The sequence below is a fragment of the Micromys minutus genome (assembly GCF_963924665.1).
Source record: "Micromys minutus genome assembly, chromosome: 7".
NCBI lineage: Eukaryota > Metazoa > Chordata > Mammalia > Rodentia > Muridae > Micromys > Micromys minutus.
In genome coordinates, this window is record NC_137976.1 from 57388502 (window position 1) to 57532680 (window position 144179).

At 46.1% G+C, this 144179-nt stretch overlaps 1 protein-coding gene across 1 annotated transcript; it reads left to right on the forward strand.

Moving 5' to 3' along the window:
• Window positions 1–36483: 36483 nt before the first annotated feature.
• On the forward strand, window positions 36484–119782 carry PDIA5 (protein disulfide isomerase family A member 5; the record flags this gene model as incomplete). The annotated part of the gene is given in 18 exon segments (XM_080919472.1): window positions 36484–36531; window positions 36535–36648; window positions 59814–59940; window positions 62055–62142; window positions 69742–69825; window positions 70140–70185; window positions 73695–73787; window positions 76505–76565; window positions 80977–81044; window positions 89114–89205; window positions 89295–89366; window positions 96093–96229; window positions 107451–107521; window positions 107979–108139; window positions 110558–110688; window positions 113947–114017; window positions 118808–118942; window positions 119600–119782. Coding segments are annotated over 18 exon segments (1680 nt in total). The 3' UTR covers window positions 119681–119782.
• Between the last annotated feature and the right edge of the window lie 24397 nt (window positions 119783–144179).

The following is a 144179-nucleotide window of genomic DNA, read 5'->3' on the forward strand; positions in this document are numbered from 1 at the left end:
CGGTTAAAATGTCTTTCTATGGTCTATGGCTTAGGCAGGAAATAGAAGGTGGAACATCTGGAAGGTGGAAACTGGGATGTAACCAGGTGCCGGAGGATCCATCTGGGAAGTTGTGAAGAGATGGACACATGGTACCTGAGCACAGGGAACAAGCTCACGAGGCAGAACATAGGTTAAAATAATTGGGTTATTTTAGTTATGATTTGGTCAGAGAAGAGCCTAGCTATATGGCCAAGGTATTTGTAAATATATTTTGAGTCTGAGTCTTACTTCCTCATGAGGGTGGAAGGATGAAACAAGACCTAATTTTATAGTCCTTTGTTACAATGTTTCTTTAGACCTCATTATTCTCAAGAAGGAGTCGGGGCAAGTCAAACAGGTATTAAAACAAGCAGACATCTATCTATGTATATAAATGGAATGAAATGAAAAAGGTGCTACCTAGTTGGCGGGTTCGATGGGATGTAAGAAGAGGAGAACTGAAGAGTGAGGCTGGGCAGAGATGGCGATGCTCTGTGAGAAGAATCGCAAGCCCTGGTGGGTGAAGATGACTCACTCACAATGGAGCCCAAAGTTGTGCATCTGGGAAGGTCCTGAGTGAGAAGTCCTCAGTGTTTCTTTGATCATTCGAACAAGGCAGATGACACAAGAGGCATGCTGGAAGACTTAAACTTGGAAATGAGAAACGGCATTGCTTTGGGGAAGATGAGGAATACGCAGGCACTCTGGGCGCTAGCTCTTTCTTCCTGGAGTGAGGTGAAGGGTTGAGAAGAAAAAAGGATTCCCTTGGATGTGCAGTTCCATCTTGTGAGCAGTTGGCTAATCAGTTGGCTAGCTTCCCTTGCTATTGGCTTGTGATGAACATTGGCAGCAAGAGCCCATGGAGAGTAAGCTGCTCTCTTGTGGCGGCCAGGAAGCAGAGAGACAGAGGGTGAGCCTGCACATCCGTAGACGTTTTCTGCTGTTTTTCATGGTGCCATCAGCATTTGGAGTGGGCTTTTACCTGTCAGTTGCTGTTCTGTAGACAAACCGTCTGTCTACAGAAAATGCTGTCCCAGACACACAGGTAGTGTGCTTCATTAACGGGTATCTCTCACTCCACTGAGGTGGCTAATCATCACACAACAACATTGGAGATCTTTTTAAAAGATTTATTATTTATTATAATTTATCCTAATGTTTATCTATTTTTATGCCATACCATAAAAATATGTCTGTAGAGGTCACAGCACAGCTTACTGGAATCAGTTCTCTCCTACCATTTAAGGTATGTGGATCGAACTCAGGTCTCCAGGCTTGGGGGCAGGGAACTTGACACACGTAGCCATCTCCCTGGCCCACTGTTTCAGAACATCACTATTGGGTTTTCTTTTTTTCTTTCTCATTTTGTCCTAAAGGCAAGGGGACAGAATGTGCTTCTGAGTTTTCTCCACTCTGGGAGAGGCATGAGAGGCGTTGACCAAGAAAGTTGAGGGAGAAAGCCAGCGTCTTGGGAAGAATGAGAGGATCAGGCAGAGAGAAATGTGTCGAGGTCTGTACTTACAGGGATTTTTTTTATATGACCACAGCTCGGCACCAGGGCATCCCATGCATCATCCTGACTAACCTCTAAGGCTCAAAGAACTTTAACCTTTTTTTCTTATGACCCCCCTCCCCACTCCCAAGGAAAGTGAAGTCATCCTAAGTTAGTAACTTTTAAATGAAAATTAGCTGAGCAAGACTGGATTTTATTGAACATGCTCGAGAGTGTCTGGAATAACATTTCTTGCATTAAGCAAAATAAAGGCCCGAGGTCAGAAATTAATGTGACTTATAAGAAAATGAAGGAATGTGTTTGTACACCCAAGTCTGGGTGTGAAATCTGTACCTGCTATTCTGGCTTTTAGTGTTGCTGTTACTATAGTAACACTTCAATTAACCAGAAAGGATCCGTCTAAGAGTACCCAGCTTCAGCAGGTCCCTGAAAGAGGCTGAGAGCTCCCCACACCCGGGGCAGCGATGAAGATGGTGAAGAGAAAAGGGGCACACAACACACACTTGGGAGTTAGCTGACTTCCGTGCCCTAAACCTTTATTTTCTCTTCTCTCTTCCGCCTCTTCTTAGCCGTGTGACCTTGGACAAGTCATTTGATTTGACACCAAGAACTATGGCAAGAGAATTGTGAGCATGCCTGAGACATCGGTTGCCTATGGCAATATAAATTCTCTATCAGACGAACCTCTCCTGACTCGTACCTTGTCTACTTGGCATGCATTAAATATTACTGTGTGTAGAACCAGATTGATCAGGCTGACCAGAACTAGTAAACTTTGAGTGCTCCGTGGGAAAGGGAAACTACAAGAAGAGGGAGAGGAGAGAAAAGAAAGATGGAAGGGAAACCAGCAAGGTGAGGCCATGTGAACAGACAAGAAGGAGACCTCCAGCTGGACCACACACACTAGGTGCCACTTTGAACACCTCAGTGTGTCCTTCTGGATAGTAAAAAAGACGGTAATGGCCATTAGTATCACAATGGTGAATAATGATCATACCTTTTGCTGGGATTTCCAACCATAATAAGCCCGTATAAAATACACCCAATCTAGATAATTTAATTATAAGCTATATGCCTAGACTGGGCAGATCTAATGCTAATGGAACTTATTCCCTAGCTATAAGACCCCTGCTGCTTGCAGTTTCTGCAGGTCATTCAGCTCTAGTCTATTGCAGCTTCCTCCTCTTCCTCTATCCTCTCTCCTTCTCCCTCTCTCTCATACCCCCTCCCAAGCCTTCAGTCCCACCTTTCCCTTCCACTGCCAAATCACAGGCTCTAGACTTTTACTGGCCAGTTAAAATGGGGAGATGTTCTGCTGGCAGGGTTGCCCCTCTCCAGGAACCAGTATTAACATTAGAATGCAAACAGCATCAGGCCAACCCAGTACAAATACCTAAGGCAGAGGATCCATGAGAGGGTTAAGGAGCTAGCAGAAGCATCTAGCATGACATAGAATCTGTGTGGTGTTGTTCATCTGCTTTGACTGTATTTGTGCTCCTGGGAATGGGACCCTGGGCTGATCTTCCACCACTGATCCACATACTCAGACCACTCTGTCCACTATTTTATTATTGCACTCATTGATGAGACATTTGAAAATGTATGTTCACATTTATAATAAATAAAAAATGAAAAAAAAACTGTTGTTATTTATTGGTCAAGAAATTTTGAAAAATCTCAAGTTCTTGAATTGTTCCCAACCTATGGGATATAGGAGTGAATAGTAATGGGAAAGAGAGGGGTGTACTGGCTGGTTTTGTGTCAACTTGATACAAGCTGGAGTTATCACAGAGAAAGGAGCCTCAGTTGAGGAAATGCCTCCATGAGAACCAGCTGTAAGGCATTTTCTCAATTAGTGATCAAGGGGGGAGAGCCCAGACCACTGTGGGTGGTGCCATCCCTGGGCTGGTAGACCTGGGTTCTATAAGAAAGCAGGCTGAGCAAGCCAGGGGAAGCAAGCCAGTAAGTAACATCCCTCCATGGCCTCTGCATCAGCTCCTGCTTCCTGACCTGCTTGAGCTCCAGTCCTGACTTCTACTGGTGATAAACAGTGATGTGGAAGTGTAAGCTGAATAAACCCTCTGCTCTCCAACTTGCTTCTTGGTCATGATGTTTGTGCAGGAATAGAAACCCTGACGAAGACAGAGAGTGATGGTTTTATGGGAGAATATTCTGCCAAAAGTTTGTCTCTCTGACTGTGTCTGTCTCTGTCTCTCTCTTTCTCTCTTTCTCTCTGTCTCTCTGTCTCTGTCTCTGTCTCTCTCTCTCTCTCTCTTCATTACTACCTATCTTCAGATTAAGCCTAAGGAGAGGTGTTCAGCAGAATCTCTCAGAAAAGCCAGTATGCCTCCCCTATAGCTGGAGAACAAGGGTGGAGGGCAGGAGCATTAAGAGTGATGTGGTCTGCTGCGTGGTGGTACCCACACCCTTAATCACAGCACTTGGGAGGCAGAGGCAGCCGCATCTCTTTGAGTCTGAGGCCAGCCTGGTCTACGGAGCGAGCCTCAGGCTGTAACCAAGGCTACACAGAAAAACCCTATCAAAAAAGAAAAAATAAATAAAACAAAAGAGGATTGTGGTCCAAGATGCAGTGGGGGAGTCTCAAAGAAGAAAACCCAGAGGACGTCTCAGAACACTGAATTGGGAGAAGTGAGGTTTTTTTTGTTTGTTTGTTTGTTTGTTGTTGTTTTATATGACTCAAAGAGCACAGGCAACAAAAGCCAAAAAAGACAAATGGGCTTACATCAAACCACAAAGCTTCTCCACAGCAAAGTGACTAATCAGCAGAGCAGAGACTTCCCACAGAATAGGAGACTATTTGCAGACTATTCACCCAGCAAGGAATTAATATCCAGACTATATAAGCAAGTCAAACATCCAACAGTTAAAAAGCAAACAATCCAATTAAACAGTGGGCAAATGATCTGAATAGGGATCATCAAAAGAAAACACACAAACGGCCGACAGGTAGATGGAAAATGCTAAGCATCACTAACCATCCGGGAAAAGCAAGCAAAACCACGGTGAAATATCACGTCACCTGAGTAAGAATGATAGTCATCAAAAAAGACAAAACCTAAAATGCCAGCAAAGCTGCAAAGAGAGAACTCACACACACCAGCAGAATCAGCAAGGCTGTTACAGAAAACAGCATGGACATTTCCCGATAAAATAAGACGAAACAGAACATCCCCATGAAGCATCTATCACACCCACAGGAGTCCATCCCATGGGTGTGAAATCGGTGAGTCAAAGGCACACCCCATTTTCATGCTCACTGCAGCATTACTCCAATCACTAAACTATGAAAACAACTGAAGTGACCATCATCTGGTGGATGGATAAGGAAAATGTGATGTCCGGACTCGGTGGGATACCTGTGACTACAAGGAGTATAAAAGCCTGTCATTCGCAGTGATGTGGATGAACCTAGAGGGCATCATGTTAAGTGAACTGAGCCAGCCCCAGACAGCGATACAAGGTGACCTCACTCATTTGCAAAAGCTAAAACAGTCCACGGTATTGGAGTGGAGAGTGGGTGTGGTCTGGGAGAGGCAAAGGGGACGGGGCTGGTTGAGGTAAGCTGTGCATGGGACAATGGATTGCAGGTAAATAAACCGAGCACCTTCTGATACTATTTAGCACAGTGGGGCCTCTTAGCAAGTTAATTTCTATTTCAAATAGCTGGAGAACTCAGATATCCTCACAGACCTGTAATCCCAGCACCTGTGCAGCTGAGGCAGGAGGATGACAGTTGAAAACTAAATAAGAACCGTCTCCAAAAAGTAAACAAATAAATTCTAATTGAGCCATGAGAAAATGCGCTGAGAGCCAAGGAGCAGAGGCTACAGTGCCTTAACAGACACTGAGAATACACGGTGTGACAGATGAGGCTACATGTGAATTAATACCAACGCCATCGAGATACTCAAGGGTCTGCAGACTGGCTCAAAGAGAGGACTTGAGTGTTCCCAATGAGAAATGAGAAATGTTTGAGGAGGTGGTAATTACTCTGATTGGATCATTATGCATTAAATAGTGCTCGTGCGCCACACACTTTGTCTCAGTTGCTATACGTCAGCGAAAGACATAGCTCAGTACATGAACGTGTCTATGAGAGAGCCAGCTTCGAGTCCCCACGGTGGTTTGAAAACTCAAGGCCATTCAATGACAGTTCCGGTCAAATAAACATGGTTCTTTCCTCCCTTCCATCCTTCTCGCTTCTGAGCAGGAGAGAGAAGTGAGCCAAAGCAGGCGGCTTGCCTACAGCTCATGCCACTTGGGCAATGGAGGAAGAGGCATCTCTGAATGAAGAGCCAAGTGCTGACAAGATTAACTGCTATGATTCTGCGATTAAATTTAGGATTAGGTTTGCCTTAGAGTTGTCACAAGCTGTTTTGATACGCAGAAGTGAGTAGAGGTATACATTTTGAAGTGATGCAGATTTCTTCCAACACACCAGGTCTGGCTATGTAGTCTAGGCTAGCCCTTCTCATACACCCCCACCCCCTCGCCTCAAATGCCAGGCTCGCAGGCATGTCCACCATACCAACTACATCAAGCAACTTTAGAAAGACATGGGGAAAAAATAAACGTTTCCTCGTTACCATCTCAGAGTCTCTGGTTAGCAAATGTGTTGATCCTGTACCCAGGAATTTTGAACATTCCTTGATTCTATGATTACCCCGTGTCTTCCGAAGACATTCCCCTCCTCATGCATCAGCCGTGGCTCATGTCTGTTCCTTGCAGCAGAAAAGTCAGGAGAAAACGTGTGGCAGAACAGAGTTGGCAATGTGACAAACATCATCCTACGGGAGGGAGTCCTGCATTCCTCTAATGGAAATGTCACCAAGCACATGGAACGTGGACAGTTATAAAAGGCGGCAGCCAGAGAGCCAGATGTCTAGGTAAAGATGCATACGTTTTTGCTTCAAATAGCATATGGTCATTTTCTCTGTGGTCTGGTGAGAAGTTGGTTGGAGTTTGATCAAGTATATGTGGTTATGGGGCCTGAGTTCTTGGAGGGCTGCTGTGGTGTTTCAATGTAGGGCAGTTAGATGATTAGACTGAGTCTCTAAAAGCAAGTCTCTTCATCCTAAAGCTACGGACCAATTTTGGAGCCTTTTAAGAAACTCTTTGTTGAGTACTATCTCTCTTGAGTAGTTTTATGTTGTGAAACTAAGTTTTTATTATGTGTGCCTTAATGATGCTTATCTCAGTAGGAGCCAGTGAATCAAATGTCCTGGGGCTTAAGAAGAATAAAACAGATTGGAATCAAGAACTCTGTATTGAGGTCTGCGAATATAGTTCAGTGGCATTGTGGTTAGCTGGTATGTGTGGGAACTTAAGCTCAATTCACACACACACACACACACACACACCTCTGTTCCTGACATTGTTGCTCCTCTGACCAGTAGGCCTCCTCTACTATCTCCTTGCTAGTAGAATGTGTATATTATTTAGACACTGGTCTATATTTTAGGGGCCAAGGTCTTCTACCTAGTCAACAATATTAGTTATTCAAAATACTACTTATTTTGTTAGTAATTAGTCTAGGGAAAGACACCTGACTAAATTTCTGTTCAGTGGGGCATTAAACATTCATTTGCTTTGAGGATTTTTCAGAGGGATGTGTGTGTTGCTTTCCTTATTGCTATGACAAACTTTGAAGAGAAACAACTTCAGGAAGTGGCACTTGCTCTGGTTCACAATTCACAGGGATACAGCCCAGTAATGCAGGGAGTTGTCTTGTGTCTAGGACCCCATCTGTGAAGGCAGCTTGTTTAAGTGCTTGCAAATCCTCATAGCCCAGAAATCCTGGAGAGCTAAGTCAGAAGCTAGGTGAGTTATAATCTTCAAGATTTAAGATCTAGCCTACTAAAACCTACTTCCTTCATTTCTGAAGGCGTGTGTGTGTGTGTGTGTGTGTGTGTGTGTGTGAGAGAGAGAGAGAGAGGGAGGGAGGGAGGGAGAGAGAGAGAGAGAGAGAGAGAGAGAGAGAGAGAGAGAGAGAGAGAGATCAGATTAACTGGAAATGGCAATGACTTGGACTTTTGAAACCTCAAAACTCACCCCCAGGGACACACCTCTTCCAACAAGCCACACCTTCTATTCCTTCCCAAACAGTTCCACCAACTGCAGACCAAGTATTTAAAGATATGAACCTGTAAGGTCCATTCTTATTCAAACCACCACATCATAATAACGTTTTTAGTATTAAGATACAAGGAAAACACTGTACTTTTCTGTTTCTGGAAGCTGTTGTATTAAAGATGTGATACCTGGAAATAGTGCAGTTGTTTGATGATTATGACAAAAGCAGGCTAGTGACCTAAAGATGGTAAAAAACAAGACAGGACAGAACTTGTTCTTTGATGCTATCACTAAGACACACACACATACACAAAAATACTCTGATTAATCTTGAAACTGCCTGAGGTCTATGCTTCTTGTTATATGAATTAGTGGTAATTCTATTTATTTCTGCAACCAAGGTTATTAACATTTTGTTTTGTTTTCTTGTTCTTTTAAAGCCCTTCCCATCACAAGTTCCCAAAGCATTCTAGAAATTTCCTGAAGGGACACTCATATCTGTAGGGTTAGTCATGAAGGAACAAGGATCCTTTTCCTAACTTGTTCTAATGTTCTTTTCAACCTTTCAAAATGATTGTTTAAGAAGTGCAGACCTCTCTAGATACACAGAGCTGGCTTATTGCTAGATAATTACAAAGTGCTCCCTGAGGCTGTGACCTCATAGAATCCTCCCCATCTCCCCTTCTCCCTTACCTGCCTCTCCATGTTACTTTCCCAGTCTGACCTATGGACCAGGGGAATATTCAGAATATGAAGTATTATCACAAAACAAATGTCATGAGCAGTCTGCTCCATCATGTAGACACTATGCAAGGATTTTTTATTTTAACTTTGTGACAATATTACAGATGGGGCTTTTATATTGTTTGTGCCCAAGAGGTTGTTCAAGGTCAAACATTAAAAAAAAAAAACAAAAACAAAAACAAAAAAACAAAAAAAAAACTCATGTTATGAAGAAGTGTGACCCTTGCTGAAGAAGAGGGGCTGCCTATGATGCCATAAAATTGGCTCAAAATACATCTACCCACACCATCTTGAAAACAGAAGAAGAAGCACATACCTGCTTCTTTTGTAGGCACAGGATCTCCCAGTCTAGTCTCCAGGGGCAGAAGTACATCAGTTCCTGCTGCGGGTTCCAAGGGTGTGGAAGAGCTAAAAGACACATTGCCACAGTGGAGAAGAAAAGGCTCCTTTGGAGGAGCAGCAATTGCCAGGGAGAAGGCAGCTCTGACCTTTGATTTGCTGATTAATGTTGCAGAAAGGCAACCTGCAGAACATTGCCCCCAAGAGCGTGCGGGCCACGACCTTCACCCAGCTATGCTGGAGAGAAACACAGAGCCAAAAACCCAAGCTGACTTTGGGGCTTTTCCAAGAGAGCAATTTGCAGGCGTTTCCTGGGGTCACTGATCACTCAGTCCCAAGGGTCGACCTGTCTGATGCCATTACTGGAGTGCCAAGATAGGCTGCTGCTGGCAACTCCTGCACCACACCCAGGCCCACCTTTCCTGTACCACACCCAGGCCCACCTTCCCTGCACCACACCCAGGCCCACCTTCCCCATCTGGACAAGTGCCTGCCGCATCCTGCTTTTTGATCTGCAGAGGCCGTTCTGCCTCTCAAAGAAGTTTCATGTGAAAGGCAAGAAAGGGGACCCCTTCCTCTCCATCCCTGTGGTTTTCAGGTGCCAGCTTAAACCAACTGGAGTCCTGCATTTTGGAAATCCAGAGACTGAAACAACAGGAGAAGGGGATGGGCAGCCTCTTTCCAGAGACTGAAGACCAGCAGGCTGAAAGATGAAGTCAGCTCTGTTCTGCTGAGCAGGAAACAGCGGCCAGTCATGAGAGGCAATAGAAAGAGAAGGGTGCAAAGTAGAGATGAGGTGACTCTGGTTTTCTCAAGCTCTGACTTGGGTCAATCCACAGTCCCCCAACTCCCCACACCCCAGACTGCAGCCCTTGGGTACAGCTTCATTTCTGTGTAGCTTAGCAAATTGTTTCTGATCAAACAGATTCAGAGTTATAGCCAGGGGCCTCTAGTCACTCACCACGGACCTTTTCGGACACGTTGGAGAGACTCATGCAACATCCCTCACCTCACTGAACGCACAGCGCATCGGGGAATACCGGCATGGCACAAATAATCACTCAAATAAATACATAATGAGAAATCTCTTGGTTCCTCTCCCGAGGGACCGAATTACATCCCTTATAGACACTTATGAAGATGAAAATGCATTTTAATAGGTTTAAAAGGTCAGGTCCCCTGCACATCAACAGTTAAACTTCAGCCATGTGGAAAATGTACTAATCCTAGCAACTCCCTGCCCCCTGCCTAACAACTGAGGAGGTACTGTGGATCCGTGCACATCAGCCTCTCATCAGCACCTTTATTGCCTTCTTTAAACCCTGGGGTTTCAATTTTCCTTCCCATCAGAGCTGTCCCGTTTCTCACCACCCAGCTCTTTCCCCCTGTAATTCTCTAGCTCCGGGGCTAGAGCCTCCATACAACAGAAGAGCCACCTCTCCCTAGCAGACGGCTGCTGAGACTCCAAGGAGCTGTGCTGTCGCTGATTTATGATTCCTCATCCTTTCTGCCTGTTGAGGAAAATCACTTTATCAAGATGAGAAGTCCGGGTGGGGGTGCAGCCGGGTTTCCTGTTTGGCTGCGAGTGGCCCTCCTGCCTGTGTCAGAGGTACTTAGTTCACAGGCCATGGGGACTGCATGCAAGGGACACAGAGGGGACTCGCCAAATACTGCACGGGGTTGTGTGATTCACCGCACACTCCTTCGGCTGTGTTTTTCAAGATTCACAGGACGAGATGCAGCAACTCTGAATAAAGGAACGAGGAGCTGAAGCTGTCTGCCTGCACACAGGGGCAGCACAGAAGTGCAGCCTCAGTCTCCCGGGCAATAGAACACACCAGGAGTTCACTAGTATTTTCAAAAATATCATGAGCTCCTATGTTAGCACTGGAAGGTTCTGGCATTTCCAACTATGTCACAAACAAGGAAAGTGAGGTTCAGAAAGGAGGGGTAAGCCAGGCATGATGGCTCACACTTGCAATTCCCAGCGTTCAGCAGGTTCCGGCAGAGGGTTGCTGTAGATTTGAGGGCAGTCTGCTGAACCAGTGCGTTCTAGGCCAGCCCAGGTTACATTGTGAGACTGTGTTTCAAGAACCCTTCCTCTTCCTCCCCGCCCCCCCAAAAGAAGGACAGTGGGCAGAGATGTGTCCCAGTGGTAGAGCACCCTCTTTATGCATCCAGCATCATCAAAGGGAAATAGAAAAGTGAGCTAAAGGGGAAGTGAGTGGTTTGATATCATGCCCTGAGGGTGGGGCAGAGGCTACCATCTCGGATCTGACTTTGGAGCCATTACCAGGCCTTCTGTGAGCAGTCCAAGACGCTGGGATCCATACTATGGCCTCGGTACTGTATGTAGTAATCTTAACATAATCGGGGTATCCAAGTCCGGAAAGAGGAGTACCAGGACAACTATGTTTCAGTTTATTTCCATTATATTATAAAAAACTTTAAAAGCAAGACAAAAAAAAGTGTCTTATCCTACAATAATCTATGTGAGCACTTAGCTCTTCCTCATTTGTTTTTCAGGATTTCTTCACCATGTAGCTCTGCCTGTCCTAGAACTCTATACGCCAGGCCTTGAACTCACAGAGATTTGCCTGCCTCTCTGCTTTCTGAGCATATTTAGTTTTTCCCCCTATTTTTTTCCTTTATATTTTGTTTTCTCTGAATGTACTTTAGATTATACTGTATCTTCACAGTCTTGAGTCCTGTGTTTTCATTTACGTTTATAACACAAGCATTTTCCATGTTACTATTTTGCCTTCATGGCTGTAAAATTGATGATTATTTACTATTCCACCAAATAGATGTGTCATGGCTTTGCCACTCACGTTATCATTAGGCATTAGATTTCGCCAATTTTCAATTCACATAAATAATGGCGCAGTGAACATCTTACACTCGTAGTGATATCTCCATATTTATGTTATTTCTTTAGGATAGCTTCCAAAGAATGGGATCTCTAAGCCAACAATTCTGAGCCATTTTATGGCTCTTGAAACAGATTGCCAAATTGCCTGCTAAAAGCTTCTTACCAATTTACATAAACAATTTTGAATAAGAGTCAAAGAAGGTGACCAAATAAAAACTTAGTCAGGAATTAAATAAGAACCGCTCTGTACATGAGACTTGTATGCAGGGTAGTTAAATGCATTCTGGCTTGTAGGCCATGGGGACATGAGAGCTCTCTCTCACAGGGTTGAACAAAAGGAGAAAATAAAGGGCCGCAGGCTGGTCGTGCTATTATTACTTCCAAGCTACTGTGCTGGTGCCGTAAGAGAAAATGACTGCAATACTGTCAGACAGCCGAGACCCAGGCTGGCCCCAGAGACCCTGGTTTAATTAGATGGGCCTGCGTGTCTTCTGGCTCTGAGATTGGAGAGGCTCCCCAGGTGATTCTGTGGGGCACAGGTTGAACACTCAGGAGGCAGTCAGCAAGGCTGATTTCGAGACACAAAGACCCTTGATTACTTCCCTAGCTTTGTTTCCTTCTGAGCTTCCTGTGCTCCGAGAGACCTCAAACTGTGGGTGCCAACAAGTCTCCCTGCTCCGCCCATCCTGAGACCAGAAATGCCTGCTACATCCTGCTCCCACGGTCCCAGAGTCTGGAGTCCAAGGATTACTAAGAGGAGAAAATGAGGAAGTTCTTAATGTCTGGAATGACTCTGGAGCCCCTGCACTGCCTTCCTAGGATTTAAGAGAGCGGCAATCTCATATGTCCAACTAGAGGGGACTGGTAAACCCACCAGAACACATCTATGCCCCTAGAGCAGTATAGTTCTCAACCTTCTTACTGCTGCGACCCTTTAATGGGGTTCTTCACTTGAAATTAGTTCTTTTTCTACTTCACAACTGTAACTTTGTTAGTTATGAATCGTAATGTAGTTTCGAAGAGAGAGGTTTTGACTGGGGCCATGACCCACAAGTTCTAGGCTCTCCTGCAGTTTATTTGTGCTAAGATGAAAAGCTCCTCAAAAGGCTGAATGAAGAAGACCAGGTATGCAAAAGGGATGTGTTACACAGAAGGTATCTGAAATCCTTAAGGACACAGAACTGTGGCCACTTGGGATGCATGGCTTTGTAGGTATGTAACTGGGAAGAGAAATGCTTCCGTCAGGTCCTTCCCTGTGGCCTGTGTGCCTCTGGCATGCCGCTTTGTTTGCTTAATCTTTAAATTCTATCTGTAACTGTTTTGCCAGCATGTATGTCTGCCCATGGAGGCCAGAAATGAACATCGGATCGTTTGAAACTGGAATTACGGATGGTTGTGAGCCACCATGTAGGTTCCGGGAATTGAATCCAGGTCCTCTGCAGATAACAATCACTTTTACACACCGAGCCATCTCTTCAGCCCCAGCTTGTTGGTTTTTGAGGCAGGGTTTTATTACTTAGCTCAGGCTGGCCTTTAACTCTCTGTTCTCTTGTCTCTACTACCTACTGAGTTGCACTCGGGCTAGGCATGTGCTGCTTTTATTAGTTTGTTTTTCAGAGAGTGGTATGGATGGCTTTGACTTACGATGGTTTGACCTGTGAGTTTTCAATTTCACCACGATACAAAGGCAACATGCATCTCTCTCTTGAGGCCAGGCAGTGGCGGCTCCCATTAAGCTTGTCACTAGTGGTCATTAATGGAACTACCCACAGTGTTGTATGATACAGAGTTTGGTAAGTGGGGGTGCATTACATGCCTGCCCCCCTTCTTGTGTACATGTGCATGTTGTATGTTGTGTGTGGTATAGGTACATGGAATGTAGCACACATGAGTGTGCAGATACAAATGCCTATATACACTCACTCAGAGCTAAAAGAGATGTTGGGTGGCTTTCTCATTCACTCACTGACTTATTCCTGTGAGGCAGGGTTTGTTGTTGGATGAGAAGCTTGTGATAGGATCTCTCACTGAATGGGAAGCTTGCTGCTTTGACTAGGCTAGTTGGCAAATGAATACCCGGTATCCAGCTGGCTCTGCCTCTACCCTCAAAGCTGTGGTTACAGGCACCCACTGTCATGCTTGGCTTATATGCTCAGGTGCCAAGGATTCAAACTTATGTCCTTAGGTTTGCACAGGGAGTGTTCCTGCTACCTGAACACTCTCTGCAGCCCACCACAATGTTTCAGTCTGTGATTGGTTGCTTGGGATCTGGCCGTAAGTAGGGAAGTATCTGTATGTAGCTTTGGAGGATGCTGGGTATGATGATGTATGTATTTAATCCCAGCACTGCAGAGGCAGGGGCAGGCAAATCTCTCTGTAAATTCTAGCCCAGCCTGAAAGTTCCAGGGCAGCCAGGTCTACATAGTGAGACCCCATCTCAAGACTTGATAAACAAATAAATCTCCTAGCACACCCCCATACAGCACTCTGAAGGTCTAAATGCCACTAATACTGGTCCTCTTGGGGTGAGGTAGGGCATTGTTTTAGTTTTGTTTCATTTTTTTCCAGTTACTAAAGCGCTATTTATTAAATACATTTCTTAATTGGATGGTTTATTTACATGTCTAATGTTATCCCCTTTCCCGGTGTCCCCCCCTCCCATCCCCTTTCTCCCTGCTTCTATGAAGATGTTTCCCCTCCCACCTACCTACTCCCACCTCAACACCAAAGGCATTCCCCTACACTGAGGAAATGAGCCTTTACAGGACCAAGGGTTTCTCCTGTTGATGCCAGACAATGCCATCTTCTGCTACATATGTAGCTGGAGCCATGGTTCACACACACACACACACACACACACACACACACCACTCACTGTGTGCTTTTTGGTTGGTAGTTTAGTTCTAGGACAGTGTTATTACCAAATGTCTTTACAAAAAAAGGAAGCAGATGTGCCAAGAGATACAGGTATAGCAACAGGATTCCAGGCTGATAAAGGGTGGACCAGAGTCCAGGTTTCTGCTCTGCACGCCCAGCCACCAGCCCGTGATTTGAAGTGGGATTCTGATGTCCTGTGTCCTAGAAAATACTGGTTTCCACTTCCCATGCTGCTCCACCTGGGGCCTGGAAAGTGTTGAGGGTTCCTAGGAGAACCTGTACCCAGAAGAGAAAAGACAAGGAAGAACAGGCACTAATTAACATTCAAGGGTTCCAAGCTAGAGCCACCGAGCATCAAGCATCAAGTCTCTGCCTCCTTGCACTTGGCCTGTTTGGATTGGAGAGGAAGTCTTCTGCTGAAGCTGGGGGAAGTGTGAGAGAAGGAAGAAGAAATGCAATAACCGATGGGCACAAAGGCAGCACATTCGGCATTTGGGAAGCTGAAATCCATTCCTGGCCTGCTCCTGGTCACAGACGCTGGTGTAGCAAAGGGTTAATCATCAATCTCTGCTGAGTCTGATTCTGAATGCTCCCTTAAAGAGGGCCGAGCTTTACAGAGCTGTGCAGGGAGAGCTCCTACCCCTTCAGAGGCCGGAAGCACACTCCTGCCAGCATGGGCATCTCTAAAGGTCATTTGTGTGCCTGGCTTCCAACTGCACCCTCACCATCCCTCCTAGATAAATCCGGAGCACTTAAGGGAGGAGGGAGGAGGCCAGCATCTTTCCTACCTCTGTGTCTTATGATACCTTGCCTCTAGATGGAAGGAAAACCCCCCTGTGTTTATCAAAGGTTATGTTCTAAGGCATGTGGTAAAGAGAGCAGAAATGGTACCTACCCTGTTCCCCATCACAGCACCTGGCAGCCAACAGCTCTTGTTGGGCTTCCAGTCACTTCTCATTCTCATTTTTACAGCAAAGACACAGAACTATGTATCTTCTTCCCTCACCATCCAGCCCTTCTCTGCAACCCCTCTCACTGAAAGTATCCAAATTGTTTCTTTTCTCTAAGCTGAGCTTAACTATCACTTCCTCAAAAATGGTGTTTTAGGCCTCTCTACCCTCTCTCCAGGTCCCATAGTACCTTGGCTGGATTCCCCTGGAGCACATGTTCTAAGGAATCTGCTTTGCCATTAGTGATTTCATGGGGGAGGGGGTTGGAGGAATTCTGTCTCAACACATGATGACAATCTTCCCATTCTTCTCCAAGAACCAACCTACCAGGGAGCTGTCTGCGCTAGAGGAGACAGTGTTAGAAACGTGGTTTCAGCATGTGAACCAATACCCCAGCACTTTCTGACACTTGCTCACTGTCATTGGCTAGTATTGTGTGCTCCTCAGCCACTGTTGAAAGATTACGGATGAGCAACTGAGCTGAGCTAGACTGATCAGTATGCTCGGACCCCAGCATTAGAAACAGAGGACGTTTACATGGCTAGCCAATACCGTCCCCTCCATCTATTCTGGGTTAGTGTTTCCCATCCTAGCAACAGTGATCTCGTAACCGTTATTGCCAGTGACCGTAGCCTTATTTGGCTTTTGCGGTGACCAGTTAAGATGAGGTGATAGAGTGAGCTCTCATCCAATATGGCTGGTGTCCCTATGAAAAGGTGACATCTGGACACTGAAACAGACACAGAAACAAGACAAGATGATGTGAGGTTCCACGGGAGACACATCTACAAGCCAAGGGGTGCTCAAGGCTAACAGAAGCTAGGAGTGAGGCTGACCTTCAGAGGAACCAGCCCTGCTGCTATCTTGACTTTAGATAGCTGGCCTCAAGAATTTTGTCATGATCAGTTGATGTCCTCAGGAACCCAGTCTGTGGCATTTTGCTATAGAAATCCTAAGAAATTAATAAGTCTCTGGAAGCGTGTTAAGCATGTGGTTCAAGAAGTGCAACTCTCAGGAGCTGGAAAGATAGCCTAGCGATTACGAGCACTGGCAGTTTTCCCAGAGGACCTGGGTTCAATTCCCAGCACCCACACGGTTGCTCACAACCATCTGTAACCTCACTTCTGGGGAATCTGATGCCCTCTTCTGACCTCCATGAGCACCAGGCACACACGTGGTGCACAGACACACATGCAGGCAAAACCCATATGCACACTGGAAGGTGTTGGTTTTGACGCTTTGATAGGGAATCTGTTTTCACTGATGCTGAAGGTCTGTGCCCCCAATTGGTTTTTGATCTACCAATAAAGATGTCAGAAGCTAATGACTGGGCAGAAAGAAAGCGGCTACACTTCCAGGTTCCTGAAAGAGGAGGAGAATTGAGATACCTGAGGGAGAACAGACACAGAGCAACAGGAATAATCTTCCAAAACGTACATGTAGAGGAAAAGTGGCCCAAAAGTGTCTTGGGCAGCAAAACCAATGGGCTTCACAGAAGGTAATCAGGCAACTAAGTTGAGGGCAGATTTAGAGGTGTTGACCAAGGAATGAAGGTAGGGGTGAACAAGCTTCGGAAGGCATGGAAGAGCCCAGCCACAGAGCCAACAAGCCAGTTTAAAAATGAGCTAACGTGTGTATGTGTCTTATTCATGGATCTGAGATAGCTCCTGGGCAGGTGCCTGCGTTTGACCGGCCAAAAACACAACCAGTGTAGACAAAACTACACGCTACAGCATACAATTAAAAAAAATAATACTAGCAAGTGTTCCTCTCCTCTCTCCTGCCCTCCATGGACATCAATGTCACCATTATTGTGTTTGACATTGGTGTGCTTAAGGAGTCATTCTTGGTGTCGGGTGCCACACTAAACATTCAAATGTAATCTTTCTAATAATCCATGAGGTGGCTCCTGTTTGTTCCTCTTTTTCAGACACAGAAACCGAGCCATGGTGCTCATAGTCACACAGTTAAAGAGCAATAGAGCCTAGATTTAGACCCAGCTAGTCTGTTCAGAGCTGGAGCTACCAGGAGCCACACTCCCTGACAGTCCTCCCACCTGCCGAAGACAGGCCATCAATACAGTTGCTCCCCAGGATGTTTTAAATATGAATTTGGAAGCCAGGGAGACTGCACAGCCCAACAGCCTGAGTTCTATCCCTAGGATTTACATACATAGTAGAAGGAATTTGTCTTCTGACCTCTGCACTCATGAGCCCCCAAACAAATAAATAAAATGTGGAAACAAAATTCAGAATATGAATTTGAGAAAGAAGAGGCAATCTTCTTGGCTGGCCACACTTATCAGGCAGTCTTTGACACGTAGGAGGGGCAGATCTATTTAGAGGTGAATGATGAGTGGTCCCTGTCACCTTCTAATCAGGAGAGTTTATGTCAACCCACCCATCCCAAAGCTTGTTTGTAAGAACACACAAGTTACTTTCCTTGGCTTCCCATCATTTGCAGAGAGAAGATTCCTGGCTGGAACACATGTATACATGTTACAAACTGGGACTAAAGGACTCTAACCCCATTTGGGGACCTATTCTGAGTAGTGATGTGGTCACTTAGCCTTTGTAAGGAGCAATCTCTCTGCAAGAGACTGAGTACTGGGAAGAACTAGGTCTGCAGTGAAAGAGAAACAGAGAGAGACAGAGAGAGATAAAGAGAGACAGAGACAGAGAGAGTTCACTGTGGGGTCTAAGAGCTCTGGGTCTTAAGGCTTGGCTGCTTTCCTGCCCTTGAAACCCAGGAGCCATCCCTACATGCATGCAACCCATTCCTCCTTTCCAGTTTAAATTGTCATAAGTTGATTTCAATAGGCTGCATGCAAAGAATCATAAATAATGCACATGCAATAGGACCCCCAATAACTGTTAAATACAATGGAGGGTTCTTGAGGGGGCAGTAAATGGGATGGAGACTATTGCTTCAGAATGCTGCACATAAGCCTGCATGTAGGGGAGATTAGTTGAGAAAGCACCCAAAGGGGTCCTCATAACAAAGAGCCACCCACGGAGGTCCGGATTGGAGGTGACAGAACCTAAGGGACTGGAAAGGGAAGTGGGAGTTTCTGAGCACAGAGGCTTCTGCAGTTGAGGAGAGAGGGCTGGGAATCCTGCTTCCAGAAGGATGAGACCATTAATAGATGGAGAAAAGCCTGCAGAGAAACTAGCAATAGCTGAGTCCTCAGTGACAGAGCTAATTAGAGTGGCTGAGCAGAAAGGAATGTGGCCCTGTGTTCCAGACAGGAAATGTAGCAAGCCTCATGACTGAGAGCTGGAACCTTGGAGGCCAAGGCAGCTCTGGCAAAGCTTACAGGAAGACAGAGCAGGCAGTTTAATCGAGGAAGTGAGAGAATGAATTAATTACCTAAAAATGAGAGACAGACCAGTCAGTTCAAGAAGCACAGAACTGCAGACTGGGCATTACTGAGAAAATGGAGACCTTTCCCAAGGCAGATGTGGGCTTCGTGCTCAGGACAGCAGACAGACCAAGGAAAGGCAGGTCTCAGGGGACTGGGACAAGGTGATTTAGCTCACTGAGATTATGAGAAACCCCAAGGGAGCAGTGAGTCAGTGATGAGGAAGGACAGACGGCAAGGTCTCTGGAGAGGAGCATGAAGTCATGTCATTCCAGGACAGACTGCAAGAGAGTCTGGGAGGAACCATCTAGAAAGGAGAAGCCTCCAGAGATGGAGGGATCGCAAAAAGTCTGGACTGCCCTACCTGATTCAGGAGTGAGAGATGGGGACTGTGGGTGGGACGTGTGGCCAGGAGCAGCCTCATCAGCAGACAGAGGTGATGAGAAGGGGAGGGTTGTAAATAACAGAAAATTTTCTAACTCCAGCGAACTTCAGCAGACAAGGAATTCACTGGAAAGCTCTCAGTGGCTCGTAGACTCCAGAAGTATGTTAACTGTTTATGCGATCCACAGTTTCTGCAAGCTAGCTGTGTGGTTCTGGTTTGAGGGCTCTTATTAGGGCTTTCAGGGTGGTATTTGACCTTCTGAAGTTTGGGGATGGAGGAGCATTTTGAAGATGGCATATTTACTTGGAATTAGCAGAAACACCTTATTAGTCCATTGGCAGTGGGCAACGCGTTACATTCTCCTATAGATGAGTCTTTTTATAACCCTGTGGAGTTCTTGGGGCATAGCAGTTGGTTTTCTGCAGACGGAACAGTCCCGAGGGGATAGGGGAATGGGGAAGAAAGAGCAATGGCTGCTAGCTGTATAGTCTCTCAAGTCACATACCAGTGCGTCACTGAATTCCACACATGAAAATGAGTCATAAGTCTAGCTCATTTTGATGGAGAAAGGGAGTTAAGTCTCACCCTCTTGATGATGATGTGTATTTGTGAGCATGTTCTAGAAATTAAAAACATTGCAGGAAAGTTGGAGATTTGAAATCTTTAAAAATTAGGCAGAAAGTTACATGGCCATCTCTCTCTCTCTCTCTCTCTCTCTCTCTCTCTCTCACACACACACACACACACACACACACACACACACACACACACACACACACACACATCAAGAGTATTCCCACACCAGAGGGCTCTTGTTTTCTATGTTCCCAACTAGGTGACTATAACAGTTTGGTGTCATTGACGTTGGGAGTTAGTGTGGACCCTGTGGGTTGAGTGGCTGCACCATGCTTGTCAGCACAGAATAGAGAAGCACAAAGTGCCAGGGAGACACATATACATCTATACAAGACATAAGCAATTCAGAGACAAAGGAATTGCATCCCATCTCTGAAAGCCCTCAGGAGCCGATCTCTGAGGATGCCAAGACTCTTCTGAGGTATTTGGTGGGGGCAGGGTGTTGGGTTTTAAGACATAGCTAGGATGAGCTTTTGAGTCATTCAAATGTAATTATAACCGAAGGGTGACACTACAGGTGGAAGATACCTAGAGAGCTTAGATTCTGACACATGGCTTTAAACATACACCTAAAAGACTTTAGTAAGGTCAGTGTTATTACTAAGGAGGCAAACAGTGTTTTCTGAGGTCAATTCTAGATTTAGTTTTAGCAAGACAGCGATTTTTTTTTTAATGAGCTCATTAGAGCCTTATAGGTAAAGCCATCAGAGAGAAAAATTCTGGAAAAAGGAAAAGGGAAGGAATAGAGATGCATTGTGGAGATAGCTCTCAAGACAGGTACAACCAGAAGAAAGACAGATGCAATTACATCCTCAAGTGCTTGATGTCACCTGGGGTCTAGACTTCTAATAGTCCCACAGCCCTGGCTCAAGTGTGATGACTGAATAGGGTTTGGGGAAGCTCCTGCCACAGAAGGACACCATTTTCTAACTAAAAGCTAAAGAACACTCCTAGGAGGGAATACTGGTTTAAGCAGGATCCTAGCACAGTGGTTCTCAACCTGTGAGTCATGACACTTCACAGAGGTCACATATCAGATATTTACACTACAATTCATAACCGTAGCAAAATTGCAGTTATGAAGTAGCAACAAAAATAATTTTATGGTTGGGGGGGGTCACCACAACACGAGGAACTGTACTAAAAAGTCACAGCATTAGGAAGGTTAAAAGCCACTGTCCTAGCAGAAAACAAGATGAATGGGTAGAGGGGAAGACAAGGCCAGGAGAGCTGGAGATGAAGGGCAGAAAGGACAGTTCTTAACTGCATTTGCCAGCTTGAGAACTGGGCCCTGTAATGTGATGTCTCCTTAATGGAATGTCAGATGGATGCTCTGCAAATGCTCTATGATGAATGTCCAATCAATGTCCAATAGTGAATTACTAATTACTCAATACCCAGCCATGCTGTCCTCAGGCCTGGAGTAGAAGTAGTAGAAGCAAGGCCCCGAAAAGGATGCTCTGAGGTGTCCTTAGGCACCCTGGTTTTCAGAAAGACTTGTCAGGATTCTCCTTTGGTCAGAAGCTTACTTGGTCGCTTTGCTCTGCTGTTTGTCTATAATGCTGAGAGTTTCCCTGTGCTGTCAAACACACTGTTACAGTGTATTTCACTTAATCATCTCCTACTATGTGCTAGACCCTGGGTGGGAGCATTCGAAGATAGTTGGAGTCAGTTAGATTCAGTCTTTATCTTGAGGCTCTCTCTTTGTCTCTCTGTTTCCTTGTCTCTGTGTCTGTCTCCCTGACTCTCTGTCCCTCTGTCTCTGTCTCTCTGTCTCCATCTCTCTGGCTCTCTGGTTCTGTCTCTCTCTTAATCTCTTTCTCTCTTTGTGTGTGTGTGTGTGTGTGTGTGTGTGTGTGTGTGTGTGTGTGTGTATTGGGATTCCGGGATTAGAAGGGTGAGAAATTGGACGATTTATGAAAATATAATACACAGTGAAAAAAAACTAATAAACAGAAGTGTCACCTACGAAATGCAGCTAGATGCCCTGAATGTGCTGTCTCATGTACTCTTCAGCACAAGCCCATGGAACATTCCTATCTCATTTACTGAAGGAGGATAAAAATTGTGGCACCTCCCTGGGTCATCTGGATAGTAAGTGTCCTTGGAAGGACACAGGGTTTTGTTTCCCCCAACAGTTGCCATATGTACAAGTAGCACAAGGTTTACTGTTTAACTTTTTCTTTTATATTTAAACTGGGCTTGCTTTATTTGTTTGCCTGTTCTCAAAGTTTCACATTTTTCTCATCCAAAATAACTTTGTTACCACTTACAGAACAAAAATTATAAAGAAACACTGGGCGGGCAAGTCTGCTCCTCTGGTAAAGGCTCCTGCCCACAGGTGGGAAGGTCCCAGTTCAATCCCAGGGTCCCACAGTAGAAGGAGAAACATTGTAACTTGGTTCACTGGTTCAGCCTTGGCTCTGAACACACAACATCAGCACTTTGTGCCCTCACATTATACATTGTGAATCAACATTCCCTGAACTGCCCTAGCTCAGATTGGATCCTACAGGAAACAGAGGTGTTTTTTGATTTTTTTGTTTGTTTGTTTTTTATGTTTTGTTTTTGTTTGTTTGTTTACTGTGTATACAAAGTTTTCTGCTTTTATAGAAATATAAGAATTTACTTACAAAAAGCCAAGACTTCTAATATTTCCCTACTGTCATTCCTCAGCACATAAGTATTTGATTGCTATCACTTTGAGTTGTATTGTTGAAATGGTTGAGTCTTAAAATTGCTGTTTGAATTATTGACTTAAGTTTCATGAAACCATTAATACATTTTGACTTATATTAGGATGGAATTTCCAGCTATTTCTGAAATGGCCCCAAAGACACTGCTACCATTTTATATGATGTATTTATGCAAAGCAACATTCCCAGCATTGATGATCTTAAAATAAAAGTATTGATCAACCCTGAAAAATGTTGAAGACTCTTGCAGTAACAAATTTTCAGCCAAGATTTGTTTGTGTGTAAAAATAAATAATTAGGTCTATCTCATTAGTATGACCTTTTTTGCATTACTAGTAGTTAATTAACTAATTAGCATAAACGTTTGCATTAAGTATTTTGTATCACTCTTTAATAAATGGTAAAATTATATGTTTAACAAATAACTGCTTCAAAATACACTTTTTTTTACTGATTTATTAATGGCAAGTGCTCGATTTGTGAACCCATTTTATACATTTGTATATTTGTGGCTTCATACAAGTTTTGGATGAAAATAGAGTCAAAAGTGTATAAAGTCTAAGAAGCTCTGCTTCCAGCCAGGAGAGCATTTGTCCATCTTCTGGAGGTCTTTGTATATGGATAGCCACATACAGAACAGGTTGAGAGCCCTGAAGAACAGGGCCACATGAGGATGTGACTTGAAAACTATTTGTGTTTGCTGTTGCATCTCTGCTTTTTCCTCAGCCCTCTTTGATGACATGTTTATGGTCCTTTGGAGTCTGGCTTTCCTGAGCTGCAACCTCCTGCTGTTCAATCAAACTCTCTGCATCACTCACTTTGTGTTGACAACCTTCATGCTCATTAGTCCACTCAACAGCCGCACACAGAGGATGCAACACACAGGACAGGAGCAAAGAAGAAAGGGGATGATTAAAATGGCTCCAGCTGATTCTGATGCCATGGCTTCTTGGGATTCAGTCTCACTGATCAGCACCCACTGCCACGCCCTTTCTATAGCCACAGAACCTTCCTGATCTTTAAACTGGAACCGAGTCAATGGTTCACAGAGGACGTTAAAGGGTTAGTACTGAGGTTCCCAGGCTGTGACCACGAGGTCACAACAACCATGCAGGGACAATGAGCAGCTGCTCTTGCTACTGTGACCGATGAAACAACTTAGGAGGCAAAGGGTTTATCTGGCTTACAGTTGGAAGGGATACCATCCATCATGGTGGGGAAGCTGTGGGGCCAGGCATGTGAGGGGGTTGGTCTCATTGCACTTTCGATCAATGTGCTGGCTAGTTTGAGGTCAACTTGACACAGGTGGGGGGTCATCTGAGAGACTCACTGGGAACCTCAGTTGAGAAAATAACTCCATAAAGTACGAAGATCTGAAGGGCATTTTCATTGATGTGAGAGGGCTTATCTCATTGTACGTGTTACCACTTTGGGCTGGTGCTCCTGGGTGCTAGAAGAAAGCTTGAGCGAGCAAAGAGGGGCAAGCCAGTTAGTAGCACATCCAATAGCCTGCGATACTGCCTCCAGCTTCCTGCCTGGTTCGAGTTCCTGCCTCAGTTTCTCTCAATGGAGTGTGACTCAGGGTTCTATAAGTCAAGCTCTTTCTCCTTCAAGTTGCTTTTGGTCATGGTGTTTCATCACAGCAATAGAAAGTCTAAGACAGTCAGGAACCAGAGAGTGGACAAGAACAGCGTTATACTATAAAACCTGAAGCCCACACCAGAGACCCACTTCCTCCAGGAAGGCTCCACCTTCTAAAGACTCTGCAGTAGTGCCACCAGCTGGGGACCAAATGTTCAAAAACTCGAGTCTTGGGTTCATTCCACATGGAAGCCACATGAAGGATTAAAGCCCTTGTGCACCTATCCTGCTAGAACCCGATTTTACACATTCAGAATGCATTTTTTTTTTTTGTTTTCAAGAAGATTTATTTTTATCCAGGAGTGATGACACTTTCCTTTAATCACAGCATGTAGGAGGCAGAGGCTGGTGGATCTCTATGAGTTCAAGACCAGCCAGGTCTACAAAGCAAGTTCTCAGGGTAGCTATGTCAACAAAGTGAGACTCGGTCTCAAGAAGAAACAAAACAAAACAAAAAGGGAATTTATTTTACATTTCAATTATACATATGTGTGTATACATCTGTGTAGGGGTCTGTGCATGCAAGTGCATGTGTCCACGGAGGCCAGAAGATGGCATCCGATCCCCTGAAGCTGGAGTTACAGGTCGTGAACTGCCTGAAGTGGTTGCTGAGACCCAAACTCTGGATTTTTACAAAAGGAGTGAGTATGCACTCTTAACTGCTCAGCCATCTCTTTAGCCTTCCAGAGTCATATTTCTTTTTTAAAAAATTACATTATGTATGTAACTATATGCATAAAAATGTAAAATTATGCATATGTCTGTTTATGAACATATGTACATGTGGGTGTGCATGTGTGAGTGTGTGCCACCAGAGTTTAAAATCCCTAAAGCTGGAGATGGTTGTGAGCTGCCATGTGGATGCTAGCAACTTGGCTCCTCTATAAGAGCAGCAAGTACTCTTAACCACTGAGCAATCTCTCCGGCCCCGCCCCCCACAGAATTGTATTTCTGATTCCACAAGACCCCTGTTCCTGTGTTCTTATGGCTCCCATGTTTACTTTCTCCTCTCTCATCTGCACCCCTTTCATTACCTCTCCCCCATAAGAATGCATGAAGTCACGTGTCCTGTATCTTTCCAGTACCCAGAAGCAAACTTTTACGAATTTACTGCCAATAGAGACACGGATCAGTCTCCAGTCACACAGTGTTTGTAATACCCAAGGTCAAGAGGAAAGCAGACAGCCTTCAGCTGCCTCATAACCCTCAGCGTACCCATGATAGAGTGTATCTCAGAATAATGTTGGGCAAATTTCCAAGGGTGGATGGGAGGGGCTCATTGTTTCATGGTTCTTTTGAAGGACAGAGTACTATCCAGAGTCAGGGGGTTCATCCCAGCAATGTGGTACAGCAGGTAGTTCAGGATGGACAGAAAGACTTAGTTCTTGTAGAGAATTAATGAGGTGGGCTAGGAGCAGTGTCTGTGGACAAGCAGGGGTACTGGGCTTGAGTTCTCAGTCCTCCAGTCCTTTAGTCCCAGGGTCTGCAGAACTCTTCCTAGCAGAACTTGAGGGAGCCTAAAATATAAATAAAATGGATGATATAATAATGCTCAGGTTTAGGTATTTGGGCAGATGGATGCTCGGGCACAGGACAGATGATTCAAGTCTAATCGCAAAGTCTACAGAGGGTGAGTGAGTCTCCAAGGGAGTCCCCCAGAACCTGAGCAGCTAGGTCAGGTGACATTTGAGTAGTCACCTGATAAAGTAGACTTCATTCAGATGGACCTTCTGGAGGAAGTCAAGTTTGGGAAACTGAGGAGTGAACTTGGTAACACACTCCCCTATACCTCTGGAAGAGTGTGTTTCTGTAGACCCTAGTTTGCCAAGACATTCCATCTGGGTCAGGCCAGGACCAAAACATGACAGGGTTCTCTGGATAGAAGCTGACTGAAAATCTTTCAGGCCTTTCTGTGATGCTGTAGATGAGCAATGCCCAAACCTGCATCTTCTCACTGCACAGCAACTGCAACCTTCTCAGCTGGGGCAAGGAAAGAGTGGTTTTGGGGACTTTGTTGTTAACATCATGGGGGTCTAAGCATAGGTCTGCTAACATCTCCAAAGCTGCTCCATCCCTATCCTTGATGTTCTGTTATTGGGTTCTTCTTTAATTGATTGATTAATTGGTTGGTTGATTGATTTGTTCTTTCTCTTTTGTTTCTTACTGTCAGTGTCCGGTTTTTACTGGTGCCCTGTGGTGAGAAGCTACCTTCCACAGTTCCAGGCCAGAAGTATGTGATGAATAGGCTAAAAATCCAGCCTTGGCAGGTTTTGCCTTCTGGGTTGAACTTTTGGGACTAGCAGTACAAGTCCATCCAGCATGGCCTGTCAGGCTGTCAGGTGTCCAGTTCCCTCCCCTAGACCCCCCAAGGACAGAAAGGGAAGGATGGGACACCTTCACCTCAGGATCTCAGCTTTTGATGGCGAAGGTCACAGTGCAAGAAAGAATTCCATGAGGGTCTCTTAGAGCAGAGACGGCCAAGGCCTTGTTTCTCTCCAGTCTTTCCTCTGATGGCTCCATGCATTGTGGGTGGAGCCTGGAAATACTTGGCGAGTGAGAGGTGAATACTCATGACAGGACCCTCAGAATCCCACTTTAGTCGCTTTTTCTTTTTTCCCTGTCCTTTCTTTCTCTTTTTCTTTCTTCGTCTTGTTTCTTTTGGAGATATGTTTTCTTTGTGTAGCCCTGGCTGTCCTAGAGCTTACTCTGTAGACCAAGCTGGCTTTGAACTCACAGAGCTCTGCCTGCCTCTGCCTCCCAAGTGCCAGAATTAAAGCTGCCACCGACCAGCTTTATTTGGGGTGTGCACTCAGTAGCGCTAAGTACATTTGTGTTGCTGTGCAAACCAATCTTCAGACTCATCCGGTGCAACTGCAACATCTTGCTAATTAAAGGAAGTTCTCCCTCCCCTGTTAACAACCACTATCTTACTCTCTGCTGCTGAATTTGGCTTCTTTATGCATTTCATGTAAGAAGACTAAGTCTCTTTTGGAGGCCAGCTTGCTTCATTTTTAAAATGTATCTCTTTAATTATGTGTCTGTTTGCGTGTGTCTGGGGTCAGGAGTGAGGGTGTCTGTGGCAGCCAGAAGAGGGCGTCTGATCTGCTACAACTGGAGTACAGGCTGATATAAACTGCCTGACCTGGGCACTGGGATGGAACCCTAGGTCTTGTGCCAGGGGAGGATGTACTCTTAACTGTTGTACCGTCTCTGCAACCCACAACTGTTTTAATCACAATGCCATCAAGTTTTATTTATGTTCTCAACACAGTCTCGGTGGGTCAAACCCACCCCATCCCTGTTCACAGATATATACTATTCCCCAGCACACCACACTTTTTTGTCCCTTCATCTGTTGATGGGACCCTGGGTGATTCTACCTCTCTGATACTGTGCATTATGCTGCTGTGGACATGGGGCACACTTCTTTTCAAGAACCTTGCTGGGTTATTTTGAGGGGTATTGGGTATTAAACCCAGTTATTGGTTTATGTTTTAGCACTGAACTATCCCTGAGCTAGCACCTGGTAATTAAATGTTTGAGAACTATTTTCTAAACGAGTCATGCCATTTCACATTACAGCAGTGTATATGGATTCCAACCGCACCATTTCACAACACCAAAGCCATGTATTTGGATTCCAATTAACTCCCGATTTTGCCAGTAATTTTTTTTCTCCATCCTTTTTCATTTCTCCGTTTTAATAGCAGCCATCTTAGATGTGAGGTGGTAGATCACCGTGATTCAGTTAGTGTTTTCTTAATGTTGACAGTAGTGAGAAAATCCGTGTCTATTTTGCAATGTGTATTTCATAGTCTTCATTTTAAAACCAGCTTTTAAAATAATTATTATCTATTTGTGATATGAAATTCTGACAAGAGACAAGACATGAAGGCTGCCTCAGGAAAACAAATTGTGACAGTCTGGCAGTTCTCGATAAACTTATGTTCAGAAAACAAACAAATAAACAAACAAACAAACAACAGCTAGGTGGTGGTGTGCACACCTTTAATTCCAGCACTCGGGAGGCGGAGGCTGGTGGATCTTTGTGAGTTTGAGGGTAGCCTGGTCTACAAAGCACATCCCAGGACAGCCAGAAAGAACTACATAAAGAAATCCTATCGTGAAAAACCAAAACCAACCAACTAACCAAACAAAAATAAAGCTCCAAACCAACCAACTAACCAAACAACCAACCAACAAACAAACAAACAAACAAAAAGCCTCAAACCAACCAACTAAACAACTCCACCTCCAAACAAAAATGCAGGGAGGCAGAGCCTTTTACCTGACTTTTGTTTCTTTATTGCCCATACATGGTAATAGATCATTTTTATTGGCTATTTTAGAATGGGATTCTATCTAGAGGAAGAAACTAAGGAAGGAAGAGACTGTAGGAGAGGTACCCACACACCCAAACCAGCCCGAGTAACTGCTTTGTGGGTTGTTTGTTTTGCTTTTCCTTGGCTTTTAGAGCCTGCAGCACAATGTGTGGAAAGGTCAGAGGATAATTTGCAGGAGTTAGGTTTCTCCAGTACGTGAGCTTCAGGGATCTAGCTCAGGTTGTTAGGATTTGTGGAAAGTGCTCTCTCTTGTTAAACCAACTTGCTGACCCCCACAGCGTTTACATGTATTTATTTATTTATCTATTTATCTATTTATTTATTTATTTATTTATTTATTTATTTATGGTTTAGTTATTTTTAAATTTCAGACAATACCCCATCATTAAATACACCATCTAAAAGCAAATTCTCTTATTCTGAAGACCATCACTCTGCTGAATCCTTTGATGCACAAAAGTTTCAAAATTTGACATAATCTAATTTGTCTCTTTTGTTGCTTGAACTTTTTACTTCCTATCTAATAAATCATTTGCTACATTCAATGTTATGAATCTTTCCCTTATGTTTTAAAATTTTTATACTTGGTGTGTGTGTGTGTGTGTGTGTGTGTGTACATTTGCACACTGCTTGTAGGACATCGGTTCTCTTCTTCAACCATTAAGGATCTCAAGAACTGGACGCAGGTTGTCAGGTTTGGTGGCAAGTGCCTTTACTTGCTGAGGCATCTGGTGGCCTTTATTAAGGCTTTGGTTCATTAATTTTTAGTTAATTTTAAAAGATGGCACACAATATGCATTCATTTGCATAGATACTCAGTTTTCCTAGTTCTAATTTTTGAAAAGGTAGTTCTCCATTTTCAGCCCTTAGGTGCACAATTCAGCAGCCTTAGGAACACCCACAAGGTAGGGCATATCTGTGAAGGATTTTCTTAGTTGAGTTGAGGCGGTAGGCCACACCCAGGATGTAGGCGGTGCCACTTCATGGGCAGAATGAAGATAAATGAATGGAGCACAGGTAGGTATGCTCCAATTCATTACCCTCTGCCTTCGACTGTGAATGCTGGGTGACCAGCTCAGTTCCAAACTGTAACCTGGAACTGTGAGCCTGTAAAAGTTCCTTTGTCAAGCGGATTTCATCACAGCATGTAGGAAAAGAAGCTGAGACACCCTTGTTATGGAATTATGTTATCTAGAGGCATGAAATAGCCATTGTGTTGAAATCAGAGCATCTGTGGTTACACACAGGAGACCCTCACAATGTGTGTCTACATCAGCATTATGTGGTGGAAGTGTCGGGGGAGGAGGGGGTGCAGGGTCAACATTCCATGGTAGAAGTGGTGGGGGTGGGGAGAGACTGATCAGCAGATTCACACCTTAGATCAAGACACACAGCTGTAGCTGCAGGTAATTCTGCTCTAGCTGCACTTGATCTTGGGAAGCACCAGAGTATATAGAAGGGGGAGGGTTGGCTGGGCATGGGGGCTCCAGAGATGCAGCTTTTTTGAGTCAGTCTGTGTGCTGGATAGGGCTTTTGGTGACCCAGCTGAGTAACCCTCCCTCTCATAAGTAACTCCCCTCCCCTGCCCCACCAACTCTCATTGGCTCGTTAGTCTGTGGGTGAAATTGTTACTCTGGTCTGTCCTTGGTGCCCTATCTGGATTGAATGAGTGATTGTTCACACTGTCGCAGAAAAGCAACACAGGGCTCACTTGGAAACTCTGCCTGGAGTAAACAAATCCCTATTTGTTTACTTCCCCGCCACTCCTGGAAAGCACTGTTGTATCTGTCTCTCTGACTTAATCACTGCCCTTGTTCTAAAGGACCACGGTCTATACGAAATGTTACGGGATTGTAGGGAAGGGGAACTGGGTCCTGGACTAGTAGGGTATGGGACTGATGATGAGCAAGGCTCTGCTATCAGCCAGTCAAGGTAGATGCGATGGGTGGGGTCAAAGGCTTATAAAGCAGCCCCTGGGAATTGTGGGTATTGTGTTATGTTAGCTGGCCCAATTCCTTTTAGCTGGCTCCTTCACCCAGGCCTAGATGTTACCATAAGATTTCTTAGCTGCTTCTCTTTTGAGACCTGGTGTCTTTTAACATTCTCTATTCAAAACTGATTTTTCTTACCTCTTATCTCATCCCTCTTTTTTTTCTTTCAAATCTTGAACTTTATCAAAATATAATGTTTGTTCAGTATAAATCTGTGAATGTGTGTGATGAGTTCTCACGTGAGCACATCCATACATCTAAATTCAGAGAGCAGAAGAAAACTTTGCCAGCATCCCAAGGGAGTCCTCTCAGCAATTCCTCGTGCTCTTTCCTTAAAGGTCTGTTCCTTTCTGCTCTTGTGCCTTATATACATGGCTGCGAACAGAACACATTCTTTTGTGTCTCACCAGTATCTCTCCTGACCCTTTTTTTTTTGTTGTGAGTCAATTCCCATTGTGCTAATTGTGACAAAATGGTCACCATGTTGGTCTTCATCCCAGCCGAGATGATGGGGGGGATTGACACATGAATGGAAGGTGAGGTCAAAATCAAAATACAGCACAGGACAGGCGTTTCTGTAAGCAAACCCCAAGGGGCTGGTGCTGGGAAACGAATGGTTCCCATCGCAGGCCCTAATGGAGGGGGGATGCACTTGCCCTGAGCTCTTCTCCTAACATTTCAAGGAGAGTGGGGCTTAGAATTGCTAAACATTCCCAGAAGAGACATAAATCCCATTTTAGCTTGTTTCAATTGCAGAATGAAATGGTCTGTTTTCTTGGAGATTTTTATTCTTTTATTCTCAGTCCCTCGTCCTCTGGTTACCTGGCTCTCAGCTCTTAGGTACAGGGCTGCCGGTGTTTCTTTTTTCCTTCCCTCCCTTCCTTCCTCCATTCCTTTTTCCTTTCTCCCTCCCTTTCTCCCACTCCTGTCCCCTCTCCCTGTTGTGTGACATTATTCCTGGGCAGACATGAACTAATGTGTACTCAGATAGGTAACCAACAATAAACCAAAGTATCAATATTGCCAAAGTTTGGCTTGGTGAACCAATTAGTATATTATTTTGGGGTACTTACAGGAATAAGGGAGTCACTATCAGGCAGCTGCATCTTGCCGAAAGCCCATTGTTAGTAAATTTTTATAAGTGTTACAGTTTTTCTCTTATTCCAGTTAGCTCCCAAACAATTAAGACAGGACTATTATATTTATATAGCCAAATTTAAGGCACAACAACTGAGCAGTATTAATATATTATAATTCTCTAAATATGGCTACCTCTTAGCCAAAATCCTCAAGATACTTGCATTTAACTGATCTGGTTCTCGCTTCTCCAGGTGTTTTCTTATGTTGTCTGCTAGACCCTCTCCTTGTCAGGAATCCCCAACTTTCTCTTATCCCCCTGTACTGGCTTGGAGGAAGTCCAGCCCTATTCTATCCTCTGCTCAGTCACTAGATGATGTTTCTTTATTGACAAATCAGAGAAGAATTGGGAGCAATGTTTACACAATTTTGCAAGAGATTCTTAGAATAACGATTGCAACCAGATATGGGGGCACAGAAGTCAGCACTTGAATAATCCAAGGCTAATCCTTATACAATGTACAATATACCTACAGCCTACACGAGTGTGGGTGATGAATTCATGAAGGTTGGAACCTTTGAGCTCTCTGCACAACTCGTAGGCAGCTCTACAAGCTGGAGTCTCTCCTCAGCTGTCTTTACTGCTTTTTTAATATTGGGGGAAAGAGGAAGCTTGTAAAACTGCTAAGTTTTAGGGACTTACTAATACTTCTGAGTTTACTTTCCGAATCTTAAAAGGCCTCCTTTTAGAACCTTCTGAGTCTTGGTGAGCTTTTCCCTCAGGGTGTCATGCTTCAGCTCAGAGGAAATTATTATACAGCATCCCCTCCCTCACCCTTTCCCTTTATTCCTCCTCTTTCTCTTTGTGACAATTGAATTTCAAAGATCCATAGACCAGGAACTTGAGCCAGTCTTAGAAGAAGCTTCAAGGAGTCCTAATGGCTAGAAGATTCACTAAACCTCCTGTTACTTAGACCTTTTAAAAGTCCACTGTACAAATGTTGCTATAACAACCTAGGCTCAATTAATACATAACTTTCTATGTCATTTATTATATATAAGCCATCTAGCAACTATCATTTAACTATAATATCTTCCACTCCCACAATGCTTCCTCATGCTCCTGGGAGTCTCCATTTGTTTCTCCCAAACTGATTTTTTTTTTCTACCATCACAGATTACCCTTGTCTGTTAAATTTGAGGTTAACACACCCACAGGAAATATTCCTTCAGGTCTGCCTGCTTTCCCCTCAGCATCAGCGTAGGAATGTTTGTGACAATGGTTCCAGAAATAATTAAGTAAGAGGTTCTGGGAAGAGACCCACTTTGAATGTAGGCCTCACAATCCCATAGACTGAGGACCCAGACTGAATAAAGAGGAAAAAGAAGCAAGCCAGTTAGCCCAAACAGCTCTGGGTTTGCTTCCTGGTCAACATGGTGAGAACTGTGCTTCTCCATGCTCTCTGGACCCAGGAACACTGAGTCACCACAAATGATCGCTTCCTCAAGACACTCCTGTGGGACATTTTGTCACAAGGACACAGCACTAACACAAGGAGGGGTTCAGTTTTTCTCAAAAGCTTTCTTTTGCAGACGAGAAATAGACTCCCAGACAAGAAATGCATGTCTCACTTTTTAATATGGGAGTTTTGAGCTTGAAGTTGCTGAGTGTGTTGAGGAAGCCATGTCTCCAATCTGTTTTAGAAATCTCTGAAGTTCCTCAATATGACTTCACAGGGCCATTCTCCCAGGCACTGGAAACACCCATGGCACAGGTCCTGTCTGGAGCTCTGGAAGTGGGATGGTAAACAGGAAAAGAAACAGACAATAAACACAAGTAAATACAGTATCCTCTGGGATTGGTTCCTAGAATACCCCCATTATCCACAGAGACACTGAACTCCAGGGTTGTTCAAGTGCCTCGTGTAGGACAGACTAACATTGCACATAGCCTGTGTATAGCTCTTGTTTACTTCACATTATCTCTCTGCTACTTATGATACTTAATGCAATGCAAATGTTATGTAAACAGATGCTCCACTTCAATGTTCAGGGGGAAAATAGCAAGGAGTATGCGGGTTCAGTACAGCTGAGGATCTTTTTGCAGAATGTTTTAAACCCACAGTTGGTTGGATCTAGGAGTGTCGGACCCGTGGATAGAACAGAATAAAAAGTACAGACTGTGGTCTGTGCAGGCAAAGCAGGGACAGAGAGCTAGGGAGTTAGGAGGCTCAGGGAGGTGGGGGTGAAACTGCCTTTTATGCTTTGCTAGGGATGGGGACAGAGGAGAGCTCCCAAGGATTAGGATATGCCAGTCCAACATAGGTCTGGAAAGTACAGGAAGTAGGAGCTGCTCCCGGGGGGATGTGACCCAGGAAATAATGGTCAAAGTGACAGAAGCTGAACGGGCCAGAATGGGATGATGATCTGGGAGAGGTCTACAGGGCAGACCCAGGACTGCAGGTCATGGAGGAACTTGATACTATAAGGCAGAGGTTCTCAACCTCTGGGTAGCGACCCCTTCGGGGGCTGAACAATTTTTCACAGAGTTCCCATATCAGATATCCCATGCATCGGCTATTTATATCACAATTCATAAGAGTAGCAAAGTTACAGTTATGAAGTAGCAGTGAAGATAATTTTATGGTTGGGAGTCACTACTTCATGAGGTACTGTGGTAAAGGGCCGCAGCGTCAGGAAGATTGAGGACCACTGGTCACAGGGAAACAGGAAACCACTGGAGAGGTTTAGGGAAGTGACTAGTAAGACCCAAGTGACATCACCACATGGATCATTAGGAATAGCAGGCACACAGGAGACTGCGGCTACCTTTGTCTAAGTGGGGCACACCAGCGACAGCAGAATGCTTGTATTTTGAATTAGAATTAACAGGGCATGGTGAGGAATTAGATGGGTCTCTTGAGAAGGGATGAACCAAGGGTGATGTCTAAGCATGTGTGGCCTTGAGACTTTAGACAAATGGAGCTTAGCCTAACTCAGAGAGGGAGCTTGGAGCCTGCAGGTCAGGAGCAGCAGTTGTTCCTGGTCCAGTTATTCTGCATAATCTTCCGCCTCTACAAGTTCGGTTGAGCTGGCCTAAAGGCTCCATCAGCAGCCACCACTTAAGATGCAATTCTCTATTGGACTAATTACCCAACTCACCTTCACAATCAATAAAACCAAGTAACTCAGGTACAGCCCTATCTCTGGGGCCTTACCCCAAAATAGCACATGCAACACTTTCCTGAATCACGTTGAAGGAACAGTGAGATGGTTGCTACAATGTGGCTAGTTAGCTCCCTTGCACAAAGAGATGGTTGCTAAGATGTGGCAATTAGCTCTGGATACTTCACAGGGAGGTCTGTGTTGCTGTGAGTATCCCTGACACAAATTGATGTAGGCTTGTGTGTCTGTTTACACACGCTGTTTCTGCAAGACCAGACAGCTAAAGACGAACAATGGGTATCATTAAGGGTAAGGGCTGTACACCTGGAAATTGGGGGAATGAGAGGATTTAGACAGCAGGCAACATTACTCAGGGACTATCTTCCAACTCCTGACTGTACACTTCCTCTGTTCATCTTATTCCTGTCCATTTGCATCCTCAGGACCGAGTAGGTGTCCAACAGACTTTTCCAAATGAATGACAAGCTGATGATGTACATGACAAAGAGGAGTCAAAAGAAAATGTTTTGTCTTGTTATACATAAAAAAAAAAACTGCCTTACACCTATGGGTGTTTGACCTACCCATATGTATGAGTACCACAATCCTACCTTGTGCCCTTAGAGATCAGAAGACAGGATCAGATGCCCTGGAACTGGATTTATAGGATGGTTGTTCGTTGCCATGTAAGAACCAACTCCAGCAAGTGCTCCTAACTATGGAGACACTGTCCAGGCCCCGTTTTACAGTTTTTGTTTAGGTAATTAACATTCATTAATTATCATTAATTATTTATTCACTAGCTATTTAAAGGATATAGTCTGGTGACATTTAATACATTCATAATGTTGTGCCGCTTCCCCTTTTATCCGGTTCTGAAAGATTTCCATCATCCTCAGTGGATTGTCCGAGCTGAAATTCCTTTTCCTCCGTTCCCAGCTCAGACAACCAGTAATCTGCTTGCACAACAAACAAACAAGGCAAAAGCAAAAGCAAAGCAACAACTCCCCCCCCCCCCAATTTTTGGATCTTTTATATAAATCTAGTCGTTATAGTAGGTGAAAATTTTGCATTTGGCTTTTTAAAAATCAGCATCATATATTTTTGATATTTGTTCACATGGTGGTAGTTTGTATTTCTTTTTATTGCATGAATAGCATTCCATTGTACGCGTGTAGATCACATTTTCTTTATTTGTCCGTTGAGGATATTTGGATTGTTTCTGAATTTTTTTGACTATATCGTAAACAGCGCTGCTAGGAATATTGGTGTGCACATACTATTTGAGTACACTTTTCAGTTCTTTTGAGTATATGCTTAAGGAGTAAGTGGATCGTGTGGTAATCTATACTTAACATTTTTGGGCTCTCTAAATTGTTTCCTGACACCTCAATAATGTTTAGTCAAGAGGAAAAAGAAGGAGGAAGGTGGAAGTTTGGGAAGCAGATGGCTTTTCCCATCCCCCACAGGCCACGATAGACTTTACAATTAGTACCTAAGTTCAAATGACTGGAATTCTCTGAGTTGCCTGCTAATTCTCAGGGTGGAGAAACTAACTTCTGGGGCAGAGTGAGTTGCTGGTTCGGAAGCTACCGGCACAGAGCAAGGCCTCCTAATGACCACAGTCCCTACTCCTCAGCCTTCCTGCCCCCACCCCATCCCCCACAGTTACTGCTCCGTGTCCTCAGGCAAAATCCAAGGCAGAGGCATCTGGAGCCTCTCATGAACTACAACTCCCGGCAGGCACCTCCCCAGGCCGCCTCTTCTAGCCTGGTGCGCATGCTTTGGCAGACGTGGCACCGGGAACTCGGAGGCGGGGAGCGGCTGTGAAGTGGCCGTAGCTGTTGGCCGAGGTGGAGCTGGCAGGCGTGCGCGGGAGCCGGGTGCAGACGGCAGGAGGCGGCGGGGATGGCGCGGGCGTGGGGGCTGCTACTGGCGATCGGGGTGAGGCTGCGGGCCGGCGACACGTGCGTCCCGCATGGCCATGGGCGCGCGCGGTCCGGGTTGGTTGGGGGCGTGCTCGCCTGGTGGCAGCGAGGTCCTGATCCTCTGCGCTCCATCGGGGCCGGGCCGGGTGATCTCTCTCTCGGGGTTCGGGCTCCCTCACAACTTTGCGGGATGCAGGTCTGGGATGTCCTCAGCCTAAGCAGGACCCTCCGGGCGGTGCTTGCACCTGTGTGAGTGTGGGTTGGAGGCTGCCTTCCACTTGCGCAGCAGGAACACTTGCTCGTGGGTTGGACCCCCGGAGAAAGGGCGCGTGACGGGTTGGGTGGGGTCGCCACCTCCAGGAGTTCTGCTCCCACCGTGACGCCGGCTTCAGCCCGGACCACTTTTCGAGCAGTGTGGCGCCCTGGATCTTTAAATGTGTCTGCGTTTCTTCCACGAGGTGGGGGACCGTAAAGATACCCACTAAGGTGGTTGTCAGACGGGTCCGCTGAGGAGTCGGTGGAACAAGCTCTGGAGACTGCAAAATGATATCGGAGTGATACAGGAGTGGAGGAGGGTGAACGGGGGTGCAGACTATGCGGGGATAGAAGGACTTAACGGAACGGGGATGCCGAAGAAGTGGGGACGGGTGTGCCCCCGGGGCTGAGGTGTGGCTGTGGGTGTGTGACAGGATGTAGTGTCCTTCTTCTACATCTTTCCCATAACTTCTTGTCTCCCTTGTGTTGGGTCCATCTCCTTACAGCCACCACCACTCCCAAGTTCAGAAGACTTGCTGCCCCTAATCACTCCACCGGTTTCCCTTTGGGTGTGGCAAGGATGCTGAGCAGATTGAGGGTTGGCAGAGGGGGTGATTAGATTTAAACACTTGAATTTCCCCGCGCCCTGTTCTTTGGGGTCACCAGTTAAGGAGTGACCTCGAGTCTTCTGTCATGTGGAAGTAGGTATCGAAGGAAGCTCCCTGTTCCCTGCTCTGGGTCCTTTAGGAGAGATCTAGGTTACAGTGAAGCTCGGTCGCTACCCTGTAAGGGGGTGCTGGTGGTGTTCCATGGTGTTTGCTATTAGTTTCCTGGAGCCAGTTGGTCTGACTCCCGTCAGGATGTCAGTCCTTGAACTCTGAGGGAGGAGAGTTCTGCTTTCTTCCTTTTTCCCTCCCTCCAGTAAAAACAAGGGCCCAGGAGTCTGAACTTTTACTCTGTAAACATTTATCAACCACATTGTTTGCCACCGGGTTGAATTTGGGGTGGGGAGCAAACGACACTCTGTGCCCTGCCTGCCGTCAGGTGTTGCGTTCAATCCTTGTGGGCAAATAATGATAGAGGGACAAGAGCAAACACCCTAACCGCTGGTAGGCTGCGGCGGGGAGCCACACATTATCTGAGGTGGAAAGTCCCATAGGAGAGCTCACATATGTGAGAGGGAGAGTCCACCGGGGAGAGTCCCTGGGGCCTTACTGAGGTGGGTGGAGCAGAGGCCAGGAATAAATGTGTAGTGGGTATTTCAGAGGTCTGCAGGTACCTCCCCCACAGGCAATGAGGAAGAACACTGAGGTTTGCCTAGAGCATTTGGCAGCTGGGAGTTCCCTAACCCTAGAGTTTGGCTTGGCAGATGCAAGGTAGAGGAACCAGAGACTAGAATCCGCAGTGATAAGTGACTGCTAGTTGGACCTCTGTAAATTTAAATGCTATGTAGGTTTGATAAGAGCTTCCTACATCCCTGGGAGCATGCTGGGTGTGGACCAGGGTTTATGGAAACAGATTTAACTGGGTCTGATGGCATGGGTTCGGAATCCCAGCTACTTAGGAGGTTGAGGCAGGAGGATGGAAAGTCCTGTTTGGACTTTAGAGTAAGTTTAAGAGCAGCCTGGGGGCAGAATGCTAACCTAGCTGTGCTAGATTCAATTCTTTTTTTAAAAATAATTTTATTTATTATTTATGAGTACACAGTAGCTGTCTTCAGATACACTAGAAGAGGGCATCAGATCTCATTACAGATGGCTGTGAGCCACCATGTGGTTGCTGGGATTTGAACTCAGAACCTCTGGAAGAGCAGAGCAGTCAGTGCCTCTTAACCGCTGAGCCATCTCTCCAGCCTGCTAGATTCAATTCTTAATGCTGTGTACAATAAAAGAAAAAGTTCAGTATCCCCTGTATGTGAGGTCTAAGTGTCCAGTTGTAAGTCATCCATGGTCAGTAAGAAGAAAGACATAGCTCAGAGGGCAGAGCACTCGCCTTGCCTACATGAGGTCCTGGGTTTGATCCTAGCACCATGTAAACTGGGTATGGTATAAAGCCAGGCATTGGATCAGTGAGTCAAGGGCATCCTCAGAATTTCATTCAGGCCAGCCACCATGACTTAAAAAAAAGTGAGTATTTTACAAAATGATGTTTTGAGAGACCGGATTCACTTTTATCACTAGTATAGCAATAACAGCTGTATTTCATTATTTTAATACAGTAATAATACCATACTATTAGTTATTTTGAGCCTCTGCCTAACTTATAAATTAAACTTGTTCACAGGTATGTATGTATGAAAGGAAAAGTCTCTGTGTATGAGCTGAAGTTTCAGGTATCCCCTGGGGATTTTGTGGCCACCCCTCCTCAAATAAGGGAAACTGATGGAAAGGGGTTTTACAGAGATTTGTGTACAGGGCTGTGTGAGTACCATCTCTATTATAAAACCGAAAATGTGGAAGTAATTTAGTTAATAATAGTGGCATGGTACCTTCTGGCCTCTTTCAGACTTTGGAAAGTAAGGTTTCTCTGTTAGTTTGGGCATCTATAACAAATATATTATAGACTGGGTCCTTATGATGACAGATCTGTTCCTGATGCTGGGTTTCTGATGTCAGGACCCTAGCTCAGTCAGGTTGGAAGGCAGATCCTCTTCCAGGCTGTTGATTTCGTGTGTCCTTGTGGGGCAGAGAGAAGGTTAAACACTTTTTGGGTCCCTTTTTTAAAGCAGTGATCCTGTTCATACAGAGTTTACCTTTAATCCTGGATAACCTTCCCATGGCCCCACCTCTTCATGCCTACCATAGTGTGTGTGTGTGTGTGTGTGTGTGTGTGTGTGTGTGTGGCATTAGGATTTCAACATATGAATTTTAGGGTACACCAATCATCATCCAACGTTCAGTCAGCGGTTGTAAAGAAGATGCTCAATACATTCAACACACATTGTTCAAATATATTAAGGTGTGGGTGAAGACCATCTAATACATTCAACACACATTGTTCAAATATGTTAAGGTGTGGGTGAAGACCATCTAATACATTCAACACACATTGTTCAAATATGTTAAGGTGTGGGTGAAGACCATCTAATACATTCAACACACATTGTTCAAATATGTTAAGGTGTGGGTGAAGACCATCTAATACATTCAACACACATTGTTCAAATATGTTAAGGTGTGGGTGAAGACCATCTAAAGAGGGCAGATGCTCAGCTGTAAAAACCAAGATTCAGAGCCAGATGTTAGGGTAGATGAAGTTGAGTGTGAAGAACAAGCAGAAATTGAAATACTGATTGTTCTAAAAGGTAGAGTGGTGGGTGACTTTCACTTACTTTGTTGCTTGATTTTTAAAAATATTTTCTAAGTATTCTATATATGCTTATAATCAAAAATTAAAAAAAATTTAAAGGGTTTCTTGGCAGCCTTTTTTATTTTATTTGGTCTTCTAGAAAAATCCACAGTAGTACCTGGGACTTTAGCCCCAGAAGCACCCAGACTAGAGAGAACAGGACCTTTGACCTGAGAGCCTGTTTCCCTAATTGATGCTTCCTGCCAGGCCTAACCCTCCACAAGGGTCATGAATGCTTTGTTAGAGTGTCTGGGCAGTCCCAGGATAGAGAATTGTCTTTTTAGGGATCAGTAGCCATCTCCAAGTTCAGTGGTTTACAAATGTCTGCCCAAGGACTCTGCTGAACTATAGCAGAGTTTTCAGACAAATTGCAAAAAAACCCAACCCCCTTTCAGAAAAAACCCACAATAGTGAATGGATTTTTTTTTATATGAATCCAAATATTCTGGGTTAAAAACTTGCCTAGAAGTTAACCATAGTGGCCTATACCTTTGATTCGAGAAGGGACAGAGACAGGTGGATCTCTGAGTTGGAGGCCAGACTGGTCTACACAGTTCCATGAGAGCCGGGGCTATACAAAGAAACCCTATTTTGAAAATAATTTTTTTTTTTAAGTAAAAGAAAAGAAAAACTTGCCTAGGGCTTTGGCTGTAGCTCAGTGGTAGACTACTTAGTTAGAATACAGGAGATCCTGGGTTCGCTTCCCATCAACACACATACAGTTTTTCATGTCTATATTTTAGATGAGATATTTAATGGTGTGTGTGTGTGTGTGTGTGTGTGTGTGTGTGTTTAAACTGAATGGTGGAATATTGCAATTTCATATCAAAAAGTCTATTCTTCATAAAATGTGTTTAAAAATAGACAGTACATATGTTTTCAGATATATTTTAAAAACACAGTCTGTGTACTTGCAACATCTGAGAAGTGGTCTTACTTGAGCCTCTATTTTGCAGGACTGGGAATTGAACCTTGAACCTCTTGCATGCTAGACAAACACTACCCATGCTAGACAAGTACCCATCCTCCTCAGTTCTCACAGAACCAAAGAGCCAGGCCTGCTGAATTATAAATTGAGCTCTTCCTATTCCCCCTCTCCACCTTGCTTCCGGTGCCTTTGCCCTGTGGTGGCTGGAAGCTCAGAGCCCAGGGGACAGTGGGTGCAGGCTCAGAAGGCATGCTCGTCCTGTGGCCTCTCCTGCAGAGCTTTTAAGGTACACTTAGGCAGGTTTTCTTCTCCTCTGGCACCATTATATATTTAAGAGGCCTTTGTGGGCTGGCCTGGGGACCTAATTGCCATTGATAATGCTGCTTGGAGCCTAGAGTGCACTTTTCCCACAGAAATAAACACATTACCGAGGAAGTCTTAAAACAGATGTGCGGGGTACATAGGTGGAGCTATGGCTGAGCTCCACATAGATGCCAAGTGCTGACGGATGGGGATGCAGGCCAGGGGCAGAGGGTAGGCACTGCGTGACCAAAGAAATCCCCAGGAAAGAGTTGGTCTCACAAGGAGGGTCCATCTCAGACTGTGACTGTTGGGAGTTTTGCCCGGCTGTTTTGTGGTTGGCACTTAGCCTAGGCCCTGGCATATGGATGACAGGATAGCATTTGGTGGAAAGAGTGGGTGTTGCAGACTGGGAAGGAAGCCTCTAAGATAGGGAGAGGTCCAGCTGATGTAAAGGGGGACCAGAGTGTGATGGTGGGGATAAGACTGGAAAAGAAGGCCTGTCAAGAATCCCAAATGTCTGCTAAGCCCCAGGACTGGGTTCTGTAGGTCATGGGGAAACGGATGAAATTGGTCCTTTTAATAACACCACGGGACATAGAACAGTGGGTTGATGGGAAAGTCTGAGCTACTTTGCCCAGAACACTTCTTACTTGCCTCCTTGTTATCTGTTAGAGTCAAGTGTGATGTGTTGGAAAGAAAGCGGACTTCCAGGCAGCTGACGTTCCATAGCCGCATGGCCTTGGGCTCCGCTAACTTGTTTGCAAATGGTGGTAATAATATCCATTTTCTGGGTATATTCTAGAAACAATGCAAGACGCCGGCTGCACAGTGCATGGCATCTGCAGGAACCTTGGTGTTGTGAGCTGTGAATACTAGGCATATGACATTGGTTGTATGCATTGATGGGCCAGACAGGCAGGTGTGAGCAAGGGACCATGTGATGCAGGTACCAGGTGTTGGGGTGTGTGCTGCTGGGATTCTCCTTCTGGGTCCCTTGGTACCAACTCTGGTTTGCCTTCCCCCTCTTTTGCTGGACTTGTGCAGAGACACCTGGGGATTGGCTGGTACATACACAGAGGCCAAGGAGTTAAATCTTTCTCCCCCTTCCTCCTGAAAGTGATCCTCTCTAGGGGCAGAGACACACCTACCAGACCACATTAATCCCTAGGGGGTTTGGCCCTGCCTTTGTGGTTTTGTTCTGTGGGTTTTTTCTGTGTGGTTAGTTTTGAAACTTAAGTGCCCCAGGTTAGAAACATCTGTGTGGCTAGCTTTCGGTCTTTTACACCGTGTAGACTGCTCTAACTACCTCTTGCCACATTCCCGACCCAGGTGGGGATAGAAGGAGTACCAGGGTTTTACCCTCACCGTGTGGTGGGCGGTCTATCCCTTTTTGCGGCATGCTGTTTGTTCTAAGTGACTGGAATTGTGACAACTCTTACATGTTTGTTCAGGGACTTAGAGTTGGTCAATGTGCCACACTTCAGTGTGGCATTATGTCCTGTGCTAATGTGGTGAGTTAGGCTGTGACCCCAGAGAGTCTCTGGACTGAGGTGGGGAGCAGTATGTGGCCAGGGAGGCAAAGACGCAGTGCATGCACGGGATTGTTTAAGCAGCAGGGTGGACCTTGTTTTTCTGGAGTGACAGTACCTCTTGCCCTGTGGCTTCTTGGTGACGGTAATGTGAGAGGAGTGACTAGGTACCATCTGGCTTCCTCCCCTCCAAGGAGCTCCGGATTGCATCCCCTTTGGCCATCCTACACAACACGGTTGTCTCCTAGCACGGCTTCCTAGCTATTAGCTGCACAGTTATTCACTGGGGGGCTAATGATACTCAGATGGCAGGAATGGCCTTTTTACATCTTTTTATTCCTCAGAGTCACACTGAGACCCCAGTTGTATGTGCAGTTTTTCTGCTCATTATTATAGCTCTGGAGCAGGGGGTAAAGAACCCCACCATTCCTCAAGCCCTTTGATGTCTTTGTCTGTCAGTAGATCTTTTAGACCTTGTTGACAAGTGCTCACAAGGTCCAGGTGGAGAGCAGTAAGCTGGGTTCAGATGTACAAGTGACCTAACCCAGAGGTATGCTAGGCTGGGAGTCTCCATTGTTAGGCCAAGCAGGCAAGTGTCCCCAGGTGTTTCCTTTCATCAAAGGGCCCCATGTTGCTGCATCCTGGGCAGAATATTGTAGGTACCCATTGAGGATGTGGTCCAGCGCCAGCATCCTAAGAGTGAGATGGGAGTTTGGCTGTTCAACAGATGCTTCTTTGTTTTCTTCCAAGAATGGTTATATCTTTGGAAACCTTTATGAGCTGGGTCCTGTGCTGAGCCCTTTGGGCTGCAATGATAAATCAGGTCAGTACCACCCTTCCTTGAGTCAAATGCTAGTGACTTCATTCAGATATGAACTGCTGGCAGAGAAAGCAATCATAGCGGTAAGAGAATGCATAATGATCCCTCATCTGATGCCCGGAGTTGAAGAAAGGCTTTTTCTGAGAACCCAAGGGCTCTGTGTCAGAATTGTGTTTCTAAAGGTCTCAGGCTGCATTGATTTATAAAGGAGAGAGGTTAGAAATACAGCACATATTGAGTAAGGTGACAGTAACTTGTGGGTAATGCATTTGTTTGGGTTGGCGAGTCATAAAAGATATGGCTGGTGGGTTTGAGGATTTCTGTTTTTTAAAGCAGTGGTGCCCATAAACTGTGCAGGAGGATATCTGCGACTTCTCTTGGTAGAGCGGGCGACTGTGGTTACCGCCATCATGCCCCAACTCCATTCATAACTGCAGAAAGCATTAGCAGGTCTATGAGTATGCTGATGTTAAAAGACACAAGGATGGAGCTTTTCTCCTCCCATAGTAATAGCCTCTCGTGTCTGGGGCGGTGTGCTCGGTATATAATGACAGTGTGTGAGAAGCGGAGGCTTATGAATTGCAGGCCAGCCCACACCACAGAGTGAAACACTGCTCCAAAATACCAGAAGCTGGTGATGTAGCCTGGTGCTAGAGAGCTTACACATGGGCAGACCACAGAAACAAAGTCTTGGGCCACAGATAAGGTCAGATTCATAGACACAGGTGCCTAGAAAGATCAAAGATTTGGAACTAGACGACTTGTAAACTTTATGGAGTTTTTCAGAATTATCTTCGTTGTACTGTGTGTAGGGGTTTTGCCTGCATTATGTCTGAGCACCGTGTGCAAAGCCAGAAGAGGACTTTGGATCCCTGGAACTCTAGGCACAGGCAGATGTGCACTCTGCTGCTATGTGCACTCTGGGAATGGAACCCTGGTCCTCTGGAAGAGCAGCAGGGTCTTAACCATCGAGCTCTCAATTGGTGAGCTTATGTCCTAGCTAGCCCTGTGTAAGACACTGTGGAGAGAGCTTTGCTTGTTCTTCAGGGCTCCTGTTTGGATTCAGGGAGGCTGCAAATGATCTGTATGTGGCCGGGAAGAGAATCCCCCTTGTTCTTGGTATGTAATTTGGTCCTAAGTATTTTACTTTCTAGCAGCCTCTTTTTAAAAAACGTATTTTGAACTTTTCTCTTCATATCCTCTTTAACCTAGCTTTGTTATTTTAGTGCATCTTTTACTGAGTTAAATAAAACTTTGAAATATGTTCCATATTGATGTGTATGGGAATTTGAAACAATTGACTGATTGCTGAGCCCACAGCTAGAACTGCTGACCAACCAGATGTGATGACTAATTTGGGTTGTCAACTTGACACACCTGGGAAGAAAGAACCTCAATTGAAGAGTCACCTTCATCAGAGTGGCCTGTGGGTGTGACTGTAGGGGTACTTTCTTGATTGCTTATTAATTTAGATTCAGCCCACTGAGGGCAGTACCATCCCTAGGCAGATGGGTCTGGACTATTATAAGAAAGGTAACTGAGTGTGAGTCTAGGAGCAAGCCAGTAAGCGGCATTCTTCAAGTTTTTGCTTTTAAGCTCCTTGCCTTGCTAGAGTTCCTGCCCAGGCTTCCCTCAGTAAGGAACTGTGAGCTGAAAGTGTAAGATGGAGTAGAAACCCTTTCCTCTTCAGGTTGTTTCTGGTCAGAGTGTTATTTCACAGCAACAGAAAGCAAACCAGGACAGCGGGATATACGAGTGTGGTGTCCAGAACAGAGACGTAGGCTGGGGACGTGAGTTTAGGAGTGCTCGCTACAGAGAGGGATCGTCTGTGGAAAGTGTAGGGTGGATGAAAGAGGGGGACTGGGAGATCCCAGAGGGAGTTCAGCATGTATATAGAGAGGAAGCTGGCTGGAGAGTTAGAGGGGAGACCAAAGAATCACAGAGGCTTAAGAGGCTGGGTACAGTGAGAACTGACACCTATAGGGCTCGTGGGGTAGGGGGCATTGTTGGGTCAACTTTCAGAGGGATGAGGATTGCACAGGGAAGCAATGGGAGGTACTAACTGTGGATGGGGAGAGGAGTGACAGGGGTGTCTGAAGAGAGTAGCTTTCAAAGATACACCGCTGACAGGCTCTTTAGGTAGGCTGTAGCTAAAACCCACTTTAAGAGAAAATGCTGATTTCCCCAGCAAAGGTTTGATCAATAAGCTTCAGCTATCTTAAAAAAAATGTGGGGCTGGAGAGATGGCTCAGTGGTTAAGAACACTGGCTGCTCTTCCAGAGGTCTGGGGTTCGATACCCAGCATTCCCAGCACCCACATGGCAGCTCACAACTGTGTGTAACTCCAGTTCCAGAGGCTCTGACACCCTCACACGTACATTCAGGCAAGACACCAATGTACATGAATTTCTTTTTTTAAAAAAATGAAAGAATATATACATAAAAACCTGACTTCTGGGCTGTCCAGACCCGTGGAATGACTCTCATTAAGAGTAAGGCCCAGATGTGCTTAATGGTTTTGGTACTGCTGTGCATAGAAGCATCTGCCTTTAGTCCTAGCTGGCAGGAGGTGCTTGGGAAGAGGCAGGCAGATCTGTGTGTGTTTGAGGCCAACCTGCTCTACATAGGGAGCTCCAGGCCAGCTGGGGCTGTATAGTGAGACCTTGTCTCATAAAGGGAGAGGTGGGTTGGGGTAACAGCTATAAAAATTTGTGGGTTTTTTTTTATAGTCAGTTTCTTGTGGCTATGACAGAATACCTTAAGTTAGTTAACTTAGGAGGAGGAAAGGTTTTATTTTGGCTCAGGTTTCTGAGGTTTGAGTGCATAATCTCTGGGCCCTGTTGCTTGGGCACCATCGATCACAGGGACAGCCTGTGGGACAGGCTTGTATACCTTGGGGCAGCTGTGGAGCAGAGATAGGAAGGAGTCTGAGTCCCAGTATTCTCTGACTTTACTGCAATTGGGAGCCAAGCTTTGTAAACTTGGGCCCTTGGGTAACATTCCAAATCCCAGCTGTAGCAGGGAGCGTTAATTTGTGTGGCAGACAGGCATTTTTGGCAGGCAAGGTTGTTGTTCTCCACTGACTGGTGCGGCATGCGGTCCTGCCACTGTCTTGAACCGTATCTCCAGTGTCCTGTCGCTTCACTTGGCCCAGACACGTGAAGTCTCTGCCTCCCCGTGAGGGCTTCTGCGGGGGAATTGCAGGCATGCGGGTTAACGGAGGAAGATGGATCAGCCGTCACGGCTCTTTTCAGTTGGTCACACACGGTGGCTGCAAGGGAAAAGCGAACCTACTGGCCTTGTGGCTCGTTTTCGTAGAGCTACGGGGAATGGGAGAGAGCGCCAGAGGTGTCCACTGGCAGTGTTCCCGTGGCCAGGTGTAGAGAAGAACACAGGATCTGTGTTCACACACTGGGCAGGCTCTTACACTTAACCTGAGGTGAGTCTAATGAACGGCTCTGAATCTCGGTTTTCATGTATCTCATGTGGGGGTGGTTCCACTTCCCACAGCAGTGGTTTATAGTATACAGATCCTTTTGGGTTCATGGAATGTAGTGGAACCTTACACTTGCTAGAGCTCGACTGCGCTGTCACTCAACTCTGAATCCCACCCCATCTAAGCACAGCGGATACAGCTGTTTGAATGCTTAGTTTCACTGCCCATCAGATGTCCAGATGTTTCTGATCCATGTCATTTGAAAAAGATGGAGGTGTCACCCACTGGATTGATTTTTATGACTTCTTCTGAGTGAGGACCAGAAGGCTGCAAATGTGGGTTTAGATTCATTGTTGGAGGACAGCCTGCGTTAATGTGTTGAAAGCATGGCTGTGTACTGTGGGTCAGGAGCACTTGAGTTGGTTTTTCTTATCAATTAGAGAAGCTTTGAGGTATGATTGGGTTTCCAGTGGGAATTTACCTTCTCCTCCTCCCCGTGCTCCTCCCCCATTCCTCTGCCGCTCCTTCCCCTGTTCCTTCTCTTCCCTCTGCTCTCTAATTCTGTGTTTCTACCAGTTCATCCTTGTTAGCAGGCCTGGCACACTGGGCTGGCAGTCACCCAAAGCCCTCTTGGCCCTAGAAGAGGTTTTCCAAAACATTAAAAGCCTCAGGGACTAACGTCTTGGTTAAATGCACTGCAGTTGCAATTTCAGGATAAGCAAACCTGTTTTTATAGGCTCCTGGATCAATTGTCCTGCCCCTGACTTGTCCCTTGTTGACAGCCACATTTGCGCTGTGCAGATCGGGGAGAAACTGTGTTGTGCAGTCCTTAGTATAAGGACTGATTTCTTAAAGGAAACAAAACACAGGCTAAGAATTCTTTTGCAGAAATGCCGGGATCAGAAGTACTTTGGATTTCGGATTTATTTTGAATGTTTGGGTATACATAATGAGATCTTGATGATGGGTTCTGTATCTGAAGATCATTTCCCTTTCAAATGCATCTTGTACATTTATCCTGAAGGTAATTTTGTGGAATATTTTTTTAGCATACCTGCATTTGGACTTGGATACACCATTACATGTAGTTAGGTATGGAACTGTCCACTTACCACGTTGTGAATCAGAAAGTTTTGTGTTTAGGCTCAAGCCTGTGCTTGTATTGGCTCAGATTCTAGATGTTCAGCCTGTTTAACAATGTAGCTACCTTTGTGTTTACAGAACAGGGAGTGACTGTCCGTGGCTCCTCTTTGTTCTACCCTGGGTACTGGGGTCCTTCAGACTGTGTCTGAATCAGGCATCTCTTGCTGTGTGACCCTGACCCTGTGGCTATAGCTGAAAAGCTGGTATCTCCTAAAGGCCCGAGTGGAGGTCAGAAGAGAGCACTGGGTTCCCTGAAGTTGGAGTTGAGGAAGCTTACGAGCCATTAGGTTGATGCTGAGAATAGAATCTTGGTCCCTTGCAAGAGCTGCAAGTGCTCTTAACCATTAAGCCATCACTCCAGCCCTCCTCCTACCTACTGGTCTCCTAGCACTTGGGAGGCAGAGGCAGGTGGATCTCTGAGTTTGAGGCCAGCCTGGTAAACAGAGCTAGTTCTAGGACAGCTACACAGAAACCCTGTCTTGAAAAACAAACAAACAAACTATACATACATACATATATATATATATATATATATATATATATATATATATATATATATATGCTTGTATTGATATAGACATCTGGAATGCTAGGATTATAGATGGGTCCTTATATCTATATAGATATCTATAGCTATATGATCTAGCTATAGATTAGATATCTATAGATATCTATATAGACTATACCTATGTAGATATAGACTTAGACAGATATAGATCTCCACCTAGCTCCCGTGGCTGAATGGGTGGCACACACCAGAGGCCTGTGCTCATGTCTCCTCCCTCCCCTCATGCATGCCTCCCCCTCCCACCACCATCCAGGGACTCAGTGCTTAGTTGTACTTTGAAGCCTGCTAGATAAACAATGACATCAGAAACTGTTGATGTGTTCTCCGAACCTACTCTGCAGTCCAGCCTCCTGGCTTAGGAGCAGTACTCTGCCATGTGGTTGGTGACAAGTATTTAGGGATCATCCTTTGAAGGAGCATGTTCCTTATGCTTGAAAGTTAATGTGATTTTTTTATAGCCCTTTTAATAACAATTTGCTAGATATGCATTACATGCAGGGTATTTTCTATTTTTTTCTCTCTGTGGTAGCTGTTGATGAGACCCAGGGCCTTTTTGTACATGCTAGATCAGTTCTCCACAGAGCTACATCCCAGGTCCTGGTTTTTAATATTCTATGTACCAGTTTTTATAAAACAAACAAACAAACAATATCAAGACCCATAAAAAAATCCCTAAAAACAAAACCAACCAACCTCCCCACAAACAAAGCAAGACAGAACATCCCTGGCCCCTGAAGTGAAGCGGCCAGCCCCGTAGTGCAAGAGCAGAAAGGACAGGTGAGTGTTGTGCAGATGGGGAAAAGTGTGCCATTGCATAGCAGGTAAGGTCAGAAGGTGGGCATGAAGTCAGAGGGCCGGCGGGGAGAGATGAGCGACATTTGGGCCATCTCTTACGGTCATCTCCATTGACTTACATTCCCAGCCCCAGCCAATGCTTCTTCTTCTGTTGTTTCTTTCATGTGTGTGCATGTGGGTGTGGCATCCTGAGGTTGGTGTTGAGCATCTTTCTCCATACATCACCTGAACCCAGGGCTAGCCTGTAGCCATCTTGCTCCTGGGCTCAAATCTCTGCCTCTGGAGTGCTAGGATTATAGATGGGTCCCCCACATCTGCCTAGCATTTACATGGGAGCCAGGGATCTGAACTCCCGTCTTCACGCTTACACAGCGTTTCACCACGGAGCTGTTTACCTCTGTGGTGCTGGTCCCCCTGATCCCACCACAGTACTTTGTTGCTGTTTGTCTCTCAGATGGAGATAGTGCCAGAGTTACAGAAAGGCTGCATGAAGAACGGGCACAGGCTTCTCACACACTCTTTATTCAGGAGCCATGAGTACATTTAACCACATCCAGTTCCACTCCACTTCCACATGTATGAAGAATGCATATGGTGTTCCTAGCTAGAAGAGCCTCCATCATGGGACACAGCAGTTTCAGTTCTTCTGAACTGCCTTTCCCAGAAGTAACTAATTCCTGTCATCAAGCAATGACTGTATTTCCCTGGACACAGGAATATTACTTACCTCACACAATGCAATGATTAAAATCCGGAAGGAGAACCAATGGCCCTCAGTGTCCTCTAGGGAATGGGTCCAGGAACCCTGCTGATAGGAAAATCCACAAGGCTCGGATCCCTAAGACTGGCACAGTATTTTACACGTGTGTAAACCTCCGTGCAGTCTGGTTCTAGCTTGCCTATGAAGCCTGTACACTACAGATGCTGTGTGAACAGTCAGGCTGCTGGGACTCTGAGGAGAACTTGTCACTCTGCAGGTCAGAACAGGTGGATTCTTGAGTACGGCTGATCCGAACTTGATGGAGTCTGCAGGGGTGTCAGCCTCAGATTTGTAGGGCCAGCTCTGCACCCCAGGCCGAGACCAGTGCTGGGGAGACTCTTCCCTTGTTGCTGTTTGTGGCCTTGACTTATTTTTTTTAAGAGTTTTTGTAGTGAGATTTATTTTGTGTGCTTGGCCCTTCAAAGGATCCCCAATGGCTACAAAGTAGTGAAAACGAAAAAACAAACAAACAAAAAATTACAAGTTTTTTTTTCTGCAGCTTAAAGATTTTGTTTGTTCATTGTTTTTAAGTTTTAAAATAACATTTAAAATAACATTTATGTATTTATTTGGTGAGTCGGTTCTTTTTTTCCACCATGTGGGTTCTGAGTTCTGAACTTAGATCATCAGGCTTGGCCCCAGGCTCCTTTACCCACTTAGCCGTCTCTCCCAGCCTATTCCTTTATTTCTGTTTTCAGGATCATCCTGTGCTGTCCCCGGTACTAACTCCCAGTCCTCCTGCCTCAGCCTCCCAAGTGGTGGGATTACAGATGTGCGCCACCACACCTAAGCTACAATTTCAGTTGTGATGTTTCCACTCAGTGTAGCATGGTGGGAGGCCATGGCCCTTCTTTGCCCCATTACCAGTGATGTTACCATTGGTCCCTTACTAAGGGACTTTGTCATGTCACTGTATAGTTACATTTCTTGATCGGGAGTCTCTTTGAGAGATGTTTCCATGATGCAGCCAAATGGTGGTTTTGTTTTGTTTTTAACTATAGGAATCAAACATTCTTATTATGTGGATATACAAAGTAGAGAAAGAAGCATGCAGCTATCCAAGGGCAAAAACTACTTAGGTGTATTTTGTTCTCTGCGAGTCTCTTCTGAGTGTCATTTTATTTGCTTGTAGCTGTGGTCATGCTGTGAGGATTTCAGTTCTTTTTTTAAACTTAACCTCCAGGCACATGTTTTTACACTGTACCATCATTTCTCCGTGCCAGTGTGTGCAGCCAGTCCCCTGTGGTGGGTGTTTGGGTTTGCACGGATGTGGCTCTTGTCGATGGGGCTGTATGAGTCATATCTGCGCCAGAAGCTCTGCTCACCCCTCAGGACAGCTCCTCAGAAGTGGATCCACCGAGTCAGAGGGCACAAGCACTTTCAAGAGACCTACTACCCCATGCCAAGCAGCTTGCCATAAAAATTGGCTGTGCTAGGTTCCTGCCAGCGCTGTGACAGTCGGGCTCCATATTTTAAGAGATTCGCTAATGGTGCCCCAGCCCTTTTTTCTCCCTTTTTAGCGGTGGCCCACCAGCAAAGAGTTGTGTGATTAATTCCCTGTGTTCTGAGTTATAAAAGCAGGGGTACTTATTTCCAAAAATAAATCCCAGTGCCAGGTAGCACATTACTTTTTCCAAGCAGCACAGAGCTCGGCATCAGACGGAGCTCTGACATCACATGTCTCAGGAAGAACCTTCAGGATGAGGGGCGATTTGAGCTCGCCTGTGAGGACTTGGGGTATCTAACCTGAGGTCTTTAGAGAGGATGGTGATCTTTAGCGTGGGATACCTATAGATGGCCTGAGAGGGGAGGAGTGTAAACCTCCCATGATTAACTTAGTTCAGGGTGATTTAGGCAGGCCAGAAAACAGGCTTCCAGGAGGGAGTTCACATGGTGAGTTCCCATAGTCCTTTTGTTGTTGTTGTCTCAGACACCTTGCTTGGACCCTTTCAAGGGATGAGCTAACTGACCTTCAGTCTCCACCAGGACCCCTTACTAGAAAAGGGCCAGATAGGGGAACACAGAAGTCCCATCTGGTGGCTACATGTGTAGGGACCTGACCTACATTCAGAAATGTGCCAAAGGCCAAGAGATGCATAACTCCATGGATCCCTCCACAGTCCCAGATACAAGGTTTAGTATTCCAGGTGCTTATGAGAGCAGGTACCGGGTATTTTCTTGTTGAAGCTGCTATTTAATTCAGACCTATCTCTGTGTGTACCCGAAGGTTCAGATTGACAGCGCCTCAAGAAAAGCATTTAGAGGTAGCCCTCTGTTGTGTGAGGGAACCAAACATCTTCTAGAATGTTAACTACGGATCTTTAGCAAGTCTGCCCTTTTCATCTTGACAGGGCTGCTTGAGTTCCAGCTCACAGGGAGGATGACACTTAGGAAGACTCTTCTCAAGCGGGGCATAGCGGCACGTTAAGTCCAAGGCTGACCTGAGCCTGGTCTGCGTAGAGAGTTCTGGCATTGGCAGGGCAACATAGTTCTTCCTGTGCATTGCTGTGTCTGCGTGAGGATGTCCGATCCCCAGCAACTAGACTCGCAGATGGTTCCAAACTGCCATATGGCTGCCGGGAATTGAACTAGGGTCCTCTGGAAGAACAGCCGGTGTTCTTAGCCACAGAGCCAGCTCTCCAACCCCAAGGGCTGTCCTCAACAATTACCACATCATACTTAACGCTTACAGTCCATGGGCTGGGATTTAGCCAAAGGCTCACACTTGGTGCAGGGGAATCTTTGAGGCACGGCTTTCTTTAGAGGCAACCTTACCTTCTTAGTAGTCATAAGATTTGGTGTATCTAATACTACCATTATGAAGAACTTCAGAAATCCCTTTTATCCCTTCTGTGTCCAGAGAAGGACACAGACGGAGGAGAGAGATAACCTACTTCCCAGTGGTCACTCAGCCGGCGACTGATAAAGTCGGTACCAGCTCCGAGGTGTGACTCCACCACCCTTCCCTGGCATGGGCTCTAAGTTCTCAGCTACCCTGTTCTCTGTCTTCCAGTTTAGACCCTTGTCTGTCCTACCCCTCGGTCCCTTTACCACCGGGTTCCTAGTGTCTAGACTTCCAGATTCTGACATTTCAAAGCTATTTTGAGCAAAATGTGGGTTAAACCAAATTAAACTGGTTTCTTCACAGCTCCCAACAGAAGAAGGGAGGCTTTACTCAGGTGACAGAGAGAAAAGGCTTGAGCCCCACCCCCACCCTTCCCCTTAAATGTTAAACTTCTGTCCCCAAATCTCCCTTTTCCTACAACCCGGATTTTACATAACTGACCGTTACCGGCTCTGGAACTTGCAAAGGATGAATCCGCAGTGACAGCCACTGCTGTTTCGGGGAATGGGGAGGGTGCTGGCACATGCCCCGGAGACAGCCTTTTTATTTTTAAGGTTTTTTTTTTTTTTGGTTTAAGGTGGAGGGTGTAAGGTGATGAGGATTGTTGTCCCTGGCTGGCTCTTCTCTAGGTGTGTAGATGACAGCACTGTTGGTTGGCTCAATGGAGAGGAAGGGGTTTGTGTGTGCTGTGAGCAGGTGGGGAGTGTGTTCTGAGCAGGGCGAAGTGGAAAGGGAGTCCTGGCACATAGCACAAATGCCATGCTGGGAACAAATCAGGGATTACTGCCTGTCTGTACCCTTGAACCTGTAGAAAGCAGGGTATTGGCGTAAACTCTGGCTCCTCCTTCCTGGTCATTAGTTCTATTGCTAGGAAGTGGCTCCTTTTCTTTGTGGCCAGTTAGGCCAGAAGCCCTTGAGTGGTGTCATGAACAATTTGAAGCCCTGCCTCTACTGTGTATCTACAACATGTCCTTGGGCGCCTGACCTCTGGTCCCCCTTCACTTTCTGTAGGACACAAGTACCCACCTGCTGGGTTACCCGAGCGGTAAACTCGGTAAACTGGCGGGGTTCTAAATGTGCTGTGTGACCTCTACAGCAGGTCGCTGTGCAGATGGCTAAATACGCCAGGTTTTCTGGTGCTGAATGTGTGTACGTGTGCATGCCTTCCTGCCGGGACCTGTGGCTCTGCCTGATTGCAGTTCGAGGTCTCGGGAGGAAGGGGAGGTCCCCGGTTGTTGTTGTCCTTGCTCGCTAATAGTACTCAGAGGCAATTAACACTTGTTATGCTCTGTGTCTGCCAAGTATTGCATTAGGTTCCTGTCTTTCTCCTCCCTCATTTAATAATGAGCCAAGTCACCAGGTGAGCATGGATATTATTCTCTGCTCTTCTGGGTCGAGAGATGGCACTCGGCAGTCTAGGAACAAGCCCAAGGTCTTGTAAATGATGGCAACTGGATTCATGCCATGTCTTGTCTGACCCCAGAGTCACTGCTTTTTTCAGGCATGTGTCTAAAACATAGCATGGGGCTGGGGATGGAAGCCCAGAAACAGATGAACTGTTTGGTGGGAGATAAGCAGCCACGTAGATAAGAGCTATTCAGAGACATAGCAGAGAAAGAGAGAAGGTGGTCTCTTTCCCTTTACCCGTTGTGCTAGGATGAGGGTTTCACAGGGCCCTGAAGAAAGCCTTGTGTTCCGCTGAAGGGGAGAGTTGTTGGTGGAATGGGACTGGTGGTTGGGGCAGGGTGGTTCTCTGAAGGGGTGATCTTTTACGGTACAAGGAGAATCTGGCATTGGGGAGGGTGACCTCTGTAGTAGAGAAGGACACCATTGTTCCCCATTAGGTTCTACCGGGGATGTATTTTATGGGTCTCAGCACAATAGGGGCTGAGCGGCAGGCAGCCGCAGTGCTTGGAGAAGGTCCGAGGAGAGTGAGGTGCGAGCAGAGGTCATCTTTTCTCCCCTCTTGCTCTTGAGTTTTTGGCTGCCAGTGTAAAGGCCTGCCAAACACAGGGACTGTACTGGTGCTGGCCGGGAGGCTGCTGGCCTTGGGAGCACTCAGTGCTGCCTTCCCCCTGGAGCACAGCAGAGAAGCGGATAATCTGGGCCCCTCTGACACCTTCAAGGCTGTAGGTATTGCTGTGGGGCAGGTTTATGAGTTGATTGAAGGAGAGGAGTCTGCTGGTCTCTGGGCTCAGTGTAGCTTGTGTCGAGGGAAGGAAGGAGCCCGTTGCAAAGGTGAACAGCGAGCAGAGGAGAAGATGGACTACCAAGTGGCTAGAGGAAAGAGGGCCGGCCTTAGGGGGTAGGAGGAGGGCTTCCTTCTTGGCTGCCTCTGTGGGCGCTTGTGAGGGTGAGTGAAATATTGGGGCCCTGTCTTAGAAGTCTTAGCTTGTACCACAACTCCCTGTGTTGCCTGTGGTCTGGCCATTCTGGTCGGGTTTCTCCTCTATTGGGCTTCTTGGCAAACCCTGGATCTTCTAACCCTGGAGGCTTCTTCTCCTCTGTGGGGACCCTCTAACCAACTCTAACCATTTGGTGTGTCTGTTATTACCCAGATCTTGCTCTGGCTATAACTGCTCAGTATCCTGGCTTGCAGTCCTTCCTTTTCCCCAACATGCTCCCAAATGTCCCCAGAGACTGTCATAGCCTCTGAGTTTTCCAGCCTTTCCCCACTTGGCCCGCCTTGCTTTCCTGTCTCACCTCTGGGTAAGGTCTCAACCCTGCTCCTAACATCATCCTTCTTCCTGGGCTGGGCCCTTCTCCCTTGTTCTTTTTCTGGCTCCAGATCATAGAGACTTCAGCTGCCTCACGGCTCATCTTTAGCTTGGAGGACGTGCGTTGTTCATGGGTGCTTTTTCACATGTCTGTTGGCCATAGTCCCAGAGCTCTTAGCCCACTGCCATCTTCTTCAGTCTAAGAAAAAAGCTGCCTCCACCGTTGGTCCTTCTCCCATGTTTGGCTGCAGTTCTATCTTTGGAGCTGTTTTTGACTTTCTTTTCTCCTGCCTTCACTTCCTGTGAATGGCCATTCGAGATGGCTGGATGGACCCTTTTCTCTTACCTGATCAGTCAGCTAGCTGGTCTCTCTTCCTGCCACCAAGTTCTGGGGTTCTAGGAAGATGTCCATCCTGCCACTCCCTTGATGACCACTGTCAAGTTCTAAGTCATCAAAGAACCAACCACCTGCCTTTCTCATCAGCCCCATTCTGGACCCCCCCCCCCCCCCGTTGTGCTGCAGTCTCTGTGAATTTCATGGTCCTTTCCGGACCTTTTAAAGCCACTACAGGCTTACTTTGTGACATGTTCTCTGAGGGATGGCATCTGTAGGCCGGGTGTGATTCATCATGTTTATTAAGCACTCCCGAGGACACTCAAGGTTCCTTACCCTCCACAGCTCTTAATCTTAAATAGGATAAGGACCCAGTAAGGCTGCAGACCCTTCACACAGACGTCTATGCAAGCCTGCTGTAAAGAAGGACCAGGGCCAGCCCTAGCTTCTCCTTGTGTGGTGGATTTCAGGCAAAGTCAATTTGCTCAGGGTATTTTCAGAGAAGCTTACCTCTTCTACCAGTAAACATTGGGCCAGAGGCTTTAGTGGCTGGCTAGAAGGTGGCATGTTTAATCTCAGTGGCCCTTGGTTGGGTGATCTAAGGGACTGTCTGGATTTATATAAAGGAAGCCAGGGTATATGGGAGATTGGGATTCCTATGGTTTCAGCTATGGGCACTATGTCAGTAAGGCCATAGCACTTCTGCTGCCCGGCAGGTACCTACCAGACCCAGGGAGGTTGATCTGGAAGGGGGAGGGTCCCTGGCTAGGGCACTTATGTTTTCTGACTGCATTCTCTGAGGGTGGGTAACAAAACAGCAGGTCGCCATGTTTCTCCACTACATTGTCCAGTCGTTTTCTCAGTCACTGCTGTGTTTGTGCACTGAGCCATGGGCTTTTTAGGGTTCAGCTCCTAAGCCCCCCCTGTTGACAGGTGGTGGTCAACACTGAAGGAAGTTCCCGTGAGCTTTGAAGATGGTGTGCACAAAGCATGGCTCCCCAGACATGGTGAGCGGCGTTGGCAAAGGAAGAAGCTTGCTGACTCCTCCTGGGAGGCTTCACTCTGGGAAGAAGGAACTCTGCTTCTGGTGGCAGATTTCATTGAAACCTGCCAGAGCATGGTTGTGTTTCTCTCTTCTCCCCGCTGATCTGGTGGTAGGCATTGGATGTTATGTTATCCGATGCTCTTGGAGTGTTTCATGACTTTGTAAAGCAAATTTCAGGAGTTGTCCCATCTGTCATAGCTGTGCCCCCAGGGAGATATCACCATCCCCATGGCACAAGTGAGCCACTGGGCCTCTGGAAGGTTCAGTGCTTTTGCTGGACACCTTAGCTTTTGAGGTGCAAAACACAGACACAACTCAAGAGACTGGGCAGCCAAGAGGAGATGGCTTGATTGGTGTGGGACACACCAGAAATTTAGATTACTTGTTTGTATGTTTCTGGAAGAAATTCAGACTCCTCTTAGGGTGGAAGAGGACAGCAATTGCTGTGTCCATGGCTTTTCTCCATGACCCCTGACCCTGTAGCAGCTGGTTGGTGTTCTATTGCTTTGAAAAGACACCATGACTACCACAGTTCTTCTAAAGGAAAGTATGTAACTGCGGCTGGCTTGCAGTTCAGAGGTTTAATCCGTTGTCCTCCTGGCAGGGGTAATCAAGTGGGGTCCAGACAGACATGGTGCTAGAGAGATACTGAGAGTTCTACATCCAGATCTGCAGATGGAAGAGAGAGCAGGACACTGGCACCGACTTGAGCTTCTGACCACCCCCAGTGACACATGTCCTCCAACAAGGCCACACTTGCTCCAAAAGGCCACACCACCTAGTACCAGTCAAATAGCATTGAATGACCAAGCTTTCAAATTTAAAGCCTATGGGGGCCATTCTTATTCAAACCACCACACCAGCTGACAGCATCCTGGGTCCACCCCTCACCAGTAACATAGAAACCCATCCTGCCTCTCTCTGTGCTGGGTCTTTTGTTTTCTAAGTTCTCTGAGCCTCCTTCTCAATTTATTTCTTGTCTCAGAAGAGCATGGGTTCCCGTGACTCCCCGAGAAAGACTGTTGTTGGTGCGCTTCACACGTGTGAGATTGTCTTTAGCTGGTGTGACGAACCCCTCCCGACTGACAGGTGGTATTTCTGGTGTACAGTGACGCACTTCTTAGAACTCTGAAGATTGCTCTCCAGCTCACAGTGGGGTGGCTTTTGCCTCTGGTCTGTCCTGGGTGGAGCTGCTGTTTTAGGATCTCCTTCTTGTCAGCATTGTTCAGGAAGTATTCAGTTGCGTCACCATGTAAGCTGGGCTGGGAGATCTACCACGCAGCTCCTCCTCACTCCTGCCTTCCCGCATCCCACTCTGCTTCCTGTTCTTATCATCTCTGCAGCGGCACCCGGCATCTGCAGCACCCAAGAGCTTGGGGACACTGGCTGATTTTTTTGTTTTGTTTTGTTTATTTTTTTTCATTATTTTTCAAGACATTGTTTGTCTGTGTAGTCCTGGCTGTCTTGGAACTCTCTCGGTAGACCAGACTGGTCCTCAGACTCAGAGATTTATTTATCTGCCTTTTCCTCCCAAGTGTTGGGACTTCAGGTGTAGGCCACCACCACCTGCCACCTGTCCATTCCGTCCTGGGTGTGAGAGAGGATGCTTCCCTATGGGTTCTATGCACGGGGGCTTTTAGGTGGGATGGAGTTTTCAGACTGTCACGTGTGGCCCTTGGATACAGACATCACTCTCTTAGCTCCTGTCTGTGGGTGGCAGTGGATTCATTATGTATGGGTACCATCCAGACAATCTCACTAGAGTACCCAGAGGGTGTGAGTGAGGGGGGACTAGAGTTGGCAAAGAGGGAGCTCTAGAGGTAAAGAGGTAGGTGTGGTACCCTGGGAGAGGTTGTTCCGCTCCACCTTGCAGCAAGAACATGTTTTCATAAGGTAGACTGTGTCAACAGTCAGTCGTGGAAGGAGTAAGGTTTAGCAGACCCTGCCATTTCCTGATGAGTTATTGGCTACTGATATATTCCAGGAGATAAGTATCAGGATCTTCAGTTGTTTTTGCTCACTGCTGAGTCTACAAGGCTCCAAGGCAAAGCTCTAAACCCACAGCCACAAAGACGCTCTAAGTCAAATTTAGTGGGTCAGGAGATCAAACGAACCAATGTGAAGAAAGATTTGCCGGGAGGAAGGATTGGGTCAGGATGGTAAGGTTATGGGAGACAGTGGGGATGAGAGTATTCAACATGCATTATGTATAGGTATGAATTATCTAAGAAAGTTTTTATGAATAAGAATGTTTTAAATTCCAAATTTAAAAGAGGGGGTATGTGTTTTGCGTGGATTGTCTGTGAGCACCCTGAGAGAAGTTAGACTCAAGGGCTTTGGTTGCTTGGTCTCTAGGTGGTCCTGCCGACATGGTTGTCCTCCATAAAGGTGTCTTCGCTCATTGAAAGAATCTCCGACCCTAAGGACTTGAAGAAGCTTCTCAGGACCCGAAATAATGTGCTTGTGCTCTACTCGGAATCTGGTGAGTGGCCCCTCCAGACCTATCAGGGTGCAGAGGGAATGGGAGGGAAAGAACAGAGGGGCATCAGTATTCTTCGATCTCTTTAAAGGTGTATCTGGTTACTTTGGGGTGTGTGTGTCATATTTCAGTTCTTTCTTATGAGCATCCTGTGGGAAGAATACTTTGGAAGCCCTACCTAGTCTGACAGGGAGGAGCCTGTGAGTTCTATTTGGACTTCTAGACTCCCTGCCAGCCACAGGCCCCAGCCCTGCCAGGGCAGGCTCCACGGGAACTGCAGATTAACAGGCTGGCCTGTTGCCAGTTGAACTGGTCCCAGGCCTGTGGGCATTTACCTGAGCAGGTGGTCTTGGTCTGGTCTGACCCCTGGGTGTCCTGCTGCGGGGTGAGGTGCAAGACAGACTTTGGAGTTCAGGCCCAGCAACCTCTCCAGGAAGGAGCTGCCACCTGCCGCTCCTCTGACCTTGGGCTGGTGAGGGTACAATGGACAGTTTGCTTGGCTTTTGGCAGTGTCTTTGGGGAAGGGCAAGGGGCTGGCTGTCGATGTGGCTCCAGCAGAGTTAAGTGTTTTTGCTGCATCCTGAGGATGCCAAGTTTTCTGTGTCCTGGAGAAGCAGCAGCTAGTGGTGAGGCTCGTTCTGGGCACAGATCCCCTTGGCAGCTCATTTGCTACACAGATCCCATTGGCACTCTGGGCTGATAGATGATTTGGCCATGTGTCCCTCTGAGCATTCACGACATATGGCTTTTCTTGCCCCTTGCTGTTCCCGAGGGTCCCCTTGGGAGCCCAGTGTGTGAGGCTACTGTTTTTCTGTGAGTAGGGAAACTGAGGCAAAGGGAATCTCTGATTTGGGGCTTTTCCTGTGTCTGGGCTGGTTGTAAGTGAGAAACTCCTTGAGTGTAGCCCCCTTGTAAACTGCTGGGTTCAGGCTGGTCCTTCTCTGGGACTGGTCCCGTGATTGGGACCATTTATGACGGTCTCCTTTACTCCTTGCTACAAGGGAGGCAGTGCAGACTGTCAGACAGTCTCCCATTTATAAATGAAGTCGCCAGGGATAAGGAGACTTGACACTTGAGGCCAGCCACTCCTGATGGCATCTCTGCGTCCCAGTTCTTCAGATGGAGTATAGGGAAAACTGGGCTAACTCTGCAGTGTCATGGCTTTGGAACCAGCACAGGTCTGAGACAGGAGTCTGGTGGAGTTGGAGAGTGGGAAGTTGGGTTAATGATGGAGTTGAGGGATCACTAATGGAGGGAGAGCCTAACCGTTGCTTTGCCTGTTACCTGGCCTCACCTTTGTTCAGTTCATTGGAAGTACAGCCCCTTGCTGTCCCAGCATGCTGGGGACAGGGCCTGGGTGATGACTTCAACTTCTGCACCTTGTCCCTGTTAATTGCCCCAGACTCTGGCCTATAGTGGGTTTTCTTTCCCTCCTCCCATCCTTCCACACAGCTTTTCTCATCCCATGGTGGGGTAGTTTATACTGTTCCTCTTTATCTGCACCCCTACCCTCACCCCCACTGGTGTGCACAGTGGAACAATGGCTTCCCTGCTTCAGTGGTTTGCTGCCTCCTGCTGCCCTGGCTGGGGTTTCCTGGGAATGCCTCCTCTGAACGATTCTGTGCTGTGTTTCTTAAGCAACGTTTATTGTTCGTATCTGTGAAAGGCTCAGCATGCTTTGTATTCACAGATAGCTCCCATTTCCACCCCCGGAAGAGGGGCGCCTCCGAGGCACATAATTCAGATATCATTTCTGCTTGGCTTTGGGGTATATCATGGGGTTTGGGGCATAGAGAAGGCACAGATTGCTGTTCACCAGGATCTGCCTGCTGGACCCTTCGAGTGAGTTCACAGGCTCATAAGGAGGACGTGACTAAGAGTCTGCCAGGTGCAGGTATCAAATACCAGCTGTAAACACCACATAGTAGAACGGCAGAGTTGAAATTCTGACCCAGAAGTTTGTCTACAGGACCCTCCTGCTCAACAGTACTTACCCAGAAGCTCTGTCCAGACACCCAAAAATTGGCCCCACAGACCAAAGAGAGACTCTTGTGTTCACCCCACCCTGCCCATGGTCCAGAGCCCTGGGACACAAACGTTTGGTCTTTCTTTCACAGAGGTGGCCGCTGAAAGTCATCTCAAGCTACTGTCTACTGTGGCCCAGGCAGTGAAAGGACAAGGCACCATCTGCTGGGTGGACTGTGGGTATGTACTGGGGACACAGGGCATACTGGCCGGGCCAGGGGTATGCTTGGGGCCTCTGGTGGCTGGGGCAGAAGAGAGAGTATGATAGCGAGGTCCCCGAGGTGACATGGGTCACTTCTGCCTTGCAGAGGGAAGGTTTGGCTCCCCACACCTGTCTGCCCATCCCATGAACTCCTTTCTTCTCATTTTCCTGGAGCTATCTCTTTTATGTCCTGTGTATTGCTTTATTTATCTTCTCAGAGTGTGGTAGGGCAGAGGGAGGCTTTCCTATTGGAAAACAGGAACCTTGATTCCCAACACGCGTGATTTTCGGGGCCACCCAGTTGGCTGGTGGTTAGGTCTGCAGCAATAGCTGTGTGCCACGAGCTTCACCTCCAGTCTGGTCCCTTCTCACTCTCACAGCGCAGGGTAGTCAGCTGGCCACCAGACTAGACCACCGTGGCCCTGAGGCTGGCTCAGGCCTGTGCTGGTTAGGTAAGTTGGTAAGCCCTTACTCTGAGTCCCAAGTGACTGATGGAAGTATGGTGTTGATATACACTGACCTAATCTGCAGAGGAGAGAGAGGGTAGCAAAGGGGCATCATGTATGGAGGACCATGAATGCATGTACATGATGTACATGGGTGCCTGTGTCCAGCCTCATGCCTCCAGATTCATGCCAGCACTAGCTGAGCAGAAAAGGCCTCTCGCTGGGTGGCTACTGGGGTCTTAGCCATTGGTTTACTATAGCTTATAGTTTGTCTTGACAGCACTGCTACCTTTCAGGTGTCTCTGTCACCCCCCCCCCATACCCCCAATTTTACTAACAGTGCTCTATGTCACTGGGCAAATGGCAGAAATATATCAGAGGACACTTTGGAATTGTAAAGATCTGAAGATGACAGTGCTTTTCCAAGCCAACGGAACCTTATGGTAGGACATTCTTAAGAGGCTTACGGGTGCCAGGAGCGAGCGGAAGAGCTTTGATGTAGTGGCTCTTCCCTCTGGGTCTAGCCATTAGCTTTTACCAAGTATTTACTGTGTGCTTTGAGGATTCACAGATGAATAGCTGGGCCTTCCAGGAGTGTAGTGTATAATAAGGAAGGGGCAAACACAGAAGCCAGGGCTTAGGCTGCCAAGGGAGGAGTGCTGTAAAAGAGGCTCCATATCCAAGGGGCAGTCAGTACATATAGCCCAGAAAGGTCAAGGAAACCTTTGCAGAGGCAGTGACGCTCAAGGGCGGGAACAAAGCCCTGAGATGATCACGTACTCAGGTTGCCCTGGGGCTCCCTGCAGCATAGCTCCCAAGCACTGCCTGTGGGGATGAGCATCCTGCTTCCCGAGGATACCTGAGCTAACGGAACCAGGGTTCAGTGGATAAAGCCAGATCAATTTAGAGATTAGGACAAAACTGTAGTCTGGGTGCCTGGCATTTGCGCCAGTGGGATAATCCTGTTAATTTAATATGCTAAAATTGAACTCTAGGTGGAGGTAGGTTAGTGCTTAGAAAAGGCACCTTGTTCATGAGGTGGGACTGGTCCAGTTGCTGCCTCTGCGCTTACCAGATTTATCCTTGTAAGAGGAAGTACACTCTCAAATGTTCAAGAGCTTTAAAATAGTTTAGCCAAGTAGGTGGATTATGGCAAAGCTCATTTATCTGGGTCTGGGTTTGGGATTATCGAAAGTACTGGCCAGTGACTTTTCCCATAACAGCCTAAGGGACAGCGCTTGGGTTGGGATCCCTGTAAATCACTCTAAGTGGTAGGTCTCAGGGACCGCTGTTAGAGAAGAAGAACCTTGGGATGAGCTGGCTTCTGCCTACTCATTCCACTTCCTAGTCTTTAGAACATGCCCTGTGAATGCTTAATGTGCTCACCACACGAATGCATGGGAGCCTAGGCGTTGGCTTTGTCCCACATGCAACCTGTCTGTGTCTGAGTTTGAGGATGAGACCCTCCTGTTACTGGCAGAAGTATTTTGAGATGGCTTTCTGGTACTCTCTGCTGAGGAGGGAGGAAGTGGCCTGGAGCCAGTGTTCCCCTTTTTGAGTACAGTTATGAAGCATCAGATGGTCTGCTAGCCACCCCATAGTCAGTTCTGCTGAGGTTCCCATCTCAGGCGCCCCAGCTAAACTTCCTGTCTTGGCTCTGGGGGAGGAGCCTCCCTGAGGAGTGATTGGATGTGGAGGTGAGCCCCAGTCTGTCCTTCTGAAGTGTGAGCTGAGCTCCACATGGTGGCACACGCCTGGAATACCGTGCTCAGGAGGCTGGGACAGGAGGAGTGTGAACTGGAGGCCCGCCACGGAGTGGGGTGGATTTTGAACGACTGCAGGGCAGGGGACCATGGAACCTCTGCCAATCACCACCTCTCTCTGGACTGCACCATAACCATCTGGGAGATGTGCAGTGGGACCTTTCAAACTGCTCCCATCCCCAAATCATCTGCTTCAGAAAATGCCCAAAGCTGCCAGCTTGGTGTGCTTACCTGTCCGGTGAGCATGTGCCTCCCAGTGCCAGAGCCTGGCCTGCGGGGTCTCCTCCCACCCTGGGGCTTCTCTCTGATGTGCCGAGGTGCCGTCCGTCCTCGGTCCCCTCCTTTCTTTTTCTTTGCCGTTTACTCCCAGAGAGGAGCTGAGTCTCTGCTACTCCTATTCTTTGGGTCTCTTTTCTCAAAGATAGTTCTGTGACTGATTTTTCTGGCTCTTCCCTTAGTCTTCACACACACACACACACACACACACACACACACACACACACACACACACACCTCTGCTGGTGCTCATGTGTTCCTGTTGACATTTCCTCTTGTCCCTTGCCATCACTTGAGCACATGGATCCTGTCTGTGGATTTGTGGCTTCTCCTTCCTCATCTCCCTCCTAGCTCCTACCTCCACACCTGCTTGGTAGGCTAGGGATGGATGGCTATACATTAGGCCACATGTGAAGTGTTGGTAGCTAGCTCTCTGGTGCTCTGGGGCCTGGTGTGGCACTACCGTCTAGGAGGTTGAACTAGAGCCAGCAATAGACACTAGGCCTGGTACGTTAGTCTGTGGGCAGACTTTCCTCTCACCAGCTACCTGTTTGCTCTCCCTGGAGTGTACAGCCACTGCCTAACCATATTCCCTTTCCTTCCCCTTCCCATCTGCTTGATTTCCCTGAAGCAGTAATGGTTCCCCAGATGCAAGATTGCAGGCCTGCCAGGGCAGGTGGGATGTATTTTGAAGTCTTACATTTTCTTGTAAGAATTATTTAAATTTTGCATTTCCACCTTCTTGCCTAAGCAGGGCAAATGTTACTTCCCATGGGAGAAAATAGACTCCCATAAGAAGCACTATGCTTGTTTTGTGGAGTCAGGTATCTTCTGGCATATGGCATGCATTTGGGAAGTAAGTTCTGAGGAGTGAAGGCTTAGATTAGTGGTTCTCCACCTTCCTAATGCTGTGACCCCTTAATACACTTCCTCATGTTGTGGTTCCTCATAGCTACTTCATAACTGCACGTTTGCTACTGTTAGGAATCGTAATGTAAATATCTGATGTGTAGGATGTCTGATATGCAACCCCCAGGTTGAGAACTGCTCACTGCCTTAGGTCTGGACAAGTGGAGAGTCCTCTCAGTCCAGGTTCTTAGTGCAGCATCTAACCCCATACCCCATCGGGGATGTCTGATATGCAACCCCCAGGTTGAGAACTGCTCACTGCCTTAGGTCTGGACAAGTGGAGAGTCCTCTCAGTCCAGGTTCTTAGTGCAGCATCTAACCCCATACCCCATCGGGGATGTCTGATATGCAACCCCCAGGTTGAGAACTGCTCACTGCCTTAGGTCTGGACAAGTGGAGAGTCCTCTCAGTCCAGGTTCTTAGTGCAGCATCTAACCCCATACCCCATCGGCTTCTTTCAGAGGTAGGCATCAAAGAGACCAGCCAATGAGGACTGTTCTTCTTGCGACTGTCATGGGAGAGTCCTCTGTCCTACCCAGGTCTTCGCAGGTTTAAGGGTCCGCTACTCCAAGACTGCTCTGCAGCTGTCCCCTCATTGTCCGCCAGCCACACCTAGTCTTGTTTGGCATGTGGCAGTCACTTTCATCTACCTTCTGCAGCTCGGGCTTCATTGGAGGTCCTTCCTGCTGCTGGTAGAGCCAGATCTAGAGCCATAAGCCGTCTCCTAGGATAGGCACAGATTTGGAAAGGTTCAATAATGCTTCCTCTTAGCCTCCAGGACCTTCTCTCTCTCGTCCCACTTTCACCTCACCTGCCGCTCCTGAGTCTGACTCCTCAGCTTACGCCACCTGATCAACACGGTACCCCATGCCCACTGCAGCCACCCAGGCTAGCAGCCCCTCCCCAACTTGTACATGTCTCTTGGGGTGTTGGATATGGGATGATTGATGGGGCAGGAATAGGCCTCTGTGATCCATCCTTCCTCAAGAGAGGGATGGTGTATGACCCTGCAGACTGGTAGCTGGCTCCTGCCAGCCATAGGAGAGCCTGGCTCTCTGGGACTTTGGGCAAAGCAGCTCATTTTTCTGCCTTTGTCTCCTTTCTCCCTAGAGCCTCGGTCACGAGCTGCAGGAGGGAAGGAGGCAGTGGATCAATTAATTGTTCTTAATCTCTCAACTCAGATCCTTTTAAGTCCCTCACATGGGTAATTTTCTTCCCTTCCTGAACTCTTATGACATCGGCTGTCTGCACTGCACAATTAGTACACTCACGTGCATACTTAGACACTCTTAAAAGAGGGGATTGTCGGGGAGAGGGCAGTGAGCCGAGAGAGCCCCCCTCAGGATTTGTCACCTGGCAGGATTCCTGGAGCCCAGGAAGCCAGAAGTTCAGGGCCTTATCCCAGCAGCTCCGAGATTGTATTTTTCACCTTTCTCTCATTCCAGTCGGGTTATTGTTTGAATGCCGTTGTATGCCAGCTGCCCTGGTGACCCCAAGGAGCAGCTGTGAGTGAAGGCAAGGCCTTGTCTTCACAGGGCAAACCTTTCTGATGGGGAACCAGCAGAGACAAGTGGTCAGACATTGTTATAGTGGAGAGAGAGACACTGGGAGAAGCTGGGATACTGGGCATGAGGAAAGCCACCCTTTTCCCATCCTCTGACACAGCATGTAGGAGGCTGGGGGGGAGGAGAGAACCTTTGGGCAGTGTCACATAATCTCAGGGAGAAGGTTGTGTAGTCTGCAACAAGGAGCCCTGGGGTAGAGATGGATATATTACTTTGCTGTAAGCTTGGCTAGGTTGCAAGACCACTCCAAGGAAGAGGCGGGGTGCTCCCATGTTCCCAGCTCTCCCTCCCTCATTGCTTGGTGTGAAGCTCTCCTCTGAGTGGGTGGCTTCTAAGGTTTCAGCTCTGGGTCTCTTCTGTGGCCCAAGTTTCATCAGAATGAACAAGGACTTGGAGGTGGATTGGCTCGGGGCCTATCCTTCTTCCCTGTCCTATGTGAAGATATCGGGCCCCACTGAATGTCAGGCTGGAATTGGGGCTTGAGGAGGTCTCATGGCAGCCAAAGTGCTGTTTGTTGTCCCACTCTGTGATGGGAAAGTGATCAATAAAAATGGTCAAACAGAGCAGAACACAACCAACAGGATGGACAAGCAGTGTCAGGGATGGTCTTACATATCCGAGCACGGCCCTCTCTCCCAGGGACCTAACTCTGCACAGGGAATGCTGCCTTGTCTGCTGCTGCTTGGAACATAGGCCACGTCAGTTCAGCTTCACCATCGACTCCCCAAAGGCCAGGGTAAACCCGGAGCAAGAAGGCTGTTGTCAGAAGAGGTGTGCTGAGCATACTGAAGGATTTAGGGCACGAGGGTCTAGGCCAGATGCTGTGGTTTGACTTCTGATGTGTTGTCCCATCCTGACCTGCTTACCTGTGTCCAAGACTCAGCTCATTTCAAATCCTTTGCCAGCTATGTCCCCCCATGATAATATTGTCACCTGCCCTTTCATTGTGAGAAGGGATAGAGTGACATCTCCATTCGCCTGCCTCTCTCTCTGTCTCTCTCTGTCTCTCTGTCTCTGTCTCTCTGTCTCTGTCTCTCTGTCTCTCTCTGTCTCTCTCTCTCTCTCTCTCTCTCTCTCTCTGTCTGTCTGTCTCTCTCTGTCTCACTCTTTGTCTCTCTCTCTCTCTATTTTTTTTTTTTTCTTTTTGGTTTTTAGAGACTGGCTTTCTTGGAAATCCTGCCTCTGCCTCCTGAATGCTGGGATTAAAGGTGTGAGCCACCACCACCCAGACAGACATGTTTTCTTAACCCGGAAATCTCGCTCTTACATTGGCGCCTGCAATTTTGCTTGTCTGCTAAAGGCATTGCTTGGAGAATTGAGCCGGGTGGTTTAATGAGCCCATCTGTTTTGAGGCTCCTGCCCAGCTGTGGGAAGCTGGTGTGCCTATGTGTGGAAGTGGGGTGTGCAGACAGGTGGGAGAGGAAGTAACTTCCCACAGGTAGCTGCTAGACCTGGCACAACAGTTTTCTTGTAGACTGCTGCTGTGTGGTCACGTATCCAGCAGATGTCTGATAGCCACAGTATTCTCAGTGATCCCATTTAGACCTGGAGACATGGCCCTAAAATGACAACTGGGGTGCTGGGTGAATGAAGCAGGTTGCCTTTGGCTGGTTGCAGGGAAACTTGTAGAGTGCTGGCGAGGATGGGCCGGTGAGAGCAGCGAGTCTCTAAGTGCCCGGGACAGAGAGGCTAGAGGAAGAAGGACCAGTGCAGGTACTTCCCACACTGCAGCGTGCGGTGGGATTACCTGGAGTAGTGTTAAGGCATGTTTGCTCAAGTACTCAAGAGTCTTTGATGTTGTAGGTGGGGTCCCTGGGGACTTTGCATGTCTAATGAGTTCCTGCGTAGTACTAGTCCGGGGATCACATCTGGAGACTTTGGCCTCTCTGGGAGGATACCACAGTTAGATCGGATCATGCATGACCACTACCTGGACAGTGATAGGGCACCTGAGAGGCCATTGCTTACCAGAAGGATTCCTAGTGTATTCCTGATGCCACAGGAGAGGTTCCTCTAACCGAAGTACTGCTCTTCTTCCTGGCTTTTAACAGATTTCAACACTCCTGATATGGCAGGACATTCCCTTTTCCCAGACAGATGGCCTATAGCAGGCGGTACAAGCTCAGAGCCTCAAAAACAAAATCTTGCTCGGGCACCATGTCCACAGATTTGGAAGCAGAAGCTCAGACTTTTAAAAGCTTCTCCAGGTGACAGACCATGGTGTGAAAGGGCCATCCCCCCAAAGTCTTGAACTCCTGGGCTCAAGCAATTCTGCCTCAGCTTCCTGATTAACTGGCACTAGGGTTCCTGCCTTGAGGTTTATATTTCTCACCACAGTGAGCTCCCAACTCCTGAGTCTTTCCTTGACTGGACCCATCCTTGGGGCCTCTTCAGCCAGCATATCCTCTCCCCATCCGCTTGCCTCCTCTCTTGACCAGCACAGACTCTACACCTGCCAGTCAATCTCCGGTTCCTTCCGAACCTCACTGCTCCTTGGAATCCTGTTCCTGAGAATTCCAGGTCACCTGCCTTGTTCCTAGCCTCTGTCAGACTCCTGTTGCCAACACCCACGGGCTGACTTCAGGTAACAAATGGTGCCGGACATTTCTGTCTTTCAGTGATGCAGAGAGTAGAAAATTGTGCAAGAAGATGAAAGTTGACCTCAGCCCAAAGGACAAAAAGATTGAATTATTCCATTACCAGTAAGTACACGTGGGCATTGTCAACCTCACAGTGCATGCCGAGAGCTTTTATTGGTAGTTTCAGTGAACAGCAGACTTTAGGTAGATTTAGTTCATTTCAGAATGATTCCTCCCACCCCATACTTACCATTATTTCTTAGAAAGATAGACACAGAATCATAGAGTGCAAGCGTGCATGCACACACACACACACATACACACACACACACACACAGAAAGAGAGAGAGAGGGAGGGAGGGAGAGAGAGAGAATCTGAGCAGTGACTGTTAGCTAAAGCATATTAAAGTGAATCCTTCTTCTTCTCTATTTGACAGGGATGGTGTGTTTCATATGCAATATGACCGAGCTGTGACGCTGAAGGTAAAATCGCCTTCCTTCTTCTCCACAGGGTAGAGTCTCAATGGATGCCAAAAGCTTGGCAGGTCTCCCTGAAAGGAGAAAGAGCAGGTTGCACAGGGCTCTCTCTTCCTGACCCCCCAAGGGTCCTCATCACTCACACCAATCCAGGGCAGCAGAGGATGGGGCTGAGTTTATAGCTGACATGAGGGATTCTCCAGGCCTTGTTAGTGAATGTCTAGGAGTTGTCTGTTGAGGCAGGTGATATCATGGTCCTCCCCTCCAGAGACCTGGGTCTCCTTCCCCTTCAGAACCATAACTCTATGAGCGTACCCACAGTGGCCACCCGTAGGCCAAAGGGCATACCCTGCTTAGGAAAGCACGGGAGCAGATTCGCACCTTCAAGCTGACATGACTTGTTCCAGGTGGGATGTAGAGGTCACCTAGTGTCCCTGCCCCAGTCCAGTCTGTAAGTAGGTGGAAAGCCTACATAGATAGAGGTGAAGTCCCAAACCCACAGATACCACATGACCGTCACAGAGGAGCTGTCTTTCTGCTGCCTTCAGCACTGCTTTAGCTTCAGGATTTCCTGCCACAAGCCAACATACTACTTCTGGTCCAGGGTCATCACCTGTCTTGGGGCCATGTATTTCATCTGGTTCTAACCTGTGCTTAACTCAGGTTCTCTAAGTCCCCCTTTCTCTGGCAGGTGTTGGTCTCTGAGCTCCTGTTTCTCTGTTCTCCGCACACTGGGGAATGAACCTAGGGCTTCATGCCTAGTAGTTTTTCTACCACTGTGCTACACACACTTGGCCCTGTCTCCCTTTCTCTGTGTACATCTCTTTCCAGTGTCAGCTCACCAGTCTGTGTAGCTGTCAGTGCTCAGCTCCCTTCTGTTGTGAATGGTTATATACCTGATACGTGGGATATGCCATCCCCAAAGGGGTCATAACCCCCAGATTCAGCACTGTTGCTCTATGGGCTGACTACCTTATTATTCTGTATAAATGTATTCTGTGTTGTAACATAAGCTAATGTCCTTAGAGAGAGAACACGTGTTCCTCAGGAGCAAAATTTGATGGGGAAGAGGGATGGGGGAATTGTTCATTCATTGATAAAAGAAAGATTGGTTTCTGTTTGGACCACTGGAAAGTGGCCCCTGGAGTCATGGAGCTGGGATGGTACCACCCAGAACTCTGTGTCAGGGAAGTAGCCAGAAGCCCAGGGACGGTTGCCTTGGAGTATCTGGTGAAGGAGGCAGCGTGGTCCCTGTCACAGGCCTGTATATAGAGACTATCTCCTTCTGCATCAGCCAACAGATTGGAGAAGTGAGCCAAGCATCATGCAGGGTCAGAGACTTTGGTTTCAGAATAGGCAGCCACACTCATAGGATCTCAAAACTCAGAGGGTCAAGAGAGACCAGGGCAGAGACCCTGGACTTCTCTAGGGCAGGGAAGGCATAACATTTACCCTGATTATTTGGATTCTGAGCATCCAGCTAGTAATGCTCCTGGAACTGTGTGTGGGCTCCTGGGTGCTGGTCCCTGTACTATTTCCCTGTGTGGTGTTGAGCATCAGTTACAGGAAAATGATATTCATGCCAACAGGTTTCTAGCATGACTGCTGTTTCCTTTCTCCATCCATATCACCCTTTTGTCCTTGATGCTGGGTAGAGGCAAGGAGGTTGTGGGAACTCTGAAGCTCAGTTCAGAGTCTAGGGATGATACTCATTCTCCACAGAAGCAGTAGCTCCTGACCAATCATGGGGGGTCCTGATCCCCCATGATGGACTACTGAATTAGGAACCTCCTTCCAAGTAATGAGTATGCTTATATCGAGGTAGTTCAGACTTCCTGAACTCTGGTCCATTCTGTGTACTCTAGATTGAGAACACCTGTTCCAGATATTTCTGGAATAGCAGGCCCGGTGGGCACCCGCTAGCATCTCTTTCCTGTGTCAGATGGGCAGATGCCTCTGTAGCTGTGGTAAGGACAGGCTTTGGAAAGGCACCTCCGTCCCATTTGGCTTACTTTGTCCTGATGAAGTTTGCCAGGAGTTAAGGAAGGGTAGATCTGACTTTTGCAGTGACAAGATGGCTGTCCTTCCCTTTCTAGGAGAGAATTCACAGTTCCATTTGGGCAGACCAGAAGTGCCACAGGGACCTTCTAAAAGTGTCTCCCATTTCCCCAGAGTAACCCCTTCCACATAGGAGACTCCAGATGATAGGCCGTGTCAAGCTCCTCTGTGACCAGTGGGTAGGCTAAGTGAATTAGGGGTGTTTGCCCCCTCCCCTTAGACTTCCTTCCTTCTGTGTTCTCTCTTTCCTCCTTGACCCTCAGCTTAGCATCTGCTCACTGGAGCAGATACTAAGCTTGATAATGTTGACTGAAATTTTAAAATCCTTTTTTAAAAAATGTGTATGAATATTTGCTTGCATTCCATGTATGTGCACCAGGTATAGGAGGTCCCCATGGAGGCTAGAGAAAGGTGTCAGATACCCTGGAACTGGAGTTACAAATGGTTGTCACCTGCAATGTGGGTGCTGGAAGTCAAACTGGGGTCCTCTGGAAAAGCAGCCAGTGCTCTTAATTAGCAAGTCAGCTCTCCAACTCCCCAACATAAGCAATCTGTTTTTTTTTTACTTTTTGCTTCATCAAATTGGGACTCTTGATGATCCTTGTGTGATGACCCAGGGTGGCAGTTTCCCTCAGCTGTGGGATGGGAGTAGGCTGTTTCTGGCACCCATTCCTGGTTCTCATCAGCCTTGAACACTGTTTCCTAGACTGAGGAGAAAGAGAATGTCATTTCCGCCTACACCAGTGAAGTTCCATAGGTAGGGTAGGATAGTAGGGTAGGATAGAGAGCAACTGGTTATCCTTCTTACCTTGGAGCCAATGGTTCATCTCCTAGTGATGCCTGGCCAGCCAGGCTTTCTACCTCTATTGCACTGGTCCAGAGGGTCCAGGGAAAGAAGTGTCACAGCATACACCAGGCCACTGGTGGTGGACAAGAGCCTAGCCTGGCGTTTCCTAGCCTGGGCTCCACCAACTCACACTAACCGTCCTCTAAGGCTGGTTCTCTCATGAGCAGTATGGCACACGATTTCCCCAGTGGCATTGAGTGCTGTGGTTATATGCTTAGGATGTTGGCACCGGAAAGGCTTAAGGTGTGGAAGGATGCCTCTCTCTCACAGAAGCCTGGAAGCCTTTGTTCAGCTGAGCTGAAAGTCTTCCTGGGGATTGTCTCCTCTGAGGAAGCCAGCTTATTGTCTCAAGGTACAAGAGAGAGGTGCAAAGCCCCGTCAGCTGACCAGTGGTGCCATGAGAGAAGTGCGGGGAATAAACTTTGGGTTACTTAGCGGTAATGTCCACAGACAAGAAATTTCATTTCCCCTTCCAAGCAAGTGCCACCTGCAGCCTCGTGACTGTCATTCAGTGTGTCTGGATATCTCCCCAGGTAACAGAGTAGGTGTTTGGGTCTCCTGCCTCTCCCATTTCCTTACTGAAGTCTTTTCCCCCTTTGCTCTCCTTCAGTCCATAGTGGCCTTTCTGAAGGACCCTAAAGGTCCCCCGCTGTGGGAAGAAGATCCTGGAGCCAAAGATGTTGTGCACATTGACACTGAGAAGGTAATCTATACTCCATTCGTTCTGAGGGATGCTAGAGCCTCCTGGTACCTGGGTGTCCTGAGGAGAAGAGCCCAGGAGCCCATGTACCCTTTCCTCTATCCAAATGAGACCAGGACCCTACTATCTGATGGTCAGCTCCACCTCCATACCATAGCTAACAGGCGCTCCTAGATGACTGCCTGAGACATCTCCATTCTCCACTGCCTATTTAATATGTTTTCAACATGGTTAGATGTTCCTTGGCAGAGTAGACCTAATTGCCACCCCACCCCCCCTTACTGTGTAAGGCAAATGTATCTGGGATCAGTTGGGATCCCCCAACTCCTAAACTTTTTACCTTCTTACGCAGTGTTTTCAGAGTTGGCTGGGTGTGGGGGTGGAGGGATGAGCCTCATTTGTGGTCATTAGTTCTTGATGACTTAAAGCTATAATCTGCCTGACCCTCGGCCTTCCTGACTACATGTACTTCTGTATAACCTCAGATCTCATTGATTTAGTGTCTGTTTATGTAACTATGCCTCATGTGGTGGGTGACAACAGGTGCTATCTTTAGATTTCATATGGTCTGAGTCAGGCAGTACCCCACCTCCAGGGGCAGGGGGACCAGAATGCTTGTTACTTTCTTGATTAAATGAAACATAACTTTTATCTTTCTCTGCTTCCTCTCATCTTTCTTTCATTTAAAATGATTAACTACTTTTTTTCTGTTTTGTTGTTTGTTTTTTGAGACATGGTCTCTGTATATCCTTGGCTGTTTTGGAACTCACTAACTAGCCTAGGCTGGCCTCACATGTACTGGGATTAAAAGCACATACCATTATGCCCAGCTGTGAGCCCAAATTTTTATAGACTAGGTACAGTCAAACCTTTCCCTCTCACATCTTTTATTGGCTTTTTAATCTGCAGAGATCCCAGAAGGTGATTTTTAAAGTGTTTCTACCTTTTTTTCCTCCCACAGATAGGGCCAAATATCTGTGTGAAGGTTGTTAGTATAGGTTGTTAGTATCAAAATGTAGTCATGTTTAAGTTTTACCCTCACCTCCAAAAAAAAAAAAAAGAAAAGAAAGAAAGAAAGAAAGAAAGAAACTAGAAGTTAAATGAAGCTGTGAAGGCAGGAACTCTCTCATGCACTTGCCTATAATGAGAGCTAATGTCCAGGACTCTCCAGAGACATTTTACAAAGGCTGCCGCAGCCTTACACGGGGACAGATCCCTCTGCGGTTATGTCTGTCCAGCCTCTCACTACGGGTCTCAAATACCTCACTTACATCATCTTCATTTTACTGTTGAAACATCTCTTACATTATGTCCTTGGTTCCCTGGCTTGCAGACTCCGCATCTGCCACCCCCAAATAGGCGTCATGATTTCTTCTCCCAGTGTTGAGAATCAAGCCTGGGCCTGGTGTGTGCTAAGCAGATATCCTCCTCCTGAGCTACATCCCCAGCCCAAATACCATGGCTTCTTAAAGCTCGCTTCTTAGGTTGTTATTTAGGTTAACATCCGATTACAATTCTGTTTTAAAACAAGTGCCTAGCCCCTCTGTGGGTGCAAACAAGAGTAAGCTTTTCAGGATTTTTCCCCCCCGAACATTTTAGATTCCCGAAAAAAAGATTTTAAATCCTTTTTTTAAATCTAGCTAAAAAAAAAGAAAAATTTAAGTAATACACATTCACTGTTGAATATTTAGAAAGTATAGCTTATGCATAAAAGAAAGCCGCAAATCACTCTCTTCATTGAGAGATGGCCCACTACTGATATTTTTGTAAGCTTCCAGGCTTTTAAGGTGATGCATACATAAATATTTTTACTCAGAAGAACTCATTGCATTTATATGCTGTTCTGTAAAGCTCCTCTCCCCCAGTATGACATGCACATCACATCTCACTGTGGTGTTAAATACGCCGCGCCACTGTTTTAGCGCTGCCGTTGGACTCCATTGTGTGGGATCTGTTGTCGTGTATTTACTTAATGCCATGTTTCTGTCAGTAAGATGCATTTAAAAATTTCCCCTTATTTTCCTTATTATTCAAAAGAAAAAGCCTCTAATTTTCTTCTGACCAAGCTGGTTAGAGGAACGTAGTGTAATCGGAATCAGCTCTGCGGCGGTGCTCTCATTGGACAGCGGGTCTCTGACCAGTCATTTTAAGCATCATGACAACCCTTCTTTTTTGCATTTACCACGTATATTTAACAGATCACTTTAAGTTCTCAAATAATGTGCCAGGTACTCACCGAACTTTCACACATACAAATGATCTGATTAGGATGCCCTGGCTGGTGCCAGGCTTTCGTGTCCTTCTGGGCACTGTGGACGGTGGACCCACCTTGGCGGTAGAGCTGAAGCCAGGGAAGAGAGTCTGTTACTTTACTGAGACACAGTTACTCTCAGAATCACATGGAGGGCTGGCCTGTTCAGTCATCTCATGGAAAAATGGCACCTTGGTGTCTTTAGTTTTTGTAGATGGAGCTGAGAGTTGGTAGCTGGTCCTGGCTACCAGTGATTTGGAAGAACCAGTTGTCCTCTCAGACCCTGCTTCCTCCTCTCTGACTACAGATTGGTCTAGAATAGGGAACCCCGAGGTTCTTCCATCTCCTGCTGGGCTGTGACTGAGTCTCCTCTGTGCCTCCTATCACTGGGTTCTGGGGCAGAGGTGGCCTGACCTTCCATGCTGTCACCTTGTGTGTGACCTCCTGTGTTTTCCTCTTTGTGCCTCAGGACTTCAGACGGCTCCTGAAGAGAGAAGAGAAGCCACTCCTCATGATATTCTACGCGCCCTGTAAGTGAAGGCTTTTGGCCCAGGGTCCATTTAGGCTTGGCGGTTGCCTAGGGCCCTGGTCTCTCTGCCTCCTGGCCTCCCTCTTAGCCATTTCCGACTGACTCCCATCTTCCCGCTGTCCTCTTTCTCTCTCTCTCCACTGGAATTGGCAGCCTCTCGCTCTCTCCACCCTGAATGCTACAGGATGTCTTGTCTAGTTCGCTGTGCCTTCTTTCACCTCAGGCCCTTGGGTCTGCAGAGCATGCCCTGTCTCAGTGTGTGCTGTATTACGTTCTTGGGCTTGCCCCTTCCCCCTACCCCAAGCCTGTCTGCTTCTGGGACTCCAGCTCCCTCAGCACTGCTAGTGTCACCTAGCAGAACCAGGAGACTAGAGTGAGAAGAAGTGGCTGTGGGGAGATTCAGGGTCTGATTCCAGCTGGCCCCCAGTGAGCTAGATGAGCTTAGCCAAGCTCAGCCTCTCTGGGTTCAGTTTCCACACTTGTCAGAGAACAGGCGTTCCCCACCTTTTAACTGCATTTCACAGACTTGAAAATATCTTACATCACCAGCCAGCACTGTAAGTGTATGTAAATTACATGTAAATAAACGTAGGCTATGTCGCAAAACAGTACTCATCCTTACCACATGCTGTGTCCTGTACCAGATGAGTAGTGCATTCTGTTTTATTGGAAAACTGCTACACCTATTGCTTCATAAGCCTCTGATGTGGGTCTGCAAACTGTGGCTCCACAGCTCACTGTTTTTATAATAAAGTTTTATTGGAACACAGCCATGTCTGTACATGGACACAGCATCTATGGTAGTTGGTCAGCTGATTAAGTACTAGTAACACAGAAACAGTCTCAAGGAAGTATTGTCTAACCCCTCCTATAGACTCATAGTCCCAAGTCTTATCATGATTGGAACCTGGGCAGGCTCTGAACTGTGTCTCTGGGGCCACACCTACCCTTCTGGAAGCCAGAAGGGCTTGTCAGTTGTGGGAGGAAGTTCTATGCAGGAGTTTGAGTGTTGGGGTTGGCTGGCACAGTCTGTGGCATCAGGCGTCTGTTGACTCTTAAGCCTACCTAACTTCCACCTTCCTGGAGGCTCCCTGAATATGGCCCATGCCCCATTCTCTGTGCTGTGCTCACCTCTGGCCAGATACCTCCTTGGGGTTCTGATGGCTTTGCCTGCTTGAGCCTGTACTTTGTTCACCATGACAACATAATAGTCTGTATCCAGCCCCAACCTCCTCCCAAACCCCTCTTGGCTTCAGATGTATTTGTGAGTATAGGAGGAGCCCAGTTACGCCATGTCTGAAGTCTTACCATGGCTCATTGTCTATTCATGTTCATTAGCTGGTCTCAGCAGTTTTCCCCCTCTTTTCTGAGGACCCGATTAATCATTCTGCTGCAGATTGCTTCAGAAATTACCCTTCCTCTTTGGCATCTGGAGGAGTGGGCCTCCTTTGGTTTGTCTCAACCTCTAGGATTCACACTGATGAGCTGAAACTGTAGATCTGTGTGTGTGTGTGTGTGTGTGTGTGTGTGTGTGTGTGTGTGTGTGTTGGTGGGCAGTGCATGCCAGAAGGCAGGACCGGGGTCCAAGTCACCCAAGGCTCCCAAGGTAACTCCATCAATCATTTTAAAAGCGCATTCACTGGCACTCTCCGCCTGATGTTTGTGCCATCTGCCCCACCCACTCTCTTCGGCTTCCTGGCAGCGGGCCGGTGCCACTCATTGCAGCAGAGATTGTCTTTAATAATAGAAAGCTGAGGCTGCAGGGTTGGGAGCCTCGAAGGTGTCACCGAGCATATTAGTGGTGGGAACGGAAGAAGAAAAGCGACTTGCTAAGTTAAACTTCCCACGGAGGGTCAGATTGGATGGCCTCCAAGGTCCCAGGGACCCCAGATCCCCTTTGTTATGTGTGTGTGCTTAGTGAAACCAACACAGGCTTTTATTATACCTAGACTGACCCAGCTGCTGGAGCCCCACTCATGGGATTCACAGCCATCCCCTAACCCGGCAATCTGTCAGGACTCTGATCTTGTGATTACACGTGGATGAATAAACCCAGAGACTGTGGGAGCTGTTAGCTGTGACAAGGCATCCGGGTCCCCAGGCCCCACTGCTTTCTCAGTAAATGTTTGTTCACTGAATTAATGAGAAAGTGAAAGGCTGTCTGCAGAGGGTTTGGGGCTTCCAGAGCGATGATCATCAGCCTCACCTCTTCCCCTACCTTGCCGGTGAATTCCAGGAAGAGACGCTTAGGTGGGAAGCATGGCACAGGCTCTATTGTTTTGTTAGATTGGAAATGGGGTTAGCCTGGGGTTTCCTCATCCCCCTAGGACCGTCATCACAGAACTGACAGCCCCTGCCCCGGGACAGCTGGGGAGTACATTTGCTGTAGGCTACCGAGAGGCAGAGCTGGAAGAGAGGCCACATCTCTGGAGGCAGCCGGTCAGATCTGCTCCTGATGCCTGGCTGGGCTGGTGGGCAAGCACACTTACTGAGAAAGAGGCGGTGAAGTGCAAGAGAGGCACCATATGTGCTCTTTACTTTTCTCCTGGAATGGTGTTACATCCCTTTACTCCGGTGAAGTCGCTCTCCCACTGTGGATGGGGAGCTGACTCAGACCCTGTGCTGAATTGAGATGTCCCTTGGGCACTGAGCGACCCCTGCTGGGGTAGACTCTGCCTACCCTCCTGGTGGTTCAGTACCTGTGGGGCAGGCACTGTCTTCACAGTCAGGCATAGGCAGAGTCCCATAACTCTCAAGAGACCCTGAGATTCACTTACCCAGCATCCCATGTCCCTCTGGGGTCAGGGGTAGACAGATGCAGATGGCAGTCTTGTTCTCTGGAACAGAGTGTGGTTTGCTGTGCTTGTTTTCCCTGCCATGGGCAATGGCTTGTGTGTTTCCACTCCACAGTCAGGGCAGTGCCATCTCCCTACTTTTGTTACCATTGAGAGTGTTCATGCCAGGGTGACCAGCCAATAAGAGAGCCGCTTGTCTTTCCAGGACTATTTCACACACTGGGGGCTTGTAGCTGGGCACTCCTCTGTCAGGCAGGAATGTTGGTGAGAAGGCTGTAGGGCATTTGTGGTGTTGTGTCAGAATCTTTTGCATCAGTGGTTCTCCTAGTAGACTTGTTACCAGGAAGGGTTGGTAGTTCTAGGAAGAGGACAGACAGACACACACACACACATAGGCCTGCAGACACTCCTTCACTCTCCCTCTCTTCCTCCCCCTTTCCCTCTCTTTCTCCATGCTTCTGTCTATTGCTCTTGGAAAGTGGGAAGTCCCTTCCACCTAGGCTGACAGCCTTCCAGGGTGTGATCTTGTCAACCTGCCACCAGTCAGTCAATGGATGGCCTTGCTCTTTGAGATGAGGACCCACCTAACCATAGTTCCAGTCAACCTTGGTTTCTGTGGCCTTCAGATAATACCTCTCAAAGCTTCTTTACAGCAGGCTAGCTGTCAGAATTGGTAACAGCTTGGCGTGTCACAATTCCCGATGACTGGGCAAGCTAGACCTTGTGTCCCGTGGGGTCAGTGCAGAAGTGTGGCCTTCTTTGTTTGGGTTTAGATGAAGGGACAAGTTTGTATCAAGCCTGCTTTGAAGTAGTAGTGGATGTTTGCCACAAATCTACCAATGCTGGTGTGGATGCATTAGCACCCCAAGAGAGGAGTATGGCCATTCACACCATAGAAACCTGGGAAGACAGAGCCACAAGCTCTGTGCAGAGCCAGGAAGGCTGGGATTTGTTTTCCTCCTTCATTTGCCAGAAGAAACAGCACAGGAAGGAGATAATGTGGCCAAGGCCATCAGCAGTCAGAGTGAAGATTAGCAGCCAAGTCCTGAGTGCTGGCCTGGTGCTCTCCCCACCTGCAAGATCCAGCACCTTTCCTGCCAGGGCTGCCTCCAGTTTATTGCTTAATTATGCTTGTAAATGGAAGAGAAAAGAGGCATGAAACTCCCAAAAGTCATTGTACTCATAGTCACAATTTTTTTCTTTCTAGTGGCATTTGACTCTGGCTCATTTGCCATCCCTGACTGGGTAAGAAGGGCATCTTTTAGCTATGCATGTAGGAGGCTGCTCTCAACATCTGTCCTGGCTCCCCGCGTTGCCGTGAAGCTGTTCAGCCATGCTGGAGCACTGTGGGCTTTTCTCTTCTCTTTGACACCATTGCTTATCTCATACGAGATCCTTGGAGACACTAGGGGCTCCATCTTGTTTTGTGCCTGTAAATTCTTTGGCAGCCAGACCTCTGCTTTTGGTCCTGTTGAGCTCCACGGGGCCTAGGGAAGCCCTGAGCTTATTAATGTATGTGAAGGTGGTGGAGATGTTTGTGGATGGTGATTTGAGGGCTGGGAGGGGAGCTCAGGGTTTGCCTGATCATTATACCTGGGTTTGGTTTTTCTTCTTCAGGGTGCAGCGTGTGCAAGAGGATCATGCCGCATTTCCAGAAGGCCGCCACCCAAGTGCGAGGCCACATTGTAAGTGGCTACTGCCGGGAATGGGGGGGTGGGGTAGCGGGACTGGTGTTCTGACTTGGGGCCAGGATTGGATAGAGAGGGGAGGCTCTGAACTGTGAGGCTACCTCCTGCTGTCCAGGTTGCTTCTGAGACCTGGTCTGCACAAGTGGACTATCCTCACAATGTTTGCAGAGCAAGAATGTTTGATACCTGCCAAAGGCCAGTGATGACGCATGAGGAAGCCAGCAAACCAGTCAAGGAGCAACAGCAGAACATTTGAAGTCTAGTGTTTCAGGCATTGGGGTCCAAAGTGCATGTAGCAGTTGTTGGGGGGTCTGTTGTCAAAAAGGAGGGTCAGTGGTACTAGGGATACACCGTAGCAGAGCCATACATGGTTTTAGAGCAGTTTCGCAGAAATCATGCTTACCCTAGGTCTTTGTGTTGAGGGTGGGGGCAAAGGGAGGTAGGAAGAGGAGCAAAAAGTAGCAAAGAAACCCAGACAGAAGAACCAAGACTATAGACAATCCCCAAAATAAGGAAGGAGAGAAGCAGGTCCCAAGGAAGCCTACTTTTAGGGGACACGGGAAGCCCTTAGCGAAGTAGTTCTTCAGAGAAGCCAGAACAAGCAGGACAACACTCATGTGAACTTTCGGCTGAGAGGGAGAAGTGGGCTGAGTTCCACCACAGAGGGCTCCCTCCCGCCACGTGTCCTCTGCCATGCGGCTGTTCATTTGCTAGACTGAAGGAGGAGCACGCTTGTTACACTGTGTCAGGTGCACAGAAACCTACAGACCTGAGTATGTGAAGCAGATCTCCAAGTCTTCTTCGTCTTATAAACCTGAAACCTTGCTCTCAACATGAATTTGCTCCTCCCCCCTACCCTTCATATATATCTTTCTGTTTTCCGTTTCCATGATCTTGAGCCTAGATTCCCTCATGAAAGTGGACTCATACTGTATTTATCATTTGTAACTGGCTCATTTTGCTTAGCATGGTGACTTCTAATCCACCCATGTTATACCACACGACACTATTTCCTCTTTAAAGCTGTATAATATACATGCATGTACACACACCAGCTGTGCAATATACACGCATGTACACACACCCATCGTTCATCTGTTTAGTGTTCAGCAGATATTTGAGTTGCTTCTAGCTCTTGGGTGTTACACAAGAGGCTGTGAACCTAGGTGTGCAGATACCTACCCTGCTTTGACTGCATCTTGGTATGTTTGTCCGTTTCTGCACTTAACCATAAATTGCGTTTTTGGTGGCAGCTAGCAAAGAATCTGCTGCTCTTAGGAGCATGGAAAAATCTATACACCACTCACAGAAGGTTATCGGAGGAGCCATCTCAATGAGTCTGGTTCACATCCCATTATAGGAGATCCGAAGTCTTAAAACAGCATCCCAATCTTTATGGATCAAATTAAGTGGGGTTTAGCTCAAAGACAACGTAAGCAGCATCACGTAGACAGGGGGATTGCAGGGTTGATTTACAGGAACCATTGCTTTCTCTGTGACCTCATTTTGAGGTATCACCGTGGTCCTACTCGCTTCTCACTAATGAATTTTTAGTAGCTTGCCTGAAGACGTTTGGCCTTGAGGTACGTATACGTCATTCTAGGGAAATTTCACTGCACATTTTTGGGGCCTCAATAGATACCATATTTTAAGATTATTTAGCCTGGAGAAAAGACTTAATTACCCACCACGTTCTCCTTCCTGTGCCCGTACATTTCGAACTGCTCAGCTCCACTTCTAAACTCTCTGGAACTGTCAGATAAATAACTCAAGCCCCAAATCAGAACATGAATTACCCCGGCCAGGTTCAACCATATACACCTTCTGGGTCTTTCTCAGGCACAGCCACACGATCCACCTCAGTGGCTCTGCCACACTGCCACTGTGCCACACTGCCATAGGACCTGTCTGTGTCCCCATACACAGACCCACCCACCTCTGTTTCTGCATCATACCATGCTATCATTTAATACAGTTACGATCAGTGGGGTTCTGGAAAGCAGAAGCTGTGTTCAAGTCAAGTGTGTTTTCTCAGGACGGGGCATAGGTACACAGTCTGTGCTGACCAATGATGGAGTCTTGAGTATATCACTCCTGGGTTTGTTTTATTTTGGGCTCTGTGTTTATCTAGAATGACATTTCCTCCTTCTAAAAGAATCCAGAGTATTGGGTTATTAAGCTCAGGTATACAGGAAGAAGGAGGTTTGTATGTTAAGGACTTTGCCTTTGGCCAAGCTTTTACCAGGCTGTTCTGTGAAGTTGTCCCTGAAGCCTACTTGTGTTCAGGGGACCCATTCTTTCTTCCTGAGCCCAATCTAGACATCTAAAAATCGCCCATTCTAGTTCTACCCATGACCTGAGGTACTCACCTATGGGTCACAACCCTGGGGTGAGGTGTTAAATGACCCTTTCAGAGGGGTCACCTAAAACCATAAGTGTTAGGGTTTGGATATGCTCATTCTAAGGAGTGGCACTATTAGAAGGTGTGGCTCTGTTGGAGTAGGTGTGTCACTGTGGGTGTGGGCTTTAAGACCCTCATCCTAGCCGCCTGGAAGTCAATATTCTGCTAGCAGCCTTCAGATGAAGATGTAGAACTCTCAGTTCCTCCTGCATCATGCCTGCCTGGATGCTGCCATGTTCCTGCCTTGATGATAATGGACTGAACCTTTGAACCTGTAAGACAGCCCCAACTAAATATTGTCCTTATCAGAGTTGCCTTGGTCATGGTGTCTGCTCACAGCAGTAAAACCCTAAAAAGGTCGAAAACTACAGAGTTCATTACAATTCCTAACAGTAGCAAAATTACAATCATGAAATAGCAACAAAAATAACCAACCAGACTCCCCAGAGCTCACAGAGACTAAACCACCAACCAAAGAGTATACATGGTGCAGGGGTACCTGTGGCTCTAGCCGCATATGTAGCAGAGGATGGCATTGTTTGGCATCAATAGGAGGAGCCCTTTGACCAGAAGCCCAGTGTAGGGGAAAGCCAGGGTATTGAGGTGGAAGTGGGTGAGTTGTGGGGGGAACATCATTATAGAAGCAGGGGAAAGGGGCATGGAAAAGGGGGGAACCAGGAAAGGGGATGACATTTGAAATTTAAGTATATAAACTATCCAATAAAAAAAAAGATTGAAAAAGAAAAGAAAATAATTTTATGGTTGGGGGTCACCACAACATGAAGAACTGTATTAAAGGATGACATAATCAAAAATCGGGAAAGCTTGCCCTTGAATTAAGCAGCGGGAGTGAAGGCCATGTGTTAGTTAGCTCTGCCCAGGATATCTGTCTTATAAATTCATGTTTCCTCTCTTGTGTGTTTTCTTGCTTGAGGTTCATTTTGTTCCGTTTCTACTTTAGTTTATTAGGAAAGAGGCTTTTGTAACATTCTATCCCTTCACTAGCTACTTAAAGTGGGAAGAGCCCTGGTTTCTGGGCTGGGACTCTGTATAGTGAATGGTATCTTCCTAGAAGCCAGTCACAGGACTGCAGGACTGAGCAATCCAGAGGTGTTGATTGCTTTCTGCCTTTACACAGAGCATAGCGGGGCTGAGAGAGACTGTTCACCTCAGGCATCAAAGGCTTGCTCTCCCCACTGCTAAAATCCAGCCGACCTAGAGCATCCAGCCTCTTTCCTTTCCATCTCTATTATCTTTGAGTTCCTTTGTCTGGCTGTGCCTGTGGTAAGGGTCAGAAGTTGTCTTCTGCTACAGAGCTTGAGAGGTGTCCAACCTGATGATGTCATACAGGAAGTCTCACACCAGGTCAGTGGGGATATTCAGCCTTTGCCATTTTTCCAAATTCAGATATGACCCTTTGGCACTGTCGCTGAACAATGGTGAGTCATGGGCACCAGTCCTCCGTGCCGCTAACAAATTGATGTACTCAGTTCAGCTGAATAAGTGTGCTTCCCCTCCTGGCCTTGCCCTTATCCCAGACCTTTGAGCATCTCCAGTTTCTTGATAGCCTTGGCCAGGATGGATTCCAAAGTGGAACAGACCTGGTAAGAGACTTACATAGGTCAGGCTTGGTGCTGGTGCTCACTCTATGTTGCATAGCTGGGAGTTCTTAATGGAGCTTCTGAGCCTTGGATCCTCCACTGATCTAGTTCCTAAGTGAGGATGAGGAGGATGCTGGCCCACCGGGTTGTGAGGAGCAAATGTATAAGCTGTGGAGCAGTGACTTCCACCTCCTCCTGACTGCCCTGTGACCATTCTTCAGGTTCTCTAGGAGGAGGTGCCTCCAAGGCCTGCATTCTCTTTGTAGTGCACAGACCGTGCCTAGCACTGTGCCTTCCTTGTCTTGCTTTAGTCAGTCCTCTCGTGATCTTCTCTGTGCTCTGTTTCGCCCAAGCTCGTCTCCTAAGCTCCGGTACCACAGGTCTAATAGCTTACACAGCATTACAGTCTGATTTCCCCTCTCTTCCTGAATGCAGCGTTTAAAATAAAACTCAGCTTCTCTCTGCCTGATGGTCTGTTAGTAGCCCTTCTTCAGGCCCCTTGCTGAGCTGCCTGGCCCTTCAGTAGTATAACCCACACCTCAGCAAACAACTTCTCACATTCATTATCTTGTCTCCATCTTGGCTCAGGCTCTGCTTGGCCACCTAGGTATTTGTTGAAGGCTACTGACATTCCCCTGTGGGTCCCCCTGACCTAAAGTTCTTCCCCTGGCAACTTGCTCTGTCCTGTGCATACACCCTGTGTGTTCTGAGACTCTGCACCTGTGGGTCCAGCTAATAGTGCATTTATGATATTTTGGGTGAAATACTTCTGTAATAAATATGTACATTTTCTTTATCCCTTAGGATTATCACAACTATTTAGCATCTGCATTGTCTTCTGTTTGGGAAATAATTTGGATCTTATGAAAGAGTATCTATAGGGTATATGCAAATGTTCCTTCCTTTCATAAAAGAGACAAGAATCCCAAGATTTCTGTGTCCTGGTGTTTTCTCTAATTTCAGTGGATACTGAGGAACGACTGTATTTTGAAGAAAGGCAGATGGGTAGTAATGCTTTCTTTGACCTCAGTAATTCTTGGCCACACCTGAATGGAGTCCCAATTGCATCAGCAACTAACCCCTTTTCCAAAGTGACCCTGGCTAACTTGCTTACAGCTTTCTCTCTTCTGGTTCTGTTTATACCACAGCCCAGCTAGGTAGAAACATGGAGTGGGTATGGGGAGTGCATCCTGCTGTAGACCTTGCTTCATTTCCCTTGGTGACCTGCCCCTACCTGAAATAGTAGCTTATGAACTTTCCACACCGTGCAGCTTCTGTGATTGTCCCTAGCCAAGGAGACATGCCTTTTGGACATACTGACCACATGTTCACTAGAAGCTGTGGCCTCTTTATCCTCTCCTTGCACTAGGAACAGCTCTTTTCCTTCTTGATTTCAAAACTCTAACTCTAAAAATGTTTCTACATGTTGCTCAAAAAGTACACATCTTGGTAGGTGTAGTGGCATTGAGACAAAGGCGGAAAGTCTCTTGAATTCAAGGCCAGTCTGCTTTACATAGGTAATTGCAGGACGGGCAGAGCTATACAGTGAGACCCTGTCTCAAAGTGCATGTGAGTGTGGACACACACAAACACACAACTAGTCATTGTCCCCAAGTGACCCTGAAGTGTCACGGAATCTTGAGATTAAATGACACTCTAGGCATAAGTGTTTATAAAAGGTTACCTAGGAGATGAGATTGGTCTTTTTTGCCTAAATGGAAGAATGAATCTTTAGTGGTAGCTACTAGGTATTCGTAGGTAGGGAATAGGCATCTTTAGCAATCAGTTGGGGACCAGAATACCCAGATAATGCAAAGTCAGTGTGTGCTCTGGAAATGTGAGCAGATTATAAACTTAGCAATGTTAACAAAAGTACCTAAATCATCTTGAGTTTAAACGGATTTTACTTGGGTTGTCTATTAATCATCAAAAGTTGCTGATGATAAGGAAACTAAGGTACAAGAGAGTCAACTGAGCCTTGTCAGAGGGAATGTGTAAGTTAGGAGGGGAATATGGGCTGCAGCCCATTGTCTGTCCACAGCTCATAGTGCAAACTACTCCAAGCCTCTGGTGGTGGTGATAGTGGTGGTGGTGGTGGAGAAGAAGGAGGAAGAGGAGGAGGAGGAGGAAGAAGTGCAAGAGAAGAAAGAAAATGCTGTACGATTTTCAAGGTGTCTGAGTAGGCAGACAGCCAATTTCCTTCCTGTGCAGAAATCTTAGACTGTCTCCTTCCTTGGTAAATAAAAAAAAAAAAAAAAATCTAGAGCCTAGCAGGTGTACAATTAAGAGATTTGTAAGAAAGTAGGATTTAGAAACGAGACAGGGAGCATATGGGCTGAGTACGGAGCTGGGCTTCCGCCTGTGTTCGGTAGGATTGTAAAGTTCGGTGCGGAGAAGCAGAGCAATGGAAGAAGAGGATGTGCGCTGTTAATCTTGTGGCAAATGTGCACTGACATGAAGGAGATCAGTTAGACGGGAAGAAAGAACCTTGAAGTAGACAAATGTTACTGGAACAGATTGAGCACGGTGGGTTTTAGAGGGCTCCAGGGCTTCTGCTCAGCCCTGTTTCAGGCTTGTTCCCCTTGTGTTCTTCTCAACATCCCCAAGCGGATCAGCAGAAAAACCCTGATGAGTTAGCAAGCACGTATTATGTGTCTGTTGTATGCCGGCACCAAGCTAGGTATTTAAAACACTTGGGAAGATACACTCTGTGCTTCTGGGGCTGAAGGACCTGAAGGCACAGTTGGCATGACAGGACAATCAAGGATCGTAGGAAATAAGGACTTTGACGTCACAGAACTCCAGTGTGTGTTTAAAAATCTTTGGCTTGGTTTGTCACCTTCTATTCTCTTAAGAGGTCTATAATAGTCACCTCACCTAATGCTTTTCGAACAAGGAGACTGGGGGGGGGGGGGTGGCAGAGTGACTTTCCAGAAGCCACACAGCTCGTAATGGATACCAACACTAAGATCAAGTTCACTGCCAACCAGTCACCAGGCTCCTTTTTATTCTGTGTTCCTATGTTTAATCAGTGATATTTAGCTCCCTGTATTTCCTTTTATGCTTTCTTCCTTCACCTCTGTGTTGCCCTGCTCTGTGTCTTGCCATCAACAACATTCTGTCCTGAGAATAGACTCAAAGGTGTAGCACCTGATCAGCCCCATGTAGGAAGAGCATCTCAGGAGACACTGCATTCTGGGTTGTTCTTAGTGCACATAACATTAACACAGCTCCCCAGGCTTTCCGTTCCAAGGGGTCTGGGCCTTGCAAGGGGAAAGACGGAGGTCACATGACAAGTTCAGGTGTGCAGAGAGGTTGTGCAGGCCTGTGGATACCTTGTCTCATATGTACCAAGAGAGCCATGGTCTCCTAACCCACAGAGGAGAAATAGATTCTGAGACTACTATATCAAGCCTAGGTGGGCAGCCTGAAGACAGGATAGGAGATGTTTAGGAAGATGTCCAAGGCCCTTATAGACAGGCTCAGTGTGTCCAAAAGCCACTGTTTCTGCAACATTCATACATCTCAAGTGTCAATTAAAAAATCCTACAACCTAGAGGAAAGGGTAGACTAGATGGTGGGACATCTGGGAGGCAGGAAGAATTCTGGGATATGACAGATAGGGGAGATTCTCACAGGAAGATGGACACACAGTACCTGAGCACAGGTAACCAGCCATGTGGCAGAATGTAGATTAGAAAACATGGGTTGTTTTAGTTATGATCTAGTCAGAGAAGAGCCTAGCTATGTGGCCAAGGTATTTGTAAATATATTTTGAGTCTGAGTCTTAATTCTGGGGTCATGGGGCATGGTAAGAAGAACCAGGCCAAACTTCTACATTCTTGACATTCTTGTGGAGCAACTATCTGGAAGGCAGCCCCAGAACCTAGATATCTGGCTTTTCCAAAGCTTTCCATTGTGGTTTGGGCTGGTTCAGACAGCCTTGTTACCCTGGTTGCACACCAGCTTACAAGGCTTTGTCCCATGTGTCATCTTCCGGTGTGACACCCATCCAGGCTGTGCATGGATGGGCACAGCTTGGAGACCAGTCTCTGTTCTTTCAGGTACTGGCTGGGATGAACGTCTACCCCTCAGAGTTCGAGAACATCAAGGAGGAGTACAATGTTCGTGGCTATCCTACCATCTGCTATTTTGAGTAAGTCTCCCAATCCCTTCTGGAGGGTGCTGCCTCCCAACAGCATTGGTGTCCCTCGCCGAGCCTCTTTGTCTCTCTGCCTTCCACAGGAAAGGGCGGTTTCTGTTCCAGTATGAGAACTATGGGTCCACGGCTGAGGACATCGTGGAATGGTTGAAGAAGTGAGTTGGGCATTTGTGTTTGGGTTCATCGGGGATTGGGTTAGGGAGCATGCTCAGTACTTACTCACTGGGCTATGCTGGAGAAAAGGTCAAGGGGGGAGAAGTCTGACTGATACATTGTCTGCATGGCTGGCTTTCCCATGGGATCTGTGGTGGTGGGGGGAGTGTAATAGCCATGAGGATTTGCTGAGCTGTTGACCTATGGCCATAGAACCTTTGTAGAGTCCAGCCCTCCCTCTCTTTTCTCATGGAGAGGGGCTGTCTACCCCGTCCATTGTCTTGGCATAGTCAAGTCAGAAGTCTTCCCTTTCCAACTGAACACCCCTCCCCCCCAACCCCCACTGTGTGACTGATAAATCAGTGGCATTCTCCCTGAAAATAGGACTGTCTCTTGAGTGCTTATTTAAGAAACAGCACTGTATCAGATTCGTAAAGCTACTCTGGAACATTTGATTCTGAGACGCCCCTTCCGGACCCTGCTTCCTGGCAACTGTCAAACCCAGTTTTATAATACGATTAGATCTCTGGGCATCAAACCCCACAGTCAGACGGTGCCATCCCTCATCTTAGCTGACATGAGCCAAGCCAGCTGCTGGGTCTTGTCTGTCATCTCATTGAACATTCCAGTCTTCCTAATGGAAGCCTAGCCTCATGTGAGTCTTCTTGGAGCTTCCTGGAGCCCACAGGCTACCCCTTCCCCAGTGCCCACTCTGCTTTCATGTGTGGTTATTTGTACATACGTGTAGGTATAGCAGCTACAGTTTGGAGGTTCTGCTTTGTGGCAAACCCCATTGTAAGCACCGGTAGAGCTTCTTGTCCAGTACTCACTGTAGAACTGGATGGAAGGGTGTTTAATCTTGTTTCATAGCCGAGTTAACATAGGCGGAGGGATAGAGCAACTTACCCGAGATGGTAGGTAGCAGGACAGCTGACCCTGGGATCCCACTCAAAGTTCATCTCTTCCCAGTCACCAGCTCATTAATATATATTGGCACTGTTACCTCAGGGACCCTGAGTGCAAACTATAGGGTTAAAGAAGTAGTTATTAGTTAGAGGTTCAGACATGTATTTTCAGAAATTGTGAAAAGGTTGGATTTTTGTATTAAAAGACAAAACAAAACCCTAAGGATTTCTGTTGGAGTTCTGAACTCCCAGACGCCCAGGAGATGAAGTACCAGTCCACCTGTGTTTGCGTAGCTTTTATCTTTTGGAAGCATTTCCACATCTTGGTCCCTGCCGGTTGCTTCATTTTCAGCCCCTGCCTGGGAAGGCCGTTCGCTGTTACTATGTGTTCATTGTCTTAACCCGAGCCTTCCCTTTCCTATTTCCCTTTTTCAGTTGATAATAAGCGTGTACTCCCCTACAGCCTGACATATCTCCATCCGCCTTGGGAAAAGGTTTCAACAAATAGCAATCTCATTTGTCACCGGAGCATAAGATCTGCCCGATTCCCTCCCCCGTCTCTAACCTTTTCTCATTTCAAAACACCCTCATCTCTTTCTCTCGAAGGATAAGGTTTTGTTTGGGGGTGGGGATTAGGGATGGGGGAGATGTGTTCAGAGCAGCCAGCTATCCTAGACATGGGGTTTTCTCATCAGTGAAGATTCACTGTGGAGGTTGCCATCTCTCCACTAGAGCCTGCCTGCCTCCTTCAGCCTCTCTTTGCTGGTCTACACCCTCCTACTCCCTCCCTGCTTCTTCCCCCTCAACTCCCTGCCCCCCACTCTCCTGACACTATCCGGCCTTCTCTTTCCTGCCTCTTTTCTCTCCTCAGGGTCAGGAGCCCCTGCTGTCAGCCCAGTGTATCTGTAGTCTCAAGATGAGAGATGAGCTGTCAACTACCAGGAAGGAAAAATCGGGGCTCCTTGAAGCCACACTCTAGACAGATGTGAGCACTCAGTGTTGGGGCACACCACAATGCTTTCCCCCCGTCCAAGTAGGAAGAGATAGGTCACTTCTTTCAAGACACGCAATCAGCTACTGACCTCATGGGCCAGCAAGAGTCAGGCATGCTCCCGTGTTGCCCGCTACCTTGAGTTTTAAAGTGTTTTTGTGAGCTTATGGTTTTCAAGTAATCTTTCTTTTAGGAAAAATATTTTAAAGCTCGAGGGAGAAGTACTTCTGTGCCCTGTCACCCAGAGATAGCTGGCTGAATTTCCTTTTAGGTTTTCCACTGCGTGTATCCAGCTCCATGTGTGGTTCCTTTTTGCCTCTTGTATTTTAAGCTCCCTCAATCCTAGTAGGCAGTAGAGGACCTCATCTTAAACACCACCCTGGTGATGAGCTGTTCTCCAAGAGTTAAAACATCAGGGTGTATCCATCCTGGCTGTTTCTCTCAGTGATGACCAAACACCAGAGAAAACCTGCCTCCCCCCACCCCCGAATCAGGCCTGACATCTGTGGGCACAGGGCTCTGGAGTAGACCCCTCATCTTTCTAGAGGTCTCATCACCTCTGCTGATTTGGGGGTAGCAGGCAGGTAGAGGGTTGTAGATAATCGTCTATTTTGGCTGAGCTGTACACTTAAGCCTATATCTACCAACCAGAGGCAAACTGAATTAACAGACACCAAGTGTTCTTGCCTCCTGCTGCTCCAAGTTGTAGATCTTTGACTGACACATCTCCCTGAGATGAGCTTATGCCTGGCCTTTTCAGTCCTGGAGGGCCTGAGACAGATACTCTGTCTGATCTTCAGAACACCTGAGAGTAACAGAGTCCTGGAGACAGTAATTACTCACCATATCCTTTACCTCACTGCTCTTGGTTTTTAAGTTGTGTACATTTGTAAGAGTGGTGTGTGTGTGTGTATGTGTGTGTGTGTGTGCGTGTGTGTTTGTGTGTGTATGTATGTGTGTGTGTGTGTTTGTGTGTGTATATATGTGTGTGTATGTGTGTATGTGTATGTGATTGTGTGTGTTTGTGTGTGTATGTGTGTGTTTGTGTGTGTATGTGTGTGTATGTATGTGTGTGTATGTGTGTGTGTGTATGTTTGTGTGTGTGTTTGTGTGTGTGTGTGTATGTGTGTGTCTGTGTATGTACATGCGGTCTGTTCTGGTACAGTACATGAGAGGACAGAGGAGATGTTGACTATCTTGCCCTGTCACCCTCTGCTTTATTCCTATGCAAGGAGGTCTCTCTATACATCTAGAGCTGGGCTGGCAGCTACTGAGCCTCCTGTGTCCACCTTCCCGACTACTGGGGTTAGTTACATGAGACCATGCCTGGCTTCTTTAGGGGGCTCTGAGGATTTGAACTCAGATCTTCACACTTGCATAGCAAGCACTTTTATCCACGGAGCTATAACCCCAGCTCTTGGCCTCATTTTGAGTTTAACTTATCCATGATTATCTAGAAAAGTCTAGGTAGTCTTTTGTAAAATTGCAGAACCATCTCCTACCCATTGTCTGTCTGGAAGAACTTGAGAAATAGCTGTAAAAAGGCCATGGAGAGCTCCATTGTCCAGTCGATGTTTTAAGTTGAAGTTGGTCACCTAGGCTCCTGGGGTCACAGGCGTGACAGTACAGCTGCTGTCTGCTTCTGTTGTCAGCTGAGGATAGTTGCACAGGGCTCTTTGGAGTTCCTACTGGTTGGCGTTCATTCTCTTCAGAGATATAGAAAACATATTAAAATTTCTCTCTTCAGAGAGTCTGAAATGCCTTTTTAAAATTTTGTTTGTTTATGTATTTAGCTAGCTAGTTAGTTTTTCACTGTGTAATCCGGGCCTGAATTGATTATGTGGACCAGGCTGGCCTGGAACTCACAGAGATCTGCATGCCTCTGTGTCCTTTAACCAGGTTTTTTTCACTCTTTACTCAGCGAGCTTTATTAGATGTCTCTTGTGGGTACTAGATAGGGAGGAGAGGGAGAGCCCCTGTTTGTAGAGAGATGGTTGCATGCCTGGGGAGGCCAACCTTGACTAGCGCCTTCCACCTTCCATCAGACACTCTGTGCAGACCTGCTCACCCCTCTTTTCCACACATTCTCCTACAAGTGCACCCCCCCTGTGGTGCTCTCTTGACTATAACCCCCCAGTTGTCTGTGGCATGGGTGCTCCTCAGGATCAATTTATAGTGACACCTCCATTTTTAGCCCAGTCATACCCCAACTTCAAGGGTGTGGCTCCCGCTGACGAGGTGTTTTTTTTTTCTCAGCTCCTGAAATTGTGGTGACTTCTTTTCTTTGCTCTGTATTTCCTGTTGTTTTCGTTTCAGTGGGGTTTCATCTTCAGAACAAACGAACAAAACCCCTTTGTGGTTTTAGGTTAGTCTCTAAACTAAAAGGGCTTTAGGTTAGTCTCTAAACTCAGGCGCTTTCTCAACTCTCTGCTAAGACATAGCTTTTGCATCTCACACGTTGGGTTCTCAGAAACTCTTGTTGAGTTTTTAAAATTACTTTGATTTTTTTAATAGATTACATTCATGTAACTTTAAAAAAAAAAAAAAAAAACTAAGATACCTCAGTATGCATTCTGCCCTTTGCTCCCTTCCTGTGACCCCTGTCACACATAGAAGTAACAGATTCAGCTCATTTCTGTATGGTCTCAGAGTCTTTTTTCATACCAGATGCAAACAGACATTTTCCCTCCCCTCTTTACACAAGAACTAGTAATGTATGATTGCTGTGTGCATGGCCAGCAGTCTGTCCGAGCTACTGTGTGAAGAAGAGGCTCAGCCCTCCACTAACAGAGATGGTTGACAGTGTACCTAGCTCTCCCATGGAGACATACTCCCTGACCCCTACTCTCTGCCCAACAAATCACCTGCTATAGATATTTTTAAATTAAATTGTGTTATTGTTATTGAAATAAAGCCTCACTGTGTAGCCTTGGCTGGCCTGAACTTGCTGTGTAGACCAGGCTGATCCCAAATTCATATAGATCTGCTTACCTCTGCTGGGATTAGAGGTGTTGCTGCTGCGTCTGCCTGCTATAGATACTAACTTGGGTTAGTGGCTTGAACCCAAATATAAGAGGCTAGATGTGGAAGGAGTGATTTCCCAGTGCTTGAATTTGCCACCTGTACCGTCTTGTTGTGTAGAATTTGGGTATCACAGCCTAAGTCAGGTCCTACCCCCCTTTCTCAATTAGCCAATTAAAGAGCCAGATTAAAAGTAGGAAGCAGCCTCATGTGGTGGCGCACACCTTTAGTTCCAGCACCAAGGAGGCAGAGGCAGGCTGATCTCTTTGAGTTCAAGGCCAGCCTGGACTACGTAGCGAATTCCAGGGCTACATAGTATGACACTGTCTCAAAATCAAAAGCAAACAGAAATAAATAAGTGGAAAGCGGAGAAGGGACCTTTTTCCAATGTAGCCCTATTGGGAAGAGGGACAAAGGGGTTTAGCAACCTCCCCAGCCCCAGATACTTCTGTATCTTTGGGGTTCTGATGTGAGATGAATGTTTAAATAGAAGGCCAAGGAGTCGTGTAAGCAGTCCTGGTCGAACTGTGGTCCTGTCAACTACTGGGATTCAGTCTGTACTGTAGAACTGTATGAAACTCTTTCAGGGAGCCCGGTCCCCCCTCCAACTAACACCCTTTCCTTTTCCCGGGGATTTCCTGTGATTCCAGAGAAATTTTTGTATCTCTGGCCTTCCTTGTTCCAAGTCTGATGGTCAAATTGAGAGACTCCGGTAATGTCTCTTTAGGAACCCTCACTTTTGCCAGGCCAGTTACAGTCCGACACTGGGTAAGCGTGGACCAAAGGCCTGCCACTCTCTTTCCAGAGACCAGTGAGCCTGAGGCTTTTAGGGCAGCTCATAGGCTCCGAAACCAGCTTTTGCTTCTCGCACTGCGCGTGACTCTCTGATTAGTTCTCCAGCCCTGACTGCGGGAGCTCCTCAGTGTGGCCTGCTGTAGGCACCTACAGGCAGGGAACGAGGTAGGGAACCGTGCTGAGGGCCTTTCACATTTGTCATCGGAAGGGCTTTGTTCAAGGCCGCAGTTGAAGTGCTTTGGCAAAGGTACTCCCTGTAAGACAACAGGGGTCTTATGTCACCAGCCATCTCGTCCTGGCAGGAAGTTGGTACCTGGGAGCCTTCCCTCCACCTAGCACTAAGGGCTATAGACACCAGTATGTGGTTCTCTGTGGAGCAAACCGGCTCCTGAAAGATCAGGTAACTGCCAGGGTTTTGAGGCCAGCAGTTGACTGCTCTGAGAACACCAGTGATGTCTGTTCTCTAGAAGGGTTGGTAAGGTAATGCAGATTCTGGCAGGGTGCGTACCCCCACAGTGCATACTGGTTTCCCTCTGCCTCAGTGGTCACCCCTCCCCTCCCCGCTTCACACCTTCTGTTGGCTCCACTTCTTCCCTCCTCCTGTGTCCTACCAGTGGGTGGCTGAGCAGGACATCCAGCTCCCACTGTGCACCACTGCTGCTGGCTCTTGCCAGCCTGCTGGAGTTTGCACTACCTTGAAAAAGCTAGCAAACCGTCCAGCCGCTTGGGGAGTATAAGATTCCCTGGACTGCCTGAGAAAGCGGTAGTAAGCCATCTCTGCCTTCTCCCCTAAGTACCTTTCTGCTTGGGGAGAAGGCAGAGATGACCAGGACAGCCCCTCTCCATCCATCTTTAGGTCCAGTTTCCAGTGTCTAAAAGGCCTTGGTGTGGGAGTTATGTGTCCAGAGGGCTGGATTTTGTAAGGGCTGTTCAGACCCCAGGGCTTGCTCTGAGCTCTGCCTGTTTTTTTTTTTTTTTTTGTTGTTTTGTTTTGTTTTTGTTTTTTGGTCTTCCAGTCCACAGCCGCCACAGCCCCAGGTCCCTGAGACTCCCTGGGCAGATGAGGGCGGCTCCGTTTATCACCTGACCGATGAAGACTTTGACCAGTTTGTGAAGGAGCACTCCTCTGTTCTCGTCATGTTCCACGCCCCATGTGAGTGGAACTCTGCTGCCCCTACCTCCCTTTTCCTCAGAGTAGGACACTGTCCTGGGACTTGTTAGGTAGGAGATGCAGTGGGAACTGGCGTGTGTCTATCCTCAGCTCATGCGCCTGCCCTGTATCTCCATCAGAACTGCACCAAAGTCCTGATCAGGGGCTGGAGAGATGGTCCAGTGGTTAGAGCACTGGCTGCTCTCCCAGAGGTCCTGAGTTCAATTCCCAGCAACCACATGGTGGCTCATAACTATCCCATCTGGTGCCCTCTTCTAACCTGTGGGTATACATGCAGACAGAAAGCTATCTATATACACGTAATAAATCTTAAAAAAAAAAAATTACCGGTCAGACGACAAGTGTCCCTCAGCAGAACTCAATGAAGTGCCACCTCCCAAAGGCTTGAGTGTCCTCCTGAAGCCAGCAGGGGCTGAGGAGTCAAACTGGGTATGTCATTAGATACTAGAGCAGTACCGGCCCTCCATTTACCTAGTGCGGGTCCAAGGTGCAGAGAGGGCCTGCCCTTGCTTGGTAGCTGACCAGGCAGTGAGGCCAATATCTAGCATGCCCCCTGCTGCTTCGTGCGAACAGTCTCAGTCTGAGATGATCATAGAGAATCCCAACCTTGTGCTCTCAAGAGTGGCTAACTGGCATGTAGCTTCCGATCTTTCTGAGCCCGTGCCCTCTCTGTGCTGTGGAGAACAGAAGGTTAAATAAACAGCTTCAGGAGATAGGGGCTGCTCTTGAGAGGGAGAGCAAGGTCACATGAGAGCAAAAAGGATGGTGGCCCTGTGTGGAGTTTCAAGGGTCTTCTAGGAAGGACCGGCCACACCAAATAGATAAGCTGAGTGGCCTGGGACTAGGTATGCCCATGTACATGTGAGGTGCATGATTGGTTTATCCTGTGGGCATAAGGTGCCCATGCTAACAGAGTGGCTTCTGGAGTCACCTTTCATCTTACTGGCAGTGGCACCAAATGGGTGTGATTAGCACAGCCTTGCAGATAAGATGTCACAGACGGCCCACTGCTTGTGAGTCATGTGCTGCCTCAGCCTTTGGTGGCCATTGAATGGGGACGGGTGGGAGGGTAACAACAAGGTCTGGCCTGACCCCTTGAGGGGCTGTTACTACCAATTCCCCTAACATTTTATTTGTTTTCTTAAAAGTGCCAAATTCCGCCAGATGGTGCTGGTGCACGCCTGTAATCCCAGCACTTGGGAGGCAGAGGCAGGCAGATCTCTGTGAGTTCAAGGTTAACCTGGTCTATAGAGTTCCAGGATAGCCAGGGCTACACAGAGAAGCCCTGTCTCAAAATACAAACAGACAAACAAAGCCAAATTCTTGAGAATCCAGAAGAAAGACATTTACTGTGGTTTGTTTCTAGTTCTAGAAAACACACAAAAAGCTCAAAAACATTTCTTTTCCTAAGACATGTTTAGGCTTGTTTGGCCCTGCTGATTAAGGACAGTGTCAGAAGATGGTAGACATCTGTAATCCCAGCCCCTGGGGAAGTTTGAGGCCAGCCTAGGCTACAAAATAAGACCTTATAGGGTGGGGGCCTTAGCTAAGGTTATCCCTAAGGTTAGCGATACCTTAGAGACACACACTGTCTCTATCCCCACCCACCCCTAAACTAAAATCCTCTTCCCTGGCCTGTCTCAAAGCTGTAGATGGAAGCAAGTCTTCACAGTTAAAGTCCCCTGCTTGTGTCTCCGTCCCAGCCGGGCAGGCAGGTACTGGCAGATGCTCATTCTGTTTATGTGGCTGTACTTTCCCCTGCTTTCCTGCAGAGTGACAGGTCCATGCAGCAGCATGAGGTTCACTTCCGGATGAGCTGCCTGCTGACATCCCCTTAGAGGACATTGGCTCTGCTTCAAACAGTATACTCTCCAGGCCCTCTTTCCCTGCTGGGAACTGTGCCTTTCAGCCTAGGAAGGGCTAAAGCCTCGTGGTGTAAAGGAGAGTCATTGCTCAGGGCGGGATCCAAGGGGAACACTCTTCGTTGCCTGGCTTTGGACTTTGAGCCAGAGTGTTCCCAAAACCCCACCAAGAGGCTGGAGGCCTACGGCGTGATCCTGGGTTTCTCTCGTAAAGAGACGGTGAATCCCGAAAGTCAATAGTATCCCTGGTGTCTTTAGGCCGTGTAGAGAGTGGCTGCTAGCAGACGTAGGCAAACAGAATTGGAACCTATCATCACAGCAAGCCGTAAAGCCTGCTGAGCTTTGTTGGCTGTGCTTGGCTTGGTTCCTGGGCTGGGTTACTGGATCAGAGCTTGAGCATGCCTTTCTTCTAGGGAGACAGTCAGCAAGTGAGTTGCTGTTCTGGCTGTGAAGGGGAGAAGGGAACAGGATGGGGCCGCCTGGGGGAAGTGTCCTCCGGTGCCTTGTGGCTGAGCCTGTCAGAGTGACTACTTGGTTGTAGTTAACATCCGAACACCAAGCTACGAGCATCAAGATAGAGTTCAGAATTGCAAGGTTTGCTGTTGCTTAAAGAGCAGCCAGCTGAAAGAGATAACTTTTTAAAATCAGCACAGTAGACTGAAGAAGTGGGGGTGGGCTTCCTTGAAAATAATAAACAAACTTGTTTTTAATGACTCTTAGCAGTCTTATAGATAAACAATAGAGACACATGGAGGAAGAAGGTTCTGCTTACTCCCAGCCGACTCACCGTGAGACCTACAGTCTTTTTTTGCAGTGTTTCTTCTGTACATGTGCTAAGAGCTAAGACAATGGTGGCTTCTGTCCTGGGCTCCCTTTGAATGGCTAGGGAGAGAAGGCCTTCCGCTTTCTTCCCAACCTATGCCTACCCAAGCTGGAAATCCTGGTAACTCTAGGTTACCGTGGCATGTCATCTGTTCAGTGCCTGTAGCTTTCTCGGGGTACCTGTGAGCCATGCTCCTGAGCTCTTAGAGGGACGGACATTTGGACCCTGGTTGTTGTATTTTGTCAATCTTCTGTAGTTGGACTGACCATGAAACCCCTTTTGGCCCCCAGCTTCTTCACCTCCTTTCTGCCTCAGCTTGCCTGGTGGCTTAATGGTTTTCCTTTCCTCCCTCCCAGCAAGTCATACAGATACTCTGGTGCAGTCATTCAATGCCTGGGCAGTCATTGAACAAATGATTAGCACCTACCAAGACCCTCTGCATGGGCTGTAGTAGCCTGGTTTAGAGCCAGGTCTGTCCTGTGGGCCTCATTCTCCAGGAGCTTGATCGGGCCTCCTGGGGAGGACAGTGCAGATGTCAGCCGAGGGCTGACAGAGGTATAGGCTCATGTGTTGTCAGAACCTACTGTGCAGCCCTGGAGTGTCTTCTCCTTCTTTGCTGTCTAAGCCTTGCCTATAACTCCCTCTGTCCCCCTGTGAATGCTGCATCGTGGAAGTCTAGCTCTAGGCCCACCTCAGCCCTCAGCAGACAAAAGAGGCTGTAGAAGGCACGTCCACTGGTGCTGCCTATTGCCACACTCCAGTGCCTTCTGTTTGTTTCTGTCACGTTCTGAACAAGAAATCAAGCATTTGTCACTCACTTTCTCTCCCTGTGGTTTCCTTCCTTCCTTCTTCTCTCCCTCTCTCTTTTTTTCTTCCTCCCTTCCTCCCTTCCTTCCTTCATTTTTTTCTTTTCTCTCCTCTTTTTTTTTTTTTTTTTTTTTTAAGGCAGGGTCTCCAGCCCAAGCTGGCCTCAGATTTCCAATGCAGTCAAAGATAACCTTGAACATCTGACCTTCCTATCTCCTTCTCTCAAGTGTGGAGATTACAGGCATTAGCTAGCCCACCCAGTTCTGTAGGTCAAGGCGTCAAACCCAGAGCTTTCTACACACCAGTCAATCCCACTCCACATCGAGCCTCAGCTCCCAGCCCCTTTGTTAGTGTTTGTATCTCTCCTGGAATGCCTGGGGGAAAGTACCTCCGTGGGATGGAGAAATACTAATGACCAAGACAAACAAAACTACTTCCAGTCCATTTCCAGACAGGACTACTCCATTTGGAGGTATCATTTTGCTAATATTTTCCTTTAGATGTTTCTCTTTTTAAATTTTTTTTGGTTTATTATATTTTATATGTATGAGTATTTTGCTTGCATGTATGTATGTGTACTACATTCATGCCTGGTACCTGGGGGAGACCAGAAGAGGGTGTTGGATTCCCTGATACTGGAGTTACAAATGACTGTGGGGCCAGGAACCAAACCCAGGTCCTCTGCAAGGACAGCAAATGCTCTTCACCGCGGAGTGACGTCACCAGCCCCCTTTCCCTTGCTTTTAACTTAACATACAGTAAAACTGGCCTTTTTGTCAGCACATATATAGATTTGTGTAACATCATGCCCTAAAAGCCTTTCTGCTGCTGCTGCTTTTCTAACTGTACAAATGATTTAAGAATAACAGTAATACCTCCTCCTCCTCCCCCTCCTCCTCTTCCCCCTCCTCCTCCTCCTCCTGATGCTGCTGCTGTTGCCAGTGCAGAGCTCACAGACTGCAGAAGAGTTCGATGCAAACAGTGGACGCTCCCTCTCCACCCCAATGTTGGACACTACTAATGTCAGCATCGCTACCTCTTTTTGCAATTCTTCATCTGCATTATGCAATTTTCTTTTCTTCTTTTCAATTTTATATGAGTAGGGACATTCTTTATCCATTTTCTGTGATTTGACTGTTTTCACTTACCAGTAGATTCTGATGTTTTCCTGTAGATATGTGTTGACATTTAAATCTAAGCACCGGGCATTGTGTTATAATTTGGATATGCCATACATTTTAAACAAATCGCTTGGTGATAGACATTTGTCCTCAATTCTTCAGTATTCAAACAGCACAGGAAACATGTCTAGACAATATGTGGGAGGCCATGTCTGAATATTTAGGATTAATTGACAAAGTAAAATTGCTTGCTACGGATGGACTGGTTGTTCTGGAACTTACCTAGAAACATCAAGAAATGTTTCACTGTACGTTTATGTATGTGGTAGAGTTCAAACCCTGGCAACCTTGGTGCTATGGTTTGTAGTTTGAATGAGAGTGTCTTACCAACGTGGTCCCTCATGCGTTGTGGTCCACCATGGTAGCTGTATGCAGTTTGGTCTTACCAGAGGAGGTAGGATGGAGGCAGCTCTGGGGTTTTAAAAGCCTCTGGTCATCCCCAGTTTGCTCATTGATTTCTGCTGTGCTTTGAGAGCTGAGCTCTTTCCTCCCTCAGCTCCTCACCTTGATGATGACGATGATGGACTCCACCCCTCTGCAACCATAAGCTCAAACAAACCTTTCCTTCCACAAGTTGTCTTAGTCATGGTGTCTTTCTACAGCAGTAGTTCCATAGCTCAGACATGGTTTGAATCTGAAATATCCCTCGCAACCTCATGTTTTGAACGCTCATTTCCCAACTGATAGCCGTGTTTGGGGGAAGCTGTGGAGGCTAGGGTCTAGCGGTTAGAAATAAGCTACTGAGGGTGAGACTTTGAAAGTGACCACCAGGCCCTTCATTTTGGCCTTCCTCTTTACATCCTGATATGAACAGCCTCCTTCCCACCTTTCCATTGCCGTTAGTGGGGCTGATCTGCCAGACCTTCCCTTCCACAAATGGTCCAGAATTCCCGATAAACCAAAGAAATATTCCCTCCTTTAGGTTGTTTTCTGTCACAAATTGAGATCAGTGCAGGAGAAGGAATGAAGGGATACCGGCAGATACTTCCAGCCTTTGGTATCCCTACTGAACTCAATAATGGGCAGCTTGACGACAGCTCTCCTTGCACTGAAGACACTAAACCTGCTTTCATGAGCTTACCAGCTGTGTTAGCCAGCTTTCCATCACCGGGAACATTCCTGACAAAAGCCAGATTAAAAAGAGGCGAGACTGGTGGTTTCAGTGGTGGTGGTGAGGCATGGTTACTTAGCCCCGTTGCTTCTGGGTCTCTGTCAGAGCAGATAATCGTGGCACATGAGGAGACTGAGGTAGTCAGGGAAAGCAGAGAAAGGAAGGAACTGTACCTTTAAGGGTATGTCTCCAGTGATCTTACTCTTCCTGTTTATCTCACCTCCAGGGGGTCCTACATCTCTCAACAACATGGCTGGGCAGTTGAGGTTTTAGGGAGCATTTAAGAGTCAAACCAGTGTTCTAGCCTTTCAGATTTCTTCCATGAAAACAACCTGATCATACCCTTCACCCACTTCCCACTGGGCTGTCGTTTCACCCAGAGCTCTGTCCTCATGGGTGTTAATCTTTATCTGTTTGTATGTTTCCTCTGTCTCTGATGTTCTCCCTTAGACTTTAGCTTCCTTCTAGGTGCTTCTCCTTGTACTAAGCCATGTTGTAACTTATACTGAGTAATTGCTATGAACCAGAAGAGAGCATCATATCTCATTACAGACGGTTGTGAGCCACCATGTGGTTGCTGGGAATTGAACTCAGCACCTCTGGAAGAGCAGTCAGTGCTCTTAACTGCTGAGCCATCTCTCCAGCCCGACACTTTCCATATATTACTTTGTTTCATCCGTATGGCAGACCCCGTCAAGCTGATATCATGATTCCAGTTTTATAAAAAGGGAGGCGGACACCAGTGGACCAAGGGACTTGCCAGAAGTCATATGGCCGAACCAGTGCAGTCAGGATAGAAATTAACCCAGGCAGTGCTGGAAGCCACGCCCTAGACTAAGCCATTCTGAGGGGTCTTCTTTTCCTTGTGTTTTGCTTAGCTAATCCACCCCACAATATGACACCATTGTCCTGACTTTGGTTTTTCATTTCCTCCTCTTTCTTAGAGGTTTCATTTGTTATGCCAGGGGAGGGACTGTACCTTCAGCCTTTTGTGTTTGTTTTGTTGTTGTTTGTATTTGGTTTTGTTTTTTATTTACCTATTCATCCTTTCCTTTTAACGTTGCCTTCTCGACATTTTCTTATATTACTAATATACCTCTTTGGTTCATGCTTTTGGTGACCACCTGATGTTTCATCATATGATGGCACTGTAAATTGCTTAGCCAGTGACATAATGTTGGGACTTTGACTTGTTTACTGAATTTCCCATTATAAACCACCCTGCCAGGAACACTTTCATGCATAAATATTTATCCGAGTGTCAGATTATTTCCTCAGGATTGAAACGTGCAAATAAAAATTTAAACGCTTGCTATCAGCATTTTACAGTAACATAAAAGATGGGGAGACGTCTGCCGAAGGAAGGGCTGTGATAAATAGAAGCTTCCTTGGAGGGTGTGGCTCAGTCCCAAGGGATCAGTGAGTCAGTGACTCTCCGCGAATTAATAGGAAATTCACTGAACTGAGCTACCAGGGAGTTTTATAGAAGAATTTGATCTGAAAAAATCCCACTTTCAGAGTTCAGGAAAGCCCATGGCTAGTGGATAATAGAATTGTCAGTAGAGGTGAATTCGGTATAATCTAGAGGGGTTTGGGGGTGAGAGGAGGCCAACACCCCTGGAGCCAGAGGAGAATGGAATAGTGGTGTTTGTATGAGACCTCTGTGGATCACAGAGTCAGCAGCAAACACGCTAACATGGATGATAAAAACCCAACAAGGAAGTTTGGCCATAAAAATTAGTGGCCTGCCATATCACAGTAAGGACACTAATGCAGCAGGCCAGGGCCCTGCTCCCCACATCTAACATTTTTCTGACTATTCTGCAGCTCACACAGCTGGGGGACCCCCAGAAGGCAAGGCCCAGGAGGCTGGGACTTGGGGTAACACAGGCACTATATATCACCACAGCTCCCCCAATAGGTGTTGTGTAGGAAGAAGGTGTTACTCAGTCAGACCTTTCCCCTTGTGTGGGCCTGGGCCCCCCCCCCCATCATGAACTCAGTCTGCAGCTGTTTGTCACCTTCTCTTGGTGTCTCATTCGGAGAGCAAGAGGAAAGATGCTGGAGTGGAAGTCCTTAGTGATTTCTAGTGAGCAGTCATAGGTACCAGAAATGCTAGACCAGCATCAGAGGCTTGAGATCTCTGAAGACATTGTCAAGACTGGGAAAGCGGCAGCAGAAGGGCCCTCTGATAGTGAGGAAGGAGTGTGTGTGCACAGTGAACAGCTTGACCACCAGCTTTGCCAAGAAGGGGTGTTTAGCAATGATTTGTACCCCTGACCATAGAACGTTTCATCTACTTAAGCCTTCTGTGTTCATTTTCTATCATTGTACCAAAATGCCTGAGATAGTCAACTTCAAAATTGAGAGGGGGCAGTTCAGAAGTTCCTGTCCATGATTTATTGGCCCCAGAAATTCTCAACCCGTGGGTCATGTCCCCTTGGTGGGGGGGGGTCCCATAGCAGATACCCTATATATCAGATATTTACATCATGATTCCTGACAGTAGCAATGAAATAACTTCATGGTTGGATTCAGAACATGAGGAACTATATTAAAAGGTCGCAGCATTAGGAAGACTGAGAGACCCACTGTTCTAGGCTGTAGTGAGGCAGAACATGGTGGTTAAAGTGTATGGTGGAGGTGTCTTCTACGGTTGGCTAGGAAACAAAGAGGAAGAGGAACAGGCCTCAATCCATTGTCATTTTAACGGCACTACTTGGTCCTGCTAGGCCCCACATCTTAAAGGTTTCAGCATGTTGTAAAAGTGCCACGATGTGGGGCCTAAGCCTTTGCCATGTAGGCCTTTGGGGGACCGTGTCCTAGCTATCACACACGTGTCCTAGCTATCATACATGGTATAAACCTGAACAGTGCAGCCCTGAGGTTTCATTCAAAAAATACATGGAGCTTGACATCGGATTTAACCAGACGGACATTCAAGCCCCTGCCTGTATGAACTTACCTTCCAGATGAGGCGACAGCATGCAGATTGTTCAGGGTTTATTGAATAAAATTAGGGGAGACACTGGCTATTAGAAGAGAGAACACTGGGGTGAAGCCTCTTTGGGTTTGTGGGTCAGATTGGAATTTGATCAGAAACATGACAGAGTTATATATAAACTGGGGTGGAGTGGGCATTGTTAGTGTCTGAGGTGGAGTGGGAACACATTCAAGGGTCCTGAGGTAGAAGTAAGCTTGATGTAACAGGAGAGAGACTGCATCATCAGGGATGAGAGGCAGTGACCTGAGGCTGGAGGCAGGCGGTACACGGGGTTTGCTATGATAAGGAGCTTAGATTTTAATCTCCCACCTGTAGAAGGAAGCCCTTGGAAAGTTCTAAGCAAGGGAATATGATAAGATTTATGTTGTGAAAAGAGACCCTGGCTGCTCATAAATATCAGGAGATAGCACAGGCAACCTAAAATTAAATGCCGTGGAAATATCTGAATAAGAAGTATTTTATGGCGGGGAGAAAAACGGCTCAATCTATGGAGCTGACGTGAGCCGGAAAGACTCGAAGTGGGACCCAAACCAGGTGGGACCACAGGGTGGCCTGGAGGGATGCTGTTCACAATGAGGGCTTATCCGTCAGGGCGGGGGCTGTGATGAACCTGGGGGACTTATCATTTCATTTCCTAGAGCCATGAGGTCGACTGTAAAGTGCTGGTCTCTGTCCTGTGTCTCCCCAGGCTGCGGGGATAGCTTTTAATGCTTGTGTATAGAAAACAAACTCTTCTTTACTCTGCGCTGGGAGATGAGGCTGGAAGTAAAGCAGAGAGGCATGTGAGCAGAAGAATCTAGAAGGTTTTAGTCATCCCCATGCCCAGCACAGATGGGATCACAGGTCCTCTTCCTGGTCTCTGAGTCTGCCTCTGGCAGGTGGTATAGAGCACATTTTCTACCCCAGCAGGGCAGAAAAGGACATCACAGGACAGAAACCTGATAAAGGCATGAAGGTAGTGCAAAGTGAAGCTTCTCATCCTCAAGGATCCCACCAAACTGTTAGAAGGAAATGGTCATTTCCCGTTAGTAGGCGGTTCCATTTTCCATCCACTGATCTCAGTAACAATCCCACTGTCCAGCCACACACGTCACATTCAGGGCACAGAGTGCTGGGGAACCTCACGGGCCAACTAGTGTTAAAAATACAAGTTTAGGGCTCTCCACCACCCATCACACCCTGCCTTCTCTCTAGGCCTGGCTGGATTATGACAGACCCAGTCCCCAACAGCAGGAATGCCTCTGGACTTGACTCTCCTCTTGTACAGGGTGAACTCTATACTCCAATTACTGAGAGGAGTCAGACTCAGGCAGGAGAACGGGGCAGTGACTGAGCAGTAAGAAACATCTGGCTGGAGGTGGCTCTGTGAGGTCCCTGTAAGCACTGTCCCATGCGACTAGGCTCCCTCTAAGAGCATCTTGCAGCTGTTGAGCCCCCTCACCACAGAGCCTCTGTACCATCCAAAGCCAGAAACCACTCTTCCGATGCAAATGAGAGCTTTCTGATCCCCTCATGTTACCCACACTAAGTGGAGATTTTTTTATTTTGTCTTTAATATTTTTTGCATGCATATTTGTGTGTGTTCATGTGTGTGTGCATATGCCTGTACTATAGCATACATGTACTATATGGACAGCTTATAGAATTCTCTCCTCCTACCACGTGGGGCCTAGATAGAGATCCAACTGAAGTCATTAAGCTTGCTGGCGAACGCCTTTACCTGCTGAACCATCATCTTACTGGCCCCTGTTTGCTTTTAAATGTATGAGATCCTGGTCTTTATGACATCTAGATACACTTGCACACTTGCCAGGAAAGAGCAGGCTTTACCCTAAAAAAGTGGCTTTGGTTTGGCCATAAGTAGGTCAGTGCCTGTGCCTCCTACCTTCTCCTGTGGTTGATTTGGAACTTAACTTTGTCCATATTTTTGCTTCTGGGGATTTTTCTTCCCACCCTACAGCCCGGAAAAGATGTCGAGTGACCAGGACCAGGAAGTGCATGTCACATCTGCATGCCTCATCTGCAGCCAGCGCTTCCCGCTACACTGCTGAGTGTTACGGCACACTCTGTGTCTGTCTGGTCACCCTCAGGCAGCTATCCACCTGCTGCTTTAGTTTCCTACCTGTAGCGTAGTGACCCTGTCTGTTCCTACCTCGTAGGACTCATGTAAGGACACACAGGTAGCACTTCTCCAGGGCCCAGCGCTCCAGGCCTGGATACGTGACTTATGATCTATATGCTTATTTCCTTGTGTGCCTCGGTCCCCATGACCTCAGTCCACCCCCACATCTGTCATCGTCACCATCTCTCAGTACCAAGCTTCCTGGGGTGAGGCCAGCCAGTCTCAGGGAGGCAGCCCAGAGGTACCAGGGCCTCTGTGCCATGAGAAGAACTTTCCTTATGCTCTTCCCTCAGGGTGTGGACACTGTAAGAAAATGAAGCCGGAGTTTGAGGGTGCGGCTGAAGTCCTCCACGGAGATGCCGAGGTAAGCTTCCTTTCCGGAGTTCTCGCTGTTCCCTCCAAAGGACCGCTGGCTCCTAGAGTCACTATGATTTTTTTCTATAAGCCCTGAAGTGACTCTCCCTGTCCCTGCAGGTGTGCAGTAGCTCCATATTTCCTAGTAATAAATACAGCATCATCATGGTCAGACATGGTCCCTCCCAGGGCCAAAAGCCTATGAGACCATCTGCCTGTTGCTAACTGGGGCTCTGCCTCTCTCTCTCTCTTTTTTCTGGGCCACTGACTCTTGGGAGCAGGCCCTTTTCTGCCAAGCATGATTGGTGAGGCAGAGTCACTAAAAAGTGAAGACTGTACCAGGGTTTGATTACTCCCTGTGATGTCCTGGCAGGCCCCGGGGAGGGTGGGACCGGCACCTGGGCTCCTCCTTCCCTCAGCACCACTTGTGAGGCTGTAATGCATGGTTGGCCTTTCCCCCACCCCAGAGCTCTGGTGTCCTTGCAGCTGTCGATGCTACCATCAACGAGGCCCTGGCAGAAAGGTTTCACATCTCAGCATTTCCCACCCTGAAGTATTTTAAGAATGGTGAGCCACAAGCGGTGCCTGCACTCAGAACAAAGAAGAAGTTTATTGAGTGGATGCAGAAGTAAGTTTTTGTCTTGTTGGTTATTTTTGGTTTCGATGGTGCCCTGACTAGTAAACACCAGCCTCTGGGTTTGGCCTTGAAGGAAGAGAAGTGAACCTTTATGGGCCCCAGTCCTTGAACTTGGAGCCAAGAAGCCAAGAGATTTAACTCCCTCAGTCTAAAGCCATGATCCTGTGCAGGTCTGAAAGTGACAGTCACCATTCTGGGTGGTTTCGTCGACTTCAGTGAGTGTGGCCAAGGTTTATTGGTGGCTGGCTCCTCAAACCTGGGTACATGTCAGGCGTGGCAAGTCCATATTAATACATACAGATTCTTACACTGTTATTTCTGATGTTTGGACTCAAAGGATGGGTGGCCCAGCATGGAGGTTAGAGAAATCCCAGTATATGGAATAGAACACATATAGTACTAGGCCCGGGAGGTGCCTCTTGCAAGAGAAAAAAATATAGCAAGGCCCCACCCTCAGCTGCTCCCCTCTCTCTTTGCTCCCCAGGAGAGGAGTCTGAGAAGCCATGCCTCCATGCTAGAGGCTTGGTCTGCTTCTGAAAGGTTCCAAGTGTTGAGGTTCCCAGGCTTTCTGGTTTCTAAGGCAGGTGGCTGTCCCCCTGTCCTGAAGTTCTGCCGTCCCTGTCTTGCTTAGGCAGTAGACTCAGGGCCCATGCATGGTAGGTAGGCTCTCTGCCCTTGTTATATCCCAGACCCTGTTTTACCGTGCCTCTTTTTATCCACAAATTCTACTGCAGAGTTTTTATTCCTTTTTCATTTAGAAGATATTTTAAGTTCAGAAAGGTTAGGGTCACCACCCAGGGACAAGCAAGAGCTCTTTGAGGCATTTAAAAGAGAGCTGTTTGTTTGGCCAAGCCTCATGTAGATAATATGTGCCTGCTGGTGTAAGCCAGCAAAATAGCATTCAGAGACTGGGGAACCGTGTAGCCAGGAGACATGATGCTCTAAGAAAGGGGAAGGGTTGGTCTTGGTCACCAGCACAGGGGCACTAGAGCAAGCATGGAGAATTTGGGGAAGCAAGAAGGACTAGGGAGGAAGATAGCATATTCCATGTCTCGGTGGGTGTGAGGTAATAGTGGGGCCTCTGGCTTAGGTGAAAGGACTAGTTTGTAGTAGTCACAGCCACAGAAGCCACTGAGGATCCTGGGAGTCACATAAGGTCTCGTGAGAGGCAGAGGCTCGGGATAGAAGCAGAAGAAGGGGAGGCTGCGGGAGACATGGAACACTGGGTTAGGAAGTATTAGAGGACATGTGAAAGGTCACAGGTCAAAGGGGCCCTGTGCCACCCTGAACCAGGTTCTAGGTTGGCAGTACAGGGCTGAGGCAGAAGTGGGGAGTCTGTGACAGCTTTGTTACAGCCTTCCTTGCCAAGAGACACAGGGTTGCAAAGATGGGAAGCAAGGATGGCAGAGAGTTCTGAAAGACCTGGGAGCTGGGTGTGTTGATATCTGCCTGTGATCCAACCACTCATAGGGTAAATCCTGAAGATCAAAAGTTCTAAGCCAGCCTGGGCTTCATGATAAACCTTTGTCTCAAAAAAAAAAAAAAAAAAAAAAAAAAAAAAAAAAAAAAGACTCCAAGTTAGTGCTAACAGGAGTATTGTAATAAACTCTTGTGGTAATTGATTTACAAAGAGAAAGTTTTGTTTGGTTCCAGTTTGGGAAATGCCATTGTTGGGTTACCTGGCAGTGATCTAAAACAAACCTCCCACCATACCCTACCTTGGTTTCCACTACCTTGTGACAGTGCCAGTCTGAAGACACATAGGTTTTAGGGGACATCCAGATCTGAAGTCCAGCAGCTTCATCCTTGGGTGGGGCAGAATGGAATGGGGGACCAGTAGACAAGCAGAAACCAGAAAAGAGTTAGCATGTACCCAGTGCCTGTTGTTCATTGGCACACCCAGCTTCTCCAGGATGGACCAAGCAGGAGCTTCACACACACACATCCTGTGCACTTAGTTACCATCCTGGGTACCACTGTCTCACATAATAGAAAAGCAAATGGAGACTCGGTGTGTTCAGTCAGTTTCCCTAAACTCAAACATCTTGCAAATAATCTGCACTGGACTTGGCTGCAACAGTTCTTGGCTGGTGCTCCCTCTCTTAGAACAAAAGCTTCAGAGAAGATAATGGAAGGTCATTCAGGGTCTCTAGAGTCTGTCGGATCAGTAGCCAGGGAGCCAGGTGGGGGAGGTTCTGTGCCTGTGTTCAGACGTGTCCAGATCTCCCACCTCTTCATGGATTGGTACAGATCTGTTGGTGTTTAAGCCAAGGCTTTAAAAATGAAATTCCAGAAGAAATGAAAAGCTAGTTCGTTTGTGCTCCTCAGTGGCTGGGGGTGGGTGGGGTTTGCACCTGTCTTGTCAGCAGATCTTTATGATTGCTCCCCCTTCCCCACCCACCTCTGCAGCCCTGAGGCTCCCCCGCCTCCAGAGCCCACGTGGGAAGAACAGCAGACGAGTGTATTACATCTGGTGGGGGATAACTTCCGGGATGCCCTGAAGAAGAAGAAACACACCTTGGTCATGTTCTATGCCCCTTGTAAGTAGCTTGTGTTTCTGGAGGAGGGAGGGGAGAGGATGCCAGATACCAGGATAGCTATTAGTCAACCCTGAAGTCACGTGTACCCAAAGCAGGACTCCCAAACTACATCAAAGGCTGAGAAGGCCAGAAAAAGAATTGCATACTCCTGTCAGCCCCCATCAGGTTCTTGACCGCACTGGGAACGTCCTTCTCTTTCTAGACCTTCAGGCTATGGTGCTAGGAACCAGTCTCCTAGTTCTCCCAAGGTCTCTGGGCTTTTCCATGCTGCCTGTATGTCCCCTGTTTACCCCAAGGCATGCACCCACACACATACCCACACACACACACACACACACACACACACACACACACACACACACACACGATTTCTTCTGCTTTCTTCCTGTTCTTCCTCCTGGAGCTGAGTTTACCTTCAAGGTCTTAGAACCCCTGACCTTTTCTAGAGGCTTTGATCTATTTGAGTTTGACACTATGGCATGGAAAAAGGCACTTTCACCTGCCAGCTCTGTGATTCTCATTTTAATCAGAGTCCAAGCTGAGGAAGTGACATGTCTGCTGACAGTGGGGTCTGTGACCTCAGCGAGGTGGGGAGGTGCGCATTCCCATTTTGAAGTTGTTAATTGACACTTAGAAGGAAGGCATCTTAGAATTTCCCACTCTTCTCTTGCCCTTCCCTCTCTCCCCCAGGTTACAGCTCAACTTAATGGAGTGAGGATAATAAAAGTCTGTCTACAGAGAAGTCAGGCTCTCCGTCTAGTCGTAAACCCACTCAGTTGTAGCCGGCCCTCCTGTTTGCTCGCTCCTGCCCCCACTGTTCAGTGTCAGTAGCCTGTCTGAGAGATCCTTGTCCATAATAGCTTAAGACCCCCCCATCCCTCAGGTACATCTTGTCAGCACCCCCCCTTCCCTTCAGCCTTGGCCTCTTCTCAGAGTGGGGCTAGCTTTCAAAGCCCCTTACAGAGTTTTTCTGAGACTCAGCCTGCCCTTAGAGTATATTCGGAAGCCTGCATGCTCCTCCACAGCTGGGTCATGGTCATGACAGTGCCTTGGAATGATTCAGCTGCTGGCCACAAGCCTAGTCCTTACATTTCTGTCCTCAGATCTTACCCTAGTACCCATGGGAGCTGCATCTTTGGAGATGGGGGTGGCTATCTAAGCATAAACATGTCTGTCTTTCTGTGCTTTCTGATGGCAGGGCACTTACTTGTGAGCTATACACATGCATGCTTAACTTATTTATATAAAGACTCCAAATAATGTAGGCATGTCAAGTACCAGGTGAAACACTGGTTAGAAAGCTGGCCGATTGCATCTGGCCTCCCTCGATTTTCATTCTCCCTGAGACCTGCCTCCCCAAGCACCTCTTCAGCCCCACACCTCTCTGCATGATTGTGGGAGCCCCCCTTCCTAGACCAAGGTTGAGGTCTTCCATCCCGTCCACAGCTTTGCCTCTGTCCTCCCACATCAGGAGGCCTAATGGTTTCCTGCTTCTTAGACAGTCACCTCCAATTTTAGAAAGCTGTGGCATGCTCTGGCCCACCCGACGCCTCCTAGAAGCATGCCATGCACTTTCTGACACAGCCCATCCCACCAGTTATTCATCTGGCACACTCTCTAGTTAACAGGAAAATGAGATGCAAGGAGCCATTCATCTGATGCCCCGATATTTTAAATTGACGGTGTAGGAATTAGCTCTTGGCTGACAGTTGCCTTTATGCTTTCAATACGTGGAGGTTAAAAAGGGAGCATTAATAGTGAAGCTGGATGGTGAGGCCTGGGGTAGAAGATTTTCAGCCCACTCTGTATGTGTGCTATGAGTAGGCCCATGCCCTTCACGGGCCTGTAGCTGCCCACGGCATGACTCTACCAATAGAATGTGCTCTTTAAATGTTTTGAAATTATGTAACATCCCTCCTCTGTACTATGACATTTTCATGAGTTTCAGCTTTGTGTCTCTCTTAGGTCAAATTAATGGTGTTGCTTTTAATTGCCATTTTAGCTAGCTGAAAAGTCTTCTGTCCTGTGTGTGCATTTCTGATGAAATAACCTATGACCACCCCAGGCCTCTTGTGTTCCTGCATCAGATGTTGGGAAATCCCCGACTCCTTCCCCGTCATCTCCACTCTATTCTGGGGCCAGCTGGCTGCTCCCCAAGTCTGGCCATATGGGTGGTCCCGCCCGTCTCAGGAACCAACTCAGATGCTAAATTCAGATTAAATTTGTAGCCCAGCCTTAATTTAGTCTCGCAAAGCCCTTTGAAATGCCAGTCATTATCATGTCACTCAGAAAAGGAGAAAGCGGAAGAGCAAAGCCATTTCTGCTCCCCACAGAGTCAGCTCTGGCTCTGTCTGCCTCCCCAGGTGGGATGTACGGGCCTTTGTCAGGACTCAGTAGCTGGATCCAGGTCTCACGACAGTCGTGTGACCCCCTCCCACCTGTTCTTGTCAGAACTGATTACCTCAGTCAGTTCAGGGATGTTCACCTGGGCACTTCTGTTCACTCAGACCTAGTGAATGAATGTGAAAATGGCAGGTTTGGCTTCTGTTGTATTCACCCCGACGGGAAGGCCAACGTGACCTGTGGCTTCCCCAGCTTCTGTGACAGAAGGAGAAAATGGCCCATGAGTAGTACTTTTCAGCAGGAGGGGCTCAGAGTGGTGTCCCGACCGAGAAGCAAGACTAACTCATCAGTGGCATGCCACAGCCATCCACTCTAGGACAGAGCCTGAGGGCTGCTGATGACAGTCATTCCTGGACTCACTCCAGTGCTTGTACCCTTACCCTCAAGATGAAGATTGTAGGAAGGGGTAGAAGTTATAGGAGAGGAAGCTATCCGTAGAGCAAGAGCCTTGGGAATATGCACAGAGTTGCTACCTCTGGCCCCATCTTCCAAGTACCACTTCCTTGGGTACAAAGAGGAGAGATGACCCACTATTATCCCTAGGGCAGTGTGATGACCCGGGGAGTCCTGAGCACATGTGGTTCTTTCCCAAGTCCCTCTGCACTGTAGATCCAGCTCCTCCGGTGTCCAGGGCAGTGTCTGCGGAACATATCACCAACCTCCCTTTAGACCAGCAGACATTAAGAGGTGCTACAGCAGTGTGAGCAAAGGGGAGGTGTGCAAGAGGTGTGTGGCACTGACCCTCAGGGACAGTGTGAGCAGGATGTGGGCTCCCCGAGAGGACTATTCAGAGTACCAGAAAGTGTTGTAAGCTGCTACGTTCAGGTGCGTGTGACTCTGTCCCTTCTCACCCAGGGTGCCCGCACTGTAAGAAGGTCATCCCTCACTTCACTGCCACAGCTGATGCCTTCAAAGATGACCGCAAGGTAAGGACTACCCTCCCTCATCCCACCCCCAGTTTGCCTTGCTCTCACATTTTCCCAGTGAGCTAGATCCCCGACCCTGTGTACGGTTGTGCCCAGACCTGTGAGCAGGGTCATTCTACCTCTTCACCAGGCAGACAGGACTGGATTTCTGTGACAAAATCAACTGGAGCTCTAAGCTAGGGTATTACACCATTTCCGTGGAGGAGGGGTGTAAAAGGAGCGAGTGTTCATTTTTCTCTAGTGCTCAAACATTTTTACAGTAGGAGCGTAGTCATGCGTTGCTTACATAATTAAAAATACAAATAAGAACCCCCACAGAAGTCAAATGGAGGAGGCTGCAGTGGAGGAGAACCAGGCCATGCCAGAGGATCCTCGTCCTGCCTAAGCTAAGGGCTCCTACAACTGTCAGCTGACGAAGCATAAAATTAACAAGCTGGAGCTGCAGATTGGATTAGGGAGTGGGTGCCAGGGAGTGGGTGCCAGGCCTGTTTCTGCAGCAGGGGAATAGAGCTACCACTCGTGGGTGGGTAGGTGGCCCTTAAAGCAGGGCTGGACCCCAGAACTCAGGGACACCCTCTTAATTGCCAGTCCCCCAAGTTCTCTTATCCTAGAAGGTGTTTGTTATTTGTTGCTTATTGGAGGGCAGGCATGGAGACTGAATTTCTGCTAGGTAAGCAATCTACCACAGAGCTATGTTCCCATGGAGACTATACTCTATGGAGACTGATAGAGATGGTGGCAAAGATTGTTCCCAGCCCTTGAACTCAGTCATAGGAATCTGTCCCATATCGGTCTCCATTGGATTTATACGGGAACTTAAACATACACTGGACCCCGAGTCACGTGTGTCACTATTACCATTCCCTGTTTTCCCATGTGATATCTTCCCACTGGTCCAGGCACAAACTAAGCAAACATCCCACAATAAATAGACTGACCCAGAAAACTCAAGAGTTCTACCAAACCAGACCCGGTGAGGCTGCAGAGATAGCTCGCTGTCCTGGGCATGGTGAGGATTTGACAGAGACAAATGGAGGTAGGCCTGTGTACCTCCAGCATGACAGAAGCAGAGCTGTAGGTGCCGAGATACTTTGCTGCACTTTGAGAGAGCGCCTTCATGTCCTCCTAAACACAGATCCATCTTTTCTTCATGGTCTGATAGATGCTAGCTCTTTTCTGGGTTTATGCATTCACCCCATTCCCTCGGCTCCTCCTTCCAACCTTCTTTGTTCCATGTCTCCATGTGTCTGTCTGTCTGGGAAGCTGACACACCTGAGGTTCCTAGAATACACAGCAGCAGTAGTAACAGCTCTCAGGGCGAGTGTGTGGCCCTGAAACTAAGGTGAGCGGTGCCCATTCTTTGCCCAAAGCAGGGCACCATACTTTAACCAGCACGGTTAAGTGGGCTAGATGGGAGGCTCTGGGGGATGCTTGCAGAAACTGGAGGCTTACAAGAGCTGGCTCTTACACTGGTCATACACTTGTGTCTGGGGACCATTGGCTCACACCATCTGCTTTTACTTCGGAGGGACTATGGCCTGAAGAGGAGCTATGTCCTTTGCCCAAAGATAACCCGTGGGTCATCGGGTAGCCAGAATGAGGTCGCCGGACTCCCCGTTCATTCTCACTCACTTGCAGCCACCTCTCAGCTGGAATTGTATTTCGTTTCCTACCCAACGGCCAGTCTTGGTTCCTTCCCCAATCAATATGCAGTTGGATTTTCACTTCCATTTTCATAGCCAAAGTCAATATTAGCTCCTGCAGAGATTTATTTTACTGAATCAATAAAGCTGTGTGAGGCAGCTCATGTTTTAGCTAGGGAGCCTAAATCCCTTCCCAGGAGCTTAGCTGGGGACTTTTATCAGTTGACATACTCACTCGCTCGCTCGCTCGCTGGCGGGGAAGGGCCGCGGGCCGTGAGTGTTGGAATAGATGGTGTTGGAATAGATGGTGTTGGAATAGATGGTGTTGGAATAGATGGTGTTGGAATAAATGGAGGAGCCAGTGAAAGAGCAAAGATCATTCCAAGAGAGGTCACAGGGTTACAGGTACCCCACTCTGTCTGATCCACTTCACCCCTATAATCTGTACAGGGGCTGGAGATCATGTGTTGCTCCTGTCCATCTGGAGCACCCTTTGTCCTTGAACTCCCAAATGCCTTGATGCTTTAGATTGGAGTAAATGTTAACTGAATGGCAGGATTGACTGAGAATGGAATAGCAGAATGCTAACGGGTGCAGTGGAGACTTTTATTCCACTGAGCAGCGAGGCATGTGATCCTCTCGGTAGCTTGATGAGTAGGTGTTTTTCTGTTCCTCACTTTCCTGGTGTGGAATCTAGAGCCCACGAGGGGTTAAACGATGAGATGCCCTAAACGAGTTCCTTTGCTAGAAAGGAGCCAAGTCCAAATCTGAACCACAAGCATTGCGAATTAACATTTCCCACAAGCAGGCCCTGCGCCCGGCTGGGGGATTCTCTTGGGAGGAGATTGCAGGAGGTACCACAGGAAGCTGAGAAAGTAAGATGAAAGGGAAGAAGTCAAAGAAGGTATGATATTGGCAGGTGGCAATTGGGAGGCCTCCCAGGACATGAGCCACAGAGTTGTCCCACTCAAAGGTCCTGGAAACCAGGGAATTTGTCCTTCACCCTTTACTCGATATTAGCCTCAGTCCTGCAACTTGAGGGCTTGGTGCAGCTCTCAGGTCAAGACTTCAGGTGTCAGAGCAAGTCCTTGGCTGGGGACCCTTAAGGACAGACACAGACTCCAGGAAGCCATGCTTATGGGAAACAAGGCTAGAGCGGCATTGTAGAGTCTTGTGTACTATGGGGATGTTGTGTGCAGGAGACCAGTAATGATCACAAGTAGGTCTTGATGGGACGGGTGTTCGGACAGGTGAGGTGGGTAGCTCAGAGGACAGACTCTTCTTGAAGAATGTCGGCCACACTTGGCTCCTGTAGAAATGGAGCCTGGATTTCCCCCTTTGAGCAGCTGCATTCTGTGTGCGTGGCTGACAACTAGTGTGAGGGATTCTCAAGTATACATTTTTAATTTAATAGATTTATAAAACCATACAATGTACTTCCAACCGCTCCGGGGCACGTATACAAGTTGAATTCATAATTCAAAGTGGATGCAGGCCTGGAGCAATGCTCGTCAAATCCTGAGCAGAAGAGCAATGGTCCCCAGCCCAGGCCAGCTGCAGTGGATCCAGTGCAGGTGGCCATGACGTCAGAAGTGCTTGTCCCAAAGGGAAAGAACTTCTATAGTTGGGCGACTACAGGAGCATTTGCCTTGTGTTTCTAACTGAGAACACAATTTAGATGAGCTGGGTTCTCAGGAACTCACTGCAGCCAGCTGCTAGCCTGGCTGAATCAAGCTCATTGTGGGTGCTGGTGAAGTGCAGGGTTAACCTCCCGGGAGGAGACAGATGCCCACCTCCTCAGCCAGGCCCTGCCTGTGGGAACGCAGGGCGAGTACCATTCAATCTTCTGATGTTTATAGAGAAACTTGGAGCCAAATTTTTATATTAAATCTTCTGGCTCCTTCCACATTGGCAGCTAATTCAAATTTATTTTCTTTTTAAGTTCCGTGCGGGCCAAATAGAACGGGATTTCGAGCCAGCTATGGATTATGTTCAGTGAGTTTGCAAACTCCGCTCCAAGTCTTGTTGTATAAAACAATTAAGCTGAAGATGCTTAGGGAAGCCTGAGGTGAGGGAGCACTGCAGTGGTGCTCTCGGGCAGGATGGGGAGTATGAACTCCCTTGCCCATGTTAGTTGTTAGTCTCGCAAGCTCATAAGAAGATGGCCACTTACCTAGGTGCATAGTAAGTGACCAGTAGCCATGACTACTGTGGCTCTTTTTCCTGGAAAGCAACCTCTGCCTTGTGTGGCTATGCAGCAAGCAGAATTATTCAGCACACTTGAATTGTCTCAGAGATGTTGGCAGAGCAGACTTGAGGCTCTAGAGTGATCTCATTTGTTACGTAGCAGGTGCTTGGTGGCTGGACTTAGTCAAGGTCGCACAAGAGAAAGGGCTTGCCTCTTACCCAAGCCTGCTACCCTGAGATGTTGCTTCGTGTATTGCCTCTGGATGACTCTGTCTCATCCGTCCCCAGTGTGTGGACTTCGGCAAAATAAAAGCACCCCAACTTCTACTTTATAATCTCTCCCTTTGAAAAAAAAAACAAACAAGAAAAAGCTGCCGGGCAAAGGCAGCTTGTTAGGCGGACCAAGAGGCTGAAGTTCATGTGAAGAACTTTCTTACCAAAACCTGCTTAGTGAGACTGGACTCCGTAACAGTTTCTGGAATGTACCCCCTGCATTCTCCATCCTTAGGACCTGGCTTGCCTGTGAATGATGCAGAAAGCCTCTGGTGTACTGTACCCCCAGGCCACCCCAGCATAGCTCAGCTCACACACAAAGCTGAGAAAGGTCTTTACCCAGCGCCCTGCACGGGTACTCGCCTCCTATCAGGGTCAGTGTAGAGTTATGGGGTCAGTGGGAGTTGAGTATCACAGCAGCTGACACTTGCTAAGTGCTGGTCATGTGCTGACAGGCCTCATTTGAATCCTCTCAAGTCTTCGTAACGTCCTGATGACTGGATTGATCATTATCCAAGGAAACTGAGGTGCCAAGTGGCAAGTTATCTTCCATGAGTCCTAACGTTCTGGCAAGATTTGCCCTTAGGAAGCTGGAGTACAACACACTTTTCTCCTTGGTCCAGCACTGCCCCTGGCAGATGTGGTGACTGGCGACATCTCTGCTGATCCTCCCACCTCACCCCCTAGATTTCCTGTGCTGCTGTAGACTGTGTCAAGGACAAGAACCAAGCCCTGTGTCAGCAGGAGTCGGTGAAAGCCTATCCCACCTTCCACTACTACCACTACGGGAAGCTCGTGGAAAAGTATGAGAGCGACCGCACGGTGAGTGGGGTGGGTCGAGAAGCAGCCACTCAGAGGGTGGACTCCAGGCTGACGGGACATAGGAGGGAACTGGGTGGAGGGGCATGCCACAGGCAATAGTGCCTCCCAGTGGTTCTGTGTTGTTGAAATTATTTAATCCCATCCCTGGGCTTCTACGCTGCCTTAGATCATTTAGGTCCCAGATAAAACACACCCACAACCTTTAAGTTCACAATAAGCCTTAAACAGCACAAGAGTTTGCAGATACCTACCTACTATGCTATTAGAATCTACTTTCCTATTGATAACCCCAAGTTATTACTTACTACGTTTCATCTGGCCTGCTCTTAACTCCAATTGGCCAGACCTAAGGGTCCTCTTCCACCCCACCCCCCACAAGCCTGGGAAACCTAAACCCCACCTATGTCTCTTCTGCCCAGCTATTGGCTCTTGGCATCTTTATTTACCAATCAGAAATAACTTGGGGCCAAGGTGTATGGATGAACGTTCTCTGCCTCTGGGACAACCATGTCTTAGGGGCCCGCGCTTAACATTACAATTGATAGCAAAAGACCAAACCTCAATAATTCTGCCCAGGAGTTGGGGTACTAAAGGGTGTACATTGCTCAGGGTCAGTTTAAGTCCCTTATTTTCTCTCTCTTCTTTCATATCCTTCAGGAATTGGGATTTACCAGTTTCATCCGAACCCTCCGAGAGGGAGACCTCAAGAGACTAGAGAAAAGGAGGGAGGAGCTATAATCCTGCCTCCTACAAGAGAGCCCTTCCTTTACACTGTGAATGATACCTATTTTGTTCTTTCTGAATTTCCATGTGTGCTGAAGACAGTTTTTTATAGCCACATACGGCCTTTTGTACAATTTTGAAATAAAATTAAACCATTTATTCAGTGGTAGAGCATGTTTTCACAAGCCCTCAGGATCATGTAAGATGGAGACTCATTTTGCCTACCCTCCACATCGTCTCTGAGAGGTGGGGTCCATTTGAGTACCACCTGTATCCTGAAAGGCCCTGGGAGGGAGTGGGGGGACAGGGCAGAGGGGTGCTCTGAACAAGGACAAATACAGGACTTTTGCTACTTTGTTTTTTCTTTTGCTGCTACCGGTGCCGTGCATAGAGAGCTGTCAGGTTTGTGGTTTTCCCATATGCACTCATCTAAGAGCCTGTAGCTTTAATCCTCAGAGGGTTTTGTTCATTTTTAGTTCAGTTTCACATGTGCTGGAAGTGCCCCGCCTCATTATTTCGCATGTGGCTATGCCGTTTTCTCAGGACCATTTGCTGGAAGTGTTGTACTCTTCGGATGGTGTGGACACCGCAGCTGAAAGCCGCTTGGTCGCCTGCGTGGGCTTTCTCTCTGTTCCATGTTCCTATCTGCCATCTGTAAATTTTGAAGCCAGAAAGTGTGAGGCCTCCAACTTGATTCTTCTTAAGATAGTTTTGGTTATGGGGCTATGTTAGAAAAAAAATTGTCCAGTGCCAAAAATCTCTTTCTGCTACCTCTCCTCCTCACTAACCTATAGCAGCCACTAGCCTGCTTTCCCTCTCTATAATGTTCTATCACTTTAAGGAATATTACATCAGATATGTGATATGAAATCATATGGTATGTGACAGTCAGGCTCGCCCTTTATCATTGTGTATAGTGTTTTTAAGGATCCACCAAAGTTGCTGCATAAACAGTTTGGTGGGTGTAACTTGAATTTTTTCACCTTTTTAAAATGATGGTTCTTACATGCTTTAACTTCCCTTGTAGCCCACCACAGGTAGTAGAGGAGAGGATACCAGGAGTGGGGAGGGGAGTGGACCTGTTTAGAAAGGTTCTGAGCAACTCCCATCGGTGTTGTCTGGAAGTCGGCAGTTCAGTGCACTGCTTAACAAGCAGCTGCTGCTCAGGCCACTCAAACACCTCATGGATGCACTGGTAGTCGGGTTCGGTAGTCGGGTTAGCAGCAGCAGTGACCTGACCTAGCAGAGGCAGCCAGGCCTCAGCCTCGGCTCAAGTCATCAGGAGGAACCAGGAGGAACTAGGAGAAGTTCTCAGCTGTGCCTCTCTCAGGGAATCGAAGATCAGTGAAGACAATTGTTGTGGGAATTCTTTTCCCAGAGAGATATAAACAAATGTCTGCCCCCTCCTTAAAGGGTAACGATCACAAACCAGAATGCTATTCTACCAAAGTCCAACCTTGGGAGTCAGTGAGTTTGCTGGGCTACTTATGAAGCTGTGTGAAGAGTTACCAGGAGCTCAGTGATTCCAAATCAGCCTCATCACTTGGAAAGTTTCCAACATGGAAGATGACTTCCTCATAATTGCATAAATATGGTCTCCCCTTGAATTTCCATTAACTTTGTCTACAGTACTCAATCACCTCTCTGAACCATAAGGCCATGAAATTGGATAGAATTACATGTAGCTGGCAGAGAGGTGTGGGAGGCTCAGCCAGAATCTCAGGCAACCCTCCACATCACCTCCTTCTCTGAGGGAAGAGCAGCCGTCAACAGGCCCCATCTTGAGTGTTCCCAGATTAGCCATTGGAGTTCTGCATGCTGTGATCAAGAAGCCCGGTACTCCATTACAATGCCTGGGTCAAGCTTCTCAGTCTCCTCACTTAGGCATTGCCGCCATCCGCATCACAAGAAGGGTAAGCACCACATATGAATGTATATTGAGAGAGAGAGAGAGATGGGCATTCAATAACTTTTATTATAGCATATTGTCATAAGTGCCTTAGTATTACTTATTATCTATTCACTATTATACCTAATTTATAAATTAAGCTTTCCTAACTGTGAAGGCTATTCTTGGTTGTCAACTTGACTACATCTAGAATTAACTAAAATCAAGGTTGCTGGGCACACCTGTGAGGGATTTTTTTTTTTTCTTCATTAAATCATTTGAAATGGGAAGACCTATTTCTATTCCATATCTTTGAGGTGGGAGGATAAACCTTTAATCCAGATCTTTTGAACTGGGAAGATCCATCTTTAATATGGACCAAACCTTCTGTGGCAACCTATGTAATGGACGTGGAAGAAGGGAGCACTTGCTGGGAGCACTTGCTCTAGTGCTCCCTAGCGAGTCTGTTCCTTCCCTGGAATTAGAGCTTACTTCTGCAGGCTTCTGGCATATACTGAAAACCAGCTGAGACATCCAGCTTTGTGGACTGAAGAACTGCTAGATTCTTAGACTCTCAGTTCATAGGCAGCCGTTTGTAAATCATTCATATGTATATATATATGAATATATATATATATATATATATGGAGAGAAAGAGAGAAATTTACTTTATACGTTTTGTTATTCCAGAGAACACTAATGCATTTAGGTATATATGTATAAAAAACATAAATATATAAGGTCCCATATTCACAACACATATATATGGTTCTGTCTCCGGTATTTACAGGAGATCTTACAGCGTATACCCCATGCATAACTTACTGTATGTTATTCCTCCTCCTAGTTGAACACAGGGCCGTGGACATGAAAGCCCACATGGGACCCGGGGCCCACACAGAGTCATTCATTAGATACTACATCTTGGTTAATCTCACACAAGTAAGTCTCCCCATCAAAACAATCCATCTGAATCTTCTGGCACTGTTTACAGATCAATCCTTGACAGTTCACTTTTCATGGTCTATATTTCTTAACTGATTTTTCAAAGCCTTACATGAATTGTGAGAAACCGTGACAAGTACAGAAAAGCAAACTAAAAATTTAAGTCATGAGTAGCTCCAGTAGTCAACCATGGCTATTGTAGGTCAGATGACTCTGCTGGTGAGGGGTTTCTATTCGTTATAAAATGTTCAGTGACCCCCCTCTATGTCTGTAGCCTCTCTATGTAAATACTTACTTGCAACATGTCACTAGCCCTATGTTACAGTTGGGTTTTTTTTGTTGTTGTTGCTGGTGTGTGTGTGTGTGTGTGTGTGTGTGTGTGTGTGTGTTCTAGTCTTGTATGATGCTAGGAAAGGCATTTCTGGTTGTGTTACTTTACACATTTTCAGAAGCAACTTTCTGGATTAACCTTATTGGTAAGACATGCAATCTCTTAGTGAATATTTCTTTAGAAATTTATATATTTATATCCTCAGTAAGTGAAGTTTTCTAAATACATTAACTCTGGAAAATGTAATTTTAAAGAAATCTTAGCAAGTTTTATTTGGAATACAATTGTAAGGCACAGTTAAAATTTTCATGTTATGCGTGGGAGTGTTTTCCTTCATGCATGTCTCTGTGCACCACTTGTTTGCCTGGTGGAGGCAGAAGCCAGAAGGCATTAGATCTCTCAGAACTAGAATTATAAACAATTGTGAACCTTCACATGGGTCCTGGGAATCGAACCTGGGTCCTCTGTATGAGCAGCCAGTCAGGGCTTCTAACTGCTGAGCCTCTTGCACGTGACAGTTTGTCGTGTTCTCCACCTTTATTTTACCTTGCCAAAATGTCTCATACTCTGTGCATTTTCACGCATTTTTCTTTTCCTTTGACGGACAGAGGTCACTTTCCATCACAAAGTCAGAAGACATTTTGGAGGGCTTCCTCACCCTGTGACTGTATCTTATACATCTGTCACTGGACACAAGTCTGGCTGTTCACGTGATGGTCCAATAAACTCAAGATGCTAGCTGTCGAGGCAAGGAAGGCAAGCTCCTAAAGGCCAGGTTTCTTGCAATGTGGACCTTGAACAAGCTGCTTTAACTCTATAGATTATGAGATGGTAGAAGGATGGCCCCAGACATGTGGGTGCCTTCTCCCCACAAGTGATGGTTGAGTGCAAACTGACGGGTGCCTTCTCTTAGTGGGAAAGCTAAAGGAGGCACACATGGCCCAGCCTTCCTGGTTACTACATGCTTTCCAGTTCTGCAAATCTCATATCCAGAACAACGGTCATCATTTCCTTGAGTTCTGAACATGTCTCACTTCACTCTGACTGTCCCGGGGAAGAGAAAGACCTTCTGACCTCTATGCCCACCGCTGCGCATACCCTCCTATTTCAAGCCCTAAGTCCTTGACATTAAAGGAATGGAAGGAAGGAATGCCAGTGGCCTCACACAGTCAGCAGCTAGAGACTCCAGGAGCTGGCTTCCCTAAGCACAAGAATGCTTTTTGCTACTTTGTTACTTTGTTCACTGGAGAAAGAGTAGCTAACCAACATAACATCTCTTCCCCCAGGTGTGTGGTTCTCAGTCCTGGGTGTCATCTCACCAAGCACATGGAAGGACATGTATGGGCTACATGTATAATTATGTCATTTTATATTAAAAAGACTTAGACATCTGAGAAATTTGATATCTGAGGAGACACCCTAGACCTAATTCCCAAAGGTTTTTGACCATTAAGTGTTTGTATACAGAAGCAAAGCTAAAAGAAAAAGAAAACACTTAGGGAGACATTTTCTCTAAAGTTAAAGCATAATTCTCTAAAACACTAGAAATGCTTTGTTATGATGAAGCTGTTACTTTGTTTATAATCTATCGCCAGTTTTCATTCTCCTGAAGACTGTTTCTGAAGTACATTTAGTAAGATGCTATATGAGACTATTCAGGTTATCAGCACAAGACAGGATCTGTGCAGCTCCAAAGATCTCAACCATCAGACACAAAGGTAGCAAACAAGTGTTGCTAACTCTATCACTATTCGTCTGGACCAGCGAGTGAGCCTCCTGTGAGGTGTTTAAGTGCTGCCGCATCTTTGGGTGTTCAGCCTAGCATCCAGGCTGGGAATCTGCCAAGCAAACACCTCCTCTAACAGAACGGTGAGGACTCAGCAGGACCCAGACTCCAGCTCCTGTCAGCTCCCCGCTGCTTTCCCATCATCTACTTTCTGTAGAAATTGGTCTGGCTTACAAGATTCTTTAAGTTAGAAATAAGCTAATGTGTGGATGCTTACAGCGGCTTATCTGAATGCAAGCAGACATTTCATTTTCAAAAGTCTCTGACTTAGGGTAAAAGGAAATCGGTGTCAGAAGAAGGGAAATCACTGATAATGATAGCCCACAGAGTCTCAGTGAACCAAGCTTGGAGGGTGGGGAGGGGCAGCGGAGGTTCTGAGCACATCTGGAAGATTACATTTTATGATGCACATGTTCAGCCCATCCCCTGCTTCCTGCTTTTACATGTATCTAGGGTCTCCCAATCCTAAACCTGCCCACGGCTCTGTGGTTCATAGGCAAGATTAAATTTCTGGTTGGTAGAGCCAGTGACTAACCGAGGACCACCACTTAGCTCCCTTCTAATTTGGAAAATTTTGTTTCTTAGTCCCATTTACAGCCTGCCAGTAGATAGTGGTTCCCGAGGCCTGAAGCAGTATAATTTAGGAATCCTTTAGAGAAAAAGTAGCAGAAGCCTGGCATGATGGTGCACTCTTTAATCCCAGTACACGGGAGGCCAAGGCAAGAAGATCACCTTATGTTAAAGGTCACCCTGGTCTATAACAAGAGCCAGGACAGGTAGGGCTACAGAAGATTATCTCCGAAAAGAGGAAGAAAAGAAAGAGCAGGAGAGCAATGAAAAGGAGGAGAGGGAAGAGGGGGAAGTAACAGGAAACTATGAATAACAGCAGTATAAAATATAAGTTTAGAATAAAAAAAACTTGTATGTTTGTGATGGTTTATATATGCTTGGCTCAGGGAGTGGTATTATTTGGAGGTATGGTCTTGTTGGAGCAGGTGTGGCCTTGTTGGAGTAGGTGTGTCACTGTGGGCATGGGCTTAAGACCCTACTCCTAGCTGTCCAGAATTGAGTCCACCAGCAGCCTTCAGATGAAGATGTAGAACTCTCAGCAATTCCTGCACCATGTCTGTCTGGATGCTGCCATGCTCCCTCCTTGAGGATAATGGACTGAACCTCTGCACCTGTAATCCAGCCCCAATTAAATGTTGTCCTTATAAGACTTGCCTTGGTCATGGTATCTGTTCACAGCAGTAACACCCTAAGACAGTGTTAAACACAAAGTTGAATACCACCAATAACACAAGTTCCAGAGGAAAAAAAATAATGTAGCGTATTTGTTTAGAATTATTTTTCATTAGAAGGTTCTTTCTGCCTGACTAACGTAGACAAATGAGCCAGCGCTGTTTGTGTCTGTCCCCATTCCTCACCCTGCTTTCTGTTAGCCAAAGGGCATGGTACCAATAGCTACCTGGCCTATCGGTTTGCTTTTTCTTTCTCCCCTAAACTGTAAGATCTAGAAGGCAAAAGCCTTTTCTGTCCACTTTGTTATTTTGCCCCCCACCAACTCAGAGTGTGGTAAGTATATTCCTCCATCGGAATGGATAGAGAATTAATCCAACAGCACGTCTGTGGGGTCAGAGGACAACTCATAAGAGTCGTTTCTCTTCCTCCCACTGTGGTTCCAGAGATTAAGTCAGGTTACCAAGCTTGATGGCAAACACCTTTATGTACCGATCCATCTTGCCAGAACTACTTGGTGGCTTGTTGTTTTAAGTCATATTTATGGCAGGATGTATGGTTCAGTATTAGTCAACATTAGAGCATTTGAGAGAGAAAGGAGAGGAGGACTAGAAATCTATCAAAACTTAAAAGTGATTATCTTGAAACGATAAAATAATGAGTGACTTCATACTAATTTTCTCAGTACTCCCAAGTCTTTTCGGTAGAATGGTTAAAATTTTATGCAAATTATAGGCAAAATGCTTATGGCAAATGTGAACTGAAAATTTTAGATACAAAGAAATATCTACTGATTTAAACCTGATTTGTTCCTGCTTGGTTTGGATTTGTTTTGTTTTGTTTTTATGTTTTGCTCTGAGTAATTTTAAGCTTGTCAGTCTTCTGCCAGGAGAACCAATACCCACTATCATGACAGGTGTCTGGCTTTTTTATGTTAAGGAATAAAGGAAATACAACAATAATTAGTTCCCTCTGGAAGTCAAAAAAAAAAAAAAAAACAGTAGCTCCCATTACTTTCTCTCTCTTCCTGTGTTTTTGAAGGTTTTTTTTTTTTTTAATAAAGCACATAAGTTATTTTTTTTAAATGCAAGAAAATAAAAACAAAATGTTATAAAAGAAAAAATGGGATTAAGAAAAATAGGTTTCTGTTGAACTAGGAATGTAACTAGGTTGTTGGAAGTATTCAGAGGGCACACAAAGACTGTGGGGTACCAAGAGGAGAGATAGACTACATTAGTTACTTTTCTTGATACTGTGTCCAAACACCTAACCAGAACCAACTTAAGGAAGAAAGGGCTTATGTTGACTTCTAGTTTGAGAGGCTACAGTCCTTTGAGGTGGGAAAAGCATGCAGCCTGGTAGTAAGGCACTATATCTGCAATCAGGAAGCAGTGGGGGGAGGAAGAAAGGAGAGGAATTGAGGTGGCTTCCAGTGACCCACCTCCTCCAGCAAGTATTCTCTTTCCAAAGGTCACAACCTTTTAAACAGTGCCATTAGCTGAAGACCAGCAGTTCAGACACATGAGCCACTGGGGAAAAGTTCACATTGAAACCCAAACAGTAATGTTATTAAGGTGGTGATAGGGGAAAAAAAAGAGGGGACCAACCACAGGGAAGGAAGAATATAATACTGAAGGAGAAGTGAAGCTAAAAATGTAAGGTGACTCACCCTCATCTTTATACAAAGAGGTGCCCACCTTCACAGCCTAAGTGCTGGAATAATACATTAGTGAGAAAGCTAGGGGAGGAGATCACATGTAAGTGGGAGGTAACAGATATACTGTCGTGTAAACTTCCATTGTGCTCTTTTCAAAAGGAATAAAGAAAATCTATATATTCTGAAATTGCCCTGAATGCTTTCTTAATTCTAGTCTTTTCAAATGAACCACCTAACTAAGGATATTCATGACTTGACTTAATTGTGTATTAATTCCATGAATTGATGATTGGCCATACTGAAAATAACAGGACACATTCTTGGGGTCTCAGAGGACTACCTGGCTAATGGAATAATAATGATAATTAGGCTGTGGTGAATCTACCTCCTCACTATGAAATAGAATGCCAAATAGAAGTAGTTAGTATTCATTGAAAGCAGCATGCACATAATCAGATAAAAGAAAAGTACTTAATGAAGGCAAGAAACACTTAGTGAAAAGTCCTCTAGCATTTATTTTTGTAGGACAATAAAATAAAATGTGAGTTAGTTTTAAAATTCATAGCTTATCTAAAGGAACACCTCAAGAGTTACTGCCTCCTTATAAAATTACTTCAGAGAACTGGAGACTGTATTATAAAAATGGAATGAATCCAAAGCTCCTTTTTGTTAGACTATACATTGATATATGAAAGTGCTTTTAATTAAAGATAATTAGAATAATAGTCTATATTTAAAATAATTGCACATTAAAAGATGAATATAAAATGATGGGAACTTGGCTATAAAATTTTAACATGAACAATATCAAGGCATAATAGTATCTTGTCTTTATGAACATGCCTTTTTGCTAATCTGTCTTTTTACCTCATTTGCCCTTCTTTTGACTATCGTAGAAGAAATTCTCTCTAACTTACAGGACTTGATTTAGCAGGTAGAGGAAAAAAATTATTGGAGTTATATCTCTATTGCAAAGTTATAAACAGAAACTCCCCATTGAAATAAAACTTTGAAGAAATGGATCCCCTGAAATATTAATGTTTAGATATAGATAGATACATATTTAATGTATGACAAGTCTGAGTGATTCTCACATTAATAATAGTTAAAAGGAAATAGAGCTACAAAGTCCATTTAAGAAGAGATGCCTTAAGTATGATCTGGGTAGTAATAAAATGAAAAACAGATTAAAACAATAAGAAGCCCTCATATCCTCAGTTAAGGTAGCAAGATAGTTTCAAAATGGGGATAACCAACGTATCCCTATCGTACTTCTGGTAGGAGAGATACCATGGTCAGGAAGGTGGCTTTCCTAGGGCAAGGCTTACCCATTGCACATGGGATGTGGTGAGCCCTATGGTTTTATTGCAGAATATTCAATCACATTATGAAGCCCTAGACTGTGTTATTTACTTGTTGTGGTGTGGCTCAGCCCTTACCACACACCTTTCATCTCCCTGAAAGGCATTCAGATATGCCCTTAGTACACACTTTTAATCTCAAACAATGACAGTAAAATTAGTTTGTAGAAGGAAGCAGCCATGTTTGAAATTGGAGTCTAATTGAGTGGTAGACAAAGTGATGAGTCAGAGGAAGATTTGACAGAATAGGATGTGCTCAACTCTTACAAGGAGAGAAAAAAGAAGCTACTTGAGGGGCAGTGCAGAGGGAGAAGGAGGCAGTTCTACTGGGACAGTTAGAGAGAGATGCTTACAGAAAGAACAAGCTAGTTATAGATGACGACAGAGCCAGAGAAGGAGAAGGAGCCAGAAGATTAGGACAGATTGTCGCAGAGTTAGTTTGAGGCCAAGCAGAAACTGAAAGTTGAATCAGTCAGCTTGGAAAGGAGTTTGACCCAGAACAGTTGAGTTGAACTAGCCAGCCTGAGCTCAGAAAGAACAAGAAAGGATTCAGCAGTAAGTCTCAGAGGTTGAAAGCATTCTAGGCTTGGGTTAGATTGTATGGAGGCTAGAAGCTTCCAGAACGAGGCCTAGGTTAGCAGACTGAGATAGTAAGCTTCCCGATGGCAATTATAGCAGGTAAATAAAAGTTACATTTATATCTGGTACCTAATTATATGATTTTTCCCAAATAAGAGAAACCGGTTCACATAGTTTGTTACAGTGGGAAACTGCATTCATGTTCCTCCTGATAAAAAATTATCATCAAGGAAAAAGAATCATCGTTAATCATCAGCAATACCATGTTGAAACAACGCAGACATTTGGAAAAGCAGGTGATATAGATTGGGGGGCCCAAATAAGTTTATAGGTTTTTTTTTTGAGTCCATCGTTTTATTGTCTATGGAACAAATATGGGTAATAACCTGGATTCAGAAGAACAATTTAAAGACATAATTCATATCCTGGTGCACCAAATTGAAAGTTTATAGTTTTAATTTAGCAATTTAATTGCAGAAAAGAAATGTCAAATATGGAGACAACTATAAGCAAAAAAATATTTGTCTGTGATTTATTCATAATAGAAAAGGAGGAGTAAAGCAGAAGGACCCTGAAAAATACCCTCTGTCTAGTAAAAGAATGAAAATTATGATACATCCATTTGGTATATTCTGTAGCTCCTATAAATAGTATTTTGGGAAACTTGAGGGTTACAGTGGATAAATTGTAACAGAACATAATTTTTAAACATGTTTTTTATGTGTGCAGGTGTTTTGCCTTGCTTGTATGTCTGTACAACATGTGTGTGCTTGGTGCCCCCAGAGCAGAAGAAGCTGTCAGATTCCCTGGGACTGGAGTTGTACAGATGGTTGTGAGCCTCCATGTGGGTGCTGGGAATTGAACCTTGGTCTTCTGAAAGAGGAGCCTGTACTCTTAATCACTGAGCCACCTCTCCAGCCCCAACAACAACAACAACAACAACAACAAATTAACCACAAGTATGGTTGCAGTTCTTCAAAGACATACTTTTTAAAAGGTACCAGAAGAAAACATGAACAAAATGGTGACGGCAGTCAGAGTAATGAGCACGGGGACTTTGCCCTTTCTCTCTCCTCTCTGCAGTTTTGGAATGTGACTATTTTGCTTTTAAAATGAAAGGTAATCAATTTGGTGGGTAGAGCATTTTCTTTATAGTTTCTGTTCGTTTTGTTTGTTTTGTTTGGCTTGGTTTTTAGGTTGTTGGTAGTTTGGGTTTGTTTGTTTGTCCAAGACAGGGTTTGTCTGTGCAGCTCTGCCTGTCTTAGAACTTACTCTGTAGACCAGGCTGGCCTTGAACTTAGAGATTCATCAGCTTCTGCTTCCTAAGTCCTGGCATTAAAGACCTGCACTTTGGTTTTGTGTTTTAACCACTGCAAATGTAAAAACTTCATGTATGTCAGTGTACCTCATATATGCCAAGTGCCCACAGAGGTCAGAAAAGGGAGTCGGGTGCTTAGTGTGGTAGGAACAATATGGTTTGAGCCTCTAAGTGAGTGCTGAACCAAACCAGAGCCATGGCTCTTAATTGCCGAGCCATCTCCAATTAAAGATTTTTTAAGGCAATGTTATCTGCCTTCTTTTGTAATGTTGCTAAGTATCTGAACCCTTGGCAAAGCCAGATGATCTAATGTAAAAACCGAGAGGAAATTCATATGTAAAATGCCCTTGATCAAGTATGACGTGAAAAAACTAGTTTTATCTTACATGATTTTGATGTGTTCAAAATAAGGCTTGGCCTTCTGAGACATGAGTCTAAAAGCACAAGAATTAGACACAAAAACACAATGATCTGAGCTGCATCAAAATTAAAACCTTTTATGCAGCAAAGAAAACCATGATGAAAATGAAGGTGGGGGGAAATACTTGTCAGCCAGAAATCAGATACTGACTGTATAAGATGTGTGTATGCATGTACACACATGCACTCCTACAGCTGAATGGGACAGCTCAATTTTACTTACATGTCTATTTATTTATTGGGTATTGGGGGTTTTGCTTGATTGTTTGTCTGGCTGGTTGATTCAGTTTTTGTTGTTGTTGTTTGTTTTTTGAGACACGGTCTCATTATGTAGCCTTGACTGGCCCAGAACTCCCTACAAATAAAATAGACTGGTCTGGCCCAGGAAGCATAGAGTTCCTCTTTTCTTTGTCTCCAGAGTGTGAGGTTAAAGGTGTGTACCTCTACTGGCTGAGCCAATTATTTAAAATGGACATGCTTAAACAGTTTCTCACATGGCAGCTAATCCCATGAAATACTCTGGGCAGTGCAGAGCAGAGCCACAGTAAGACAACACTTCATTGCCCTTGGAGGCTATAATCAAATGGCAAATATGGCAGCTACAGATACATGGATAGAGAGAACCCTCACACATTGCTAGTATGAATAAGACATTCATGTGGTGTGGCTGCCTTGGAAAACAGCCTGGAGGTTCTTCAAAACGTTAAAGCATACAATTGTGATATGAGTCAGCATTCATTCCTGGGAGAATGAAAACATATGTCCACACAAAAATGTATATACAAATGGTCACAGCATCTTCACACACTCAGCCCCAAAACAGAAAACACTCCAGTGTCCATCAACAGGAGAAAGGGAGACATGATGTTCTATCCATATAAGGGGAAATTGTGTGGAATGGAGTCTTAATACGTGCTACAATGTGGATGAACTTCAAGAGCATGCTGAGTTTATGAAACTGGTCACAAATACCACATTTTGTGTGATTTGTCTCTCTGAGAAGTTTAGAACATGAATGTTTATAGAGGCAGAACATAGGTGGGGTGACCTACAATCAGAAGGCAGAGACTGAGGCATGGCCGTGGGGATGTTTGGGGACAATAACAAAAATAACTTCAAGTAATTTGGATGATTTTGTTGCAGGTAGGACCTATGGTTGAACCCAATGTTGCTTGCTTGCTTGATTGATTGATTAATTGATTATTTTCTATGTAGCTCTGGCCATCCTGGAACTCACTGTTCAGATCAGGGTAGCTTTGAACTCACAGAGATCCACCTGCTCTACCTCTGGAGTGCTGGGATTAAGGCATATAACACTATTCCCAGCTTGAACCCCGTGTCTTATGCATGCTAAACACATGTTCTATCCCTGACCTACACCCAAAGAATGGTATTCTAAAATTTAATTACAGTGTTGGTTATAAAATTCTGCAAAGGTATTTAAAAATCACTGAATTTATATGTTTTAAATGGGTAAATTATACACCATTGGGAATTATTTCACTAAAGTAGGCTTTATTTTTAATGACACCTATATTTTGACTGGACTGTAAGAAAAAAGAAAAAGGATGGGTGGCTAAATGTTATGACACATCCTTATAAATCATAACACACATCACATCACACAACAGGCATCAAACTCACATATGAGTACCCACACATAGGCACACATTCACATGATTAAAAATTTCAAATTATATCTTTAAAAGCAAAAACAATAAAGGAAGATGGCTTACAAGTGTGTTTGAAGAATGCAGCATATAGCAATAAATCGATTAATTGTAGGTACTTTGAAATCTTCTTACCTATTTTTTGTTTTATGTATATGAGTGTTTTGCCTGCGTATCTGTGCACCTGAGAGTGGTGCCCTCGGAGGCCAAAAGCAGACACTGGACTCTCTAGGACTGGAGTCATAGGACGTTGTTAGCCTCTGTATAGGTCCTCTAGAAGAACCGCTAATTCCCTTAACCCCTGAGCCATCGCTTCAGCCCATCTCATAGGTGAAATAACAGGTGGTTTCATTCTCTTGTGTATTCGACGTCAACCAGTGCTCATAAATTCATTATCTAATAAATCCTATAATAATTAGCCTCAGGATCCAAAGTAAACTCTGGAACATACAGACCTGGAAGTACAAGACCTAAGAGCATGCAGACCCAGGAGCCCACAGATCCCTGTCACCATTGGCTTTGGGCTGCTGTTAACTGTTAACAGAAACTCCAAGGGCATTCATCTGACCTCTACGCCTTCATTTCTTTTTAGGCACAAAGAATATCATGATGATTCCTCCAAAGTGGGTTGTTTTGAGCATCAATTTAGTCTGTGAAAGTTCTGAGCACAATACATGGCAGACAGCAACTCTTCATGCGGGCTACCAAACGTGTCAAAAAGTGGCAGAATCAAGACTAGAAGCAGGCAGGAAGTGGTGGGGCACACCGTTAACCCCAGCACTCGGACGTGGAAACAAGTGGATCTCTATGAGTTCAAGGTCAGTCTAGTCTCAGAGTGATTTCCTGGACAGCTAGGGTTACAAAGGAGACAACAGAAATAAAGGATCCACGGCACAAGAAAGTCTGCCAGCCCACATTATGGTGGCAAGGCCATATGTCTGAGAGTTGGTCAGTTGTCAGTGAGGAGAGCAGGGAAGACCCTTTCCAGTAGCATTTCTTTAGCTTCTTAAGAGTTTTAGTTCCTAATTCTGATTATCTCTTTCTTTGAGCTCTATGGAGACCAGTAGGTAAAGAATTTCCTCCTCTTTTACTGCTATTTATAATTTTTCCTTTGCTTTGTCTTTTCTGTTCTAAATTACTCACACACACACACACACACACACACACACACACACTAATTAGTAAGGTGACAATTTTTGATACAGGGTCTTCCTATGTAGTTCTGGCTTTCCTGGAACTCGCTATGTAAAGTAGGTTGGCCTAGAACGCAGAGATCTGCCTGCCTCTGTCTCTGAGTACTGAGATTAAAGGCGTGTGCCACCACATTATTGAATTTACACAGTGGGTTCAAAAATGATAATTGAGATACCAAATAAGTGTCCTTAATGGATTCTAAAACTCACCAGATCAAGTCTGTCCTACTAGAAACCATCAAATATTCTGCAGTTTTACTGGGCTCTTAGTGGAGGAAAATCAGGCTAGATTACTGTTCTTTTGTGTTAGATTAACCTTTATTTTTATTTTTTAAACATAATTTTTCAAAAAAGATTTATTTATTGTATTTATATGAGTACACTGTCGCTGTCTTCATACACACCAGGAGAGGGCATTTTGCCTGAATGTATGCCTCTTCACCATGTGTATGCAGTGCGTGTGGAGTCCAGAAATACTAGATACTCTGACACTGGAGTTAGAGACAGTTGTGGGCTGTGGATGATGGCAATCAAGCCAAGTCCTCTGGAATAACAGCCCGTGTCCTTAACTACAGAGCCATCGCTCCAGCCCTTTCATCCTTTTTTAAGCCTATATTTTCTGTTAAGATGAAGTTTCTTTTTTTGAATGATTTATATTTTTGTTCCTATCTACCAATGGTCACATGTTTGAGGGAACTTCCCTCCCATGCACCTAAAAGGTTAAGGTTTTTTACAGCACTGATGCTCCTGGCCAAAACACTCAGCCACACAAGAAACATGAGCTGGGAGGATTCGAATGAATCAGAATCACACACATTAATAAGAAAACACTTCCAATCTTTCACATTAAAAAGTAGCTGAAAGTATGTGGCCATTTATAAAAGGTCCCAAGTCTCCAGAACAATTCAGTCATTTTGTTTGGACACATGAGCAGCAAACCCACAGGGGCTAACATGAGGCTGAGAAACACAGCACCCACCGTGGTAGTGGCTTGAAGAGGGGAGAGAGTCTGAGAGACGCCTTCAGAGCAACACATATCGGTGTACCTTGTATTATCTTAATAACACCTTTTCAAACATTATTTCATATTTCAAAAATTATTTTTAAAGAAAACTTTAGAAGCATATACTTTGCTATAACACTCTCTTCTGAAGTCTCTTCAAATAACAAAGTAGCATATTTTAATGTAAATTTTATCTCTCTCTCTCTCTCTCTCTCTCTCTCTCTCTCTCTCTCTCTCTCTCTCTTGTCCTTGTATTTTACTATCAAAGTGAATGGAAGGGAAGCTGGAATAAGGTTCGATATTATTTCAAAAGTAGTGAACCCTGTCTTCCTCTGCTGAGGACCAGAACTTGAAATGAATTAGGTTTGGTTCAGTCTGGAGTATTAATTGGATTTAATTATTTATGAGCTCAGTATCAGAAGGGTCCATGATCCTTAAAAGAACTAATCACATTTCAAAGGGCACAGAAAACCATATAAATGCAATAAAGTCTCATCGTCTACTCATCAGCACATTTTCCTGAGGTTCTATGAAAGGCGTTATCTGTTTAATACCCCAGACACTAATCCAGGCTTTTGCATCAGACACTCTACAATGTCATTTGACACCTACAAAGAAACAGCAAGGATCGCCCACACACCACAACCCAACAGACATTTATAAAGAGACATGCATATTAACTTGAAAAACATGAGTGAATCAACACAAACCAAGTGACACAGGAGGGCGCTCTCTGGGCACTGATCGTCACCACCACCTTCTGGGAACTAATAGTGACCATCACCTATGAATTAAGTAATAGCATTCACTCTCAGCACTCAAGTGTTTGGGTTCTCCCCCTACAAGATGACCTGGTCCTATAATGTTAAGGTCAAATTTCCCTTTTTCCCAAAGAAGAGGAACATGATATGATTTGTGTCACATCCTACAGCCATTAAGTTGGTTTCAGGAGCCAGAGATAACCCAGCAGTAGTAAGTAATAAATCACCTTTCATAAGATAAGGCATGTTTCTTCCTCCTCCTCTTCCTCCTCCATCTTGGAATGCTTCCTGCATAGTTTGTCTCCTTAGTCTTTGCCTTCAGACCTCTGGAAGATCATAGTGATATGCAGGCACAGACTCAGAGCCCAGTTTATTTTCAATGTTGTAGAAAGGGCCTGTATATCACTGAGCAGAATCCTATGCTCACCTCTGATATTAGGACAGAACCAAGCAGAATGACTTCCCAAGGTATGCATTTTGAAAGTAATAAATATATTTGAGACAAGGTCTCTCTATATAGTCCTAGCTAGACTGGATCTCAATATGTAGACCAGGCTGGCTTTGAACTCACAGAGATCAGTCTACCCTTGCATCTTGAGTGCTGGCATTAAAATCAGGTATAGCTATAAATAGCTCAGGTTTCTGAACATCACGTTCCTTCACTGTGTTGGATGCACCAAGAATATCAACAGTATTCTTTACTTTTTCCAAAATGTACAACCTCTGTAGAATCATAAGAAAACATTGAAACCTCAAACTTTACAAAATGAGTTACCAGTACTTTCAGATAGATCAAGAAAGACTATGCAGAAAGCAGTGGCTCATACTGAATCCCAGCACTGTTGGAGGCAGATGTGGGCAGATCTCTGTGCGTTTGAGGCCAGTTTGGTCTACAGAGCCAATTCCAGGCTGCCCAAGACTCCATAGGAAAATCCTGCCTCAAAAAAAAAAAAAAAAAAAAAAAAAAAAAAAAAAAAAAAAAAGTCCATGAAGAACAAGAAATGGCTGAGGCAATTGTCACAAATAGAAGGAAGGTAAAAATACATGATAAGTGAATGAAATCTGGAGTCCTGGATTAAATCTCTAGATGGTGTGTAGTGGTTTTAATATGCTTGGCCCAGGGAGCAGCCCAGGAAGGTGTGACCTTTTTGGAGGAAGTGTGTCCTTTGGGGATAGGCTTGGAGACCCTCCTCCTAGCTGCCAGGAAGCTAGTGTGCTCCTGGTTCCTTTGGATCAAGATGTAGAACTCTCAGCACTTCAAGCACCATGCCTGCCTACATGCTGTCATGCTTCCTGTCATGATGATACTAATCTCAGAACCTGTGAGCCAGCCCTAATTAAATGCCGTCCTTTATAAGAGTTGCCTTGGTCATGGCGTCTCTTCACAGCAATGGAAACTCTAACTAAACATGAAGTTTGTAGAAAAGCAAATAAAATGGTTAAATTTGCAGTGTTTCTGCTTCTTGTTTCAGCGGGAACATCCAGGTTCTGATTATTGAGGAGCAGTTATAGAAAACATTATTAGAGGAAGCTAATGAAGATTATACTTTCTGGGCCATTTTTGTGATCCCGAATCTATAATTACTTTAAAATAAAAGGTATTTTAAAATCTGGGCCCAATGCCCCTTTAAACAACCCATTAGTGACCACTTGTTCACTTGCTCTGTTCCGATCGGCTGCCGAGGCTTCTACCTGCTCTGTGGATGGTTTGAGGTTGCCATTCCAACTGTAGTTTCTGGATTCGGTGGGTGTTCATCTTTATTATTCTCCACTAAGCCCTGAACTCTGCGGCGTTTATGGCTATGTCAGCTCTTCCATAGTTAGAGTGACTCATTTGAGCTTTCTCTCCCTCTGCCTGCTCCTTTCATAAGGATTGGGTGAGCTCTGTCTTATTCAAGGAGTCTGTACTGGCTTGGGCATTCATATCTCTATTGGTTTTCTACTTGGGGAATCATTAATTTCATTTTCACTTTTGTCCCTGAGTACATCCTATCACTTTTTCTCAGTTCTTAGGCTGACTTCTGCTCGTTTGTCAGCCATCTTTTTTATTTACTATTGTGGGTGGTCACAGGATACTGTAATCTCGTCTAGTTCCACTTGGCTGCGTTGAGCAAGCTTTAGTGTGTAGAATTTTCATTATGCAATTTCAAGGGTGATTATTTTTTTGTCATAGCCTAACCTTTTGACCTGCAGATTATTATGTTTGCCTTTTTATTTCTAAGCACATGACACTTTCTCTTGTTTCATTATAGTTGGTATGAATTTGCCTGTATGAAAACAGGCACATTCTTGTGGTCTACATGGCATCCCTGACATTTTCCACAAGCTTCACAGTACAATTTTAGTAAATACCACCCATTTCCTCTTCTCCCTCCTCCCGCAAACGGTTATTGGTGGCCTGAAATAAGACCCCAAACACACTGCACACACGATCAACTAACTGCTCTGGGGTTCCATCCTTGGTTCAGTCCCTCTCACCACGTCTTCCCAACGACTTTGGACACTGGCGAAGAGTTACTAAAGCGCACCCTCAGCTTGATTTGCGATTCTATTCACCATCTTCAGACAAATTACAGCCAATAAAAGTTTTCAAATTAGCATCTCCTCTCTGGCCCTTGCAGGTACCAGTGACATTTGTGTGCAGACAGAGGTTACGGAGATTTGTGATTCGCTGGTGAATATAGGTCCAGAATCAGTTCTTATTATTGCTGGTGTTAAAGTACAGTGAGTAATCTCCTGTAATTTATACACTCCCACAACCTGAAACGCCGAGCTGAGCCAGAGTCTGAAGACAAGGTCGGCAAGGTCACGCTAAAGCGGAATCTAGTGAGAGTTAATATACAAGGGAAGCTTTTTATTCTTTTAATAGTATAGTCTACTTTGTAGGGTCGAATGTTCTGAGCTAGGAGAAGCAATGGTCTTAGCTCATACAGACTAAAAAACAAAACAAAACAAAAACTAAGATGGAGTGTTATCCATTTGTTCATAACTGTGAGGTCAAGTTTCTCCAAAGAAACAAGCGATAGCTTTCTCTCTCTCTCTCTCTCTCTCTCTCTCTCTCTCTCTCTCTCTCTCTCTCTCTCTCTCTCTCTCTCTCTCTCTCCCTCCCTCCCTCCCTCCTTCCCTCCCTCCCCACCCTCTCTCTTAATGAATACTATCTTAATGAATTTGTGCATAAGATTATAAAAGCTGACTTGTTCAAAATCTACACAAAAAATTGGGAGACCCAGGGAATTATGGGTGTTGCAATCCAAGCCTGAAGGCCACCTGCTGGCAGAAATCCTTCTTCCCCGGGGGAGGTCAGACTTGATGTTGTTCAAGCCTTGGAAACCTTTCTCAGAATTTATTAATTTAAATAGTAATCTTGTCTAAAAACAACTTCATAGGAAAAAAAAAAAACCAGCACAAAGTTTGACCATCTCTCTGGGCATGGTAGCTCAGCCAAGTCAACCCACATGTATAGTTGCCTTGTGGCCGTGGCTAAGAGGCTGGAGTGAATGGCTGCTGGTGTTAGTCCCTTGGCAAGCTGAGTGCCCGAGAGAAAAAGTAGCTAATAATGGGCTCCATCCCTGCTCCTCCTAGCATTGTAGCAGTTTAGTAAACACTTGCAACCTCAGATTCCCTTTTCAACTAAATAAAGGAGTTTGAGAATTCGAGGGTAAAGTTTAAATGTTAAAATCCCTTTGTAAAGACTGAGTAATTATTTCCTTCCATTTCCATACAGAGGGGTCTGGAAGCTTCTGTTTTATTTGAATCAAACATTTTATGATCCAACCCTTGGCTCACAGAGTGACATTCTGTTTACAAATTTCATTACCCACAGATGAGACCTAAGATTCCTCATTGGAAAGGATCCATCCATTGATCATGACTGTGATTGTATCTTTAGCCAAAAATTAGTGTCTGTGTTAAAAGTTACTAATAAAAAATAAGGGTGTTTGTTATCAAAATTAGAAGTGGGGCAGGGAAATTTTAGAAAGACCTAATCATGGGAAATGACCTACATACACTATAAATCACAAGACTTAGCTGTCTCTGTGACTCCATGGGAAATCATAACCACACTCCTTTCTCTCAATTTTCATTTGCTGAGTTCTAAATGGCCATCCCTTATAATCTGGGTCACATGTAACACTGTGCAGACTCTCTGGCCTACTATAGAGTTCCAGAAACATGCCATCTTACTATTTGACATTTGGTCAATTGTTTTTCCTCCTTTGGCTCCTTTTAAAAATATAAATGTGTGCATGCATGAGTGCATGTGCATGTGCATGTATGTATGTGTGTATTGCTCCATGCCCATGTGTGTTGTGTGTTCTGATACTTGTGGGAGCCAGAAGAGGGCATCACATCCTCTGGAGCTGGAGTTAGAGGTGGATGTGAACTACCTGATATGGGTTCTGATTTCTAAACTCAGGTCCTCTGAAAGACCAGAAATTGTTCTTAACTGCTAAGACAGTCACTCCTAACCAGTGGGTCTCAACCCCTTTTGAGGTCACATATCAGATATCTGGCATATCAGTTTTTTACATCATGGTTCATGACAGTAGCAAAATTGCAATTATGGAGTAGCTGTGAAATAATTTTATTTCTAGGGATTACCATGACATGAGGTATTAAAGGGTCGAAATGTTAGGAAGGTTGAGAACCACTGTGCTAAGCCAAATCTCCAGCCCCTCTCTTTTAAAAAATTTAAAACCATACTTTGTTGTATGTATAGCAACACAGAGTACATGTTAAGTGGTATTATAGTAGAATGATTGATTCTTTGAAACAGTCTCACTATGTAGCCCTAGATAGCTTGAAACTTACTATGTAAAACAAGTTGGCTTTGAACTTGCTGTCATCCTCCTGTCTCTGGCTACTAGGATGAACTATGCCACACATAGCTTCCTAGACCAGATTCTGAAGAATTCCTGAATAGTTGCTGACCTCTGGTCAAGTGATCCAATAAATTGTGGAACTAAACTAAATTTTTAATGACTGGTCCCTGTAGAAATGTAAATCAAACCGTTGAACTTACAGGCAAAGTATGTAAAGCAGGCTAAGTAAACTCTAGCTTAGTTTCTAGTGTGGTTGCTCTGCTGGGACAATCAGTGTTCCTTGGAGAATTGTTTGACCTCTGCTCCTGCAATCTCTCAGCCCAGAAGCTCTGAGTTGGTTCTGACATCACAGTAAGCCTTCAGAGATGCAAAAGTGGATTATCCAAAAAGAAAAGCCTACATTCCCACAAGTCTTTCTGTTTCTCTACTTTTTCAGGGTCCTTGATTGTCATTTGGTTGGTCAGTGAAGACCTCTGTGGTTTCTGGAATGATATGGATACCTCTTATGGTCTAGCCCTGTGTCTGTGTCTTTCTTGGACTTTGAGTATATACCTTTCCACACACATGTGTCTGTACTCACATCTCCCCGAAAGATTACCTTTCCCTCTGGCATGCTTCTGCTGGATAACATTTCATTCCCACTCAGAACATTGGCTTTAAAGTTGTAAAGCTGAAAATCAGACACAGAAATAGCTGAGTCCTTAACATGTGAAGTTCCATGTGAGGACAAACTGGAAACAACTGGTCTACCTTCACCCTCCTAACCATACTCTGCCCTCCCTAACTGCAGCTTTCACATCCACAATTCCAATGAGCTGTAGATTAGAAATTATTTCTGCACTGAACACAGTCAGGATTTTTTCTTGCCATCATTTCTACAACATTTCTATTCACCTCACATTTACATTCTATTTGGTGTTACAGATACTCTGGAGGAGATTTAATTAAGTCAAGAGATATTCAGGAACATTCTGGAACTGATTCATCACAGACAAACAGAAAGGACAACTGTATAGGAAAGTTGTGCCATGGAGAAAACACAAGAGCTTTCAGGGCTAAATTTGAATCCCAGCTCTTTTATTAACTAGCTGTGGGGACCTCAGCCAAATCTTCTGAGGGTTAGTCCTATAAAATAAAATAACAATTATACTTAAGGCACAGAGACGCTAAGAAACTAAACAAGCAAAAAGGCCATTAGCATGTAATGATGCTTATTTTTTAAGATAATTATTAACACTGTTAATAATAATATTTTCCAATCCCTGGGAAATGGTGAAAGGGGAGGTTTGGGTGTGCCAGGCAATCAGTTCATCTGAGAAAGGCATTTGTCTCCATACCATCCACCCTCCAAGGTCACTGTCACATGGGGGTGGCAAAGAAATGATGGCTGTATTTATAGCAGCTAAGGAAAGCATACTTTGGATGTGGAGAACTTCCCCCACCCCAAACCCTCTCCTGTAATAAAAGTTTAAAGTCTTTCCCTGCAGCCTGCCTTTTTTTTCCCCTTAAACTACAGCAGCAATGTCACACTGCGGGCTTTCTCTCCCTGCACAAATGCCACTGTATCAAAATATATTTCTCACTGAATTTTTGTTGAAGGGAATATTATTTCTAGGTCATCTTTCCTCTGGCCAAGAAGTATACAATAATTAAAGCTTTATTTGTAAACAGGAACAAGAAATAACTTATAGCCAAAGTACAATCAGTTTGCTCTTCAATAAACTTACATATTTATGTGTTTGAATAAAACCTATGAATACTAACTGGGTCTTTATTCCAGTAAATGAGGCTGCGGAGGGGAGTGAACTGCAGGAGGGAAGTACAGGACACATAATTGAAAAATAAGATGGAGCGATAGACTTTAGATGCATGTCTACTGCTGGATCATTTTGTGGCTCTAACTAAGCACACGGCTTCGTGCTCTGATTCCTCACCTGGAAAATTATGACAATAAGGCAATCTGGGAAGTATGGCGTGGGCTTCTATTTTTAAAACAGAAGAGAGCATCAGTGTGTCTTTGGGACTCTTGAATCTAAATAGGCAAATGTTCAAAACAACAATCTAGGAAGTTAGAATAGATCTACTTTATTCTTTGTTGACAGAACTTGTAATATCTGAAGATGCAGAGTGGGGGAGGGAAGGAGGGAGGGAAGGGGAGGAGAGAGCAAGAGGGGGAGGAAAGGAGGGAAAAGAGATAGAGTATGAGAGAGAGAGAGAGAGAGAGAGAGAGAGAGAGAGAGAGAGAGAGAGAGAGAGAGAGAGAGAGAGAGAGAGAGAGAATCTTGGTACATTATTCATGTCTGGCCTGTCTAGGCATGCCTTGACCTCATGATTCTCCTGCCAAGTAGCTAGAATTGTGAATCTGTGCCACAGGCTTAGCCTAAAGAGGCCAGTTTAAACCTAAAGCTTCTTTTGATTTCTTTAGAATTTGTGATCATTAATATTAACGGTTAGCTTGCAGAAATTAGAGTCACTGGGGAGATGGGCATCTTGGCCTAACCTTGTGTGAATTATTTTGATTTTGTTGATGGAGGTAGGGAGACACCCATGGAAGGTGGCCCCGTTTCAAGGACTAGTTTGAATGAAAAGGTGAAAGTGAGCCCCTAGCTTCTTTTGTCAGAATATTTCAGAAACAGCAGAAGAAACATGAACAGGCCTCTTACCATGCTGAGACGAAGGCACGAGGTATGCTCTAAAATGAGAAACGTATCTGTCCAATAGACACACTTTCAAATTACCAACCTCATTAATCATACGAAACTACAACTGGAACATTGTGTATGCTGGGCATTGAACCCAGGACACAATGCGTGTTAGGCATGTGCTCTGATTGGTTAGGTGATGGGATTAAAAGCCTTACAACACAAGTCTACATTGGTGAGGGAGGAGGAATGTGTACAATGTGGTGACCATACAAGTCCACATAGAAGCTTTTACAGCCGCTGGTGTGACTTTTCATTTTAACTTTACATACCCTTAACAATTCTCAGCAGTTCTCAAGCTTCCTGATGCTGACACCCTTTAATACAGTTCCTTATGTTGTGGTGACCCTTGACCATAAAATTATTTAATTGCTACTTCATTACTCTGAGATTGCTACTGTTGTGAATTGTAATATGATTATTTGTGATCTCTGGGGTCTCAGGTGAACCCTGCAAGAAGTGGAAATTTAAGGGTTCTTTGGAAAGTCAGTTGTGTTAGACAGTGTCTCGGGGTAAACATGTGAAGGAGTGTTTTCTTAGAGTGGACAAAGGCAAAAGACTCATTGAAGCAGAAATAGATGAAAAGATGGTCTATTAAAACAAGCATATAAAAGGACAGATGATGAAAGATTCCTCATTAACATGGTCCATCTTATATTGTGTAGTTGAGCTCAGTTTGGTGGGACTCTACAGAGGAAGACACATTAAGAAACATCTGGTGATGTGTTGCAGCTTCTTGCCACTTTCACGGACTCGACCTGATTGATGGAGAGATGTCAGGTAAGATAAATATACATGTTGAAGCAAGACATATGTTGAGGCAAGACCCATGGAGGGA